Source organism: Panthera pardus, unplaced genomic scaffold, assembly GCF_024362965.1.
Source record: "Panthera pardus isolate Hobbes unplaced genomic scaffold, ASM2436296v1 HiC_scaffold_13, whole genome shotgun sequence".
Lineage (NCBI taxonomy): Eukaryota > Metazoa > Chordata > Mammalia > Carnivora > Felidae > Panthera > Panthera pardus.
Genome location: NW_026526688.1, coordinates 157519583 through 157663761, shown reverse-complemented (window position 1 = coordinate 157663761; position 144179 = coordinate 157519583).

Here is a 144179-nt window from a genome sequence, read left to right as displayed (position 1 = left end):
AAATCTCTTTATGATTATTATTTTATTTTGTTCATTTACTTCAAATATATGGTCACTGATGTGTATTCTTTTGTGCCTGTGCATATTTCCATTTTATCCTTACCACTGTCAAATGTAACCATCTTTATTGTATTTCATTTTATATCATGTTTAAAAGAGAAATGCCAGGGAGCCTGGGTGGTGCAGTCGGTTAAGCGTCCGACTTCAGCCAGGTCACGATCTCGCGGTCCGTGAGTTCGAGCCCCGCGTCAGGCTCTGGGCTGATGGCTCGGAGCCTGGAGCCTGTTTCTGATTCTGTGTCTCCCTCTCTCTCTGCCCCTCCCCTGTTCCTGCTCTGTCTCTCTCTGTCCCAAAAATAAATAAAAAACGTTGAAAAAAAATTAAAAAAAAATAATAAAAGAGAAATGCCATATGAAAAAAAAATCACTAACATTCTATTTCTCCCAGTAGTTATTGTTAAAGCCAAAGATAAATGGAAATATTTTTTATCTATACCACAAATCAAAGATTAAATCATTCTCAGGCCATTAGAAAGCTAAAACTTTTTAAGAAAAAGTACAAGGAACTCCAACCCTTCTAACTTGTTAGAATGTTGATTATCAGAAGACCTGAAGTTTATAGCAAGTTTTTCAAATGCCTGGGAAAGAGAGAAAATCTCTTTTGAGACATGTCCGCTGAGTTTCAATTTAATCTGGACTTAACTGAAAAGTTATATAACTAAAGTACACAAATGTTTTGGCATCTAGAGATACCACATTTCTTCATGTACTTTCAAACTCATATCTCATAAATAGGTTCTGAATAGCTTCCATGACGAATATCATTTAAAAGCCAATATATAAATGTAAAAAAAAATGGCTTACATTCAATGAGGTGGTTGCAAAGAAAATCAAATATTTAGAGAAAGATATCTAAGGGAGACATGGAGAGATAATAACAATTAATATTAATTATTTGTAGTTGATTTCTTCACTTATTCTAGTTGGGAAAGAAGATGTTAAACAAATACACAAATGAATCTCATGTAAAAATTCTTCTGTTGGGTACAAAACGGACTCACATCCAAATTTTTTATTGCAAGTAAGGCTTTAGTCTGTTTTGTTATTGCCAATTTCAAAATTTCAGCATATACAGAATACCAAGACCAAAAATATCTACATGTCTAACTTGAATTGATAGTAAAAATATTTTATATATATGCATATACATACATAAATATGTCCATGTGTAGTATGGTATGTGTGTGCATGTGTGGCTATTTAAAGCAAAGAGGAATTTATTCCATGAAATTTATAAGGAATGACAGTTTTCACTGAACATCTAGAATTCTTACTCTCTAAAGGTTGAGAACTATTGGACTGATTCTGGATTCAGCCAGTAAATAGGTTTTATTTGATCACATTAATTATACAAAATGAATTTGCCCGTTGTTGGACCTAACATCCTTTAGATGGCCACCATTAGTACCACACCTTATAATGTTATTTTTTTAAACATTAAAACTATTTTTCTGTCCCTGAAGGCATTTATGACTTCTCTTTTAAGTCTTAGAAGAACAGAAGCAAAACCATTTCTAAAAATTTGCAAAAAATACCTTTTTTCAGGAATACAATGAAATATTCAAATAATCTGCTTTAAAGAGCTAAAATTTGTCTATAAAATTATGAGTGGAGAATCCAGAGCTGAATTACAATTTAGGATATTACGACTATATAATATCTACACTGTGATGACAATGCATATTAATAATAAGCCATATTTCATGGTGTAATTAACTGTCAAAAGTTCATAGAATGATGGTCATTGTAGCAAGAAAATCAGATATTAACCAATGAATTTGTAGAATTATGCATGTTTAATTCTTTTTTTTAATGTTTATTTATTTTTGAGAGAGAGAGAGAGTAAGGAAGGAGGAGAGAGAGAGGGAGGGAGGTACAGAATCTGAAGTAGGCTCCAGACTCTGAGCTGTTAGCACAGGGTCTGATGCAGGACTCGAACTCATGAACCACAAGGTCATGATCTGAGCCGAAGTCAGACGCTTAACTGACTGAGTCACCCAGGTGCCCCTGGGTGTTTAATTCTTATTTAACACAGATGAAAGTATGTATGTGTGTATATTTATAAATCTCCCCCTCTCTCTCTCTCTCTCTCTCTCTGTGTGTGTGTGTGTGTGTGTGTGTGTGTGTGTGTGTGTGTGTATGTGTATATATATACAAAGAGTGAAATGTATATGCATGTATATATGTATGCAAGCACACAGCTGGTTAAATTGTATATATAAACCTAGAAAAGGAAAAATATAAAGGAAAAAATATAGGAAAAAATAAAAGACATCAACAATTTATAAAAGTCAAAGATGGTTATAATCATATGCAGTACATATATTTTTCTTATCAGTAATCAAAGAAATACACATTTTAAAAGCTTGCTTTATTTTGGCTTATAGCATTAGCAACTTTTAAAGTCTGTCCTTACACTATATACATGAGAGTATGACTTAGTAGACAATTGTATATATTACTAACAGAGAGGCAAAGTGGTATGATCTTTATGATGGCAGATTGTCACATGCCTAAAACTGTGATATATGAAGTCTTTAGATCCAGAATTCTACTTTTTAGAATTTAACATAAGGAAAGAATTAGGTAAATGCACCAAGAAATATGTGCAAGAATATTCACCACAATGTTATGTAAAGGGCCCCCACTTGTCTTTAAAAAAGCACAAATTTTATTAAATTACATAGTGAAATATTAAAAGGGCATTGAAATAATGATTTGCGTAGTATCGTAGTAATAAACACTATATTCTAGGTTTGTATTCTAAGAGCTAAGTTTGTTTCAGTTGCTGGAGGAAAGTTATTAATGTAGTAGTTATTAATTAGTTATTAATGCCTATTTTCTGTCTTTATTAAGAGGGTTACTCATGGGGAAAGAAAGTGACCCAATCTAATCTCCTTGTAAATATGTTGATAAACAGACTCCCTAACACATAGACTAATAATGAAGGGAATACTTACATGGGATGATTTTAACAGGATGTCCCTGAGTAGGATTGCTTATGGTAAACAAATCTAGAATCTACACTTTTTTCAGGCCTGGATCCCGAGAAAATGCCATGTTGGCTATGCAATGCTTTGATGTATAAAGTGGTTATCAGTAGCAATCAGGTACTTCACTTAGAGAACTCATCTATTACTCTGGACCAAGAGAAAGAATGTCTTATGTGGTAGTGAAGGACCAGGAGTCACCATCAAAGTCTCACAAATCTGATTTGCCCATGACAGTTGATTTCTTGTACCTTTGATACTAGATGTTATCTTTGATTTATGAAATCTGATTTGAAGATCTATACCACATTCAGCTAACACAAAGGAACAGCTTTTATAAATCTCTTTCCCTTCATTCTTTCACTGGAGGGGCTTCTCAGAAGAGTTGACATCTGAGTGAGATCTGAATGTTGAAAAATAATCCATGGAAATAGCATGGTTAAAGAGCCATGTGAAAATTTTAGCAAAGAATATTTGAAACCGAAGTAGAGTAAGCTCAAAGGTTTGATGCAGTGGCTTTTCACTTTTTGGCCTAAGATCTCCTTTCCACTCTTAAAAATCATTGAGGACCTAAAGAACTTTTGTTTTTGGGGATAGATCTATCACTATTTGCCAGATTAGAAATTAAAATTGACAATGAAAAATATTATTTTAATGGTTTATTTAAAAATAATGAACTCCTTACATGTTAAAATAAATAATATTTTTAATTTAATGATAATATCTTTAAAATGAAATAAGTATGCAGAAGAATGTCAGTGTAGTGCATTTTTCAAAATTCTATAATCTCTGCCTTGATAGAAGGTATCTGTGGGATATCATAGTTTATGTAGACTCTTGAAAATTTTGACATGAAAAATTCTCACAGATGAGAGAATGAAACTTAGCAGGCATATAATGTCTTACTATTACAATAAAAATAAATTTGACCTTGAGGGCTTCTTGAAAATGTCTTGGTGTCTCCAGGGGTACAAAGACCATGATTTAAGATTCGTAATCCTGGAAAGAGTTAATGTATATGAGAAAAGGATACAAGATGATTTTGCAGGAGGAATATGAGAAAGAGTGAGGTTGGGGGTGTAAAGGACATGAGACCAGAGATGTAGGCAGAAGAGAATCATATATGACCATGTCAATTAATGGTAAGGAATTTTGATTTATTCTTGCTTCAAAGAAAAACCATTGGAAGATTTTAAGAGAAGTGATGTAATCTGATTTATATTTTAAAAAGCCAACTCTGGTAGCTTGTGAGGAATTTAGTGGTGGGGTTAGAATAGAAAAGGGCTATTAGTTAGAAGACTTTTTCAATTGTAGGCTAAAATAACGGTAGCTAAATATAATAGGTAACAATTGTTAGACTGCTCATACCACCATCATACGGAAACAGCACAATCTTCTGGTGGGAAATTTACCTTTTCTGCTTAAATCAGACTTACCTGATGAAGATGCCAGTCATTGTAGGGCTGTGCAATTTCTATGGGAATGGTGACCTCTTCCTATGTAAAGTCTAGTAAAAACTAAATATAAATTAAAGAGCATCAAAGAGAAGACTTGGATAGGAAATCCTGGAAAGAAGTTACACACAAAAATTGTAGTTACCCCTGAGAATCAGCTACCCATACTCACTTTTTTTTTGAGAATTTGGTTGAAGTAATAAGTTCTTCTTTCCCTTAGCATCTTCCAGGTGAGTGGTTATCTCATATTCAAACAAAAGAATCCTGATTAATATACAGAATTGTTCTGTAATTATTAATATAGAGCGGTACACAATATTATGTGAAATGAATAACCTGGATTGCAGAGTTGAGTATATTATTAAATTTATTATTAAAAAAAATAAGAAGCACACAAAGTCTGTCAATATGTGTGTGTATTTTATAAAGTTTTATTTATTTTGAGAGAGACAGAGAGTGCACAATGGGAGGAGGAGTGGAGAGAGAGAATCCCAACTAGGCTCTGCGCTGTCAGTGCAGATTCCCACAGGGGCTCAGTCTCACAAACTGTGAGATCATGACCTGGGCCAAATCAAGAGTCAGATGCTCAACCAACTGAGCCACCCAGGAATCCCATGTCTGTCAGTGTTTCACAGATGACAGCAATGGTTACCTTTGAATGGTAAGATTGCTCTTGTTTATTTTTCTCTTAAAATTTTCTGAAACTTTCAAATAACTAGTGTATTACTTTTAAAATTAAAAAGCACTAAGCATTTTCAAACATTATTAATTTTAACTATAATATAATCTGATCTTAATTATAAATCAAAATTTATTATAATGGGATTCCTCTGCCCTAAAGTTCAGGTCTTCTACACGAATAACATCTAATTTAAAATAAATGCCCAAATACATGTCCACATTGCAGAAACACCAGGTGTATCCTACAAGATATCCATATCATCTGTGAAAAAAATTAAAAATATATTTTATTGTCTATATTGTTTTTATTATTTTCAAAATACTAGGAATCTAAATACATTTAACAAGTACAACAAAAGATATTAGGCATCTTTTTTTTTTTTAAATGAATTCCAAATGTATGGAGTATTATGAGGAAAGGTTAAGAAATTCAAATTGAGTTATGAATAAACTGAAATATACTTGATTGTTCATAACTATTAGATTCACAATCAGTGCACAGTCCAGTAAGTTTTTTGAAGCTTTGTGCATACATTTTAATCTGAGTTAAGTATGTTAATGGCTTCAGCCAAATTATGAATGCTCCATAACAGAATATCACAAAGACAAGACTGTAGAGAACTAAGCTTTATTAAACAGAAATGACTTGTTACATGAAGTGTCCTTGAAGTTCTATATTATATATATGACTTCTTGTATCTGCAATGTTTCTGAACATTTTTACTTTGGTTGTAACCAAGTGAAACATATACTTTTCCACTTTATAATCAGACTACTGCATTTTCTTTAAATTCTTTTTCTTGCTATTTACATTTCTTTGGGAAATACACATTTTAATTTTAATAAGATGCAATTTGAGCGATATGATATGTAACACAATCAAGTACCACTTAACTCTTAAATATCTATCATTGTGTTTGTATTATACTTAGGAGCACATTTTTGGTTGATGTTTCCAGATACAAAAGACCATATTATATACATTCCAAACATAAAAATGGATTTTTGGAAGCTTCCTAGAACAAATTGAAACCCCTCCCACCCACAAAATACATCATTTATAAGTTCACTGTGGAAAGCCAGTAGGTGGAGGCAAGTCAGTTTCTTATATGTCTATAGTCACCAGTTTGAATTACTTTTCTTGCTTAGCTGATTTTGAATGGGCCTAGGCATTGTTGTTGTATTTTTCAATCAGACAAAATTACCACCTGGCTCTGAATCTAGAATCTCTAGCTGTGGCTCATATTTCATTGTTACCATTGTGATTTTATTTAACTCTGCTAAAGAAACATTTCGGTATGAAACAATCTAGGTGTTTTCACAAAGAACCATCTGTAAAAGGCCTTTGCCAGAAACCTGTTAAATTTTCTCTTCTGTAATTAAATTCCAAACTTCTTTTTACGAAAACAATGCTGCATCATGGGGTCAAGTTTATTTTCAAATGATATTTGTTTTGATTCAGTACTTTTATCTGAATGCTTCTATGCAATTTAGATAATCTCCCAAAATTATAAAGCATGATAATCAATGGTTTTATATATACCTGCCCCTTCAACTTCAAGGCCTCTTGGAGAAAATAGAAAGGCATATGATAGGAATCACCTTGTATGTTAGGGATATTGAGATTTATCTATGTATTATTCTCAAAACAGTATCAAGAAAAGCTTGATAATGGTATTATAGTAAAATGTGACTATCTTCTTACCTAGTAAATCTACTTCTAAAAGGCAATTATATTTTTACCACAATATTTGTTACACCATTGTTTGTGACAAAAACTGTTGAAATAACCCAATTGTATATCAGTAAAGGTGACATACACTATACAAATGTACATCAATAAAAGGTTGTGTGTGTGTGTGTGTATATTACATATATATATATATATATATATATATATATATATATATATATAAAATAGCAGAAAAAGAAGCCTTAAAAGAGGAAGTTGTCTAGTATGTGGCAAGATCTATACTATATAGTCATTAATACTGTGTGCATAGATCATACAGCCAAATGAGTTAATTCAAATAATCATCCACCCACCTATGTAATTGTACACTGTGAAATGTTTATCAAGGGGATGTGCAAGGACCAGTACACATAAAAACTAAGTTGCTAAGAAGTATATATAGCATTATCTTAATTAAATACAATGCTTGGAAGTGATAATTTTCAATATGCACATCAAATCTAAAACAACAATTAAAATGGGAGAGGAGGTATAGGCAGATGGTGGTCTGGATTTTTTTCTCTTTTCAATACAATTTAATTGTAGAAAAAATTCAATTGTAGAAAAAAATTCAATTACATTAGTAGAAATGAATTTATAAAGTTTTTAAAAATTTTTAACATTTTGACAGGTAATTAAGAAAATAGTGTACATTATTTAAAAAAATCAATATTTACAAACTCATTGTTTTCTATTTTAAAGCAATTATTTGCAAGTTCAATAACACTGGAGCATTGATTTGCAGTTACACTGACTCAGCAGAAATGAGAGTGATCCACTTGTTTTCCTCAACATGAGGAACTTCCATAAGTAGAGAAAACAGAGGAGTTAGTGACTTGCCTGTGGACAAGAGTTTATTTCCAGAAATGTAGAAATGTTGTGTCTCCAGACTAGGAGTCAGCAAAATAGACCAGGTCGCATCCAGTCCTCGGCCTGTTTTTATAGGGGCTTTCCAACCAAAAATGGATGTTATGTCTTAAAAGATTGAAAAAAATCAGAAGAAAAATATTTTACATGAAATATTTTTATTTTATGAAATAAAATCCTATGAAATTTAAATTTCAGTGGCCATACATGTCTTGATGAGGAGGTATTTAATACATTCACAATTTTGTGCTATCACCAGCCATCTGATTTCAAGCCTTGTTATTATTATGGTTTTTTTTTAGTTCATTTATTTATTTTGAGAGAGACAGAATAGCATGAGCTGGGGAGGGGCAGAGAGAGAGGGAGAGAGAGAGAATCCCAAGCAAGCTGCACACTGTTAGCACAGAGTCCAATGCAGATCTTGAACCCATGACACTGAAATCATGATCTGAGCCGAAACCAAGAGTTGATGCTTAATTGACTGAGCTACCCAGGTGCCTCTGATTTCAAAACTTTTTTAATCACTCCAAGGAATAGTCCATCCCCATTCTTCTGTCCCTTCATCCTTTGGCAACCACTAATCTAGTTTATCTCTCTAATAATAATCAAAAATAGTAATTTATTAATATAAATCAAATTTAGGAATATTAATATGAATTAAGGTTAGTATATCTGTATCAATATTTATATACACATACATCAAACCATATAATACACTGATTTTTTAAAAAGTATAGCATTATTTAAATTTAAAATCTGTTATTTCAGTAGAAGATCCTTGAACCCTTGTTCCTCAAACTTCTTATTAGCATGAATCTTTCTTTGGAGATTAACCAATTTAGTTATGCTCTTCTATAGATATTTAATACTCGAGTCATATCTTTGTGGTTTTTTTGGTTAGTGTGAAAATAAAATTGTAGTCATCATACTACTTACTGAGTTTAAATTCTAATGGAATTAGAATTTATCCAGAGAAAAATGACATGGAATACTTAACTACTACTTGGTCAATAAAGATCGCTTACTACAAATATACCACAGATGAGAACTACATACCAGAAATGGTAAAGAGGGCCCAGGAAGAAATTTGCATACAAAATTCAAAACATATTGTAAAAAAAAAAAAACCTGGGTACAAGTTTATGTACCCAAAATAATAATTCTGTGAGGGATAAATTACATTCCAGAATATTCCCATTTGAACATAAACTGATGCTAGAAATTCATAGCTGTCAATAGTAGGATTTAAAATCCATTCTTTGTGAAGTCATTTGGATAATATGCTCATGATACTGGTGCTATTAAAGAAAATATACATTTTTTGATAATAGATTTCAAAATAGACCACTAAATACAGTCCAGCTTTAACCTCTTGCTACATGCAGAGCTTAGCAAGCCTGTGATGTGTAGACAGCAGGTAATACAGAATATACTCTCAGAGGCTAATTTTATGTTTGTGACCTGTCAAGAGAGTCCCATAGTTTTTTGTGGTTCTTGTGTTTGTTGTCAGGGGAGATATTGGAATGTAGGTCAAATCTTTCAGCATGTTCTTGGAATCGGTAACAAAAAGGCCTAGTTTGACACTGGGATGCTGCTCTGATCTTTTGCTTCCTTATATTGGAGAGGTAACATTTCAAACTGGTCACTTCTTTGATCTGTTGTTGAGTAAAATGGAGCTGGGACAGCCCAAATATATATCTATTTCTAGTTTTCTCTGATATTTTTTGTTTTAGCTTTTTCTTTACCTTTGTTCAAATTTGCTGTGAACTTTTTCAAAAGTTTTTTTGGAGGTACCTGGGTGGCTCAGTTGGTTAAGCATCTGGCTTTTGATTTCAGCTCAGGTCATAATCTCAGTGTGGTGAGATTGAGCCCCACGTTGGTCTCCAGGCTGGGCATGGAATATGCTTAGGATTCTCTCTATTCTCTCTCTCCCTCTTTCTCTGCTTCTCTCTCTCTCAAAAACCTAAATTAAGTAATAAAAAATATCTAAAAAAAAGAAAAGTTTTTTTTCCAACTTTATTGACATATAATGTGTAAATTTATGATGTACAATATAATGATTTGGTACAAGTATATTTTGTGAATGATCACCACAATAAGGTTAGTTACACCTCACCAGGTCTTCTATGTGCCTGGGCAAGCCTGGAGCTGACCCTGCAGCTCCCAGCCTTACCTGTGAGCCTTGCCTGCAACAGACAACAGCCTCCCTGTAACAATGCCCCCTGCTCTTAGACCCTGAACAGTGTGGGGCCTGCCCAGCCTTCTCTCTGTATCTCTGTCTCTTTGTCTCTGTATCACTCCTCTCTCCTGTCTTTGACCCTGCCTAGCAGAGCCTTTGTGGCATGTTCTTTCCAGTGCCAGAACTTCGGTAAGCACAGTGACTTGAGTTTTTTTTTTTTTTGATTCCACATATAAATGAGATTGTTCGGTATTTGTCTTTATCTGACTTATTTCACTTATCATAATGCCCTCAAGGGCTATCCATGTTGTCACAAATAGCTGAATAATATTCTATTTTAAACTATGTGAGTATTTATTTATTTATATATATGTATTTCCTTTCCATAGATCTGTCCCTAGATACTTAGGTGGTTTCTGTGCCTTGGCTAACTAAATAATGCTGCAATTAACATAGGGGTGGTGATAATCTTCCTGATAGAGTGACTTTATTTCCTTCAGATATATGCTCAGAAGTAGAATCACTGGATCATATGGTAATTCTATTTTTATTTTTTGAGGGACCTCCATACTGGTTTCCATAGTGCCTGTACAATTTACATTGCCATCAACAGTAAACAAAGGTTCCTTTCTTTTCACATGCTCACCCAGATTTAGCTCTTATTTTTCCATTAATAGCCATTCTAATAAGTGTGAAATGATATCTCAATATGATTTGATTTGTGTTTCCCTTATGATTAGTGATGCAGAGTACCTTTTCATATATCTGAGAGCTGTCTCTCTTCTTTGGAAGACACAGATTCAGATCCTTTGCCCATATTATAACTAAGTTACATATTTTTTTCTATTCAGTTCTATGGGTTCCTTATATATTTTGGATGTTAACTCCTTATCACATATATAATTTGTGAATATTTTCTCCCATTCCTTAGGTTGCCTTTTAATTTTGCTGATTGGTTCTTTTGTTGTGAAGAAGCCTTTTAGTTTGATGTAGTCCTACTTGTTTACTTTTCATTTTGTTGCTAGTGCCTTTGGTGTTATATCCAAAATATCATTGCCAAGACTGATGACAATTTTAGTTTTATTCATATTCACTCAAGACCTATATGTCTTTATGACACTTCTCTCTGGATGCTTTCAAGATTTCTTCTTATTTTGGTTTTATGCATACTGAATATGATAAACTTAGTTATAGGTAGGTACTTTTGGAAACTCCTGAGTCTGAAGTTCAGTGCCTTGTCATTAATTTTGGAAAAAAATCTTAGCCATTATGAGTTCAAATATTTCTTTTGCTGCTCTCTTATCCTTTTAGTACGACAGATATATGTATGTTATACGTGATTTCTGGATGTTTTGGTCTTTTTTTGTTATGATATTTTTTTAAGTCTTTGCATTTCAATTCAAGACGTTTCTATTGTTCTTTCTTTAATATCACTGATTATTTTCTTAGTCATACAGTCTACTAAAGTGCCCATCAAAGGCATGCTTTAGTTCTGTTTCAGTTTTTTTATTTCTAGCATCTTGTTTTAATTCTCTTTAGCATTTCCATCTCTCTGCTATTTTACCCATCTGTTCTTGCAAGTTGTCTACTGTTTACGTTACAGACCTTAACATATAAGTGATATTATTTTAAATTCCTTGTCAGATAATTCCAAAATGGGATCATAACTGAGTCTGGTTCAAATGCTTGCTTTTTTTCTTCCAACTGTGTTTTCTTTGTTTTTGTTTTTGCATTTTGGCATGGCTTTTGATTTTTTTTTTCTTGGAAACCAAACATGAGGTAGCAGGTGAAAGGAATTGAGTAAATTGGGCTCTAGTGTGAGGTTTTACATTAATCTAGTCAGGAGTTGAGAACTGTTCAGTGTTTGCTGTAGCAAAGGTGTCAGAGGCTTCAAATTTTAGGATTCTTGGGGTTTTTTTTTGGGTTTTTTTTCCCCTCTGTTTTCTTTGGACTTTCCTGTGAAGTTCTCCTCAGGATGAATCTTTCATTCTTTCAGCTGTAATTGCTGTTGTTACGCTGGAGTCCTGATATGGTGGTAAAGGGTGGAGGAGGGAGGGGCTTTATAATCTTATGATTAAACCTCAGTCATTTAGTGGGCTCCTCTCACTGAGTGCCATTCACGGATGTTCTTTACCTTGTTTTCTTCTGTAGGTGCAGAAGACTAGAGGGGTCTGGAATGGGAGGACTTCCTTATCTCAGTTGAGAGAAGGCTTTGTTAAAGTCTTTTCTTCTGGAGAATAGTTTTTTTGTTTTGTTTTGTTTTGGAGAACATTCTAGACATATTTCACAGTGTTTACTTTATCCCTAGCCCTGCCCTACCCATGAGGACATCTTTCCTGTCTCTTAATCATGAGAATGTGACATGTTTTTGGAGGTAAAACCTATGAAAATGTGGGCTCCCCTGCAGACACTGTCTGTCACCTCTGGGATTTCTTTACTCTCAAGCTAGTCCACAAGCTAGCCTCCAACAATTAGAAAAATTACCATTTACCTGTTTCTGTGGCCTCAGTGACTTCTGCTCAAGGTAAGCAGTTCATGGCTGTGAATCTGGATTCACTTGTCTCTCTAGATTACAGGAAGGGGTCTGCCCTGCAACCTCAGTTCCCTGAAGACTACAAAGAAAGTTAATGATTTTCAGTTTGTTCCACTTTTTTTCTTATTGTATTACAATTGTTTTCTTATTGCCTTCTCATTAGAGCTGAAATAAGTCTCTCTATTATACTTTCTATCACATGTCGTTGGAATGAATGTTCTGATGAAGAAAATTCTAAGGTTCTGAGTGGCTAAAATAGAACGTTGAGCATGTACAAAAAAATAATAAACCCCAAATAATGCCAGTTTTATTGCTAAAGTGGTTTGCCAATGTCTTACAATATATGCAACAGATTATTTTTTTCTGTCACTGATTACACTTTTCACTCATGGCATATGCTGGAATCACCAATAATGTACACATATGCATCACATTCTAATTAATAGTATTAAACCATGTGGGTTAGGTATTCTGCAACAGTTACTTATGTCTTACATAATATTTTTATTCCACTACATATTTGTATTTTGACCTATCATAATGTTTTTTTTTCAAGTTTTTATTTAAATTCCAGTTAATGAACATACAGTGTAATATCAATTTCAGGTGTAGAATTTAGTGATTCATCACTTACATACAGTTGAGCTATTCTGATGTTCATAGCAATGTGTAGAAACAGGGTCACGTGACAATTGAAATAACAACAGTAAAACACAAAAAAGGTCAGTACAAGGACCAATGCGAGTTGCTACAGTAGGAATAGCAGAGGCAATGGGTGCTATAATTCCAGACAAAAGTTAAGGAGCTATTGAGTCTTAATAGAAAAGTTAAGAATTCATAAAAGATATTGAAGAATGGGATAAATGAAAGAGACCAGTGATAAAATTACATTCTAAGATTAGAAAGCAAGAGACAAGACCCAACATTTTTGGTATGAAGTGCAAATAGGATACCCCTGCTTGTTAAATACCCTGCTAATTTTTCTTAGTATACTGCAATTTGTTTAGCAAAATTCAGCAGTATGAATATGAAACAGTGGATATGAGAAATGTTTGAAGAAATGTGCTTCTTATTGTCTGTATAAAAATGTGTTTCTGCAATGACTATTGATTCACATATCTTGCTGAATTTTGCAGAAAAAAAATTATTGTTCTCAATAGGAGATGGCAACAGGAAGAGAGCAGAAATAATTTGAGAGATATAGAGATGATCAAATCTATAGTACATAAAAAATTATTTAAGGCTAATGAACACGCACAAGGACAGAAATACATACACAACTAGAATGAACTAAAATTGGATATTCTTTTAATATTACATATATTTAAATTTATTTATTTTGAGAGAGACAGTGCAAGCAAGGGAGGGCCAGAGAGAAAGGGAGAGTGTCTTAAGCACTCTCAGTGCAGTCCAAGGCATAGTTTGATCTCAGGAACCATGAGATCATGACCTGAGCAGAGATCAAGAGTTGGACGCTTGACCCGCTGAACAACCTAGTTGCCCCTAGACTTTAACGTTTTCTAATCATGATAATGGCTTTTGATTCACACTTTCTTAAATGTTATTGTTATTAAATTGTGACAATAAAGAAACATTTTTAATACAGAATTAATTATATTCTATAAATATCAATCTTTAGAACAGAAAAATATGGAAATAAAGAATGGCTTGTATAATACGGAAAACTTTCAGAATTTCATTGTCATTGTACCTCTGTTTTACATATAATTATATATTTTGCATCACGTTTATTTTTTAATGCTCTTCTTTAACATCTTATTCTAGTACAATTTTAGATTTACAAAAAAAGTTGCAGAGATAGTACACAAAGATCTCTATACCCTTCACTCAAATTTTCCTGATGTTATTGTTTTACATAATCATGGTGTTTTTATCAAAATCAAGAAATTAACATTGGTACAATGTCAAATTTGCCAGGTGGTTCCCCTTCCGCCAATAATGTCCTTTTTTACTGTGCTAGGATTCAATCCTGATTATCACATTGTATTTAGTTTTCATGTCACCTTAAAATCCCAATGTATTCAATTTCTCAATCTTTCCTTATTTTTCATAGCCTTGCCACTTTTGAAAAGCCAGTAGTTGAGCATTTTGTACAATGTCCCTTGATTTGGCTTTGTGTAATTTCTCATTATGAAAGTGGGGTTATGGCATTTGGGGAATACAGGGAGGTGAAGTGCCCTTCTCACTGTATTACATTAGATAATACCTGATATTAACAAGACATTAGAGTCTGACACTAATTTTTGAAATTTCCCAACTATTATTTCTTCCAGTTTTTCTTCCTCCCAATTCTTATATAATAAGACATATTATTGTATGTGTATTATTATTGTAGTGTGTCACAACTCCTGGATAGTGTGGGGATTTTGTTTTGTTTTTGTTTGCTTATTTATTTGTTTACCTTTTTTCTATTTACAGTGTACTTGGGGCAATTTCTATTGACTTATCTTCAAATTCACTAATTCTTTTCTTTAATAATGTTGAATCTACTGATAATTCCATTGAATTTTTTTTAATTTCTCTTAGTGTTTTGTTGTTATTTCTAGTGTTCCAATTTTATTCTTTCTCAGAGTTTTCACATCTCTACTGATGTTACTCATCTGATATTGAATTGCTTATCTGATATTGCCTCTAAAGTCCTTCTTGGATACCTTAAGGCAGAATAACATTTGAGGTCTCAGCATTTTAACACACTTCTGTAAAGTAATTATGTTTTTATACCATTTTATTCTGTAAAAGTAATTATGTTTTATATGTTTTATAAAAAGTAATGAACCTCACTAGAACTAGAGCTACCTAAGGGCAGGGAGTTTGTTTTTCCTTTATTTTAATCCTTAGAAATTATCACAATGATTGGTATAAATGTTTGTTGAATTAATGAAGTTTGATCCAACATTTTTATATAGCTCTTAAAATATTTTTATTGGGGCACCTGGGTGGCTTGGTTGGTTGAACGTCACACTCTTGATTTCAACTCAGGCCATAATCCCAGGGTTGTGGGATTGAGCCCTACATGGAGCCCCATGTCAGGCTCCATGTGAGCATGGAGCCTGTTTAAGATTCTCCCTCTCTCTCCCTCTACCCCTCTCTCCCACTCGTGTGCCCTGTCTCTCTCAAATAAAAATTTAAAAAATATATTATTATTGACATCCAATATTACTACACCATATTGAGTATAATAAGTATATAATGAAGGCCTAGTACACTTACTGGAACATAGTAGAGCCTCACTAGGTAAATGAATCAATGAATGACTATTTATGTTTATTACTAAATTTCTTTCCTTATTTCACTTTTCAAACTGTGAAATTGCTAATGTGTAAAAGATATCCCACAATTCTAACTTCTTTAAATTCATCATCTCAGAGTCATAGTTTTTATTTTAACATTTCAATGTTGAGTTTCCTTTTCTAAATTAGAGATTTATTGTGGGCACAAATTTTATAATAATCCTGAGGTTCTTCTTTGTTAAAATGGAAACCTTGCCATTTCATCACCAAAAGATTACAGTAATAATGAACTCAAATAAAATATCTGATTGCTTTTGCAAATATTGTGCCCTGTGCAGAGTGCACCTTCTGAGAGAACATATCAATAGTAAAAAATCATTTGAACCACTATTTAATATAATTCAGACTAAACATTCAATCTGTGAAGATGTTTTGCAAATCTTAGCATAATTGTTCTGTTAGATGTATGAAATACACCTTCATTCTTGTGTCTTCAGTAATGTAAAATTTGAGTTTGTTTGCGTATTAAATGTGCTTATGCTCTTGGGAGTCCTTTGAGATACTTATTTTATGATCATGTGGTAATTGCTGTCAGGACTTTGCTTGATAATGATTAATAATTATAGTCTCATCTACTACTTCTCTTTCTAAAAGACCTTTTTCAACATTAACACTTTTGACTTTTTTAATTGCTTGGATTAAAGCTAGAAATAGGTGGTTATTAATGCTCTGTACTTTCATGCCTGGAGCTTGAAATGTTTGCTTTCTCAGTAATATTCAGCAAGTTTACATTTCCCTCAGTAAATGTGACTTTAAAGGTGGTTCCATAGTGGGTATTAATTTGGTATTCATAAACCTGTCAGCTACACTTAGTGGTTTCTTGGTGTTTGCTGAATCCTCTTTGATGCATCCATGTCATTGTAATTATAGATTTTAACTGGGCTGCACAAATTCACCCCATTTATTATAGAAAGGAAGAAACACTATTTATAAAATTGCCTGCTTTTTCTTCTCTTTATACAAAATTTAAAATGGTGGCTTTTGGACTTGTCATTCAGATCTGCCAGGGAATGTCAATGGTGTGAAGCAATCTAGAGAATGCAGAGCTATACTGTAGAATTAAAGGTACTTTTGACATACAACCTCCCAATTAGGCAGGTCACCTATTGTTGGTTTCTGGAAACAGTGAAAAATAACATGATCTGAGAAAAATTTGTATTGACATATATGCCAGGAAGGAAAAACATTACTTATGGAAAATGGGTTTTGCACAATAATGTAACCATGAATAAAAATGTAACAAGTTGTCATTATCATTTATGCATATTGCATTCTGGTATTATGCATAAATAAATAGGCATATTTATACATGCATATATATGCATAAATATGCATCTATCATGTATAAATACATTTATATAGAGGGTGATTAAAATATATCAACTCGGTATTAAATTGTGTACATATAATCCTCTACCTCCTTGTACTATGAATCTGAGAACAAATTGAAACTTCTTTCACATTTTTTTCTAATTATTCTATGTGGACTAACAGCTGGAAGTCAAACCCATAGTTTTACCTTTTATGGTTTTATCCTGACATACTTCAAATAAAATGAGGGTAGATTAGTGAGAAACTTGGCAGTGATGAGAGAAAACACTCTTACATTTTACACATGCAAAACTTATTTGAACCTAGTCATTTTAATACTGACAGGAACAGCTGTGCTAGTGCTCAGGATTTGATAATGAGAGTTGTGTGTCTATAAGGCAGTTTCTAGAAAGCTAATGCTTGGAAGACTACAGGTACTTGCGTGTGGATGTGCACATGTATACACACAGGACGAGAAAGCATTTTCATAATCCAATTTCCACTTTCTCCATCATACTTTTTGTTGGGATGGGGTTCAGGGCAAGCTTCCCCCAAATATTCCACTTTATCATATTGGTTATTTGGAACTAAAATTAACTAAGAAATAGCCAATGCAAGGACACTCTGAGCATTCTTTACCTCCCTGGAAGCGGAAAATAAATCTCCCATGTGGAAGGTACCCTCCCTGTACCAGGAGGAAAGGAGGTATCCTTATTGACAGAGAGAAGAATTCAAGGCCAAGAAGCTGTATAAACAAGCCTTGTTACTTTACTAATTCAGTACCCCAAGCCCAAACTTCTTTGTCTTATCAGTTCTTCACGAAACATATTGTTTCTTTGTCCTAAAGCTATAAAAGTTGCCTGCTTCGGTCACTTCTTTGAACCTCAAATTTTTATGAACTCCTGTGCATACATAATTTTTTCCTATTAATCTGCCTTATGCCAATTTAATTATTAGACCCGCCAAAGAATGTAAAAGGGAAGAAAGGAAAACCTTTCTGCCCCTACTGTTGAAAATACTTTATAAAGAATACAGGCATATGTTACATCTTTACAGATTACTATAAAAAAAATCCAGAGTAAAAATTATTTAATCTGATAATTTGTGCTTTATTTTGTAGCATTCATATATTAGAATGTATTATAGATATACTTATTTGCTTTTGCTTTACAACCATTTATTTGAAGCTTAAAAATATTAACATTTTCTTTTATTTTGGAAAAACTAAACGATATAGAGTTTATGTGACTTCCCCAATATGACATATATATTAGTGGAAGAATTAATGACATGTACCTCTTAATACTTACATAGATTTTGTTAATCTCTGAGCCATAACCTTATAAATTGATCACTGAATCATGTATTGGTTTTCATTTTTCTCAGGAATATTTTTTATTTTATTTTTTACAAATCTAAGAACAACAGGGGCGCCTGGGTGGCTCAGTAGGTTAAGCGGCCGACTTCGGCTCAGGTCATGATCTCACAGTCGTGAGTTCGAGCCCCGCGTCGGGCTCTGGGCTGACAGCTCAGAGCCTGGAGCCTGTTTCAGATTCTGTGTCTCCCTCTCTCTCTGACCGTCCCCCATTCATGCTCTGTCTCTCTCTGTCTCAAAAATAAATAAACATTAAAAAAAAAATCTAAGAACAACATAACCTATGAGACATAGAAGGTACTCGGTAACTACCCACCAAAAAAAGATGGAATAAAACTGTAGGCTTTTTGATTTTGTAACATCATGACATTAGATATAAAAATAATCTTCAGGGATGACTAGGTGGCGCAGTTGGTTAAGCGTCTGACTCTTGGTCTGGGCTCAGGTCATGATCTCATGTGAGTTTGAGCCCCGCATCGCCGGGCTCTGCTCTGATGCTGTGAAGCCTGCTTGGAAGTCTGTCTCTCCTTCTCTGTGCCCCTCACCTGCTTGTGCTCTCTCTCTCTTTCTCTCTCTCTAAATGAATAAATAAATATAAAATAATCTTCAAAATAAGTTGAAATAAAAGACATAACAAAAGATAAAACAAATTAAAATTTATTTTCCAATGAATTGTCTTGACTATTCCAGCTTCAACTTGATTAATATTTTTGAGAATATTGCTACCCCAATCCCTACATATTAATAGGGAAGTCTATTGAAACACTTTTGTGACAATCTGGAGTATAGAACAGAAAATGTTAATATAGGAATCTGAAAGTATGTTAAATTGTTAGGTATTTTAGTTGAAACTTAGTGTAAATTGCAAAATTAATCTGAACAATCCATAATATAATCTGAATGAGTAGAAGCATACTGAAAATGTCTCTAATTGTTATTGTTGCTTTTCAACCTCATGAGCTTCCTGGGTGTAATATGAAACTGGCCCCTGTATGCAGAGGACAGGGGAGATGGAAGAAAGAGGCAGACCACTCCAGATTGGTAGGTGGCAGGCTTAATTAATAAGCAAAGGAACTTACTTATGAGAATTGTCTTGGGTGGCTACAAGATGAGTAGGTTTCTGCACCTGCCCACCGGAATCTTAAAAGTTAATTTCGATGCCTTATAACTGGGTTCAGTCACGTACACAGTCCAGATAGTCTTGCCACCACATTATTATCTCAAGGCTGTATCCTTGCATCTCAGGGAAGCTTCTGGAAGCAGGAGAGGTAAGGAGAACACGCATTCCAAGGATGGGAGAGGCAGTGAGGAGCTGCTAATTGCCTGGATCCAGCTCAAGGGGCAACCATCAGTCACATCTTCTTAAAGACCACCCCAACACTAATATTAAATGAAAGCAGATATGTTCCAAAGACCTTAAAGGAATCAGAGAACATCAATGGCCAGATCCTTCTAATCACAATAGTTTTGAAGATTAGCAAAAACTGTAATTAATCACTATAAGAATTAAAATTTGTGAGATGAAGCAAATATTTATAAAGTGAAAAGAAAATATTGGAAGAAATAATTGCCAAGAGATTTCCAAAGTTGGTGTCACACACCAAAAATAAATCACTGGGAATTGTAAGTAATATGAATATATTAGTTATCTTTCTCTAGTTATGCTACAATGATAAATCCCAAATTGTAACAGTATCAAAATTTATTTCTTGTTCATTTTATATGTTGGTATGGGTCAAAATTGGCTCCATTTATGGAGTCTTCACTCAAGGTCCAGACTGAAATAAAAACTTTGCCAGTTGGAACGATGGGTCAGATGTGACTTATGTCCCTTCCATGCATGTCTCTTCCTAAAGTCATTGTGGTGAGAAGTGTACTCCTTCAACTGGGGAGATGTTGTTAAGTATAGAACTGAAGACAGGCATGGGTATTGGGAACAAATTTGACAATTTTTGCAGAAAATTTGCAAAAGTATTTTCAAAAGTTCTCAATTCCAAGGATAGATACTTGGTTCTATATGTGACATTGTCAAATGTTGCATTTGATTGTGGATACTTTAAGGATCTTACGATATTATAAGACTAAGGAAGCCAATTTGGAAAAGGTAAATCACTATGTTCCCATTGAAAATCATGTATATAAACCATAGAAGAGTCTATAATACTTGGAGTTCAGACAGTTTAGGAACTTTAGTCTTGGGAAATATATTGGGGCTATGGGAGATTATGTGTCATTGTCAAGTGTGGTAAAGTATTTGGTCCACATCCAAAACATACAGGGCATGACTAGCCATGGAATTAAGCAGCTGAAACCCATAAATCAAGAACACATGTTGGAAGACTCTACACAGAAAAGCCAGTGAGTGAGAAATGAGGGTTTGTATTTTCCTAGTAGATCTGACTAAAGGGCTAAGTAATAACTATATATAAAGACATATCCTCTGAGGAAGCACCCAATTATGACCTCAGAAATAATTATTTGATTTGGGTATTAAGTGAATCTCTGGACATTCTGTCTCATTATTCCACATTTCAGTGATCTTTATTGATACTACAAACCATGAAAGGGTTAAGCTGCTACTATTAGGAATTGGGCTGGTGTATCAAATAGTGAGAAAAGTAGCAGAATAATTCCTTTAAGGAATCTTCCAACAAAATTCCACTCACTACAGTATATCTTGAGACATTAATGTTCTTTTAAAATTTATTTATTTATTTTGATGGGGTACCTGGGTGGCTCAGTCGGTTAAATGTCCGACTTCATCCCAGGTCATGATCTCACAGTTTGTGAGTTCGAGCCCCACTTTAGGCTCTGTGCTGACAGCTCAGAGCCCCGAGCCTGCTTTAGATTCTGTGTCTCTCTCACTCTCTGCCCCTCCCCTGCTCATGCTCATGCTCTGTCTCTCTCTCTCTCTCAAAAATAAATAAACATGAAAAAAAAATTAAATTTATTTATTTATTTTGAGAGAGAAAGAGAGAGAGCGCACATGAGCAGGGGAGGAGCAAAGACAGAAGGAGAGAGAGATAATCCCAAGCAGGCTCCACGCTGTCAGCACAGAGCCTGAAGTGGGGCTTGAACACATGAAATGTGAGATAGATCATGTCCTGAGCCACAATTGCTTAACCACCCAGGTGCCCCAGAGACCTTAATGTTTTAAGATGGTCTTAATGGCTAAATTATTTTGGAGGAAAGGGGAAAGGACTAATTTTAAATGATCAGTTGGTTGTCTATTACATTATTTTATTCATCTATCAACATATTTATTTTATGTGCTTTTGTGATGAAAGGATATTAGATTATGAAATATAGATGCCTACCTAACATGGTGTCTGTTATATAATATTTGTTCTGCAACGTTGGGGGTAATAGGAATGTTTAAAACAGATAAATGATTGATGTTGATAAATAAGTGTACATTCATGTACATACATTCATGAGTGTATGCACTTTGAGATAATTATTTAAATTCTTTTTTTGAGAATTACTTAATTTCTTAATCTTAGTCTCTTTTTATGTAAAATTCAGATAGCATCTCTGTATTGGTTGAGAATGCCAGGTTCTGGGAGTTCAAATAATGTTATAAAATTTGTTACTCATTTCATTTATATTCTACCTTTATTCTGTATGTAGATTTCATTCTCTAATTATGCTTTTTAGATGCAGTAAGGAAGTTGATTTCAGATGGTCCAAATTCAAATGCAATCTACATTGTAAAATATGGGAATGAGAGGGTCTATCTTTCCAACCCTGGGAGGAAAACACATAATTGACTTGGCTTCAGTCAGACGTTCTTTCTTGAAATGATTATGTGACCATCGGGATAATGTGTCCCTTTTGAGAATGATAGTGATGATCATTGACACATCATCTTAGACCATATGGAGTTCAGGAAGGCTGATTCCCTAAAGGAATGGATATTGACCAAGAAACATATGTCCACTAACATTATGTATGATAGTGACATGAAAATGCATCTTAAATGATTAAAAATTACCCAGAGCCTTTCCAAATAAAAGAAAAATATGATAGTTTCTAACAGGTATTGTGGCATGAATATTTCTATGTAATTAGAAATTTATTTTCAGCTCTGAGCTATCTCAAGTCTATTCTCCTCTCTAAAAGACAACCTGGAAAAACACCACTTATTCCTTCAACAGAAAAAACATGATCAAAGATCAGTGAAAAGCACAATTACAAGAAAAAACTACTAGACCACAATACAAATTTAAAAAGTAACCACTGGGACACCTGGATGGCTTAGTCGGTTGAGTGTCCAACTCTTGATTTCTGCTCAGGTTCTGGTCTCATGGTTTGTGATACTGAGCCCCATGTCAAGCTCTGTGCTGACAACACGGATCCACCTTGGAATTCTCATTTTCCCTCTTTCTCTCTCTCTCTCTGCCCCTCCCTGTTTTCCTCTCTCTCTCTCTCTCTCTCTCTCTCTCTCTCTCTCTCCCCCTTTCTTTCTCAAACTAAATAAATATACTTAAAAAAAAAAGAAACCACCCTCCAGTATGTGGTAAAACACATTAGATGTATATTTATTCGACAAGAAGGAAATAAAGCCATCTTAGAAACCAACTGATAAGAGTTTTTATTTTTTAATTTATAATTTCACCTTTACCTAATTATAGAACCTAATTTTCTTGAGTTAATATTGAGTGTTATAAATGAGGAATCATAGAGCTATGTGGATTAAAAAGTAATGGAGAAGCATGGAAGTAGATGAAACATATTGTCAGAAGTGAGATAAAGAGGTCATATGAGTATAAAGAAATTTATTTTAGTCAACCCAGATAAAATATTTCTACCAGTGCTTAAGAAAAAAAGACTTAATAAATCCATATGCCACATTATTATATTCATCATAGATTTTTCTCTCCATCGGGTCTGTTTCTGTTATCCTTAACTAATGTTTGCCAAATTGTGATAAAACTCTGATTCTTGTTCTTATGTAGTATTTTTTTTCTCTCTCTGGGAATATTTAGACTTGAATCTTAAGTCTTAGTTTTCCTAAATTTCATCATAATTAGATTAGGTATGGACTTTTTTAAAAAAATTATTTAAAAAGATACTAATTGGGTCCTTTTAAATTGACAACTCTGTTTGGCTAAAGGCATCTTTCTTCTACTGTTTTTCCCCCAATTTAATTGTATTTTTTTATTATTATTATCTTCCCCACTCTTAATTTTTAGTGTTTTTTTCCCCATAACTTATTTTTTTATTTTTTTAACATTTATTTATTTTTTGAGAGGCAGGGAGAGACAGTATGAGCGGGGAAAGGACAGAGAGAGGGAGACACAGAAAACGAAGCAGGCTCCAAGCTGAGCTGTCAGCACAGAGCCTAACATGGGGCTCGAACTCACGAACTGTGAGATCGTGAACTAAGACACTTAACTGACTGAGCCACCCAGGTGCTCCCTCATAACTTTTACTAAATGGATCTTTAAATGTCTGAAAATATAGTTTTAAGAAATTAAAAATATTATCAAAACAGAATTCTCTCCACAAAACAGGGAAAAGAAAGAAAGCTTTTTTATTACAAAATGGCTTATGTGTATAGTGCAATGCACATTATAGGCAGTCTGTAAAAGAGACTACAAAGTTTAGACAGAATTTTACACACATTAGGTAGGTAAAACAGAAGAAAGAACAATGAAAACTTTTCTTATATCCTTGAGAGACACATGATTGTACCATGTGATAGTCTCCTGTATCTTCTGAGAGACCCTTGAGTTTATTTCAGAGACTTGTGTTTACATTTCTGTGATTCCAAAAGACCTGAAAAACAATAGACCAGGCTTACTACCATGCCCATTATGCTTCTGAGGAGACACACTAAAGGGGAGATGATAAAATGTCTAATTTTACCCTTACATTATTGATACTAGCTAACATTTGCTAAGCAGTTAATATCATCAAATACACTGCTAAGCACTTGGCATATATTAACTGTTGAGTCCCACAATCTCTCTAATCAATAGCTATTATTATATTACTACTACCACTATTAGTATTAGTATTCTAAAAGTGAAAAAGAAGCAGAAAGCCTAAATTGCTTGTCAAGGAGTTCAATACAATTCTGATACATGACATTAAAAACTCCTGACAGCTTCCATTTTAGATTTATTTTGCAAAAGAAACTTTATAACTTATATACACATTTATTTTGCAAGAAACTTTCATTTGGAAGAATGGAGATAGACTGCATGAGGCATTGCAAACAAATTATAATCTCTAGTTTTTTACTAAATACCTGGAGTATTCTTCCAACCAAATTTTAACCTGGGAGGTAGAAGCATGCAGAATCCATGATCCTAAAATGGGAAATCTGAATTAATCAAAGCTTTACCACCAGCCAGCTCCTTGACTTGTGCAAACATTCAAACTCTCTGGGTCTCAGGTTCTTTATCTGTACATTTAGAAAGTAGTACAAGGGCTCTCTGGGGCCCTTCCATCTTTAACAGTCATTAATTAAATCTTATTTAAACTCTACAGAACCCAGAGCTGCTTATAATGAGCCCATTCAGTTTGTGTGCCAACCATGGTACATTTTTGTTCACACAAGCCTTGAGACCATTAGGAGATTTGGAATACATTCAAGCTTTCTTACTATGAATGGATGGAAAGCTTCTATATTTCAAAATACCCATATTCTGAGTTTACCACAGATACCTTGGTCCTCAGGCATTCATTTGGCTTTTGATATTCTAGATTTTTTTCTATATATAGCTGCTTCAATTTCTATAAAATGGAGATAATAATCGCACTTAGTTCAAAAAGTTATAGTGAGGATGAAATTCATAAGACACACCAAATGATTAAAATATTACCTTGAACATCTACTTCTAAAATGTTAGCTGTTCTCATTAACCTCCCCAATGTGGTCATCTTATTCTCTCTTCACATAGAAATACATATGATGTATTAACAGTGCATTTGACAGTTGGTAAATAGATCCCACTGTGTAGCATGCCAAATATGTAAATTAAAGCATCTAAACTAATGTTCTAAAGCTACAATGTAGATGAATGTTTATTCAGAAATGATATCTTGATGACATTTCTGCCCAATGTGGAAAATTTCAAGTCAGATCACAATAAACGAAAATCTCTCCTTCTTTCTCCCTGTGGCACTCCCCCTCCCCATCCCTACCAACTTTTAACATTTCCCCAGTACCTTAAACTTAGTGAAAACCAAAAGCCTGTCCTCAATGGATTAAAAATGTAAAAAAAATAAACAAGCTACAAAAATAAATAAGCAAAAAAAATATTTTTAGACAATTTTTCTTCTTTTTGTTTTTTTCATCTTTCAATAAAACTCTCAACCACTCCCATTCATATCTGTGTCATAGAGGCAAACTATAAAAAGGAAAAAAGTCAAACTTTAAAACTAGCTGAACTAACTGCAAATTAAATTTTGGAAGTGGTAAGTGTCCATTAGTATCAATAGATTAAAACCTTATTCAGAAATAACTTGATTAAATAAACCATAAAAGATTGAGAATAAGTTCTTAAAAGAAATCAACATCCAAGCAGAGAGTGATGTAGAAGGTCAGATTGGTAGGCAAGAAAAAGTAAGCCAAACTTGGATAATGGAAAGAAAACAGGCATTGTTTTGTTTTTTTTTTTTTCTTTTAGGGTTTTAAATAATTTTATGAAAAGGAACTAGAATTTTATTGAAAATCCACTGAATAGTCTTTAATTTTTGATGTGTACAATATAACATATAAAGTATAAGTTCAATACTTCTCTAATTTTGCTTTTGCTTTCATTAAAGACCACATTTGAGTAAGTGGAATTTTTTGTGGCTTTAACATGCAGTTTTTATTATTTATAGGTGACTCCATAGGTACATTAACATCTAATGATGAGAGATTAGATGGCATTATAGATCACTTAGCTCCTTCCCATAATAATTCTTTATTTATCTGGTATCCAAGTGTAATTATATTTTGGAATTTTCTTTGTCATTTGGGAGGAGGTTTCATGTGCATGACAAGGCTCCACTTTCATACCATATGTAGTAATGTTTGTAATTGTAATATTATAAAAACACTCTTATGCCATCCACTGTGGTTAAAAGCAAGGTATGAAATACATTTTAGAGAATTTTTCTCAAGACAGATTTTTCTACTTATCTTTTACCTTTACATTAAAAATCCTTGTCATTAACTTATTTTTCTCAGTTTGTTGGTGTTTTCCTCCATGTTTTTTGAAAGTTGTAGCTAATAAATGAGCAGACTGGGAGATAATTAAGAAACTAATTTGGAATCAAGAAACCAAGTTTCCTTTCATAACCCTCTTACTAATACATCGTAAAACTTTAGGGAAACTATTTAACCTATAGGTGAGTTTGCCGATAATCTCTAACATCTTTTCTAACTTAAAATTCTTTGTCAAGTAAAATACTCCTGTACGTTGACATTGTGGAACATGTTTGGAAGATGTTTCTTTTCACTAAAACATGACAAACATATAATCATATTATACATTTTACCATTTTTTCCACATTCTTCTGAAAAAAGACACGGCAGGCAGAGAATTGGTAGATATTCTTAAAAACTGTTATTAAAGTTTATAGTGGAGTCAGTTGGATAAAAATCCTGTGCTTTCTGAAGTAAAAGCTCTATCTTTCCTCACCTAGTGAACTCCGGAGAGGAAGTACTACTTTTTCCAAAGAGAGAGGAAAGCTGTAACTATAGAACTGCCATCACCCTGCCACAATTCCTACTGTCATGCTTATGTCAGATATGACAAATTTTGAAAAGGTCTGTGCAACTTATATCTACCATGCACCCCTACTCTCCAGACAATTCTAAAGCAAAGAAAAATTGAAGCTTTGATTTTTGTTTGGTGCTGGCTAAAACTGTGATGGTACAAAAACATCACTATAAAAAATGCTGATAGGTACTTATAAAGCATCTGAAGATTATGTGTGAAGCCAGCTATTTGATATATGAGGTAAACAGAATAACTGTGTGATTTGTAGTCTTTATACACACCTGGTGCAATCCCATTGGACAGATTATTCTCAAATTAAGGTAGTGCTACTTTACAGAATCCAAAACAAAATCATGTTATAGTAATATGATTTCAAGAATCACTGTGGTGATCTGAATTCTGAACTGGAATTCTTAAGTCAAGCCTCATTTTCAATTCCTTTTCTTACTATACTGTGTGTGATGACGATAGACAAGTCACCAACCCCTGGGAATGTGGTTTTCTCCTGAACGATGCCTATCTTATGAACCAAGAGGGTCATATATACTTATGGATATTAAATAACATTGGAAATAATTGTGCGAGTTTTAATTTTAAATTTAAATGAACTTCTGTTATTTCATCAGTAGTGGTGAGTTGTTTTTTTTTAATTTTTATTTAGTTTTGAGAGAGAGAGAGACAAAGCAACAGCAGGGGAGGGGCAGAGAGAAAGGGAAACACAGAATCTGGAGCAGACCCCGGGATTTGAGCTGTCAGCACAGAACCAGACACTGGGCTTGAACCTACAGACCAGGAGATCATGACCTTAGCTGAAGTCGGCTGCTTAACACACTGAGCTACCCAAGGGCCCCCGTAGTGGTGAGTTTTTATCTAATGCCATTTTGGGTGGATGAAGTTGAAAAAACTCATAATTCCTATCTTCTTTAAAAGGTTATGATGTTTCTCTCATTCATTTAAATTGATTATTAAAAGGACAAATAAAGCTGAAATGAAAGGTAATAACACTTGTGGTGAGCATAGCATAACATACAGACCTGTTGAATCATGATGTTGTACACCTCAAACTGATGTAACATCGTGTGTCAACTATAGTCAAATAAAAAAAAAAATGTAAGACACTTTTACCTTGTAAGAAAAGAACATAGAATCTCCCCCAAACTCCAAACAAGCTAATGATCAGAAAGAAAACAGCTAGCCATGCTGACAAGACCAAATTACAACCAGTTTCTAGGCTTGTAAGCAGATGAATGGACATTACGGATGAAGAGAAAGTGGTCTTTGGAGCTTAAAATTCAGACTAGCCTGATTTTTTTTCTTCTTCTTTTAATTAGACCTCAGCATCTATAATCAGGTGTAGTTCAATCTTATTCACCTGTTCTTGGGCCTCCTGTCATATTTTTTCTAAGCTCCACCTCTGCATTAACAGATGGCTTTTACGTAGTATTACAAACAATTTTTCTAGAAATTCCCTTTGTCCTAACTTGTATTTAGATGATAAGAACTTTTGTCTCATCATCTTAGGTATTTTACAGAATTTAATTTATGCTAATGCTAATTCAGGTAGCTTTCTACTTTATATTTTGTACACATCAGAATAATATAACTTATAAATAGCATATTTTCAACTCTAAAAGAGCAGTAATGTCTTTTAAAATATTATGAAAAAATCTAATGTTGAGAGTTACACACGTGAAGAATCCTTTCTACTAAAATTATATAGCATGAAGTAAGCACAAAGCACTATGATTATTTTCCTCCATGGTTTTATAAATACATATATATACATGTATGTATATATTTATATTTATATAATTTCATTCTAATATTTACTTTTAGTGTTATGTATAATATAGTTATATATATCTATATATAATTATGTTTTAAGTGATATTTTAAGTTTATTTTATTTATTTTGAGAGAGAGAGAGCATAAGCAGGGGGAGGGCAGAAAGAGAGAGGGAGAGAGAATCCCAAGCGGTTCTTCACTATCAGTGCAGAGCCTGATGCGTGGTTCAAACACGTACCACAAGATCATGGCCTGAGCCAAAACCGAGAGTCGGATGTTTAACTGACTGAGCCACCCAATTGCCCCTATAAAATTAAATTTTAAAATTTAATTTTAGTGTTACCAATAATGTTTTATCTGCCTGCCTCTGGGGATACTATGGATTTTAACACTATTCTTTGCCAAAAAGTGAGTTGAAGAATTTTCCAAGCTATTGGGATAATAATGACTTAACTAGGCAAAAGTAATTATGGTTAAATAATTTATTTGTATTTCTACCTATGTCTACCATTTAAATTTTCAATAAGTAACTTCAAAGACAACATATTTAAATTTTTGACAATATGTTATGTAAGGCAATGAATGATATTGAAATCTGCTGATAATTATTGCAGTTTATCATTAAAGCTGCATTAATTAGAATAGTAGTCAGAGACACAGAGAGAGAATTATTGGGGTTGATAATAAAAGCTACATTAATTGGTATAGTAGTATGAAAAACACAGAAAGAAAGACAAAAAAGAAAGTTTGAAAAATCACCCCAATAAAATATATTATTTTTTAATACTAAAAGAATTTGGGATCAAGTTAATAGAATTAAAATACTCTAAGTCAGACTGATGAATAGTTGCCATGTTCCCCAAATCCCAATATTTAATGCATGACTGGATTTCTGTCTGTACTCCACTATGTACATTCCATTTTGTATTTCAATAGTACAAATTCTGGTTGAATATTTTGTTTTAAGTGTAATATAAATATAAATGAAGTAAAATATTTTCTTTTTAATAAAATTAAAATTTTTTCTTACATACATACATACATTAATGGTAATAGACTGTTGGGAGCAATTAGGACCTATCTATATCTGGCCTTTGGTTTCATTTTATCCTGAACCATTGCAGTGCTAAGAATATATCAAATTTTCTTTTGAATAATATATGTAAATAGGTTGAAATTACATGAAAGTTTGTACCAAAACTTAAATGTATATTTTAGATACACTTGTAAGTGAAATGTACCTCTTTGGATAAGCAGCAATATAGTTTTAATTTTTTCACTTCTCATTCAAAAAAGCAACTAGGTCATCAAGGATAATGACAATGATTTCAAAAACTACATTCTTAGCTAAATCAGGACACAGAAATGCCTCCAAATCCCATATGTGGTAAAAATGTGGCCAAAAAGTCAAGCCAGCCAGCGAGATCACATAGGCAGTCAAGGAAGGGCCTTGAGCAGGAAAAGCATTTTGTGATTGCATATTTCAGAACTCTCTAGCATATATTCACTTCCAGAAGAAAACAAAATGCTTCATCCTGATAGGAATCTGCAGGAAGTGTAGTATCACCATTGTGAATTGAGAAGAAAGAAGATGAAAAGTGTGTGGGAGTGCCCAGAGGTGACTGATGTCATCATTGTCTCTACCAAATACGTCTTCTAAAAAGTGACTGCTCACACTTGAAGAAAGGGCTGTGTCTCTTGGTGGCAGTTGACTGTAAAAAAAAAAAAATCAAAGGAAACCTAGCTTATCAGTAGAAGTCCCCATGAAATTGAGTAGGTTCTAAGGGTCACAGGAGGGGTGGCTACACTGAAGTGGCATGAATTACCACTGTAATGACAGATGAGGGAGACCTGAAACTGTGAAGCCTGGAAAGTTCCCCTCTTCCTACCCTCCACTGAAACCTCCTGCTATTAGTACAGAGAAATTAATTCAGTCCAACACAAGTGCCAGAAAAGGAATACCCAAAGCTCCATAGAAGTCGTCTGGGGCAAAACATTTAAAAGGATCAGTAGAGCAATCGTAAACATAATAAAATCTCACCAAAAAAAGTTTCAATCACAGCAAAAACATGGTAACATATTTCGAACATAATTTATTTTTAATGAGGCAGTCAGATTTATGAAGTGGCACCAAGGGTAAATATACAGAAACTCAAATAGCAATTCGACAGAAAGTAGAATCTGATGACTAGACAGCAGTGTAATGTGAAACGGGTTCTAACGAAATGAAAAGAAAGAAGGATAAATTCATAAATAAAGAACAAATAAGTAACACAAAAAATGTAGACATGATAGCACAATGAGAGGGGCGCCTGGTGGCTCATTTGGTTGAGTGACCGACTTCGGTCGGTCAGTATTCTGGTACCAGAATATCCAAAACTGTGGGACAGCTACCTCCATAACTTACATGTAGTGGGAATACCAGAAGCAGAAAAAGGAGAGAAAGGAATAAAAAATATATATTATATATATATATTGAAGCAATAATGACAGAGAATATCCTTCAAATTAATGTCAGACCCCGAAGCACAGATCAAGAAAGCTCAGAGAACACTAGACAGGATAAATGAAAGAAGCAAAGAAAAGCAAAACCAAAATCTATCTCTAGACATATTAAGTAGGGAAAGAGTTAACATTAGGCAGGGAAAGATAAGGGACCTTCAGGGAGGCAGGGTGTACCTACAAGTAGGAAGCTGAGCAAGCATCAGTGGCAATGGAGTTTGGGGGGAAAAGAGGATAAGGTAAATGTGTTCTGGACCTGCCCAGGCTAGGTACCATGCATGGAGTCTCACAAACTTTCTGATAAAGTCCCAGTAAAAAGCCAGGGATAGGGGCACCTGGGTGGCTCAGTTAGTTAAGTGTCGGACTTCAGCTCAGGTCATGATTTTGTGGTTCGTGAATTCAAGCTCCACGTTGGGCTCTGTGCTGAGTGACAGCTTGGAGCCTGGAGCCTGCTTCAGATTCTGTGTCTTCCTCTCTCTCTCTCACCCCTCCTCCCTCTCTCTTTCTCTCTCTCTCTCAAAAATAAATATTTTAAAAAATTTAAAAAAAAAAGCCAGGGACAAAAATACTTAGCAGCTACCCAGCTGGGATCCCTCTCACTCTTAAGAGCTTTATACTTTCCTTCAATAAATTCTATCATTTTGCTCACTGTCTGTTGTCCATAAGATTCATTCTAGACTCCATGAGACAAGGACCAGCATCTCTCCCAACCTCCTGTAACAATATCATATTTCAGCTGCAGAAAATAAAAAATGAAGGAATTTGGAAAGAAGCCAGAGGGTAGAAAATGTGTTACCTAGAAATAAACAATTACTTCTCCTTAGAAGCCATACAAGCAAGAATACTGAAGTGAAATATTTTAAAGTATTGAGAGAGAAAAAAAAAAATAGCAACTTAGAATTCTGTACCCTGGAAAACTATCTTTTAAAAGTGAAGGAGAAATAAAAACTTTTTCAGGAAAACAAAAATAGAGGGAATTTGTTGCCAGTAGAGAGTAGGCCTACTTTGCAAGAAATCTTTTAAAAAATTCCTCAAAGATAATGAAAATGGCATAAGTCAGGAACTCATATGTACATAAAACAGAGTATTAGAAACGATATAAGTAGGGGCACCTGGGTGGCTCAGTCAGTTAAGCATCTGACTCTTGATTTTGGCTCAGGTCAGGATCCCAGGGTCGTGGGATAAAGCCCCCTGTTAGGCTCCATGCTATTCATCCAGAATACACATAAAACCATAAAACAAAGCTTAAAAATTTTTAAAGAATTAGAAATCATAGAATGTCTGCTTGCAGACCAAATGTAATTAAACAATAAATCAGTAACAGGAAGATAGGTAGAAAATCCCCAAATACTTGAAGATTCTATTTGTCAGCATTCTTCAAAGAAACAGACCAGCAGGAGAAATTTATTTAGTTATTAAAAGAGCTTGGCTCATGTGGTTACAGAGGCTGATAAGTCCCTTCATCTAACATCTGAAAGCACAAAAAAACAGGCAATCCAGAGCATAATTCATCCAAAGTCTGAAATTCTGAGAAATATTGGAGTCAATAATGTCATTTGCAGTCCAAGTACTAGAGAGGATAAGATGAGATGTCCCATCTCAATCAGGCTGGATAAAGGAGGTGATTTCCATATTGTCTGTAAGTTTCTTTTCATAATGTCTTTATTTGGGTTAGGTATTGGAATAATGCTAGCCTCCTAGAATGAGTTAGGAAGTGTTCCCACTCTTTTTATCTTATGGACTACAATACAGAGAAATTACATAATTTCTTCCATAAATGTTTGATAGAATTCACCAGTAAACTCATCCACACCTGGTTGTTTCTGTTTTGAAAAGTCATTAGTTATCTATTCAATTTACTTAATAAATTAGGCCTATTCAGATAGTCTATTTCTTCTTCTGTGAATTCTAGCTGAGTGTATCTTTCAAGGAAATGGTACATTTAACCTACGTGATTAAATGTGCGGACATACAGTACTTCATAATATTCAGCTATTGTCTTTTTAATGTCCACAGGAACCATACTGATGTTCTCTTTTTTATCTAACATTGGTAATTTGTGTTTTCTCTCTTTATTCTTAGTTGGATTATTTAGAGATTTATTTATTTTATCCATCTTTTCAAACAACTAGCTTAAGCATCAGACTTGGGCACCTAGGTGGCTTAGTCAGTTGATTTCAGTTCAGGTCATACAATCTCATGGTTCTTGGGTTCAAGCCCTGCATTGGATTCCGTGCTGGTAGCTCACAGCCTGCTTGGGATTCTCTCTCTCTCTTCCTTTCTCTCTGCTTCTTCCCTGCTTGTGCTCTCTCTCTCTCTCCTTCAAAATAAATAAATGTAAAAAAAAAAAGAATAAGAGCAATAAAATTTTTTATTGTTCCTTCACTTATACTTTTTTTTTTTTTTTTTTTTTTGAGAAAGAGAGAGTGTGAGAGTGCACTAGGGTCAGAAGGAGAGGAAGAGTGAGGCAGGGAATCTTAGGCAGGCTCCATGGCTATGGCAGTACTTTTCAGGTATATGAAAGACACAATCCATGAAAGCAGTAATTAATAAACTGTACTTCATTAAAATTAAAACTTTTCTCTGCAAAAGAAACTGTTAACACAACCCACCAACTGGGTGAAAATATTTGGAAAAAAATATTTTTAAGATGTTTATTCATATATATTTAATGTAATTCTTGTGTTTATTTTTCCTGCATGTCTTGACTTGAAAATTTAAACAAAATTTACTAATTTCTTTAAAAATCTCGGGGCGCCTGGGTGGCTCAGTCGGTTAAGCGTCCAACTTCAGCTCAGGTCACGATCTCACGTTCCGTGGGTTCGAGCCCCGCGTTGAGCTCTGGGCTGATGGCTCAGAGCCTGGAGCCTGCTTCCGGTTCTGTGTCTCCCTCTCTCTCTGCTCCTCCCCCGCTCATGCTCTGTCTCTCTCTGTCTCAAAATAAATAAACGTTAAAAAAAAAATTTAAAAATCTCACAATTAACAAAAATATTCTTTAAAAAAATGGAAAGAAATACCATGTTTTATGATTGAGTCAACTTAGGAAATATGTTTGCTCCCTCTAGATATTATATGTACTTTATATGTTCCCTTGAGTCACTTGTATTCATTAATTTAAATTTTTAATTTTAATATTAGAAGGATTAGAGGCACATTGTAAAAAATATAATAAATAGGAAGCATAGAAAATAAAAGAGAAAGTCATTATATATCACTCCCACCCAGCTTTGTCCTGTATGGAACACATTTAATAATTTAGTGTATATCTTTACATGTATCTATTTTTACTATTTTCTCTATTTAATGAATACTAAAACATATTCAGTTAATTTTATGTGACATTACATCATTCTATAAAATTGTGTGTCAAAGCAGTTTTGACTTATTTTCTACATCTTTACCATTCAATCTTAAAGGAGAAGCTCATGTCATGAATTAACTTCAAAGCCAGGATTGCTTATAGGCAGAATAAAGAGAAATGTGTTTCCTGTCTTAATTGTGTGATCTAGTGCTTCATTAATACAACATAACTCTTAATCCAAAGATACCACTGGATTCATATGTGTCCATTTTAAAAGTCTAATTATAAAAAGTAATGGTACATGTTTTTCAGTTTTCAGAAGTGGTTAGGAGCATAGGTACTAGAATCAGTGAACATTGATTCCAAATTGGTTCTGTCATTTGATAAATGTCATTTAATAAATTAAATTAAATTAAAAAAAAAACTTTTGCATATCAAATGACTTTTTGATACTTCAGTTCTTCCACTCATGAAATAAAAATACCTATAGTCCCTCAACAAGGTATTAGCCAACCGGATCCAACAATACATTAAAAAAATTATTCACCACGACCAAGTGGGATTTATACTTGGGATGCAGGGCTGGTTCAATATCCACAAAACAACTAACGTGATTCATCACATCAATAAAAGAAAGGACAAGAACCATATGATCCTCTCAATAGATGCAGAGAAAGCATTTGACAAAATACACCATCCTTTCTTGATAAAACCCTCAAGAAAGTAGGGATAGAAGGAGCATACCTCGAGATCATAAAAGCTATATATGAAAGACCCAATGCAATTATCATCCTCAATGGGGAAAAACTGAGAGCTTTCCTCCTAAGGTCAGGAATAAGACAGGGATGTCCACTCTCACCACTGTTATTCAACATAGTATTGGAAGTCTTAGCCTCTGCAATCAGACAACACAAAGAAATAAAAGGCATCCAGATCAGCCATCAGGAGGTTAAACTTTCACTCTTCACAGATGACATGATACTCTATATGGAAAACCCAAAGATTCCACCAAAAAACTGCTAGAATTGATTTATGAATTAAGCAAAGTTGCAGGATATAATATCAACACACAGAAATCGGTTGCATTCCTATACACCAACAATGAATGAGTGACAACAATGAAGTGACAGAATGAAGTGACACCAACAATGAATAAGTGACAACAATGAAGTGACAGAATGAAGTGACACCAACAATGAATAAGTGACAACAATGAAGTGACAGAAAGAGAAATCAAGGAATCAATCCCATTTACAGTTGAACCAAAAACCATAAAATACCTTGGAATAAATCTAACCAAAGAGGTGAAAAATCTATACACTGAAAACTATAGAAAGCTTATGAAAGAAATTGAGGAAGACACAAAAAAAGTGGAAAAAGACTCCATGTTCCTGGATAATAAGAACAAATATTGTTAAAATGTCGATACTACCCACAGAAATCTACATATTCAATGCAATCCTTATCAAAGTAATACCAGCATTCTTCACAGAGCTAGGACAAATAATCCTAAAATTTGTATGGAAGCAGAAAAGACCCCAAATAGAAAAAGCAATCTTGAAAAAGAAAACCAAAGCAGGAGGCATCACAATCCCAGACTTCAAGCTATACTACAAAGCTGTAATCATCAAGACAGTATGGTACTGGCACAAGAACAGACACTCAGATCAATGGAACAGAATAGTGACCCCAGAAATGGACCCACAAACATATGGCCAACTAATCTTTGACAAAGAAGGAAAGAATATCCAATGGAATAAAGACAGTCTCTTCAGCAAGTGGTGCTGGGAAAACTGGACAGTGACATGCAGAAAAATGAACCTGGACCACTTTCTTACACCATGACCATGCACAAAAATAAACTCAAAATGGATGAAAGACCTCAATGTAAGACAGGAAGCCATCAAAATCCTCGAGGAGAAAGCAGGCAAAAGCCTCTTTGATCTTGGCTGCAGCAACTTCTTACTCAACATGTCTCCAGAGGCAAGGGAAACAAAAGCAAAATGATGGGACCTCATCAAAATAAAAAGCTTCTGCACAGCGAAGGAGACAATCATCAAACCTAAAATGCAATCAACAGAATTGGAGAAGATATTTGCAAATGACATATCATATAAAGAGTTAGTATCCAAAATCTATAAAGAACTTATCAAACTCAAAGAATCCAGTGAAGAAATGTGCAAAAGACATTAATAGACACTTCTCCAAGGAAGACATCCAGATGGCCAACTGACACATGAAAAAATGGTCAACATCACTCATCATCAGGGAAATACAAATCAAAACCACCATGAGATACCACCTTACACCTGTCAGAATGGCTAACATTAACAACTCAGACAACAGATATTGGCGAGGATGCAGAGAAAGAGGATTTCTTTTGCACTGTTGTTGGGAATGCAAGCTGGTGCAGCCACTCTGGAAAACAGTATGGAGGTTCCTCAAAGCGCTAAAAATAGAACTACCCTTTGGACCCAGCAACTGCACTACTAGGCATTTATCCACGGGATACAGGTGTGCTGTTTCGAAGGGACACCTGCACCCTCCATGTTTATAGCAGCACTATCAACAATAGCTAAAGTATGGAAAGAACCCAAATGCCCATCGATGGATGAATGGATAAAGAAGAAGTGGTATATATATATATATATATATATATATATATATATATAATCGAATATTACTCAGCAATCAAAAAGAATGAAATCTTGCCATTTGCAACTACAAGGATGGAACTGGAAAGTATTATACTAAGTGAAATTAGTCAGTTAGAGAAAGACAAAAATCATATGGCTTGACTCATATGAGGACTTTACGAGACAAAACAGATGAACATAAGGGAAGGGAAACAAAAATAATATAAAAACATGGAGGGGGACAAAACAGAAGAGACTCATAAATATGGAGAACAAACTGAGGGTTATTGGAGGGGTTGTGGCGGGGGATGGACTAAATGGGTAAAGGGCACTAAGGAATCTACTTCTGAAATCATTGTTTCACTATATACTAACTAATTTGGATGTAAATTTTTAAATATAAAAAAATAAAAATGAAAAAAAAAAGAAATACCTATAGTCTCTGCATTTAGGGGTTGTTGTAAATAATGACACTGTACAGTAAGTATCTAAAACTGTTTGACGCTTTTAGAGAAATTATATATATAATGGAGTGGCCATTTATATATATATATACACACACACACACACACATATACATACATATATATATATATACATACATATGTATATATATGTATGTATATATATATATGTATATATATGTATGTATATATATAATGAATACTTTGGTGGAGGACAAATTGGCAGGAATCAGGTTATAGATAATAAACTATTAAATTAACCCAAGTAAAAATGTAAGGGGGATGTAGAAGAAATTATCAGAATAAATTACTATGTTTCAAACATAGCTGATTTATTCTTCAGATTTAACAAAGACATATTTTTTTTGTTAATTTTTAAAGGAACATATTTAAGAGGGCTAAGGACAGAAGATGATCTGAAAAATATTGGCTGTGAATACAGTGGGTGGAAGCCCACATGCTTGGTATGTTTGCCAACACTCAGATACGCTCTGTATAAACTTTGTTCATTTTTTCTTTTTTGTGGACTGGTCCTTTTACACGCCTATAATTATAATGCAGATAAAATAGAGAATGGTTAAGTATGCACTTCTTTATTATAATTCAGTCTTTGAATAAGCTTTTCTGTGCCTATTCTGCTCAATAATTCAAAACTTAGACTGAGACACACACAGATGGCAAGATTTATGTCACTAACAATTCATTTGATTATACAAAAGCATTTCTTGACACTATATACAATGCCCTATCATAGATATTTCTGGAAAAAAGCAAATGGACTTAGATTCATTTTCAATCTATATGAAGAAAGAAGTTGTGTTTAGCAAAGTGGATAATGTGATAATAGATTACATTAACAACAGTGTAAATTTCATAAAAAGGGAGTTGAATCTTCTGTTTCATTTTGTTGACAAAAACACCTCCTGGATTATTGTGTTCCCTTTCCCTTGCTATTGGCAATAAATAAATCTTTTGAAGAAAAACCAACATAGTAGCAAATATTTTAAAATACAAAGGAGATTCAAAAGGTTTGTTCCTCTCCCAAAATCTTTGTCTATTTTGTAAAATTGAGGTAAAAAAACACACACAAGTATATATGGTCACAGAAGCTCAAGAAAAGATTTACAGGTGGAATTTAAAGGTGCCACCATTTTTGGCTCAGTATCAGAAAGGACTTTCTAATGGATTTTGTGTCTGCCGTCAGATTTATTACTTAAGAGTTGATTTCTTGTTACCAGAAATATTTAATCATAGGCTAAATACCTAAATATTTGAAGATTCCACAGATTTATTTAAAAAAAAAAGATAAAATTAATATTATCCAATAAATAAAAGAATAGATGCCTTTCTAAACTATATATGTGCCACTAGTAAATGTTTATTAAATAATGGCTTTGTGCACAAAACCACCCAAATGAAGTGTATAATTAGTCTTAAAATAGAAAGATTATTCCACTGTAAGACAAAATTCCAAGTTTTTAGTAGCATTGGAAAAATTAAGCATTATCTTTTCCAATTTCAAAGGAGACTAACAATTTCCCACTTCAACCCTCCAGTGATTATGCTTGCTATGGATAAACCTATCTGTATATTTATTTTTTGTAACTTACTGTAAGCACCTGTCAAATTATTGTGATAAATATGAATCATGCTAGACACATTTAAAGTGACAGGTAGTAGAATCAGTGAACTTGACTTTTGATCAATATTAATTATAAAACTTGAACAACACTTTTGAAGACACATATGCAGAGCTTCAGATCTGTGGATGAAATTAAAAAGCACAACAGGGGCGCCTGGGTGGCTCAGTTGGTTGGGCGTCCAACTTCAGCTCAGGTCATGATCTCGCACTCCGTGAGTTCGATCCCTGCATCAGGCTCTGTGCTGACAGCTCAGAGCCTGCAGCCTGTTTCAGATTCTGTGTCTCCCTCTCTCTCTGACCCTCCCCCATTCATGCTCTGTCTCTCTCTGTCTCAAAAATAAATAAACATAAAAAATTTAAAAAAAAAACACAACAATATATGTGTAATGGGTCTCCCAGAGGAGAAGAGAGGAAGAGAAGGAAAAATATGTTAGAAGACATAATGACTGAAATAACAACTTTGACTTCTTAAAAAAATATAAATATCTAAGTTCACTGAATCCCAAGTAGGAGGGACACAAAAAAGATTCACTCCAAACACATCATTGTCAAAGTGCTCAAAGACAAAACCTTTGTAACAACAGAGGATGATGGTGTCATATTCAAAAGAACAGCTACACAATTTACAGAGGAAATCTCATTTTAAGTTAATTCAGAAGATGATACAATAACACATTTTATGTTGTCAAAGAAAATAATTTTCATCTAAGAATTTTATATCAGTCAAAAAAATCCTTTTGAAATGAAAGTAAGATAAATACATTACCAGAATTAAAAAACAAAACAAAACAAAACAAAACAAAAAAACACTGAGGAACTTGTTACTAGGAAATTAGTTGTACAATAAATAACAATGGAATTCCTTCTGGCTAAAAGGAAACATCACTGGACAGTAACTCTAATCCATAGCAAAAAATAAAAGAGAAAAGGAAATGGTAGTATATTGGAAAATGTAAAAGACTTCATGAAATATTTTCAAATGTCTAAGTTTCTAAAAACTTAATTTTTTAAAGTAACAGATTATATAAATCAATAATTATTGCACTATTTTGTTGGGTTTATAATACAAATAGATAATGTGTATAAGTATAATTAAACAAAAGTAGGGAAGCAGTAGTGCATCTGAACAAAATTACTGTATTTTTTAAAGAAATAACTTACCTGAATTAGTAATAAATTAAGACATATATTGGAATTCCTTGATAAGCCACTAAGAAAATTGGTACAAATATAGATAAACTATCAACAGAAGAGTTAGAATTGTATACCAGTAATATTTATTTAACACAGTGTATTTAGTATATCAGCAGATGAAACAAAGTAGATATAAACAATGAAGGAAACAAATAGCAAAATATCAGGCATAAATACAACCATATGAGTGATTATATTAAATGAGATTAGAATACACATTTCCATGTAAACTCAGATATTGTCATATACGATTAAAAGTAGGATCCAACTATCTTTCCAAATATGTTTGAAAATGTTTTTTAATGGAAAATAGCATTTAAAAATGGTGAGTGAGCAGGAGTGGTTATATTAGTTGATCATACAAAACAGACTTTAAAAAACAAATATTTCTAGAGATATAAAGGTGTGTTTTACAATAATAAAAGGGTGAATGTATTTGGCAGCCATAACAAGTATAAAGATATATAGATCTTCACATTACATGAAGCAAAAAGTGACATGTTTGAAAGGAAAAACAAACAACAAAGTGACTAAGGTGCAATATGAACACTCTGCTCTTGATTTTTGATAGAGACACTAGATAAAATATCCATAAGTATATTTAAGATTGAAGTAAAACTATCAACTACATTGACTCAACTGTTAATTTTACAACACTTATTCCAGTGACACAGAACACAAATTCTTTTCAAAAACACATGAACTATTCTCCATGACAGACCACAAGAGAGGCCATAAAACAACTTTCAAAAATGTAAAAAGATTGAAATAGTTCAAAATGTTTTCTGAACACAATATAGTTAATTTAGAAACCATCAGCACAAATGAATTTGGAAAATTCCCAATTTGGAAATTAACCATATAATAATTAGTGTTCCATGAGCCAAAGGAAAACTCACAAAAGAAAGTAGAAAATACTTAAAACTAAATAGGAACTGGCACACAGCTATCAAAATTTATGGGAGGCAGCACTTTCTTTTTTTGCCTTATTACATTGGCTACAATCTCCAGTTCTACTTTGAATAGAATATCTCGGAGCAGTCATTCTTGCCTTATTTCTAATCTTAGAGGGACAGCTTTTAGTCCTTCACCATAAAGCATGATTTTAGTTGTTTCTCGTAGACACCCTTTATTAGGTTGTGGAAATTCCTAGCACAAGGTAGTTTCTTTGGCAAAGAAGTTCTCAAAGTAGATATGTTTATGTTAAATATTCCAAAGGAAAATTAGACTCTTAATAACTTTGTAAATTCTGTTTGCATGTAGAAAGAGAATCTATACAAAATATCAGAAAGAAAGCAGTATTCCCCATTTCCTAAAATCTTTTCTGTGTTCCAAGTCTATATTACTATAGAAGTTAAACTTGGCTAAAATGTTTTTCTCACAGTGTCCATTGACTAAATAGATTGCCAACTTGAGTGAAGGAAATCTTTTACTTAACAACCATATTCATTTTTTGAGGTATCTGGTGATCACTACTCCTCTCTAAAACAAAGAACATATGTATTTCACTTGTCTAGGAACTATGTTACTTCATATAGATAGGCTATAAACAGTGATGAGGTCATAAAATGGGAATAAAATCCTCTGAAACTTATAATTTTTATATTTTATGGGAGAAAAAAAGAAAATATTTCGGACTTAATTACTAGTATATGGGTCCACTTAAAAAATATGTACTTTCAGTCAAGGTATTGGTTAATTAGATTTTTGAAAGCTAAATGGTAATTTAACTGACACTTATATAAAACGTTTTACCTCTCATAAGAATTCTACCTGATATGAAACATTTTTATAAACATAACATTTTAAGTTGAGAATGATGTATAAATACAGTTGGTATATGGTTCTACCTTGTCAATATATTCGATAATCACAGAATCTCATTGAAGCCAATGATAGATTTATTTTATGATTTGAACAGATCACAGTATAAAGGCAAGGCTTCAAACATATGAACATGTCCAGTATTAATTAAAAGTAAGGACAGTGATACTTCCATTTATTTTCATAAAGTAAATATTTCATATATTTTTATTTTTACATTTCATCTATAGCACATTACCCATATATGCTTAAGAAAAATAATAGTATATACATCCAGAGGTAATTTAGAGGAAATGCCATGAGTAGCAAACAATAAGATTATTAAAAAGGTACCTCGTAAATTGTTTGCTATTTTGTGGACTTACATAATTAATGGCATATCCAAAAGTGAAACAGTTTCCTGAACATTTACATAAGCATGAGAAAAGCTATCATGCATTTTATTTAAGACATGCTTTTCCAATTGTTTGGTTTACTTTAGGAATGCTTCAAAATAGGACTTGAATTGTATACCTCAATCTATTTGCCTTTTTCAGGCAAATAGAAATTTAGAAATTGAAGTAAAGAGAAGTGATACATTAAGTCTAGGACTCAGGGGCAAAAGTGAGAGTTGTCATATGAATTTGGAAATTATCAGTATATGTAGTATTTGAAGAAAAGAAGAAGGAGAAAGAAGAAGAAGAAGAAGAAGAAGAAGAAGAAGAAGAAGAAGAAGAAGAAAGAAGAAGAAGGAGGAGGAGGAGGAGGAGAAGGGGGGAGGAGGAGGGGGGAAGAGGAGGATGAGAGGAAGACAGAAGGAGGAGGAGGAGAAGGAAAAGAAATAGAAATTTCTATTGCAGTCTAGTTAAGAGCAGAGACTGTTATATATTGAAGAAATCTCATTTTACCAGCAAAAAGATTTTGTGCCTCAAGTTTTGATTGTCTGCGTGTGTGTATATACATACACACACAAAGTGATCTCACACCAAACATTAAAAATTAAAAACCCCTCCCATAAAACAAATTCCTAACTTATTTATCTTTTCCATCTTAATTTTTTTTCTTAAGAATACTTTCTGTATATATGGACTTTATATATTATTCATCTCCCTTTTCCATTTTCAATAAAGATATAATACAATCACATCATTGGAAATGTTCTTGTCAGTTTTTCCAAGGATTCCTTTCCAAATCCAATGGCCAATTCTATGTCATTGTATCATGACTTGCCTTCTAACAGATTTTAAACACACTATCCATGATGCAATGTCTTTATTTGATTTCTAGGAAAAGCCACTATCCTAATTTTTCTCTGATCTCTCTGGACACTTGAAGTTTCTCTTGGGAGGTTCTTCTACAGATCTCTTAGTGTTTGCGTAATCTAAGGATTAATCCTTGGCTCTCTTCCTGGGCAATGTTCTCTCACTAGTGATAACATTTGATCTCAGGCTTCAAATACTACATATACTGATAATTTCCAAATTCATATGACAACTCTCATTTTTGCCCCTGAGTCCTAGACTTAATGTATTACATCCATTTACTTGAATTTTCCACCTAGAAGATAGCTAAAAAGGAATTTATGTTTCCTTTTCCCACCCCAGACATGTTTTCCCAGTCTTGTTCATCTGTGCTTCCTACATATGTGATGAAGCCATGATCATAGAATTGAAACTTTATTCCTCACTTTTTATCATCTATAACTCACAATCCAATGGCAAGTCTTGTTTTGATCTACCTTCAAAGTGTATCTCTAAAAACATTTACTTATTTACTTCTCAACACTTTCATTCTTACCTTCCAGTCCCAGGCTCCCTTATCTCTAGCCCGGACGAACGTTATGCCTTCATAAGTTATCTACTTCCAGTCATATTCTTCTATGGTTTGTTCTCCACTCAGCAGTTCAAGATGATAAAATAAAATATCCCCAGTTTTTCTTGATCTACTACATTTGCTCTTCATTGCTGACTGATAATTCATTCTTCCAATCTTTTAGAATTCTGCAATATGTAGATTATTTAGAAATTGTGTTCAGTTATATCTCCACTTTTGAAATAACAATTTAAAAGCACACACAAGGGACGCCTGGGGGTCCCAGCTGGTTGAGCGTCCAAATCTTGATATCAGCTCAGGTCATGATTCCAGCGTCTTGGAATCAAGCCCCGTGTCTGGGTCCATGCTGAGTGTGGAGCCTGCTTAAGATTCTCTCTCTCTCTCTTTCTCTCTCTCTCCCTCCCTCCCTCCACCCCTTGCTTGCTTGCATGTCTCTCTAAAATAAGTGCGCGTGCGCGCGCGCGCGCACACACACACACACACACACACACACACAAAATTCTTCAGTTTTAAAAATGGGAGATGCTTCTTATTTATTCATATCATCTTAATTTCTATCTTCTTACTCATCCTTCCAAAGATATTCCTTGTAAATCTTACCTTATTTCTATTGTGGTTTCTGGGTATATTACTTTCACCCTATATCTATATAGGTAAAAAAATAAAAATCAATAATACTAATTTTAGGAATATTAAGTTCCACGTGTAATTTATAATATATAACCACATAGCAGCTCTTTTTAAACTATTTTATAAAAGATCTAATATATAGCAACTTAAGTTTCTATGTTTTCATATTCACTACTTGAAATTATTTTCTTGAAGAAGTACATGTGGCAAAGAAATAAACCATTGATGTCAAGACTGATGGAGAAGGGAATATAAAACAGAGTCACCACATCTTTCTTACAAGGTACAGATAAAGTAACTTGTTCTAGGTCACATATTCAGTGATAGATGGATCTGTGAGTCCTTATTAGTTTATCTTGCCAATTGTTTGTACTCTGATATTGAAAACATTTATTGAATACCTAAAACATGTCACTATCCTATATCCTTTTTTATATACAAAAAAACCGAGGCTCAAACAAGAGAGGTCAGAAGCCCAGGATGACAAGAAGGCAAGTAGCAGAGTTAAAATAATTTATGAGTTGTAGAAACGTTAACAGAGTGTCTTTTGTATGACATAGTCTTATACAAAACAGATGTGATCTTGTCCTTCCCAAAGATTAGTTTAGTAAAAATTAATATTACAGTCAACTATATTATTCCAATGAGGCTTAATCTCACAATTTATTTTAAGTGGATTAAGGAAGATGAATAAAGGCAGGAAATAATTTTTTAATCATATGTTTTCATCACTTTCATTTTTACAGATAGCTATTTCAGGTGGTTGTTATGATTGAATCACTAAATATAGTACAGTCTGAAAGGCCAATGACAAATTTAATTATGGAAGGGCTGCCTTTGACTATTAACCTTTTCATATTTATTGAATACTGAAATAGTCTTGGGTATGTCTCCAGTGATAAACACAGTGTCTTAGAATCAGAGTTAGAGGTTAACTTCATTATTCAGGAATTTTCAGTTGCAAGTGACAGAAACCCAATTCAACCTAAGAAAGAGTCATTTACACACACACACACACACACACACACACAATTTATTTGAAGAGCACTGGATAACTCAGATAATTAAAGGCAGAGCTTTAGGAAGCTGGGAAGCCTTAGGGCTGTCAGAGACTAAATACTTGGGTTATTGTCTGCATCTCTTTTCTGATTTAATTCTTGATGCTCATGACTTTTGAGTATATGTGTTTTAGCAGAGTTACAGGCAGTTATTTAATTGTAGGAGAATACTTTCTTGGGGATTTAAGGAAGAGAAATTCCATGGATGAATTCCAGTTGTCATGGCCCAAGGTTCAGGCACACCTTTGATCAGTCATTTTGTTCAGGGACTTGGGAACTCTGATTTTCACAACATTGGCCACATTACCAACCCTAAGTGGTCAGAAAAGTAAGTTCTTTTAATAGAAACTGGTGGTTGGAGATGCTGGCAGAAAAAAAAATTATAGTCACATGTTACCCCTTGGTTCCCCAACACACGTGACCACATACATAAACATATGTTTCACTATAATTTTTTAAAGAAAGTCATCCCCCCCCAACTTCAATACAACTATCTAATACACAGTCATGAATGAGCCCCAAAGATAGAGTCTCTATAATAATATGTAATAACTCATTGAAGACCAAATCAACAATATGAACTCAGTATGAATTCCTCCCAGTTATATCTAGAAGTGGCCTATCATGATACGGCAACCTATAGCAAAAATACACATCTACATATGTACCACAGAAACTGCGAGCATATTAAAATCTCCTATGTAGATAAAACAAGAAGCGATCCTATCTTACAGTCCTTATAGATCAACTCAAATATCATAGCTCATTGAACAGGATTTTGCCGGTTTCCTTTATTGTTGAGTGACACCCTTGGTCAGGCTTTATGACTGGGGAGATTTCCTTTCCATGGGGTTGTCAGTGGACACATGAGAGTGGGACACTGGGGAGCATTTTTCTAATGGATTCTATATAGCTTTAGCAGCCAAAATTATTTCTGTCATGTTTATGATAGACTGAAATTTGCTCTAGTAATGGAGCAATCATAAAACTTCTTTTTACAGGTTTATGGTTTCCATGGCAAAACAACACCAAAAATAACAAAACAAAACAAAACCAGTTGCCTATTGATTTATTTGAACCTAAGTCCTACTTTGGGATTTCTACTTCAGAAGACAGTGGGGGGGGGGGGGGGGGTGGAGTCTCTACAACCCCCAGACATCAGTGCCAGAAGAGTTTGCACTTCTGCCCTGAAGCAAAGTGAAACTATAAGCAAACCTGGTTAATTGGAAGATCTCCCTTTGACTTTGCCAAGGCTACACTTCCATGGATATGCTTTTCAGGGAATAATATTCACGAGGGTTTTTTCAGAAGGGGGGAAAGAGGAGAACTTGTTTGTCTACAGTATTAGTTTGAAAAGCCAGGAAAATTCATGCTTGCTCTATTTCTCTGGGTCTTCCTGAGTGCTCATCTTACATCCTGAATTTTCTACCTCTCTGCCTTGTCTCACACTAATTTTACCAAGGAGCACTCGATATAGCTTTTATAATTCAAAGATGTAGGATTCTTTCCCCACTGCATTCATAAATAGCGGGTCTGAGCAGAAAAGGCATTTTTAGTGGAATCAGTTCCTCGAATGTTTCTCTTTATTCTTCCTTTCTGCTCTCAGGTAGGCCAGTGAGGAAAGTAGCCCTTTTGTAGAAAAATCTCATAGAAAGTACAAGGAGCAGCCAAGCATTCCAGTGTCCTGACCTTTTGTATCAGGTTTCTATAGTGAAGTTCTCCAACAGTGTTCTCCAATTAGGACATGTATGCTCAGATGTTTATTCCCTCAGTCCTCGGGTGGTGTAGTAGAAACAAGAACTGTAGAGACTCTGGACCAGTCTCTGGCCTTCTTTAGGATGTTCATTTAGTGACATAAGCAAATGAAATTTTCTTGATTTGTGATGAATTGAAAAAATCTATCTATCTATTATCTATCTATATCTATTTTTTCAATACAAGTATCTAATATAGTTAGTAGTATACAAGTATCTTATATATACATATATAAACAAATGTAAACATATATATATGTGTGTGTGTGCATATATATATATATATATATATATATGTACTACCCTAACAAGTTGGTTGAAGATATATTTTGAAATTCAAAATTCATGTAACAATCTCTTAAACAGTTGCATTGCCACAACATAAAAAGCATGATTGTCCTCCTAGCCCCAGATGGAAAAATCCTCATTATTTATCCCTTTCCAACCCCTCAGTTTGGTCAGTTTTACATTTAAGAGCCTTTCATACAAACATTTTATATCAAACGCCAATTTTTATATTAGCTCAAGTTGCAATGATTGTAAACAGCAGAAACTGATGTTGGCTAACAATAAAAATGGAATTTATTGTAAGTTTATGGGATAATTCTCTTAATAGAGGGAAAAGATGCAGAAATTAGAAAAGTTTTGGTGAGTATAAGAGTCTGAAGTCTGAGACCTGGTACTAGATCATCAGGGAGTCATAGGTCTGATTTGATGAACACAATAAAGACAATATATTAAAAAAGAGGAATTGGTACAAAATGGAAACAAAGAATATACAAAGCCCCAATTATGGTGAACCCTTTGGATGGCATACTAAGTAAAATTTGAAGACATTCCTATGTGAAAGAGAAAACTGTTGTTTCATCTAGTTTTCAGTCAACAGGTTATGTTTCCATGTTCACAAGTATCCCCCTACGTCCAACTCTGTTACACATTGGATGGCCGCTTGTTAGGGATGAGACAATGACAACAGTAGAAATATGGGCTTTTGAAACTTTTGCATTCCAACACTCAGATGAAATTGAAAATGGAGCTGCTGAGTGAAATTATTACCAGGTATGACAAAGGAGAGTAATAAATTAACCTAGGGAAGCCTGGTTGGCTCAGTCGGTTAAGTATCCAACTTCGGCTCAGGTCATGATCTCAGATCTAGCCCCGCATCGGGCTCCATGCTGATAGCTGAGAGCCTGAAGCCTGCTTCAGATTCTGTGTCTCCCAATCTCTCTGCCCTTTCCACACTAGCACTATGTCTCTGTCTCTCTCAAAAATAAACAAACATTAAAAAATTTTTTTTAATAAAAAATCAAAAAAATCAATTACCTTAAATCTTCCGGTTCCCAGGCCTCTATTCTTTATAATGTTCCATAAAAAAGGGATTTTGTTAATAAGTTATTTAGCTGAACATAAAACTGAGCATAGAAACTTGAAATTATGAGTAGTTATTACCTTTAGTTTGATATTCTATTTAATTTTTCCTAAGAATTTTATGAGAAAAATTCGTATTTATCTGTTCCAAAGTTCTTTGTGGAGTGGAACTGAACAGCTCTTCTGACTCACTACTGTGAGCTAACACAGAGGCCCTATGTAATTCAGTTAAATCCAATGGTGTGCACACTTAAAGGAATAGAAGTTCCCAAAGATTGCATGCATAAGACCTAAAAAGGTTTGTCTCTCCAAACTCTGCACATAACAGAAACAGAAAATTCTGTCTTTGTAGCCACAGGAAGCTAGGAGTTTCTTAAATATAATGGACTGAAGCCATAAAATGATTTAAGCCTGAGAGGTAATTCTGAAGTGGCTGTTTCGTTGCACTAGCAAATGACAAAAGGGTGCGAAGCTTTTGAACAGACAGAAATATGGGCAAAAATGATTTATCCTCTTTTACAACAAAAATCCTTGCCAACTGGAGTTCAAACAAATTCTTATCAGAGGAGCCAGCTGAGGAAGCTGTAATAATCTTATCTTAATGTGACAAGAGTGTTGATAAACATTTCAAGGTCTGATAGAGATTAAACAAATAAATAAAATACTACTTTGTCAAACTGTATCTCTTTAATAAGAAAGTATATACAACTCCACCCAAAACCCATCATTTCTAAAAATATACTCATGGAGGTTCTTTCATTTTAGGAATAGAAAAATAGGCATTTTTAAAATATTTGTATTTTTAACATATTTATATAATTGGAAATATAATATAAATATTTGTAATACAGATAAATAAAAGCTAAACATTTAGGATTCATGAAAGTCAAGACAGAGTATTCAAGACATTTTTGAAACAGGAGAAAATAAGTTAATGAAAAGAAACTTATCAAAATTGGTAGGGGAAAAATCAAGATTTAACTTACCTGACCTAGACTGTGAATATTCAGTTTCCCCAATTATATTACCAACACTTGGTGGAATATTGAAGATATGTGTACAATAAAATAAGACAGTTCTATTTTTGATCTGCAGAATCAATATTAATCTGTGGAAAACACTGATAGGCATTCTTATGTAAGATATTTGAAAGCATTATTAATTTCAAAGTGTTCACCTAGTTACTAACATTTTAGTAGTATATATCAGAATAATAAAATCAAGTTGCAAATGCACAATCAATGGGAATTGGGTGAAGGTAGATTTCAATAGTAATTTAGAATTTTTAGTCTTGTCAATCTGTGCTGAGTCAGAGCTGAGCAATCTATATGAGCTGTTAGCAATCATTAGGTTTTTTCCTTGTCTTCTATTTTCCATGTGACTTTTAAATATGGAACTACAACATTTGGATAATGGGTGTTTGTTATATAAAGTTACTGAATTGCCTATAATTGTCATCTGCTTAATAGTTTTCTTTTTCTGTTATGCTTGTTTTTTTCAGAAACATTAACTTTCCTCAATTGTTGAGAGCAGTATCCACCAATAAACATAATTATCATAAGAACTCACGTCTTTAGCACAGCAAAGATATATGTCAATATATATATCACAGAAATAACAAGAGCCACCTGGACCACAAGTTGATGACAGGTAAAGACAGAGCTTGTCATTGTACAGGGACTTGGAGAATCCTCTAGTTTGTAACTAAATAAAATAATAAAATGACTCCTTATTTTTAAAAAGGCTTATTTAGGGACGCCTGGGTGGCTCAGTCAGTTAAGTGTCCTACTCTTGATATTGGCTCAGGTCATAATCTCGCGTCATGAAATGGAGCCTGCATCACACTCAGCGCACTGAGCATGGAGTCGGCTTGGGATTCTCTCTTTCTCTCTCTCTCTCTGCCCTTCCCCAGCTTGGTCTATCTCTCTCTCAAAATAAATAAATAAACATTTAAGAAGGCCTATTTACTTCCCAGACAAAAATGTGTGTGTGTGTGTGTGTATACCAGATACCAATCTATATTTTTCATCTAAAATATCCTGGAAGAATTATAATCCTAGACCTAAACTAGTGAGACCATATATCCTGGTTTCCCCCTGACAGTTTGATTCACTTGCTTCACTTGTTATACTATGTAATTATTTAGAGGACTTCTTCACTTCAAAAGTGTTCTGCTTTGTACAATATATATAATCATTTTACCTTCCAGTGTGATTGATCTTTTCAAAATATACCTCCATCATGATTAGGGTTATTTTCCTGACATTGTAGTATATTTCATATGAGATACTTTTAGACCAGGCTTATGCAATCTCTGTAATTTTTCCTAGCTAAAAGTTGTATATGTCATAGGATATTATCATTGCTCATTTTGGATTACTGTGAAAGATCCTGTATATGTTAGAAACTCTTTAGGCTTCATGTAACAAAATAACTATGAGATCCATAATAAAGTATACATTTTAATAAGCTCAAATTTCAGGATGTATTAAGGTAGACGTTTCTGACTTGGCAGCAGCTTTGTGATAACACAATAACACAACCTTGTTCCTTTTACTCTGCTGTACATTCCTTTTCCTTTTTCTGGTTCTGTGATTGTAACCTCAGGATTGAAAGATGGGTGTCATAGCTTAGGCTTCATGTACATGTTCAAGATAGTAAGAATGGCAAAAAGTGATGTCAGCAACTCCTTTCTCTTTTTCTTTTGTTAATGAAAAGTCCCATTAATGTTTGTAGGTCAACTTTCTTATATATCTTACCATACTAAACCAGACCATCCATAACTGTGCAGGTGATTGTAAATGAATATTTCTGACATTTAACTTACATAATAGGAGGTAGGAAATCTATATTGGAATACTATTTTATTTTTACTTATATATGATATATAGATACACATTATATTCATATATATAAGTTTTATTGAATTATAAGTTCTAAAGGATTCAACTTATAATGGGACCTTAGACAATATCTCACTTTATTTACTTATGAAAATATTTCTCATCTAATAAGAATCAACCAATATTTATGTAATTCATAGTGATAAGTACAACAGATAGAGAAAGAAATATAAAATGTGATCATATAGATCATATATTACATGCTATTAATAACTTTTCATTATTGTTTGAAATCACATGTATGTGGATACTTTCATTTTGCATATTTGACAACCAGATGTAGTTATTTATACAGCCATATTACCAGTTAAAAATACATGAATTACCTGGTTTTCTGAAAGTCAGAGAACTAATTTTGGCTTTAATTCCCTATACTTTTTTCTTTTTCCCTTTAGGATAATAGTAACAAGTCTCATAAGTATAAAAGGATCATAGAGCTTTAGAAGTGAGAACTCACATATGCTCCAGTGAAATTAAGAGAAGCTTTAGAGAGGGTGGGATTAAAATACATACTGAGTGAAAGGTAGAGGGTTTCAGTTTAGAGTAGACATTGTAAAAGTGAAATTTTGTTATCACAATCTATGTGCAAAGGAGAGTGGGTTAAAAGTTTTAGGGACAAAGAAACGATAAATCAGGCTAGAAGGATATTATGATGAAAAGAAGAAAATGGTATACCAGAATGGAAGAAGGCTTTGAGTGCTAATAGAAGGCATCTTGCAATGCTTTTTTCGTTATTGTGATTTTAAAACATTTAATTTTACAGAATATTATTTTATTGATATAAGATGGAAAATCATGATAACTAAAATACAATTAGAATTTTGATTTGTTATAATCAAAATATTAGGAGTTTAGGAAAATGGCTTCATTCATACAGATCATGTGATATTAAACCCCACTGTTTCTTCAGATGTTGTGACACTGAGCTCTTATGTAAGTGTTCAAAGTTCTGAGTGACCTTCCCGAAAGGAAAATTAAACTTTATTGAAATAGCAAAAAAAAAAAAACAAAAACAAAAACAAACAACAATAGTGTATCAAGTTTTCAATCAATTCTGAGAAAATATAAATTAGATAACACATAAAGTAGATCGTAGAAGTGAAAACTGATTCATAATATACACAACATAATACTATATAATACTGTAAACCAAGTTGCCTTAAAGGGCATCTACTGAACACTCCCTCCAACAATAGCAAACTATATATTCTTTTCAAGTCTACTAGGAACATTCTTCAGGGTAGACCTTAATATAGGCCATAAAATATATTTCAGCAATTTGGAAGTACTGAAATTATTCAAAGTATGTTCTTCTATCTCAACAGAATGCAATTAGAAGTTAATAAGTGTAGGAAATTTGGGAAATTCACAATAATGTGGCAATTAAACAATTTAAATAATCAATTGGTCCAAGAAGAAATCACAAAAAAAATTGGAAAATACTTCAAGATGAATTAAAAGGAGAGTACAACATTCCAAAACTTTTGGGATGCAGCAAAAGCAATACTTGGCAGGATATTTATAGCTGTAAACACCCTCTATTGAAGAAAGGTATCATATTAATAATCTGTAATCCCCATGAATATAGGACTGCATTAGAATATTCTTTCACAGCAGTTGCACCCAGAATCAGTTAGTTTCTCCTCTATCCTCAGACAATAGATGTCAATGTATGTTGTATGACTTGGTAGCCTAACATTAATAAAAAATGAAGGAGGTTTTGCTCATTATTTCAAGCCTAATCTAAGTGGCCGTTAGGAATGTCTCCCAACTTCTCTGACAGTCTGGGTTTACTTGTCAGTATTATGTGATATGTTTTTGTAAAGAGTACTTGGGTTTTAAATAAAACACATTTAAAGGTGGGAATGTGTGATGAACACCAAAACACTGCATTGAGTCTCTTGCGTAACACGTCTTAGCTTTTTGTTTGCTTGGTTTTTCATAGACTTCACCTTTTAGAGCTATGTCTTGCTCATTCGTAACATTTTATTCCACAGCAGTGTGATGATTGCCTTGACTTTCACTGAAAATAGCCAGTATTAAGCAAAATATTTCATAATTCTGGTGGAGCTATTTTAATGCTCTTCTGTTTTGCAAGCTAAGTAGTATTCAGTAGTGTGCCTTTTCATTTTATAATTGAAATATAGCTCACAAATGGTGGAAAAGATGAGTAACTGTAAATCAATATTTTACATTATAAGCAAGGTGTTTTGTTTTTAATAAATGACCAATGGTTGTAGATACTCATGCATGTGTCTTAAATTTAATTTTGTTTCCATGTGAACAGGATTTTAGAAAGTGTGTGAGCTTTGAATAGCTTCTTGAAGGCTTGCATTCTCTTTTGACATAGATTTTTTAAAGGATTACTCTAAACAATTTTTAAATCAATAAGTAATTATCATGGTTCTTTCCAATCAAATAAATATTGACTTAGGAGAAGATATATGCTTTTTCTCTACTTCTGGGAAAGAATGCTCTGATTGCTGTATGCCATCATTTCATGTTTAATAAATTCAGATATTTGTTAAATGAAGTGATACAAAACAATTAAAAGAGATAGACACTGACTATATTGTTTTGCAGGGAGCTATAACAGTCTGTTTTGGCTTTTTTTCCACCTGTTCTTTGCATATCAGTTTGTAAGAGATATAGTCAAACGATATATGAGTGTTTTTATTTGGGGCTTTAATACCAAAGCCTGACAACATTATCTCTACTGTTTATTTCACTATAAAATTGGTTTATAGTGATACAATTAGTAATGTTAAGCCTAGATATTCTAAGAAGTAGCACTGATTGTTCCACAGTAAAGTTCACTTTATAGTGACATTAATGAACAGTATTTGTGCCATCATGCTTTATGGCATCAAATAATTTCACTGTAGGAAAATAACAGTTATCCTGAATACTCTAATCTTACAGCTAAAGTTTGCATTCATGGTACATTTTAATTCAGTGTCACAGTGGCTTGCAGTTTTCCCGAACTTCTAAAGTTGTGGGGAATTTTTTCCTAAGCAAAGATATCGCTGGTTATAAACTTTGAAATATTTTGCATAATTGGAATTATTTTTTAAGATATTTTTTATTCTTAATCTGTTTGGATATTTTATATTCTGTTTAATACTGCAAGTAAACAAAAAACAAGATGTGTTACATAAGACCCTCAATGCAATGCTTTGATATCCACCATGCAATTCTACCTTTAAAACATGTTTTATGTAAAACTCAAGTACTCTTTCCAAATAATTTATCACAATATATTGACAAGTAAACAAAAATTATCAAAGCTAAGAAACACAGTTTTTGCACTTTACTTATGGATTTTTTTCTGTATAAGCCATTTTGTAATGATTTCATAACTTGTATTTATCTATTTATTTATTTTAAAATATACTTCTGTTTTTATTTTCTTTGAATTTTAAGTAAACTTCACACCACACATAGGGCTTGAACTCCCAACCTCAAGATCAAGAGTTGCATGCTCTACTGACTGAGCCAGCTGAGTGCTGCGTAATTCATATTTTAAATGAATATAATTAAAACACAAGTTTGCTTTTAACACATAGTATATTCATACCATAACAACCGAAGCCAAGTATGTATAATTACATTTTTATAAACTGATTTGCAGTTACCATACCATAATGTTAACTAAGCAAAAAATGAGTTGAATTACTATTTGTCTATTATATTTGTCAGGATAGGTTAGGATATAACTTGTTATGCAGCAATCCAAAAATTTTGAGTATAGCACACCTAAGACTGTTTCTTACTCATGAAATTCTAGCAAAACTCCTGGACATCTATCTTCCATACAATAATCATGGATCCCAGGAAAGTCTTCATTATCCTGTCACTGAATCATGTTCCCATTCAATGTGGCAGATTACTGAATTTTGGAAGGTCTTCACCTGGTAATTAAATACTTTGGCTAAAAGGCAATAAATACTACCTTTGATCACACCCTATTGGCTAACACTAGTCACAATGCAGCTTCCAACTGCATGAAATTGGGAAATAATTTTCCATGTACCCCACAGATGTAGAAAAATGGTGTTATAGTTATAAATATCAAAAATCATAGCTAACATAGTTAGAATCAGAATCAAATATTATAGCTTGAAATATTATAGTTTATGCCCATAAAAGCATTGGTCTGTTATTAGTTCTAATTCATCATTCCTTGTTCTAAAATAAGAACCTGTAAACTACTAAGTAATTTTCCTTGAAAATTAGACACTTTAAAGTATTTTTCAATTCTTTCTAGACATAAAGATATCATTATATTTAGTACATTATTTGTTAGTAAGTGAAACAAACATTCTCAAAATCAATTCACTGTCAAAGAACCCAGCATATTCATGAACATTTCACATACCTGTTAGCATGTGGTTTACTACATTAAATTATGTTAACCTGATTTTTAACATATGAAAAGAAATTATACATCTTAAATTTTGTTATTGGTTAATATCCATCAGCATTTTATTTAGAAATAATTATTATAATTTGAATCATGTATTACTTACACTAATTTATTTTTATTGCTGATTCAAATCGGTATCATTTTTTCTTTTATTAAATGATATTGCTCATAAACTCTTTTGTTCCAAATCCATAATTCATTTAGTTCATTTTGGTGTTGCTGTGGTACCAGTCAACTGAAAGCTCAAAGAGACTTTGCTCTGATTCTAGCTAGCTAAATGGATAGAGCAAGATCTACTTGGCACTGAACAAGATTGCATGAGCATCATAAGACTCTCTTATACAAGAATCAAAGAACATTTAAGACCAAAATGCATAGTGTTTTGTTAAGTGATACATCTGGACAAAAAAAATACCAAGGAGAGGGGCGTCTGGGTGGCTCAGTCAGTTAAGCATCCGACTTCAGCTCAGGTCATGATCTCACCCTTCCCTGCTCGCACTGTATCTCTCTCTCAAAAAATAAATGAACATTAAAAAAAAAATTAAAAAATACCAAGGAGAAATTTATATACGCCCTTCAAGTAAGTGATCTGACAGAGATCAGAAAATAATTGTGGGCTGGCCACAAAGAGCAGAATTTCTTAGATGTCAGTAAAAATCATAACAAGCCTCAGAAATATTTACCTCTATTTTATAAGCTGTACTGCTAGGCTAATAATGATGGGAGAATAAATACCTGTGTTCAACTTTTTCATTTTATGCCTGGTCTTTGGAGACTCTATCTCAATTCTGTGAGAAAGTTATAAGAAATGAAAAAGTTTAAATTTAGAATTTTTTCTTTCTCAATAATTAAAGCAATGTCTAGTATGCCTTTTCATTTATCCCATCTGATTTGTTTGACCCAAGAAGCAATTTATTCAAGTTGTACAAAATGTTCCACTTGTTCATTAAGATTCCTGTGTGATCCTAAATGGTTTCCTTACTGAGTTTTTCTTATGATAATCTTCATTTTTCAAAAGTTAATTTTTGATATTACTCTCTCTGGTTCTGTTAGCTTAAAACTCTGCAATGAATAGAGATGTCCTGAGGAGTAAAATGTATTCATGAGTATGAAATGGCTTGCTGACATTGATGCTAAATCATATAAGTTGCTTAGTGGGTAAAAAGGTACTTGAGAGTTATGTAGTATTTAAAAAAAATGCTGTTCAAATTTTATAAAGCAAAATGCCAATTTCCCACAATAATTGCAACGTAATTTAATTCATAGGAACTCACTAATTCCATCTCGTATTTATGTTGTTCCTTAAATTATAAGTACTGGATTAATTAATCTGAATGTTATCTTACTGATTATTTTATTTTTTCCTCTGCAAATCCATTCATTTTTTTCTTTTTGAATTTTATTTAAAGATATTTTTAACATTAATCATTTTTGAGAGATGGAGAGAGACAGAGCGTGAGCAGGAGAGGGGCAGAGAGAGAGAAGGAGACACAGAATCTGAAGTAGGCTCCAGGCTCTGAGCTGTCAGCACAGAGCCCGACACGAGGCTGGAACTCACAAAACGTGAGATCATGACCTGAGCTGAAGTTGGACACCTAACCTACTGAGCCACCCAGGTGCCCCTGAATCTTATTGTTAATAAAAACTATATATATTTAAAGGGTACAACATGATGATTTGTATCCACATACACAGTGAAATTAGCCAAGCTAATTCACATATCCTCTCCTCACCTAGTTATTCATTTTTGTGTGTGTGATGAGAGCACCCGAAATATACTATCTTAGTAAATTTCTCATATTTAATCTAGTATTATGAACTATAGCCATCATGCTATACATTAGATCTGTGCATGTACTTTTCTTCTATAATTGCAGCTTTATACCTTTGACCAACAACCATTTACTTCATCTCCCCATCCCTGGTAACCACTATTCTACTCTTTGTTTCTACATATTTGGCTTTTTTATATTCCACAAATAAGTGAGATCATGTAGTTTTTTGCTGTCCTTGTTTGGCTTATTTCATTTGGTATACTATACTCCAGATTCATGCATGTTGTAAGTGGTAAGATCTCTTTCTTCTTTAAGGCTGAACAATATCCCATTGTATATATAAACCAAAGTTTATTTATCCATTCATCCACTGAAAGACACTGGATTGTTTCTATATCTTGGATATTGTGAATAATGTTGCAATAAACATGGGAGCACAGCTATCTCTTTGAGGTACTGACTTCATTTCATTTGGATACATACCAGAAGAGAGATAGCCAGATCATGTGATTGTTATATTTTTAGTTTTTATTTTAGGGACTTCTATACTGGTTTCTATAATGGCTATACTAATTTACAGTTCCATCATGGTGCACAGGGTTCTCTTTCTCCACATTGTAGGCAAGTCTTGTTATTTCTTGTCTTTTTTATTATAATAGCTGTCCTAACCATTGTGAGGTGATGTCTCATTGTGGTTTTGATTGACATTTCCCTAAGTAGTGATGTTGAACACTTTTTCATATACCAATTGACCATTTGTATGTCTTTGGAAAAATGTCTATTCAGGTCTTTTGCCCACTTTTAATTGGGTTGTCCGTTTGCTATTGAGTTCTATGTGTTCCTTTTGTATTTTGGATATTAACCTCTTCTCAGATACATGGTTTGTAAATATTTCCTTCCTTTCTGTAGGTTGCCTTTTCATTTTGTAGATTGGTTTCCTTTGTGTCTAGAAGTTTGTTAGTTTGATTTAATCTCCCTCATTTATTTTTGCTTTTGTTACCTGAGCTTTTGGTGTCATATCTAAAGAATCATTGCCGGGGCGCCTGGGTGGCTCAGTCGGTTGAGCATCCGACTTCAGCTCAGGTCATGATCTCACCGTTTGTGGGTATGAGCCTCTCATCGGGCTCTGTGCTGTCAGCTCGCAGCCTGGAGCCTGCTTCCAATTCTGTGTCTCATCTCTCTCTGCCCCTCCCCCATTTGTGCTCTGTCTCTGTCTCTCAAAAATAAATAAATGTAAAATAAAAATAATTAATAAAAAAATAAAAAATCATTGCCAAGACCAATGTCATAGAGCTTTTTCCCTGTGTTTTCTTCTAGGAGTTTTATAGTTTCAAGTCTTACATTTAAGCCTTTAATTCATTTTGAATTGTTATTTGCATATGGTGTGAGATATTCATCCAATTTCATTCTTAATTCCCTTTTTCTCTTCCTTTCATTCACTAGATAATGCCAGGGAGAAATCCTGCTCTCTGCTTATTTACAGTTATGTTCTGATCTCTGTCATATCATTTACAGGAGGGATATAATATAAATTCTCTCTTTTCTTATTTTTAGTGAGTTTTCTTCTATTAGTTCACTTACTCATAAAACTAAGATGCTTATAAATATGCAGGATATTTATTATGATATGTATCAGCTACAAATAAAACTAATGTTCTAATGAGTGAATATAGCTAGAAGCCTGGGTTTCAGACAGTTGTGCCAATAACAAGCTATAAGACTTTGGAAATTGCACATATCACCATTGGAATTCGCTCTCATTACCAGAAATGTAAAAATTGCTAGATAATTTTCAAGAATTCTTATAATTCCATTATTTAATTCAGATTCCAGGGAATGAGCATTTGTCATCAAGACATATCTAAGTAAAAGTTAAACATTTCATTACAGTGGATTAGAGGAATGTTGCAGGGATGAGCTAGGCAGATTATCAGCTACATGCCACTGATTATGGAGAGAATGTATATTATCTACCCTAAATGACACAAGAGAGAAATGTTAATATATTCTCTAAAGAAAGAATAGAACAGAATGTAAAACAAAGCTTAAATATGATTCTCAAAGTTTTAAAAAATATATGTCACTTTTGTGGGGTGCCTGTAGCTCAGTGGATTAAGCATCCAACTCTTGATTTTAGCTCAGGTCATGATCTCAGGGGCATGAGACTGAGATCTACATTGGAGAGATTCTCTCTCTCTCCCTCTGCCTCTCCCCCACCCTGCCCTGCACTCTCTCTCTCTCTAAATATATATATATATATATATATATATATATATATATATATATATATCACCTCTTTCTCTCTCTCTCTCTCTCTCTCTCTCTCTCTATATATATATATATATATATATATCACATTGTTTCTTTATGCTGTTGACTTATCATTTATTGTTAATTTCCTTATGACTAATACTTTTATTATATATGTTCTGAAAGTTGTAAAGTCTATGTAGCTCTACCTAGTAAGTGTATGCTTGGTTATAAAGCAAACTTAAACTGATTGGAAAGCATTTAAACCTGAGTATGAACTCTGATCAGGGTGGAATGGTGGAAGGAGATTATGCTAGAAGACTTTTACTTGTTCCCGGGAATGACTTAAATGTCATATTCGGACAAAGACATACAACTTCCTTGATCCTCAGTACACTTCTTAGATTTTTATAAATATATTTATAACTCTTATACACACATTATATTATAATATATACTTATATACTATCTATAATATAATATAATATAACATACTTATATACTATCTATAATATATGATATATATTATTGATAGTATATTATATAATAATGTAATAATATATAACAAAATATACTATATACCTATACACGTATGGGCTTAATAATATAATACACACACACAAACCTATATAGACCTTTAAAAGCAGTCAGTAGTGGAACAATTCAGCATTTTTTTTAAGTTTATTTTTGAGACAGAGAGAGAGAGAGTGCAAGCAGGGGAGGGTTAGAGAGAGAGGGAGACAGAGGATCCAAGTGGGCTCTGTTCTGACAGCAGAGAGCCTGATGCTGGACTCAAACTCAGGAACTGTGAGATCACGACCTGAGCAGAGGTCTGAGGCTTAACCAACTGAGCCACCCAGGTGCCCCCAGTTCAGAATATAATACACATCCGTGTATGGTAAGATCACTAAGCTGATGGATAAAAATCAGACTATAAACCTTTTATAGATATTATATATGTATTTCTACAGAGAAATTTGCAAAATCCATCATTAGTCTCCCCATTGAGGATGTGCTTATCTGTAAGAAAGCTGCTGTGCCGGTGCAGCCAGTATGTACATACATGGCCTAAGTGCTTTCCTCCCTTGAGGTTCTTAGCACACTTCCCTGCTGGTGGCTGCTTGAGGCTGAGGTATAAACTTCACTCGTGATGCTCACTTATTCAAAAATCTTACCGTTATAAAGCTAAATTCGCCCACAGCAAAATATGCTGGCATAAAATCAAGGCTGGCTTCAAATCTCTCTTTCTGCCTCCAAATTTGTCTTTCTGGAATTTTACTCAGGAAATGCCTGTTTGACCATCTCCACTCCCAGGGACCCCATGAAGGGAGCAAAAATTTTCATCCTGTACTTTCAGCTTTGGCTCAAAGCATAACTTTTGTGTTTATATTGTTTTGAATGTTTCATTTTGCATATACCAGCTGTAATTTATTTTTTGTTACTTATTTTGTGATTATTAGGTTATTAGATATAGACAGATATCATATGTTTTCATTCATATGTGGAATTTGAGGAACTTAACAGAAGACCAAGGGGGTCTCTCTCTGTTTCAAACAGAGAGAGAGGCAAACCATAAGAGACTCTTAAATGTAGAGAACAAACTGAGGGTTAATGGCAGGGGTGGGGGCGTGGAGGGAAAAATGGGTGATGGGCATTGAGGAGGGCACTTGTTGGGATGAGCACTGGGTGTTGTATGTAAGCGATGAATCATGGGAATCTACTCCCAAAACCAAGTGCACACTGTATACGCGGGATGTTAGCTAACTTGACAATAAATTATATTTAGAAAAAAATAGATTATTAGATGTGATTATTATGTTTTTGAATCAATATGTGTTGTAAAGTTAATCTTAAAAAAAATCATTGTAGTTTTTACATCTTATTTTGCTTAATTTTTCTAAGTAGAAGCTCTTAACATTTGCTTTGATATTTTACATTATTATTATTAAATTATTACTATTAAATTATTAATATTATTATTATTATTTGAGAGAGAGAGCAAGAGTGGGGGAGAGGGGCAGAGGGAAACAGAGAATCTTAAGCAGGCTCCACACTCAGCATGGAGACGGACGCAGGGCTTGATCTCATGACCCTGGGATCATGACATGAGCAGAAATCAAGAGTCTGACTGAGCCACCCAGGAGCCTCAACATTTTACATTACTATTATTCACTTATAATGTTGAACTTATTAGATCGATGTTTTAACTATTATTTTTAATACAGTTTAATTTTTTTCAACTTTTTATTTAAATCCCAATTAGTTAACATATGGTATAATATTAATTTCAGGTATAGAATTTAATGATTCATCACTTACATACAACACCCAGTGCTCATCTCAACAAGTGCCCTCCTTAATGCCCATCACTGATTTTTAGGACAGTTTGAATTCATAGAAAATTTATGAAAACAGTACAGAAAGTTTCCAGGTCTTCTGCATAGTTTCCCTTATTATTAACATTTTATATCAGTCTCTTATATTTTTTATAAATAATGAACCAATAAAGATATATTATTGCTAACTAAAATCTGTATTTTATTTATATTTCCTTAGTTCTTACTTGATATCCTTTTTGTGTTCTAGGATCCCATCCAAAATAACACAATATGTTTAGTTATTATATCTCCTCAGAGATATAATGGCTATGACATTTGGCTATGACAGTTTCTCAGACTCCTTTTTTGTTTGTTTGCTTTTGTTTTTTGAGTTTTGTTTTGTTTTGCTTTTTGGATGACCTTGACAGTTTTGGGGAGTTCTGGTCAGGTTTCTTGTAGAATGTCCCTTCATACACACTTGTCTGATGTTTTTTTTTTTTTTTTTTTTTTTTTTTTTTTTAATTTTTTTTTTTCAACGTTTTTTATTTATTTTTGGGACAGAGAGAGACAGAGCATGAACGGGGGAGGGTCAGAGAGAGAGGGAGACACAGAATCGGAAACAGGCTCCAGGCTCCGAGCCATCAGCCCAGAGCCTGACGCGGGGCTCGAACTCACGGACCGCGAGATCGTGACCTGGCTGAAGTCGGACGCTTAACCGACTGCGCCACCCAGGCGCCCCATGATGTTTTTTTCTCATAATTTGATTGGTGTTTCAGTTTGGGGGAGGAAGACCCCCAAGTATAATTCCTAAAAACTTCTCACAAGACAAATTTTTCTATTTGAAATAAAATAATTTTTTAAAATAATGGTACACAATAGGCATAAACATAAATTTGTTAACCAATATTTATATGATGGGGACTTTAACATAAAAAGAAGAAATATGTGAGAGATTATGAAAATAATAAAAATGATACAAACTATGGAGTAAAGTAGGAGATATTTAAGCTGCTAGAGTGAACCATACAATATTAAATGACCAGGTGGCACTCAAATTGGAGGGCATGGAAAAGCTAAGTTGGCTCTCATAAAAGAGAAAAAATGTAACTGAAAAGCCAAAGTAAAACACTAAAAAATAATTCTCATAACTTGAAATCTGGCCATCCAAATGCATGTAAATGAGAGAATCCCAAGAAGTAAAACATATATATTCTTATTACTGCCCTGAGGAGCAGATCATAATATGCAACAAGTTAAAATGCTATGATAGGCATTCTGTGTGTGGATTCTAAGGAGAAAAGGAAAAGATGCTGAGGAACAAAAGGGTTGAAGATTAGCATTTCCCTTAGTGGAAATCATTACATTGCTCTATCTACCCTTATTCCCTTACAAATATTTCCATCTGTTTGTTTTCTGTGGAGTAATGCAGAGTAATTTACTAGCTTATCTTGCTTCCTTAAACAACATCTAATTTTATACTAAGAAACTCAGAATATTAAGATAAGATACTAGGGCTTGTACAATTAAAGAAAATAGTGTGCAACTTCAGTAATACGAAACTGGTTCTGCTCACATTTTATTACGAAGCAGTCTTTATTTTTTTTCAATATATGAAATTTATTGTCAAATTGGTTTCCATACAACACCCAGTGCTCATCCCAAAAGGTGCCCTCCTCCATACGCATCACCCACCATCCCCTCCCTCCCACCCCCCCATCAACCCTCAGTTTGTTCTCAGTTTTTAAGAGTCTCTTATGCTTTGGCTCTCTCCCACTCTAACCTCTTTTTTTTTTTCCTTCCCCTCCCCCATGGGTTTCTAAGTTTCTCAGGATCCACATAAGAGTGAAAACATGGTATCTGTCTTTCTCTGTATGGCTTATTTCACTTAGCATCACACTCTCCAGTTCCATCCACGTTGCTACAAAGGGCCATATTTTGTTCTTTCTCATTGCCACGTAGTACTCCATTGTGTATATAAACCACAATTTCTTTATCCATTCATCAGTTGATGGACATTTAGGCTCTTTCCATAATTTGGCTATTGTTGAGAGTGCTGCTATAAACATTAGGGTACAAGTGCCCCTATGCATCAGTACTCCTGTATCCCCTGGGTAAATTCCTAGTAGTGCTATTGCTGGGTCATAGGGTAGGTCTATTTTTAATTTTCTGAGGAACCTCCACACTGTTTTCCAGAGCGGCTGCACCAATTTGCATTCCCACCAACAGTGCAAGAGGGTTCCCATTTCTCCACATCCTCTCCAGCATCTATAGTCTCCTGATTTGTTCATTTTGGCCACTCTGACTGGCGTGAGGTGATATCAGAGTGTGGTTTTGATTTGTATTTCCCTGATAAGGAGCAACATTGAGCATCTTTTCATGTGCCTGTTGGCCATCCGGATGTCTTCTTTAGAGAAGTGTCTATTCATGTTTTCTGCCTATTTCTTCACTGGGTTATTTGTTTTTCAGGTGTGGAGTTTGGTGAGCTCTTTATAGATTTTGGATACTAGCCCTTTGTCCGATATGTCATTTGCAAATATCTTTTCCCATTCCGTTGGTTGCCTTTTAGTTTTGTTGGTTGTTTCCTCTGCTGTGCCGAAGCTTTTTATTCTTCATAAGGTCCCAGTAATTCATTTTTGCTTTTAATTCCCTTGCCTTTGGGGATGTGTCGAGTAAGAGATTGCTACGGCTGAGGTCAGAGAGGTCTTTTCCTGCTTTCTCCTCTAGGGTTTTGATGGTTTCCTGTCTCACATTCAGGTCCTTCATCCATTTTGAGTTTATTTTTGTGAATGGTGTGAGAAAGTGGTCTAGTTTCAACCTTCTGCATGTTGCTGTCCTGTTCTCCCAGCACCATTTGTTAAAGAGACTGTCTTTTTTCCATTGGATGTTCTTTCCTGCTTTGTCAAAGATTAGTTGGCCATACGTTTGTGGGTCTAGTTCTGGGGTTTCTATTCTATTCCATTGGTCTATGTGTCTGTCTTTGTGCCAATACCATGCTGTCTTGATGATTACAGCTTTGTAGTAGAGGCTAAAGTCTGGGATTGTGATGCCTCCTGCTTTGGTCTTCTTCTTCAAAATTACTTTGGCTATTCGGGGCCTTTTGTGGTTCCATATGAATTTTAGGATTGCTTGTTCTAGCTTCGAGAAGAATGCTGGTGCAATTTTGATTGGGATTGCATTGAATGTGTAGATAGCTTTGGGTAGTATTGACATTTTGACAATATTTATTCTTCCAATCCATGAACAGGGAATGTCTTTCCATTTCTTTATATCTTCTTCAATTTCCTTCATAAGCTTTCTATAGTTTTCAGCATACAGATCTTTTACATCTTTGGTTAGATTTATTCCAGGTATTTTATGCTTCTTGGTGCAATTGTGAATGGGATCAGTTTCTTTATTTGTCTTTCTGTTGCTTCATTGTTAGTGTATAAGAATGCAACTGATTTCTGTACATTGATTTTGTATCCTGCAACTTTGCTGAATTCATGTATCAGTTCTAGCAGACTTTTGGTGGAGTCTATCGGATTTTCCATGTATAATATCATGTCATCTGCAAAAAGCGAAAGCTTGACTTCATCTTTGCCAATTTTGATGCCTTTGATTTCCTTTTGTTGTCTGATTGCTGCTAGAACTTCCAACACTATGTTGAACAACAGCGGTGAGAGTGGGCATCCCTGTCGTGTTCCTGATCTCAGGGAAAAAGCTCTCAGTTTTTCCCCATTGAGGATGATGTTAGCTGTGGGCTTTTCATAAATGGCTTTTATGATCTTTAAGTATGTTCTTCTTTCCCGACTTTCTCCAGGGTTTTTATTAAGAAAGGGTGCTGGATTTTGTCAAAGGCCTTTTCTGCATCGATTGACAGGATCATATGGTTCTTCTCTTTTCTTTTATTAATGTGATGTATCACGTTGATTGATTTGTGAATGTTGAACCAGCCCTGCATCTCAGGAATGAATCCCACTTGATCATGGTGAATAATTCTTTTTATATGCCGTTGAATTTGATTTGCTAGTATCTTATTGAGAATTTTTGCATCCATATTCATCAGGGATATTGGCCTGTAGTTCTCTTTTTTTACTGGGTCTCTGTCTGGTTTAGGAATCAAAGTAATACTGGCTTCATAGAATGAGTCTGGGAGTTTTCCTTCCCTTTCTATTTCTTGGAATAGCTTGAGAAGGATAGGTATTATCTCTGCTTTAAATGTCTGGTAGAACTCCCCTGGGAAGCCATCTGGTCCCGGACTCTTATTTGTTGGGAGATTTTTGATAACTGGTTCAATTTCTTCGCTGGTTATGGGTCTGTTCAAGCTTTCTATTTCCTCCTGATTGAGTTTTGGAAGAGTGTGGGTGTTTAGGAATTTGTCCATTTCTTCCAGGTTGTCCAATTTGTTGGCATATAATGTTTCACAGTATTCCCTGATAATTGTTTGTATCTCTGAGGGATTGGTTGTAATCACTCCATTTTCATTCATGATTTTATCTATTTGGGTCATCTCCCTTTTCTTTTTGAGAAGCCTGGCTACAGGTTTGTCAATTTTGTTTATTTTTTCAAAAAACCAACTCTTGGTTTCATTGATCTGCTCTACAGTTTTTTTAGATTCTATATTGTTTATTTCTGCTCTGATCTTTATTATTTCTCTTCTTCTGCTGGGTTTAGGCTGCCTTTGCTGTTCTGCTTCTATTTCCTTTAGGTGTGCTGTTAGATTTTGTATTTGGGATTTTTCTTGTTTCTTGAGATAGGCCTGGATTGCAATGTATTTTCCTCTCAGGACTGCCTTCGCTGCATCCCAAAGCGTTTGGATTATTGTATTTTCATTTTAGTTTGTGTCCATATATTTTTTAATTTCTTCTCTAATTTCCTGGTTGACCCACTCATTCGTTAGTAGGGTGTTCTTTAACCTCCATGCTTTTGGAGGTTTTCCAGACTTTTTCCTGTGGTTGATTTCAAGCTTCATAGCATTGTGGTCTGAAAGTATGCATGGTATAATTTCAATTCTTGTATACTTATGAAGGGTTGTTTTGTGACCCAGTATATGATCTATCTTGGAGAATGTTCCATGTGCACTCAAGAAGAAAGTATATTCTGTTGCTTTGGGATGCAGAGTTCTAAATATATCTGTCAAGTCCAACTGATCCAATGTATCATTCAGGGCCCTTGTTTCTTTATTGACCGTGTGTCTAGATGATCTATCCATTTCTGTAAGTGGAGTGTTAAAGTCCCCTGCAATGACCACATTCTTATCAATAAGGTTGCTTATGTTTATGAGTAACTGTTTTATATATTTGGGGGCTCCGGTATTTAGCGCATAGACATTTATAATTGTTAGCTCTTCCTGATGGATAGACCCTGTAATTATTATATAATGCCCTTCTTCATCTCTTGTTACAGCCTTTAATTTAAAGTCTAGTTTGTCTGATATAAGTATGGCTACTCCAGCTTTCTTTTGGCTTCCAGTAGCATGATAAATAGTTCTCCATCCCCTCATTCTCAATCTAAAGGTGTCCTCAGGTCTAAAATGAGTCTCTTGTAGACAGCAAATAGATGGGTCTTGTTTTTTTATCCATTCTGATACCCTGTGTCTTTTGGTTGGTGCATTTAATCCATTTACTTTCAGTGTTATTATAGAAAGATATGGGTTTAGAGTCATTGTGATGTCTGTATGTTTTATGTTTGTAGCGATGTCTCTGGTACTTTGTCTCACAGGATCCCCCTTAGGATCTCTTGTAGGGCTGGTTTAGTGGTGACGAATTCCTTCAGTTTTTGTTTGTTTGGCAAGACCTTTATCTCTCCTTCTATTCTAAATGACAGACTTGCTGGATAAAGGATTCTCGGCTGCATATTTTTCCTGTTCAACACATTGAAGATCTCGTGCCAATCCTTTCTGGCCTGCCAAGTTTCAAAAGAGAGATCGGTCACGAGTCTTATAGGTCTCCCTTTATATGTTAGGGCACATTTTTCCCTTGCTGCTTTCAGAATTTTCTCTTTATCCTTGTATTTTGCCAGTTTCACTATGATATGTCGTGCAGAAGATCGATTCAAGTTACGTCTGAAGGGAGTTCTCTGTGCCTCTTGGATTTCAATGCCTTTTTCCTTCCCCAGTTCAGGGAAGTTCTCAGCCAATATTTCTTCAAGTACCCCTTCAGCACCTTTCCCTCTCTCTTCGTCCTCTGGGATACCAATTATACGTCTATTATTTCTTTTTAGTATATCACTTAGTTCTCTAATTTTCCCCTCATACTCCTGGATTTTTTTATCTCTCTTTTTCTCAGCTTCCTCTTTTTCCATAATTTTATCTTCTAGTTCATCTATTCTCTCCTCTGCCTCTTCAATCTGAGCCGTGGTCATTTCTATTTTATTTTGCATCTCGTTTAAAGCGTTTTTCAGCTCCTCCTGACTGTTCCTTAGTCCCTTGATCTCTGTAGCAAGACATTCTCTGCTGTCCTCTATACTGTTTTCAAGCCCAGTGATTAGTTTTATGACTATTATTCTAAATTCACTTTCTGTTATATTATTTAAATCCTTTTTGATCAGTTCATTAGCTGTTGTTATTTCCTGGAGATTCTTCTGAGGGGAATTCTTCCATTTGGTCATTTTGGATAGTCCCTGGACTGGTGGGGACCTGCAGAGCACTCTCCCTGTGCTGTGGTGTATAACTGGAGTTGGTGGGCGGGGCCGCATTCAGACCTGATGTCTGTCCCCAGCCCACCGCTGGGGCCACAGTCAGACTGGTGTGTGCCTTCTCTTCCCCTCTCCTAGGGGCGGGATTCACTGTGGGGTGGCATGGCCCGTCTGGGCTACTTGCACACTGCCAGGCTTGTGGTGCTGGGGATCTGGCTATTAGCTGGGGTGGGTAGGCAAGGTGCACGGGGGCAGAAGGGGCAGGCTTAGCTCGCTTCTCCTTAGGTGATCCACTTCAGGAGGGGCCCTGTGGCAGAGGTAGGGAGTCAGACCCACTGCTGGAGGGGTGGCTCCACAGAAGCACAGTGTTGGGTGTTTACGTGGAGTGAGCAAGTTCCCTGGCAGGAACTAGTTCCCTTTGGGATTTTGGCTGGGGGATGGGCGAGGGAGATGGAGCTGGCAAGCGCTTTTGTTCCCCGCCAAACTGAGCTCTGTCGTCCTGGGGCTCAGCAGCTCTCCCTCCCTTTGTCCTCCAGCCTTCCCGCTTTCCGAGCAGAGCTGTTAACTTATGACCTCCCAGATGCTAAGTCACGCTTGCTGTGGGAACACACTCAGTCTGGCCCCTCTGCTTTTGCAAGCCAGACTCGGGGGCTCTGCTTGGCCGGCAGGCCACCCCTCCACCCCGGCTCCCTCCCACCAGTCCCTGGAGCGCGCACTGCCTCTCCGCCCTTCCTACCCTCTTCCATGGGCCTCTTGTCTGCGCTTGGCTTCGGAGACTCAGTTCTGCTAGTCTTCTATGGTGGTTTTCTGGGTTATTTAGGGAGGTGTAGGTGGAATCTAAGTGATCAGCAGGTTGTGCGGTGAGCCCAGCGTCCTCCTACACCGCCATCTTCCTAGAATTCCAAAGCAGTCTTTATTAACCGACATCTTTACACTACTGTATTGTAGAGTAAAATTGATCTTCATAATAATGGTACTGCTATTCTGTAAATTTTGGGTATACAGTAGTTTTCCCTTGTTTGCAGCTTTGTCTTCCATGGTTTCCATTATCTACAGCCAACTGTGATCCACAGGCAGATGATCCTTCTTCTGACATGTTGTCAGGTCAGTATTAGCCTAAAGCTACATCACAATGCTTATGTCATTCACTTTGCTTCCTTTCATCACATAGGCATTTAATCATCTTACATCATCACAAGAAGGGTGAGTAACATACAGTAGTATATTTTGAGAGAGACAGGGCATATCATATATAACTTTTATTATAGTGTATTGTTATAATTACTCTATTTTATTATTAGTTATTATTAATCTCTTACTGTGCCTAATTTATATATAAAACTTTATCATAGATATGTATGCATAGAAAAAAACAGTATATATAGGGTTGGGTACTATTCATTGTTTCAGGCATCCACTGTTGGGGGGGGGTGTCTCAGAATGTATTTCTTGTGGATAAGAGTCATTCTATTTTATTAAAAATATGCTTTGAAAGCTTGCCATTACTTATGGAAAAAGAGGATATATTCAAAAATAAAGCAAACCAGACATAAACAATATTTCTTTAGTTTAGACATCATCATTGGTATTTCTCTAGATTACATATCATCATCTTGAAACAAATGAGTGACTTTTCAAGAAATGTAGGTGGATTAATGAGATGGAGAGGTCATATTTATAAACCTTAGTAGCCAATAGTTTGCTGTAAATAACATCCAGCTTGCATCAAAAAAATCCCCATATGAATTATCACATTAAGTGCTGGTTATATTTATATTATTGAGTATCTTTTTTTCATATTTTAACTGGTAAAAACTAAAATACAAAGATATGATAGTTTCATGTCTGAAATACTTGGTTTACTAGAACATCTGTTTCTTAAATGTCATAATAAAGTATTTTTTAAATGTTTATTTATTTATTTTGAGAGAGAGAGTGAGGGAGTGGAAGAGGAGCAGAAAGAGAGAGAGAGAGCATCCCAAGAAGGTCCTGCACTGTCAGCACAGAGTCAAACATGGGGCTCAATCTCTTAAACCATGAGACCATGACCTGAGCTGAAATCAAGAGTCAGATGCTTAACTGACTGAGTCACACAAGCTCCCTGATAATAAAGTATTTATAGAATCTTAGATGGGACATCATGGATGTCATAACAAAGTCATAACAAAATTTTGATATATGACTACGTGCTATCCATGTCCTGTACACCAGTCCTAAGAATATCTTGACTGATTTATGGAGAGCTGTTCCCTGAGTTCCCTTGAGGGTTTATAAGTACATCATAGAGCTCATTCACAAGTTCTCAGAAGTGAAGCCCTTTCTCTACTTTTTACAGTCTCTATGATTCACTTCTTCTGTAGGAGGTTTGGAAACTGAGTCAGCAAATTATATAGGAACGTTTAATACTAGCCGACCAATGCAGTAAGGATTAGAATATAGAGGTTTTTTTTACACTGCTAATACTAATCCTTAATCTTCATGTGTATTATTTAACATTTTCCACATGATTTATCATAATACACTTTTAGTTCTTACAATAGGTATTTGTTACAATAAAAAACCCAGTACCTATTAAATCTTTCTGTAAATCATATTTGATTTCCTCTTTGAGATTATCATTTCTTTTTTTATTGAAGTATAATTAACATACAGTATTATATTAGCTTCAGGTGTACAATATAATGATTCCACAGTTCTATATGTTTCTCAATACTCATCATGATAAGTGCACTCTTAATCCCCTTTTTCTATCTCACTTATCCTGCACCTTTCTCCTCTCTGGAAACCACCGGTTTGTTTCCTGTATTTAAGAGTCTGTCTCTTTTTTCTCTGTGTGTTCATTTGTTTTGATTCTAAAATTTTATATATCAGTGAGGTCATATGCTACTTCTTATGTCTTATTTCATATGTCTTTCTCTGTCTAACTTATTTCACTTAACACTATACCCTCAACGTCCATCCATGTTGTTGCAAATGACAAGATCTTTCTTTTTAAATAATATTAAATATTAATAAATAATATTCCTTTGTGTCTATATGTATCACATCTTATTTATCCTTTCATCTATGGATGGACATTTAGGTTGCCTCCATATCTTGGCTATTATAAATAATGCTGCAATAAATGGAGGGTGCATATGTCTTTTTAGTGTTTTCATATTGTTTGGGTAAATACCCAGTAGTAGTTATTGAATAATATGGTACTTCTATTTTTAATTTTTTGAAGAATCTTCATACTATTTTCCATAGTACCTGAACCAGTTTGCATTTCTACTGATAGTGCGTGAGAGTTCCTTTTTCTTCAAGCTCACCAACACTTGCTATGCGTTGTCTTTTTTATTCTATCCATTCTGACATTGCGGTTTTGATTTGCATTTCCCTGATGATTAGTGATGTTGAACATCTTTTCATGTGTCTTTTGGCCATCTGTATGTCTTCTTTGGAAAAATGTCTATTCACTTCCTCTGCTCATTTTTAATTGGATTATTTGTTTTTTTTGGTGTTGAGTTGTATCAGTTCTTCATATATTTTGGATATTAACCTCTACTTGAAGATATCATTTGCAAATATATACTCCTATTCAGTATATTAACTTTTAGTTTTGTTTATGATTTTCTTCACTGTGCAAGAGCATTTTATTTTGGTATAGTTCCAATAATTTTTGCTTTTGTTTCCCTTGCCTGAGGAGACATATCTAGCAAAATGTTTCTATGGCCAATGTTAAAGAAATTGTTGCCCATGTTTTCTTCTAGGAGTTTTATGGTTTCAAATCTCACATGTAGGTCTTTAATCCGTTTTGAGTGTATCTTTGTGTATGGTGTAATAAGCTAGTCCAGTTTCACTCCTTTGCATGTATCTGTCCAGTTTTATCAGAACTATTTGTTGAAGACACTTTTTCTTCTATTGTATATTCTTGCCTCATTTGATTTAGATTAATTGACCTTGTAAGCATAAGTTCCTACCTGTACTCTATTTTATTCCAATGATCTATGTGCATATTATGTGCCAGTATTTTTTTTTAATTTCTTAGATTTTTATTTATATTTGAGAGAGACAGAGACAGAGCACGAGCAAGGAAGGGGTAGAGAGAGAGAGAGAGAGAGGGAAACACAGAATCTGAAGCAGGCTCCAGGCTCTGAGATGTCAGCACAGAGCTGATGTTGGGCTCAAACTCACAGACTGGATCGTGAGATCATGACCTGAGCTAAAGTTGGACACTTAACTGACTGAACCACCCAGGTGCCCCTCTGTTCCAGTGTTTTGATTACCACAGCTTTTTAGTGTATCTTGAAATCTGGGATTGTGATATCTCCAACTTTGTTCTTTCTCAAGATTGTTTTGGCTAGTTGGGGTCTTTTGTGGGATACCATCATTTCTTCAATTAGTTTATTAATGTGATTCATTAGCCCTTCCCTCTACAAACACACATATATTTATTTATGTTTGGGTATATGCCACAGCTCTATCATTAAGGTTTTCATTTTGTTTTGTTTTGTTTGTTTGTTTTCATCCTAAATGTTGTAGCAATTAGGTCCAATAGGATCAATGTCCAAAGTTGTCAGGATGAATCTATGTAGAGAATCCTGTGCGGACAATGAGAAAGAGATGTTCTCATTCTCTAATAAAGAGTTTGCTAACTGTAAAGATAATATATGTCCACAGTTGCCTGAAGTCCTCAAATGCCTGAGAATAAAGCCAACATAGATGAAAGTAGGGAGCAAGGAAATTATTTGTGATGACATTGAGCCTCTGGATCTCAAGCAGTGCCTGAGTCAGCCACCTCTTTAAACTTGTGCTTCTACATCTTTAACCAGAAGGATCCCACACAGGGGTACTGAAAAGCGAAGATCCCACTGACAACTTTTTATACATGGGCTTCTCTAAATTAGGTAGGTAGAAGGCAGTCCAGAGATTCCGAGTTGTGAGAATGACACTACATTTTACACGGAAGCAAAATGGCACAGTAACCTTTTGTACCTGTTGTATCCAGGAGCTTATACTATTCAGGCATGTATCAAGTAAATATTAGGTTGTTGGACTTTCTTTACCAATTGTCTTTAAGTAAGCTTTAACTAAAAAATAGAAAAACCTTGATTCAGGCTGACCCATGTGAACACAAAGGGCAAACAAACAGCTTTACTAGTGTTATACTGACAGCCTCAATGGAGTTCACTGGAATAGAGTCTCCTAATGATGAATTTTGCAGCATTTCAATCTAAAAATGAATGGGGAAAAATAAATAAGAGAAAATATGCAATAAAATTGAAAGCTGGGAGAAGGCTGGCCACACCATAAATATTTTTTCATTCTCCTTCTAACCTGACCAAAAAACTCTTATGCTCATTAAAATGTCTACCCATATGAGAAAGATTTCACATCCTAGGCTATTGTTTCTCATTGTTCTGAGGCAGGGGGCAAAAAGGAGGACATTGCACATGGCTGCCAATATTTTACTGTCAACTTTTGGGCTTGAGTTATGCAGTCATGTATGTGGGCCTGTGCTTGGCTCTTTCTCATCTGTGTTCTGATTGCAATCTTGCCTCCAATCTATGGCTGCCCAAAGCAGCAAATGTGGTGGAAGGCCATGTTGACTGTGTATGTCCTCTATTGTTGACACCCAGGGCAATTAGTCCAATCTTTCCACAGACTCTACAATCATTCAAGTCACATCTGTTTCCTCAGAGGACTTTCAAGAACATAGCTTTCCAAAGCCAGTGAGCGCTTTGATTGATGTTTGCTTGATGTTTATCTTTGATATGTGCAGTGATGATGTACTATCCTGGGAGGATCTTCAGCTACACTGAATAGACGAACATGTTGAATGAACATGACTGGTAGTTTTGGTTTGTCCATGAATTCCTCACCTATTCTCCCAAGTGGTGGCAGAATTGTGATTCCACCAATACTGAGAATTATATTCTCTCAGCATAATGCAGTGATTACAGTCTAAGGATTTCAAGAGAAGAAATGGTTAGAAGATGTGTTGTTCTGCATTTGTGATTTAAAAAAAATCCAAATAGTAAATATACATCAACAGAAAATAATCATCTGTATTTCCTGCATACTCTGGGTAAGAATTGAATTTGTGCTCATTGTCAACACAGAGCAGTAACGCTTGAGAGAGTCAGTGGAAGGCAGACTTCATAGGTGGCACAATGAATGGTACAGCATACAAGTAATTCTGTAACCAGCATTAAATAGTATTTGTTAGGGAACAGAGACAAGATATATATACTTTTAATACAAACAAGTACCAAAGAGTCATAGCATTGTTAATATTAATTGTATTGTTTCCTTTTCATTATGGTGGGATACACGGAGTTAGCCAAGAGCCTGTGGTAATTTGTATTCTCCAATAAATATCCATAAGAGATGCTATCTCAACACTATGAAGAATCTTCACCTTCACGGATTGGACAGTAATTGAATACATAAGAACATCCCTCCCACCAATCATTCTAAATTTTTACTGATTAATCTCCATACTCACATGGGCCATGGATGTAGACAGTCATCTTCGAAAAAAATATTTGCCTGACCTCTCACATTTTAGAGTTGGGCTTGACACAGAAAGACAGAGATAGAGAATACAGGAGGGAGGTAGGGAGGGAGAAAGAGAGAGAGAGAGAGGCGAGTAGAGAGAAAGACAGGGGCAGGGAGGGAGAGAGAACAAGAGAAAAATGTGAAACACAATTAATTAGTTTATTTCATAATTTACAATTAATGACATATTCTTGTGCTAGGGTAAAGAGACTGATGTGGTAAAGCTGTCATGAATTCTAAATATCCTTTAAGATAGACTCTCTAAAAGTCCCAGATACACTGCGGATTATTTCTTCCTTCGAGGCTTGGTTGTATTGCTTATTGTGGGTCACTTAAAAATCTAGTGTATTGTCAAAATTCATTTCTAAATAGAAAAGCCTTCTTATGTGAAAGTTCTCCCCTTCCTTGAATCCAAAATAGTGAAACAAACATAGTGGTGGTTAATAAATCACAAGGGACTACCCACCTGACCCACACAATTTATGGTACTTACTCTGTGATGTAGTGGTTTTTTGAATTACTGCCTTGGTCATAGGAAGGAGACATTATGACTCTGGCTTGAATATAAAATTCTTGCTTATGAGAGAATTGCAATCTAGATGGATATGTTTCCAATTGGCTGATAGGAAAGTGATATATGATATGAATATATGATATCATTGATTTGATATTTCCTTTGACTATGTGCTCATCCTTAACATGGCAAACAGATTCTTTTCACAAGAGTGGTAATATTTTGGCTGTGTTTCAAAACTGCGCAGGAGATCATGAGTGTTCAATCTACCACTCATCTTTCTTTAAACTCCTACTGAGCTAAATGGGAGTTTTGTACTTTAGCAAGCAGCGAATTAGGTTTCCAGTGATGTGGAGAGAAGAGGGCAGACAGTTCCAGATGGCTAGTGCCACAGAAGCTAAGGGTCAATGTTTGCAGAGGAAGGAGTGGGCGCAATATACAATCTCAATTATTAAAAGTCAGTAGACAGGAAAACAACCAAAATGGTAACAGATGAATGAAATGACTCTGTTGGCATGAGGAAGTACTATAAACTTTTTCAAAGCTCCCAAGGGCAAATGCATTATTAGTAGATTTGTATCTATTAGGAGCATGCCATGGGATTCAGCTGCTATGGGTTTACCTCTACTCTCTTTTTTTTTCATCTTCTATTTTTAAAAAAGTTGAAGTAGCAGAGCTTCATAGTTAAATCACTTTCCATTATTTGAAACTAATGATTTTATAAGAACATTGGTTTTCAGTTCACCTGAATGTAATTACTTACCTTTTCCCCCCCTAATTATATTATACTGCATTAATATAGTTAGAATAGAACCAATACATTTTTTTTTCTTTCCAGAGGAACTGAAATTATCATACATTGCTTGCAGCCTTTTCCCCCTTTGAATAGTTATAGTGCAATTGATACCAGGTTTGTTTCCTGCATTCTGTTGTTAATGCTTCATGCAGGATTCATGCCTGATTATCTCAATTTAGTGTTTTTAATTTAACACAAACATTAGCAAGAAGGACCAATTCACCAAACCTAATGACTGGTCATAATGCAATACAATAAAATGTTACTTTTTATACCATTTTTAATGCAAAATTCATCTCAAACATGTTTTTAAAGTTAAATTACATCATTATAGAGTTAAATATCTTGTATCATTTATTAATAAATAAGAGCTCAGAGAGAAACAAACTTATCTACAAACCAGTCAGAAGGGAGGTTTATGGGAAACGCACTTCAGTTGGGTGATGACAGACTCCAGAGGAAGAAGAAAGAATAAAATCCTTGAGAAAACTGGGAGCCATGGTTGGGAGCTTTATGAGAAAGCTTTTAGTGTGTGTTTGTTTGCTTCATGCACTCTGAATTGCTTTGTGAACTTGGGTAAGTTACTTAATTGTCTGTAACCTAGGTTTGCCTAGCCATTAAATTAGGACAGAACACAGGTTTAGAAAGGACGGCTGCTCTTATTAAAAGTAAGTGAATTGCTGTGTTTTGGGAAGACTGTTTTTCACCTTTTCCTGGGTACAAAGGCTCAAGTAGGAAAAATTATACTCAAAACTTTAAAAACTAAAATGAATGTATAAAAAGGGATCAGCATAATCCTTCATCTGCAAAACTAAACAAAATACAAAACCTGCATCCCATATCTCATTGATATATGCCTGGACATGAAGTGCACCTTTAAAAAAACTAATTTCATTGATCATTAAATACTAGAATAATTTACTTCTCATCATGTTAGTATAAGAAATCTTTATGAATTTCAGAAATGCAGAATGTTAGTCTATTGCTCATTAAGTTATGTGAATGAAACTGGCACTTGTGCACTGGCCAAGCACTTCATGATAAAAAAGTGAATGACAATGTTAGGAAGATTTAAATTTCTATTTTTAAAATACAGTTTGGGGCACCTGGGTGGCTCAGTCTGTTAAGTGTCTGACTCTTGATTTCAGGTCAGGTCATGATCTCAAGTCTTGGGATTGACCCCGCATTGGGCTTTGTGCTAACCACACGGAACCTGCTTGGGATTCTCCCCCCCCCCCCCCTCTCTGCCCTTCCCCTGCTCATGCTCACTCTCCCTCTCAAAATGAATAAATGAACACTTAAAATATAGTTTATGTGTTAGAATAATTACAAGACATTGCTTATATTTTTCAAGCTGTCATAATAGGGGAAATCACCATGGCCAATGCAAAAATTAATCAAAGCAGAAGACTTCTTTCCTAGCCAGCCTCCACCACCACCGTCTTCTGTGAACTCACCTGTTTCTAATCACAATTAAACTCTACTTTCTCACCTGTGAAATTAAAGGAATGGTCTCAATACGAGTCATAGATTCAAATACCCACAGGGATCCAACAGGTAATTTAAGTTAATTAAATGTATCAGGTAACTATTTCAGCAAACTGAAGAGTGAATATCCCTTCTAAAAATAATCTTCTGCAATTATTTCCACGCAGCAATTTGGGCCAGTACAGCAACTTTTTCATTTTTTTTCCATGTGTCCAGTAACTTTTTAAATTTCAAATATCTCATTTTAAATATCAGTCTGAATGTTTTAAAAGAAGAAATATAAAACATTCATACATTGCAAACTTGGACAAAAAGCCACCAGTTTTTAAATACTATAAGAGATCAATTTTCAGATTTCTCCTAACAATCTGTGATTTTATATTTTTATAATGTTGGAATAATATATATAAATAGAAATTTTCATGCTAAATGAGGATATGTGGAGTGTAGCCCTTCATATATACAGATAACTTATTGGACAAGCTTTGTGCAAAAAATAATTATGATATTTTTTCTTCTTCATTTTTTTTTCTCATTTTAATACCTTTTTTTTTGGCTCAGGTGTGAAGTGGTTATTAGAGTGTTAGTTAATGTTGATTCCAGTAATGACTATATTACCTGCACCTCACCCTCACAAAGCAGAGGGTGTCCTAAATGGAATAGAAATATTGAAATCAAAGGGGACGTCTCACCTGGGAAAAGTCAGCTTTGCCGAAAGTATGGCCAAAATTCCAGTGTCTGTTCTTCACCATTGCAAGCCTAGACTATAAGGGATTATTTTACTGAAAAATAAGGTTCTCAAGGACTTTATAGTCAATAAGAAACAGATGTATTTAAAATATGAATGTCATGGGACGCCTGGGTGGCTCAGTCAGTTGGGCCTCTGACTGCAGCTTAGGTCCTGATCTTGCCATTTGTGGGTTTGAGGCCCCTTCCAGGCTCTGTGCTGGCAGCTCGGAGCCTGAATCCTGCTTTGGATTCTGTGTCTCCCTCTCTCTCTGCTCCTCCCCTGATCGTGTTCTGTCTCTCTCTCTCAAAGATGAATAAACGTTAATTTTTTTTAAATCCTAAAATTAAATATGAATGTCATATTTCTTATTTAAAATAAAGGATAATAAGCACATAAGACACTTGTGCTCACTTATTAGCATTTCCTGTCCTTACATTCCAATCTAACTGCTTAGCCAATTATAATCAGAATTTTGCTCAGTGATCATTGAAGTAACTTGAAAGTAGTTTGATGGCTTGTGTCATAAATCTAACATGGACTGACATGTTCATCTTCGATGTAGTGATCTTTCTACCGCAATGATCAAGCACTCAACACACGACAAGCTCTCACCTAAATCACCCTGAGGTATGTTATCAATGTGCACTTGTCTCTCTTTGCCTTGGATATATAAACTCTGTTTAAAAATTGTTAAGACCACAGATTCAAAGTGTTGAATTAATTTGAACCTCAGGTTATGGGCTCTCATTTGTCTAGTCAAAGACCTTCATTTATTCATTTAAAAAATTTATTTCGTTTCTTTCATACATAAACCCAATTCCGTCCTCATCCACATATAACTTATTTTGGTCTATTTAAGAAATGGCCTTAGATATTTAAATATCTTCTGAAGAGGTAGTATTGAATTACATTTTAATTTCATAACTAGTATTGTGTTATGAAACATATTTTGCTTATATTCAACTCAACACTAAATTTTGCTCTTTATTATTTCATGTATGTCTAGTCAGTTGATTTTGACTGCTGCAAGGGTATTCCATTTTATATATCTAGCACACTATTTTTATCCTTACTCTTCTTAATAAACAGGTATGTTGTCTTCAAATTCCTACTCACTCTTTCAATATTGCCATAAGAATTTCAACAGGAGGTAAGTTTCTTTTTAAGTTTCTACAGGATGTAAATGTAATTTAACATAGCTAGAATGTATAGAACTCACAATAATGTCAGTAGATATTTCCACACTTATCTCTAGGTGATTCCACTCACACTAGGAAAGGAAGTGTTCTCAAATACCCATCTCATTGCAGGTATTTAGAGTTACCAAACTTTATTTCTTCTAACCTTATGGAACTGAAATTCTGTTTATGTTGCTTAAATTTGTATTGCTTATAACTTTAAGAACATTATTAAATGTTTCTTATACTTATTTTTTATATATTGGTCATTCATATCTTTTGGATATTTTTCTAATATATTTCCTATCTTTTTAAAATTTGTTTTCAGGATTAAATGTAGAGTAATGTATTGTTAGTTTTATTTTCTTTCTTTTTTTAAAGTTTATTTATTTTGTAGATAGAGAGAGAGAAAGAGAGACAGAGTATGAGCAGGGGAGGGGCAGAGAGAGAGGGAGACGCAGAATCCGAAGCAGGCTCCAGTCTCTGAACTGGCAGCAAGGAGCCTAAGGCAGGGCTTGGACCCACGAACTGTGAGATCAAGACCTGAGATGAAGTCGGTCGCGTAACCGACTGAGACACACAGGCACCCCTGTTTTATTAGTTTTAGATGTTACAACTCTTATTTCCCAAACTCTTCCTAATTATTATGTTATAATGTTTTACTTATAAACAATTTTTTCATATTAAATAATTAATCTTTTCCCCTGTGGCTTCACAAATTTCCACATCATTGATTTATTCATTAACCCTATAAATAACTTTTTGAGTGCCATTATGACTGGGCTCAAATTTAGGCATTTAAATAACTAATATAAATAGATGAATGAATGAATGAATAATCCCTTTTTCAGTGGAGTTTACATATTTGTGGGGATATTGTTAATCATCAAACATATAAACTTAAAATATATAAGGTGGTTATAAGAGTTATGAGAACAAATTATGCACAGTAAATATATAGAGTTGTAGTAGAGGGTGTTACTTTATTTTTTTTAACATATTCATTTTTTTCTGCTTAAAATTCTTTTTTTTTGGTATTTTTTTAAATTTTTTTTTAAATTTACATTCAAGTTAGTTAGCATATAGTGCAACAATGATTTCAGGAGTAGATTCCTTAATGCCCCTTACCCATTTAGCCCATCCTGCCTCCCACAACCCCTCCAGTAGTCCTCTATTTGTTCTCCATATTTAAGACTCTCTTATGTTTTGTCTCCCTCCCTGTTTTTATATTATTTTTTGCTTCTTTTCCCTTGTGTTCATCTGTTCTGTCTCTTAAAGTCCTCATATGAGTGAAGTCCTATGATATTTGTCTTTCTCTGACTAATTTCACTTAGCATAATACCCACCAGTTCCATCCATGCAGTTGCAAATGGCAAGATTTCATTATTTTTGATTGCCAAGTAATAATCCATTGTATATATATACCACCTCTTCTTTATCCATTCAAACATTGATGGACCTTTGGGCTCTTTCCATACTTTGGCTATTGCTGATAGTGCTGCTACAAACATGGGAGTGCATGTGCCCCTTCGAAACAGCATACCTGTATCCCTTGGATAAATACCTAGCAGTGAAATTGCTGGGTTACAGGGTAGTTCTATTTTTAATTTTTTGAGGAACCTCCATACTGTTTTCCAGAGTGGCTGCATTCCCACCAACAATGCAAAAGAGATCCTCTTTCTCCACATCCTCGCCTGAGGATGCCTGAGTTGTTGCCTGAGTTATTAATGTTAGCCATTCTGACAGGTGTGATATGATATCTCATTGTGGTTTTGATTTGTATTTCCCTGATGATGAGTGATGTGAGCATTTTTTCATGTGTCGGTTGACCATCTGGATGTCTTCCTTGGAGAAGTGTCTATTCATGTCTTTTGCCCATTTCTTCACTGGATTCTTTGGTTTTTGGGTGTTGAGTTTGATAAGTTTTTTATAGATTTTGGATACTAACCCTTTATCTGATATGTCATTTGCAAGTATCTTCTCCCATTCCATTGGTTTCCTTTTAGTTTTGCTAATTGTTTCCTCCACTGTGCAGAAGCTTTGTATTTTGTTGAGGTCCCAATAGTTCATTTTTGCTTTTGTTTCCCTTGCCTCTGGAGATGTGTTGATTAACAAGTTGCTGTGGCCAAGGTCAAAGAGGTTTTTGCCTGTTTTCTCCCTCGAGTATTTTGATGGCTTCCTGTCTTACATTGAGGTCTTTCATCCATTTTGAGTTTATTTTTGTGTGTGGTATAAGAAAGTGGTCCAGGTTCATTGTTTTGCATGTTTTGTCCATTTTTTCCAGCACCACTTGCTGAAAAGACTGTCTTTATTCCATTGGATATTCTTTCCTGCTTTTTCAAAGATTAGTTGGCCATACATTTGCAGGTCCGTTTCTGGGTTCTCTATTCTATTCCATTGATCTGAGTGTCTGTTCTTGTGCCAGTACCATACTGTCTTGATGAATACAGCTTTATAATACAGCTTGAAGTCTGGAATTGTGATACTTCCTGTTTTGGTTTTCTTTTTCAAGATTGCTTTGGCTATTCAGGGTCTTTTCTGGTTCCATACAAATTTTAGGATTGTTTGTTCTAGCTCTCACCATTCGCAGATGACATGATACTGTATGTGGAAAACTCAAAAGATTACACCAAAAAACTGCTAGAACTGATCCATGAATTCAGCAAAGTTGCAGGATATAAAATCAATGCACAGAAATTGGTTGCATTCCTATACACCAATAATGAAGCAATAGCAAGAGAAATCAAGGAATCGATAGCATTTACAATTGTACCAAAAACCATTAAATTCCTAGGAATAAATCTAACCAAAGAGGTGAAAAATCTATGCACTGAAAACTATAGAAAGCTTATGAAAGAAATCGAAGATGACACAAAAAAATGGAAAAAATATTCCATGCTCCTGTATAGGAAGAACAAATATTGTTAAAATGTCAGTACCACCCAAAGCAATTTACATATTCAATGCAATACCTATCACAATAACACCAGCATTTCTCAACGTTTATTCATTTTTGAGAGAGAGAAACAGAGCATGAGCGGGGAAGGGACAGAGAGGGAGGGCGACACAAGTAGGGCACTTAACCAACTGAGCTGCCAAGGAGCCCCGAGTGTGTTACTTTATAAAAAGAGATCAAAGAAAGTGATATATGAGTAGAAAACCAAAAATAGAGAAGATACACTTTACTGGAATATCTAGGGGAAAAGAATTCCAAACCAAAGGAAAGTAGAAGAAAAGCTCACAGTTGCATTTTTTAACAATTAGGAATTCTTCCTTTTGCCAAGATTTTCTACCAATATCTTATTCTATTTTAAATAAATTTTAAACTCTATATTTGTTTTCAATTTATTTTGATTTCATGGTTTAATCTAGTATAAGTAAATGTTATAGATATATTAGATATATCTAATATATAAAAGTAGCCACTTTCCCCAAGTTTACTATAATATTTCTTTCCCTCTTCAATAATATATAAACACATCTCTGTTGTAAACAAGAATCCCATATATACACAAGTGTATTCTGGATTCTCTATGCTACTTGGATGTTTCTACTTTAATAGCATATAACATTTATTCCTAAAACTTGGTAGCTTGTATCTTTTTACCTGGTATTGTAAGTTTTCCAGTTTTGCTCTTCTATTTAAAAACAAACAAACAAACAAACAAACAAACAAACAAAAACTTAGCTATTTAGTTCCATACAAGTTTCTTGTAAGTTTACTACAAATCTATACCATAGATTGTGAAGTTATATATATATTAGTAAATTGATTGATTTAGTGAGAAACTACTTTTTATAACATGATATTGTCTTATTTATGAAGTCTGATTTTATGCCTTCATATTATCTAATATTGAAAAAATAATAAAAAATTAAAATGTAGGAGCATCCAGTGCTTACACTGGAAAAGAAGAAAGGTCTCAAATAAATGATATAGACTTATACATTAAGAAACTATAAAGAAAGGAATAAATTAAACTCAACCAAATTGGAAGGAAATAAATGATAAAGGGCAGAAACCAAGGCAATTAAAATCAAAGAAAATATTTTTAAAGTTAATTAAGCAATGGCTTAGTTTTTAAATTGATAAAATAGTAAAAGAAGTGACCAAGAGAAAAGAAAAAAAAGATATATATCATCATCAAAAATGAAACAGACAACATCATTGAATCCTACAGACATTATTAGGATAATAATAGAATATCAAAAACAACCTAACGCTCATAAATTTAAGACCTGTGAAATGGACACTTTTCTTGAAAGACAATTTATGATGATTATTTAAAAATATATACAATCTGAATATTCCTGTATCTACTTTAAAATGAATTTTATTTATATGTCTTCCAAATAAAAAACATGTCCAGATGCTCATCTCCCAAACACTTAAAAAATAATATCAATTCTATACAAACTCTTCTACAAAAAAGAAAAAGAGATAACACTTTTATGATACCAGCATTTCCCTAATACTGAAACTGAAAAGAGATATTTCAAGAAAATTGCAGACTGACATTTAAAAAAATTTTTTTAATGTTTATTTGTTTTTGAGAGAGACAGACCACGATTGGGGCAGGGGCAGAGAGAGAGGGAGACACAGAACCTGAAGCAGGCTCCAGGCTCAACTGTCAGCACAAAGCCCCACAAGATGCTCCAACTCACAAGCTATGAGACCATTACCTGAGCTGAAGTTGGGCAATTAACTAACTGAGCCACCCAGGCGCCCCTGGACTGATATTTTTAACTAACTTAAATATAAACATCCTCAACAAAATATTTATAATAATTCCAACATTTTGTTAAAAGGATAAAACGTCACAAATTGAGGTTGTCCTGAGATTGCAAGGTTGGTTTAACATTTGAAAGCCAATCAATGTAACTCACCATATGAACACACTAAAAAAGAACAGTGATGTTATCGCCTCCATAGATGCAGAAAGTGCATTTGGCGAATTTTTACATTCTTACACTCACATGCACACACATACACAGGCTCTAAGCAAACTGAAAATAAAGTAGAGCTTCTTCAGTGTAATAAACGGCACTTTCAATAAACTTATGTCTAATGTATGTGACATAGAAAGAGTGAAAGTTGAGAGCTTCTCTCCACATGGGGAGCAAAGATAGACGTATTCAATATTGTACTGAAGGTCCTACCCAGAGCAATGGGGTAAGAAAAATCAACAAAAGTCATTTGGGTTTGAAGGAAGAAATAAAATGTTCTCTACTTGCAATTATCTAATGGCTTATGTCAAAAAAAATCTCTAAAACATTATTAGAACTAATAACTGAGTTTAGCTGATTTGTAGGATAAAAAGTAAATATATAAAAATTATTTATAATTTGCTTTTGTATGTTTATCCTGCATTTATATGAATTGAAATTTTAGACTGAAAAATTTAAAGTACCATGTAAAATAGGGTCAAAATATTAAATACAACAGGCAAGACCTATGTGGTCAAAACTATAAAATAAATGAAAAAAATGAAAGAATATAAATTAAGAAATACATTATTTTCATGGATTGAAACACTAAATACTGCTACTATATCAATTTTTCCCCAATTGATCTATACAAAAAACACATTTCCCAACAAGAATATTTAGAAATTAGCAATCTTATTCTCAAATATATTGAAAAGCAAATTATAAAGTGGGAAGACACATCTCTTTATTTAAGACTTATGATAAACCTGAAGTGATCACAGTGTGGTATCAGCAAAATGATAGAAGAACTGAACAGAATAAAGTCTAGAGATAGAACTACATGTATTTAGCCAATTGATTTTCAACAAAGATGCATAGAGAACTCAATGAAAAACAGCCTTTTCAATAAACAGTGATGGAACATTTTATTAGTTTCAGGTGTACAATATTCAACAGTTCAACAATTGATATATTCAACAATTCAACAAATTCAACAATTACATACATTACCCAGTGCTCATCACAACAAGTGCTCTCCTTAATCCCAATCACCTACTTCACCCATCCCCCAACCCACCTCCCCTCTGGTAACCATCAGTTTGTTCTCTATAATCAAGAGTCTTCTCATGATTTGTCTCTTTTGCTCTTTTTTCCCTTTGCTCATCTGTTTTGTTTCTTAAATTCCACGTATGAGTGAAATCATATGGTGTTTGTCGTACTGTGACTGACTTATTTCACTTAGCATTATACACTCTAGCTCCATCCATGTCATTGGAAATGACAAGATTTCATTCTTTTTTATAGCTGAATAATATTCCATTATATATATACACATATACATGTATATACACACATACATACCGCATCTTCTTTATCCACTCATCAGTCAATGGACACTTGAGCTGCTTCCATATCTTGGCCCTTGTAAATGGAATTTTTAAAACTTAACAAAAATGTTTGATTAGACAAATCGCCAAAGGAGCTATATTGGTGGCAAATATGCACATATGAAGAAACGTCATTAATCATTAGAGATACACAAATTGAAACCACAATGAGATACTAGTACACAGTTTTTACAACATTTCAAAAACAAAATAAAAATAACAATATTGTTATTATTACTGTTCTTAGCAGTAGTAGTAGTAGTAATAGTTGTAGTAAACCACATGCTAGTGAGGTTACAGAAAACCTGGTCCCTCTTGCATGCCTGGTAGACGTGCTGAATGGTACAGCCACAGTTTGTCAATTTCTTATAAATGTAGTCTTAAACTTACCATGCTACCCAGTAATCCCAATCCTAAGTATTGTCCAAGAGAAATGAAAATTTATATTAAGACAAAACTCTGTATATTAGTATCTATAGAGTTTTTATTAAGTACTATTAACATTGAAAATAGTTTTATTTCAATCTATTGTAAAATTCTTATTACCCAAATTTGAGAACCAGTATGTTACCCTTTCACCTTTACTTGGAATTGGTGTGATTTTTCAGATTTTTAGTCTAAATTTAGCAGATATGGGATAAACAATGACTCAGGTAAATGAGGAAAAAATAAAAGAAAATGACTCAAAACTAAAGAAGTCTTTTAAAGTATATCTATTAGTTTGACTTTTTTTTTCTGCTTAGGCTGACATTCATCTGCCCTTTATCACACACACACACACACACACACACACACACATACACACACACACACACACACACTCCAGCTACACTGCAAGTACATATACACCCTGAACTTCTCTCTCTCTCTTCATTTTGTCACAGGTTCTGAATCCTATCTAGGTTGGACTTTTGTGCCTGAGTATCTGAGGATATATTTTTATATCTAAAAAAAAAAGTATTGCCAATTGACTACTAGGTTGTGTTATGGCTGTGAGCCCAGAAAAAATGTTTTGAATAGAAAGACTAGGTTGAAGTTTCACCTCTGAATTTATCCATATAACCTCATTATGTAAGGATATAAATACAATTAAGTAAGAAGATTAATTCAAGGACACTTTATTAACTATCAAACTATTAGTGGCATTATTAATGGGGACTTTTCCAACATTACATACATAATGAATATATCTAAATTTGTCTCTCAACTTTAATTTACCTTTCAACCTTACCTTTCTAATACAAAAGGAAGATAGTTTTGCTAATATCTACACTCAGAAAATATATGTTATGGGACAGATTTATGACAGGCAAACTATGGGCTGAAACAATATGTGTTTAACATGTGGTCAAATAGCACATTTGTATTTCTAAAAAGATGTAGAAAATGACCAATACCTAATATTCAGAATCTTTTTTTATTTGAAAGAAAATTTATTCACAGCATAATTTCAATGACTTACACATACAGCTATTCCTGTATACTTTTTTAAAGTTGTTAAATTCCAGGTAGTTAACAGTATGATATTAGTTTCAGGCATACAATATAGTGATTCAACACTTCCATACATCACCTGGTGCTGATCACAGTAAGTGCACTCCTTATTCCCCTCCATGTTTTTCACCCATTCCCCTTCCTCCTCCCCTCTGGTAACCATCAGTTTGTCAGAGTCTGTTTCTTGGTTTGTCTCCCTCTTTTTTTCCCCCTCGTTACTCATTTGTCTTCTGTCCTATATTTTGTTGCCATAAATTCCTGATATAGGTGTACACAGATCTACATCATAAGCAAACATTTTAGTTTTCTTTTACTTCTAAAATCTTAGGTAGATGTTCTACCTTACAGGAATGATACAGAGCTCAAAGTGTCCTTGTATTCATGCAGCAGAGACTAATCAGCCCTTTGCCTCCTCCTTTCAAAGGACACAGTCTAATATTTTGACTTTATATTTTAATACTCCACTGCTAAAATTGGAGCAAGGGAAGGGCACTCCAAGAATTCCCAGGGAACATACTTTCTCTCTAAATCTCAGAGAAAATATTCTCTACACCTCTGCAGCCAGGCCATCCCTGGGCAGTGATTTGGGTGGTAGCTGTGGGGCAATTTTCCAACTGGAGCGTTATTGAATAACCCAACCCTAATATGTCATATAGACTCATTAGTTTGAAACCCATTTCTTCTGCATACCAGAAGCTATCACCTCATTTGATAATGTCTTTTTTTCTGATTATAACTTTCCCAGTTCTTTTACTTAGTGATATCATTCATTGGGGCAAAATAGAACTGGGGAGGATGTGAATGAAGGTGCAGGATTGAAATGTCAACCAGTAGCCAAAGATTATGTGATGGGGTGCAAAATTTAATTTTGTTTTCATGTGCCCCCAAATCAGCATACTTATTGAGGTAATTTATTGACTATACTGCTTTTATCAAATAATATTACAAGACAGGGACAGCACCTGGGAGTTCCATAATTCTCCTTAGCCTAAGGGGTCTTCTTTGAGTAATAGCAGTAAAGATAAAGAATTTTAGGAGCATATTATGGATTTCTAATTACTTGAAAGAGTATTCAAGTATTCAACAAGCACTTTTTAAAAGAAATGCATATATTTAAAATAAACTACTGTCATAAATATTTAGAGTATGCACTTACATTTTTTTTTTTAATGTCAGGGGTTGATATCATTTCCTATTAAGACTGCCTCATTTTGTTTTTTATGCTGTCCTACTTACTCGGCAATGATGTCACTCGTGATTGGACTAGTGGCTTGAAGCCACAGACTTTAAATTATTTGAATTAAATCCTGCGATTGCATTTGTTCTCCTGGCAATAGAGTTTTATCACCACAGGAATGGTCTTGGAAATTTTTATCTATTTGACTGAGTGTTGCATGTAGGAGAATATTACAAAAATACCCATAAATGCAATGAGGAGAAACAAAGATAAATATTGCATAGCAGAAGGGCAAATAGATTATGCTCATACTTCACTAATATAATGTGTATTTTATTAGATAAAATGTGATTTAACTATATTTCCTAAACAATGTTAGTTCTGTTTCTCTCATCATGGCTGAGTATAAATGAAAGAAAAAAATCATAAAATGTGGATAGAGGTAACTTCCATTTATTCAGGATTGTTTTTTTTAATATTCTAGGAACTTTAAAGTTTCTGTAAAATTACTTTATAAGTGGTACTTGATAGATTCTTAGAAAACTGTATTGAATGGAAAGAATTTCTCTGTATTCCTATCTCCTTGAATCCTCCCTTTGTTTAATTCCAGGAAGGTTTTCTTTGTTCGTTTTGTTTTGTGTGTGTGTGTTTTTGTTTTTTGTTTTTTGTTTGTTTGTTTTTCCCCTGGTTCTTCAACTCCTGGCATGGTAATATCCTCCCTTATTTTTTCTCATTATTTTGATTTTATATAAGAAAATAGAGTCGTGGTACAGAAATGAAATGCTTTAAAAGAATTGAAGTAAAGAAGAGTACTCCCATAATATTTTTGTTTTTATTCATTTTTTTAACTATTTGTGCAGTGAAGTCATTTAGTGCCATCATAAGCATTTTTATTTGAAAGTTTTTACTTCAGTTTTATTTCTTAGTGTGTGTGAGTCAGAGTATGTTTCATGCAGCCGGCATCTATTGACAGTTTTTCTATGCAATAGTCACTAAGATAAAGACAAAGAAACATATTCTACCACTGGGAATCCATAATTGATGCATATAAGTATATACTGAGAACCAGAAACAGAGCTAGAACTATTATGATGCAAACTTGTAATTACACATCAAGTTTCTCAGAAGCAGAAATCAACTCTGATTAACTTAAACAGAAAGTACATTCATTTGAAGAGTATCTGTATGCTCACACAATTTCCTGAAAGGCTGGGGAGCCAGGATGAGAAAAGAACTAAAGAGGAAAGACAAGACCCAAAACCTCTTCATTTGCAGATCACACGGATCTCCTTTAAAGATGGCGTCAGCACTAAAACTTGGTACAATTACCCTTATGATTTTGAAAACAGATAGTCACTATGTATACATTTTCTAAGAAAAAAAAAACCCCTCTGAATTATTTATTAATACATTTCATGAAATTTTTGTAAGGTTGAAAAAAACAGAGAAATTACAAGTTACAAATATCAGTAATCAGGAATGAAAGAGGATCTATGACTGCAGACTTCACAGACGTTAAATTGGATAATTATGGAATAATATGGACACATCTACATTTGATAAAATAGACCAATTCCCGAAATGCACACTACCCAAACTCACACAAGATGGAAAAGATTTGTGAATGGTATTATAACTATAATAGATTGACTAATCTGTAATTAAAAAGTTCCCCAAGAAGAAATATTGAAGCCCACATGATTTATCTGGGGAATGTATCAAAGATTTAAAGAAGAATAAACACCAATTCTGTCAAACCTCTTCCAATAAATAGAAGAGGGTGCAAAACTCCCCAACTCTATTATGAAGCCATTACTATTGTAACATCAAAATTGGACAAAGACAGTATAAAGCAAATTACAAAAAAAAAAAAATACAATTACAGACCAATACACTTCATGAACATGAACACAAAAATCCTCAACAAAGCAAAATATTAGCAAATTGTATAAAACAAAATGTGTGTGGGTGTGGATGCATCATTCACTACAACCAAACTTAGTGGGGTTAACTCCAGGAGTGAAAATATGATTCAGTATACAAAAGTCCATCAGTATCAGAAAGATCATTTGACAAACTCCAAGATCAATTCCTGGTAAAAACTCTCAGTACAGTAGAGATAGAAGGTAACTTTCTCAACCTGGTAGAGAATGTTTATGAAAAATCTGCATCTAATATTATACTCAGTATTATAGTGATTTAATAGTAAAAGAGTTCATAGTCTTAAAAGCAGCAACATTTAATTGACTATCGGGGGGAAAAGAGGATTCTGGGAAATAAGGAATAGGAAAAGACAAAATCAAATAACAAAGGTGCACCTTTCTAAAAAGTCAAAGTAGAAGAGTCAGTGTCAAGGAAAAGGAGTTGAAAAGGCTTCAAATATTCCAGGAAGTTTAATTGAAGACTAAAAACAATCCACTATGTTTGTCAATGAGGCTCTCATTGGTAATAAAACTGAGAAGAGTTTCAATAGATGAGGCAAACAGAAGTATAATTGCCATAAACCGGAAAGTAAATGAAAGGTATCCAAAGCATGTAAGGTATATTCTTCCAAATATCTTGGCCAAAGGATGTATTTAGAGTGATAGAGTGAAATGTGAGCTTTGAAACTGATTTTTAAGATGGGTAGTTTGATGTAGCTAAATATATGACATGAAAAAAATATAATATTGTGCCTGATAGACTGTTCTCTGTAATAAGTAGGAGATACATGGGGATGCCTAGGTGGCTCAGTAGGTTGAACATCTGACTCTTGATTTCTGCTCAAGTCATGTTCTTACTGTTGTGAAATTGAGATCCATGTTGGGCCCCCCTATATATAGGTATATATGTATATATGTATATATATCTACATATATATATATATATATATATATCTACATATATATATATATATATATATATCTACATATATATATATATATATTTGAAATAGGAGATACATGCATCTACTAAATCAAGGTGTACAATGGTTTTAAGGACTTAAAGAGAGCATTATATATTTAAAAATTACTTTCCACACAAATCACTTATTTTGCCATTTGATTCTCAGAAACTTTGTGTGTTCTGATTTGTTTTCTCTATATTGATTCTTTTAAAGGGTTAAAAACATACAATAGCATGAATCATATTAAAGGTTTTGAGGAAAATCTATTATTGTTGAAATTGGAAGAGGCATTTTTAAGTAGGAATGAGTAACATTATTCTTCTTATAGGTGAAGTTTTGGAGAAATGGAGGAATTAAATTGGAAGCATCAATCACTACAAAAGTATTTCTGTGATAAATCAGTTTAGATTTTCATTTCTAGAACTGATAGCCATGAAGAATGGTCAGAAATCATTCATTTTGTGTAATCATTCATCAGTGACACAGTATCTATGTTTGATGAAATTTAAAAATCTCTCTTGCTTCCTGATTGAAAATATGCTCTAAGACATGTCGAAAGATGTCATTATTGTATTCTGACAAATCTTAGCAAAGTGAAAAAGGAAGAAAAACAAGAAGAATAGGCAAAGTATCTCTTCTCAGAGTAAATTTTAGTTTTTATCTTTATTTTTTATCTGAAAAGAATATATATCAAATGAAATACATATACATAAAATATATTTCAAAAATATATTTTGTAGGATAATGGGATAAGAGTGTCTTCAGACTTATTTATTGCCAATAAATCTCCTAAGTGGATTTACCATTGTACTCCTCCTATGAAATATTTAAACATTGCCTTCATGCCAAACCTTTGTCAATATTTATTATGATCCAATTTTTAATATTTTATTTAAGAATATATGGTGGGCATAAATTATACCACATTAGACAGCAATTTGCATTTTGGACACAAAGTACTATTGAACGTGTTTCAAATTATTATTGATAATTTGTATTATCTGTCTTATGAAAGGCTTATTCATCCATTTTGGTATTGCTTGATCTATAATTTTTATAGACTTTTAAAAGTTTGTTATATCATGTGGATATTAATGTGATATAATTATGTTCCCCCAATTTATAACTTATCTTTTAATTTTTATGGTGTGCTTTGATAAATATACATGTTAAATTTTTATACAGAATTCAGAAATGTTTTCTTTTAAGGCAGTGGGCCTGAAAACTCCTTGCAAATTAGTAATATCTAAGGAACTTTAAAAACATACTATGTAGGCCCTAGCCCAGAGAAATATCTTTAAAGGTTTATCTATTTTATTAGTCTTTCCAATACATGCTTTGCTTTATTTATCCTCTAAATTAGAAAATATGCCTTATTTAATTAATTTCTATTCTCAGGTTATCTTCTTTCTGCTACTTTCTTCATGCTTTCTTGTTTGTTTAGTTGTTTAGTTCATTAAATTTTAGCCTTTTTTAAAAAAAGTTTATTTTGAGAGAGGGGGGAGAGGGCATGTGAGTGGGGGAGGGGCAGCAATAGAAGGAGAGACAGAGAGAGAGAATCCCAAGCAGGCTCACTGCAGAGCTCCCAATGCGGAGCTGAAACTCACAAACCATATGTTTGACTGAGCCACCCAGGCACCAAATTTTAGCCTCTTTTTTAAGCTTCTATAAATATATGAAATTATAACTGGACTCTGCATATGTAAGGTATGTTTCTCCTACAATTACTGATACATTAAATTTTTATTATTGTTTAAATAGAAGTATTTTTTGGGCACCTGGGTGGCTCAGTAGGTTTAAGTGTCCAACTTAGGCTCAGGTCATGATCTCTCATTTCGTGGGTTTGAGCCCCACGTGGGGTTCTGTGCTGACAGCTCGGAGTCTGGAGCTTGCTTCCGATTATGTGTCTCCCTCTCTCTCTGCCCCTCCCCCGCTCACGCTTTGTCTCTCTCTGTCTCTCAAAAATAAATAAATGTAAAAAAAAATTTAAAAAGTATTCTTAAAGTTTAATTATATCTTCCTTTATCCATTAGGAATTAAATTTACTTTTAATTATTAAATGTTTGAATAATTTGAGACATTATTAATTGAGTTTTAATTCTTAAATATATGGATGATTTTAAGTGTTTTTTTTGGTTTTTTGATTTCCTGATTGAACTGCAATTTAAGCATTAATACTTTTTTTCTTTTTTTAATCTCAACAAAGGCCAAACCATCAGCTTCATTATATTTACTTATTTACTGGTTTATTTACTATTATTTTTTAATATAATTCATTGTCAAATTGGCTAACATACAGTGTGTACAGTGTGCTCTTGGTTTTGGGGGTAGATTCTGTGGTTCATTGCTTATATACAACACCCAGTGCTTATCCCAACAGGTGCCCTCCTCAACTGCCTCATTATTAATACCAGTAATTTAGGTTATAATTTGATGTGAAAGCCAAATACGTTAGCTCACAGAGCCCAGACTATAACAAAATATTTGCATGTTCTCCATTAGACCTGTGAAAAACAGACACACAATGGATGCTGTCACTGGACAGGCTGGTTCCTAAGAGAAAGGAAAATGATGGAGTTGAGCTAAGCACACTATCTTCCTAAATTTCTGAGATAAGCCTGTCAGTCCACCTTCCCATTAAGCTCCCTTGACAGAAAAGAATTATCATCAGTTGAGAAGAAATGTTACCTAAATTTTGTTTTTAACTCCTTGAACACAACCTCCATAACCAAGGATGTGATTCTGCACTTTCAGGATTAAGGACAGCAGTCTATGGAACCATTCTGGCTTGCACATTCATACACTTCAATGTCGACCACTCCTCTCTTAGGCATCCTTCTGAAACTAGTAATGGAAATTCAGATGCTACCCTATAAAACTCAAATGTGAGTTAGAAAAGTATAGTAAATTAACTCAAATACAAACCCATGTTTACTTTCCACAATATAAATGTCAGCCCTTTTCTGGTTTCAATGCCAAATGATACACAGCCACATTGTCCATAATAACATATAAGATAATCTCAATAAGGTTTTAAGACATAAAAACAAAGGCTTAACGCACTCCAATAATTAAAGGGGGAGAAGAGAAAGATTTTAAGAAAGTGCTCCTAATACCAATTTTTCAAAAAGAAATTAAAACCAAAAATAAATACCTGGTGAATTGAACTGTAGCATATCAATGTTCAAAGAATCGAAACCCTAATATTTTTTTTTGCCATTGTGAGTTAACAGTCTAAAATCCTTATGTAAGTTCAAAATATTTCTTTAGCTTATTCCTGTTCTCAGTGTCAATCAGATGTGTTGTCAAAGCCAAGGTCAGTTTGTGATTTTCAGCAACTGCAGAATACATTGTTTCTTCACTGAAATGGTTGCCATTATTCGAGGTTTTGGGTGTTGAATGCCAAGTTTCCGATATACCTTAAGTTTTCCAAAAGTTGTTGAGCTGTCCCATTTATATTTTTACTTCTTCCCCTGCCCGCCTTACTTTCCCTTCTCTTGTTTTTTTTCCATGCTTTTTCTTTTGCCCTTTTCTTTTTTCCCTCCATCTCTCTATCTTTCCTTTTTCTTCTGTCCCCTTCCCATCCTCCCTTTCTCATAGTCTCCTCTTTTCCCTTACTTTCCTAGCAAAGTCTCTGAGAACATAGACAGTGTGCAGGCTTTGGGGAGCCATGCTGAAGCATGGGTCAGTAGTTCTGGAGGTCAAGGTGAAGAGGTGGCTGGTAGAAGAAATAGTGTAGTAGGAATTCAAACTGAAATATATTATAACCTTCAAAAAATGACTCAGTATTTAATAGTCTTTAAATTAATCACTAATAAACTTTAGCCCTTTTTTATCTGTCTTCCCTACTGCTACCAGGATGATTATTTTAAAATATATAATTAAAATGTTACTCTGCCTCAAATACAGTATTATTTGCTCTAAGAGCCTGCCCTGTGCCACTCTTAAGTGCTTTTATTACACCAGGTGGAAGATGGAGGGCATGAGAGCAATATTTGCTTGCATATTTTCATCTATACAGACAATTGTGAGTTAGTATTTTTATTTTGTATCTTGTAATATTAACACTGACTAATATATAAAAGTGTGTGTATCTTAATTCTATGGTAACTCAGTAATCTAAAATCTTTGCTAATTTTCTAATTGTATAATGGAGTTAACCTACACTTTGAATGGTACCTTAGAACAGACACAACATGAGTCAGTGACTCATTTGAGAATACATAATGTTCAACATATCTGTGGATGGCTTAGTCAATTCTGGGGCATCCTCATGTCATTGGTTCTGTAGGTTGGAATGGAATCTTTAATCTGTTTTTAGAAATGCAATTGAGAGGATAAAGTTAAACCTGAAAACGTGAAGTTGGCTTATGATTTTGACATTTTACTTTGTTACAAGACAGTTTTCCTTCTACTGAAGGGACAGCATTAGCCAGTAGGTAGGAATCTTTTTCTTGCTCTGATACTTCAAATAACTAAGAGAATGTTGGGAATTAGGTTATAATAGATTCTGCTATTGATCACATAACTTGTGCCACAGATAGAGAGATGATGTATAGATAATTGAATAGATGGATGGATATATTTGGATATGCATATGTATATACTATATATTATGTATGTTAGATATTTATGCAGAAAACCTCTTTTCATGTTCATAAGAACTTTTTGAGAGAGGGAATACTATCACTGTTTTATAAATGAGAAAGCAGAGGTACACAGAAGTCATTAGACCTAGTAAGTTGTGAATCTGAAGTGCAAGCCCAGGACTGCCTCCAAAGCACATTGACTCAAATATAAATAATGTTGTAGCACAATTCTGTGGGGAAAAAAGAGAGAGAGAGAAACTTAAAAAAAGAGAGAGAGAGAAAATAAAACCCCACCAAAACCTTGTCATGGTAGGATAAAATGCTTTAAAGGGGAAATTGCCTTAAATCTTATCTACAGACTTTGTTTCAATTAAATGCAGATATTTTATAAACTCGATTAATGTTACATTGAAACAAACAAATGATATAACTTCTAGCCAAACATTCCTTATTGGATACATAAATTTCAACCTTGTGTAAATCATTACTGTTTTATTTTTTAAAAACTTTAAGTCAACTCAGTAGCGAATACATCTGTAGCCTTTTTGTAGAGGCAATTAGGAATTGGAACGTAGATATGGCAGTGGATTGAAATGATTTTTTAACAAAATTTTGAATAATTACTTTTCTTTCTCTTTCACCAAAAAACATAATATTTATTTTGTTTTAGAATTCTACCCAAATAATTGTTCTTACAATAGGCATGGTTGTATGGAAAATTTACCATAAGAGAAAGTATTTTAGGACACTGGCATTTTAGATCATGTTGTGTGTATGTGCATATATTATCACAAGAATTTGGAATAATAAGAAGCTGAAAGAAAAAGCTCTGGGTTTTTAAGAAAAGTCCATCCTCAAAATATCCTTGTGTAGATTTTATAATGAACAGATATTAAAAACATTTCAGACAGATGGAGAAGAACCAGTATTAACACTTCTGTAAAATATGTAATTATCATAAAATGTTGTAAGAAAATGCATAAAGATAACATTTCCTCTATAAATAAGCCTTTTTGAGAATTCCATCAATCAGAAATTAATTATCATGATCTCAATTTCCTAAGTGTTAGTGGAGTCAATAAATAACCATATTACAAATAAAAATAAACCAAAATTTCTGTGGTAAGTTATAAACATAACATAATTAAGCACCATATGCACACACATAATTGAATTGCAGCTTTTTGAAATTTCAAAATTCATGAAAAGTATTTCTGTGTCTAATGAAAAGATGAAAATGTGTTTTTAGTGGCCCCATAGGCTCCAAATACTTAGGATAAATCTGAAGTATTAGAATCTTAAAATATTAAGTAAAGCCTTATATGCAAGTGTTATACTCAAAAATTTTTGACCCTCAAAAATAACATTTTCAAATGGTACAAACTAATAGAAGCTGAGGTATCAAAAAGAATGTCAGCTAGTTCCAAATAAGTGTTTCCACCATATCTTCCACAGTTACTTCCTCTACTGAAGCTTTGAACCTCCAAGTTATCCTTTAGGGTTGGAATCAACTTCCAAACCCTTGTTCATGTTGATATTTGGACCTCTTCCCATGAATCACAAATGTTTTTAATAATATCTAGAATGGTGACTCTCTTCTACAAGGTTTTCAACTTACTATGCCCAGATCCATCAGAGGAATCATTATACATGGAAGAAATAGCCTTAAGACATGTATTATTAAATAATAAGATTTGAAAGTTGAAATGACTTCTTGATATACATGGGCTACAGAATGGTTATTGTGTTAGAAACCATGAAAACTACATTTCAATCTCATTGTATATCTCCATCAGAGCTCTTGGGTGACCAGGTGTATTGTGAATGAACTGTAATATTTTGAAAGAAATCTTTTTTTCTATTAGTTTTAAGTAGCGGGCTTATAATATTCAGTAAATCATGCTGTAATCAGACATGCTGTCATCCAGGCTTTCCTGTTCCATTTCCAGAGCACAAGCAGAGTAGATTTAGAATAATTCTTGAAGGCCCTAGAACTGCTGGAATGATAAACTAGCGTTGGCTTTAAAATAAAGTCACCAGCTGCGTTAGTCTCTTATAGAGTTAGCCTGTCCTCTGAAGCCAGGCATTGACTTGTCTCCAGCTATGAAAGTCCCGGAGGGCTTTTTCTTCCAATAGCAGGTGGTTTTGTCTACATTGAAAATCCATCGTTTTGTGTAGCCACCTTCATGAATTAGCTAAGCGAGATCTTAGGGGTAATTTGATGCAGCTTCTACATCAGCATTTGCTGTGTCACCTTGTACTTTTACGGAGACGGCTTCTTTCCTTAAACCTTATGAATTAACCTCTGCTAGCTTCACACTTTTCTTCTGTAGCTTCCTCACTTGTCTCAGCATTTATAGAATTAAAGAGAGGATCTTGCCCTGGATTAGGTTTTGGCTTAAAGGAATGCTGTGGCTGGTTTGATCTTTTTCTTCTTCTTTTTTTTTTTAATTTTTTAAAATGTTTTATTTATTTTTGAGACAGAGAGAGACAGAGCATGAGCAGGGGAGGGGCAGAGAGAGAGGGAGACATAGAATCCGAAGCATGCTCCAGGCTCTGAGCTGTCAGCACAGAACCCAACGCGGGGCTCGAACTCACAAACTGTGAGATCATGACCTGAGCCGAAGTCAGATGCTCAACCGACTGAGCCACCCAGGTGCCCCTGATCTTCTCTACAGAGCCAAACATTCTCCATATCAGCAATAATGCTCTTTCACTTTCTTAAATTGTGTGTTTACTGGAGTAGCACTTTTTAATTTCTTTCAAGAACTTTTCCTTTGTGTTCACAACTTGGCTAATTGTTTGGCCTATCTTGGCTTTCAATATGTTTTCTTCACTTTTGGAGTTAAAATGAAAGATGTGCAACTCTTCCTTTTACTTGAACACTTAAAGACCATGCAGGGTTATTAATTGGCATAATCCCAATATTGTGTGTCTCAGAGAATAGTGAGGCCAAGGAGAGAGAGAGAGAGATGGGAGAGGGAATGGCTGGTAGGTGGAGCAGTCAGAACACACACAACACACACACAACATGTATTGGCTAAATTTGCTGTCTTATATGGGCATGGTTCATGGCACCTGAAAACAATTATAATAGTAACATCAAAAATCACTGATCACAGATCTCCATAACAAAGATAACAATAATGCAAAAGTTTGATATATTATAAAAATTACCCATGACACAAAGACATAAAATTAGCAAATGCTATTGGAAAATGGCACCAATAGACTTGCTTTAATACAGGGTTGTCAATAAGCTTTCAATTTGTAAAATCTGTTGTATATGTGAAGTGTGATAAAGTGAAACACAATAAAATGAAGTATGCTTGTAGTCATGTCATTTGCTCTTTGGTAAACATCTGAGAATGGAGAGGGAGAGGGAGAAATGGGTAAAGAATGTAAATTTGTAGAAACTTGATTAAGGAATCAAGCTCTCTGCAATCTTGTAGTTCTGCAACATATTCCTGCCTTCTGTAATAACTTGTTGTCAGGGCCTTGTGGTTGCTCAAGTTCTATGAAGTTTCATCAGTCTACTTCATAAATATCTTCCCTAGGAAGAAGTATTATCTTAGCATCCTGCATTGTATATTAAGGCAATTACCACTCATCTACCTGCCGTCTCCCAAAAATATATTGAAATTTAGAGTCACATTTTATATAATATAATTTATTAGGTACATAAGTTAAATGTATTAAGATGCAAATATTGTGATCTCGAGGAGGAGCCTACAAGTCAGGAGAACAAGTTCTGTGATGACAAGTAAGTCATCTGGACTGCTGTACTTTTCTCTTTAGGTAAAAAAGTTTATCTGCTTCCACTTGACTGAAACATTGTGAGGTTGAGTTAATCTTAGGGAAAACTGACTTGTAGGCTCCTCCTCAAGATCACACATAACATGAAGTAAGGTAAAACTGTGTTACATGATTCAAAACCATAGGGTTTTGTTCATCATTTATGTACTATTTTCCCCTGGATTCTTATATGAGAGTCAAAGGAATATAGAAATATAGCTTTTGACCCTAATCTTATTTTCGTGATAAGTAGATCTTACCATATTTTACTTAACAGTTAAAATGGTTCAAATCAAATGGGAACATTTCAAAAGGAGATTGTATATAAACATATCAGTTCTTCACAACTTGATCTGCAGGTTCAGTACAGCCTCAATCAAAATCTCAGCAAGTTATTTTGTGGATATCAGCTAACTGATCCTAAATTTTATATGGAAAGGCAAAATACTGAGAATATCCTACATAGTATTGAAGGAGAAGAACAAAGTTAGAGGATGACAATACCCGACTTCAAGATTTACAATTAAGCTACAGTAATCAAGACAATTTGGTACTGGCAAAATAATAGACAAATAGATCAATAGAACAGAATAGCCCAAAAATAGATCTGCAAAAATATAGTCAACTAAGCTTTGACAAAGAAACAAAGGTAATTGATGCAGCAAAGATAATTTTTTTCAATAAATGGTGCTGGAATAACTGGATATTCAGATGCAAAAAAAAAAAAAAAAAGGAATCTAGACACAGACCTTATACTCTTTAAAAAAAATTAACTGAAAATGGATCATGGACCTAAGTGTAAAATGTGAAACTATAAAATATCTAGAAAACAACACAGAAACTCTAGATAACATTGGATATAGCAATGACTTTACATACAACACCAATGGCAAAATCCATTGAAGAATTGATAAACTGTAGTTTATTAAAATTAAAAATTTCTGCTCTACAGAAGAATGTCAAAACAATAATAAAAAAAAGAAACAAACCACGATTTGGGAGGAAATATTTCCAAAAACAGTATTTCTGAGAAAGTGTTGTTTAAAAAAAAAATTATATATATATATATATATTCACACAAAGAACATTCAAACTCAACAATAAGACAACAAATAACCCAATTAAACATGGGCCAAAGTTCTGGATAGACACCACACAAATATTATATGGATGCAAATAATCATATTGAAATATGCTCCACATCAAATGTCTTCATGGAAATGCAAATTAAAACAAGATACTATTAGCTACCTATTAGAATGGTCAAATGTCAGAACACTGACAACACCAAATGCTGGCAAGGATGTGGAGCAACAGGAACTCTCATTTATCACTGGTAGATGTACAAAATGATAGAGCCACTGTGCAAGTTAGTTTGGCAGTTTCTTACAAAACTAAATGTACTCTCACCATACTATCCAGCCACAGCAGTGTTTGATATTTACCCAAAGAAATTGAAAACTTATGTCCTACCTACATAATTATAGTAGCATTATTCATAAGTGCCAAAACTTGTAAGCAATTAAGTTGCCCTTCAGTAGAAGAGTGGAAAAACTGTGGTAATTCAGATAATGAAATATTATTTGGTGCCAAAAAGAAATGAGCTATAAAGCCATGAAAAGACATGGAGGAAACTTATGTGCATATCACTAATTGAAAGCCAATTTGATTGTACACTTTAAACTAATATAACACTGCATGTTAACTATATGGAATTAAAATTTTAAAAAAGAAAAAAAAATAAAATAAAATGCAAATATTTAAGAGTATAATTTGATGACTTCTGAAAAATATAGTCACATCACTATGACTGAGACACTACATAGAATATTCCATCACATCAGCATAACTTTGTGGTCAATCACCATCGTCTACCCCAACATAAACAATCACCAATCAGTTTTATATTATTGTTCACTAGTTTTGTCTGTGTTAAAAAATAAAATTCTGGGGTGCCTGAGTCACTCAATCAGTTAAGCTTCCTACTCTTTTTTTTTTAACTTTATTTTTTATTTTTTAAAATTTACATCCAAATTAGCATATAGTGAGTCAATGATTTCAGAAGTAGATTCCTTAGTGCCCCTTACCCATTTAGCCCATCCCCCCCCACAACCCCTCCAGCGCCCCTCAGTTTGTTCTCCATATTTATGAGTCTCTTCTGTTTTGTCCCCCTCCATGTTTTTATATTATTTTTGTTTTCCTTCCCTTATGTTCATCTGTTTTGTCTCTTAAATTCCTCATATGAGTGAAGTCATATGACTTTTGTCTTTCTCTGACTGACTAATTTCACTTAGCCTAATACCCTCCAGTTCCATCCACATAGTTGCAAAAGGTAAGATTTCATTCTTTTTGATTGCCAAGTAATACTCCATTATATATATATACCACTTCTTCTTTATCCATTCATCCATCGATGGGCATTTGGGCTCTTCCCATACTTTGGCTATTGTTGATAGTGCTGCTATAAACATGGGGGTGCATGTGTCCCTTCGAAACAGCACACCTGTATCCCTTGGATAAATGCCTAGTAGTGCAATTGCTAGGTCGTAGGGTAGTTCTAGTTTTAGTTTTTTGAGGAACTTCCATACTGTTTTCCAGAGTGGCTGCACCAGCTTGCATTCCCACCAACAGTGCAAAAGAGATCCTCTTTCTCTGCATCCTCGCCAACATATGTTGTTGTCTGAGTTGTTAATGTTAGCCATTCTGACAGGTGTAAGGTGGTATCTCATTGTGGTTTTGATTTGTATTTCCCTGATGATGAGTGATGTTGAGCATTTTTTCATGTGTCAGTTGGCCATCCGGATGTCTTCCTTGGAGAAGTGTCTGTTCATGTCTTTTGCCAATTTCTTCACTGGATTCTTTGTTTTTTGGGTGTTGAGTTTGATAAGTTCTTTATAGATTTTGGATACTAACCCTTTATCTGATATGTCATTTGCAAATCTCTTCTCCCATTCTGTAGGTTGCCTTTTAGTTTTGATGATTGTTTCCTTTGCTGTGTAGAAGTTTTTATTTTGATGAGGTCCCAGTAGTTCATTTTTGCTCTTGTTTCCCTTGCCTCCAGAGACGTGTTGAGTAAGAAGTTGCTGCAGCCAAGATCAAAGAGGCTTTTGCCTGCTTTCTCCTCGAGGATTTTGATGGCTTCCTGTCTTACATTGAGGTCTTTCATCCATTTTGAGTTTATTTGTGTGTGTGGTGTAAGAAAGTGGTCCAAGTTCATTCTTCTGCATGTTGCTGTCCAGTTTTCTCAGCACCACTTGCTGAAGAGACTATCTTTATTCCATTGGATATTCTCTCCTGCTTTTTCAAAGACTAGTTGGCCATACATTTGTGGGTCCATTTCTGGGGTCGCTATTCTGTTCCATTGATCTGAGTGTCTGTTCTTGTGCCAGGACCATACTGTCTTGATGATTACAGCTTTGTAGTATAGCTTGAAAGCTTCCTACTCTTGATTTTGGCTCATGGTTCATGGGATCAAGACAGCACTGGGCTGTGCACTGATAGTGCAGAGACTGCTTGGAGTTCTCTCACTCCCTCACTCTCTCTGCTTCTCCTCTGCTTGTGTATTCTCTCTATCCTTCTCAAAATAAATAAATAACCATGAAAAAATAAAATAAACTTCTGTAATATGAACTCATTTCAATCTGTTTATTTCATCAAGCAGAATGTTTTTGAGAAATGTCCACATTGTATGTATCAGTAGTTCATCAATGAAACTTAAAAAAACAAAACAAAACAACAAATGTATAGATGTTTTCAGTGCCATCAAAATAGGTGTAGGTACTATATTATCCTCCTCCCTCCCTCCCTTCCCCCCACCACTCTCTATAAACAATTTCCAAGATCCTAAAAGCAGAATCATCTGGAATAATAGGAAATATATTCTATTACCACTTATCCTTGTTCTTCTCCCTGGATTTGTTCCAAGATGAGGTAAAAGATAAAAAAAAAAATGTGTCCAACACATCGTATTATTTAATTAACCTGAGTATAATTGATTTACATCAAAGACATGTATTTAAGTGTTCGTAAAATATATTTATAATCACTATGAATTCATTGTTATCTTAATCTGACTTGTTATTGAAAATTCTGAAATTTGTAATACTCTGCATCTAACAAAAAGAACTTGGTTAGAAATCTCCAGATTTCAAAATGCAAATCTCAGCTGTGATGAAGTTTCTTCCATTAATGACAGAAAACAGTGGTGAATTTCATGTTGGGCACAAATTTAGGGGCAAGGGTAATGGAGTCACTGTCTTTGAATTGTGAGGTATCTATAGGGTTTTGTGTACATTGTCCTCAGAAAGAGATGAACTGCCTGGTTCTTCTAATATCTAATATCTCAGTAAAATTGAAAGAACCAGTCAAACTCTTGTTTTAAATTTAAAAACAGATAATAACATCTGTGGACCATTAATCATGATCCTCTGGAATTTTTATTTTTCAGCTTGTGATCAAATTCATGTCTCAAGAGAGGTTTATATAGAGGAAAAAATTGAAGGTATTAATCTTGACAAAAAATGGTTGTTGGTGAGAAGGAAAAGGTAGCTTGGAGATAGGGATAATTTATTCAGGGAAAAATATTATAATTTTAAATATGATGAATATTAACAAAATAGCATAGAACACAGAAATGATAGGATTTCTTATGTAACCTGGCAGAGTTTCTAGGAAACAATTTAAAGAATAGAGGAACATTTTTTTGAATTGCATTAAAGATGAACACACGACTGTTACAAATTGATAAGGTTTTAAATTGACTATGCATTTCTGTTTTACCCTTAAAGTAGTTTGTAACCTTAATAATGAAGCACAATTGATTTGAAAATATAAGTGACTGTATTTATTGCTCCTTATTTAGCTTTCCTCTGGCAGTATGGTATTCAAATAAGAGGCTACAATAATAGGTAAAATTTAGATCGAAGTTAGTAAAAAGAAAGACTACTACCTACCTCTAAGATCAATTTTCTGAAATTTGATATTTTTATGGTTTATAGCATGCCCAATAATTGAGTGTTAGTTAACAGTGAGTTAAGAAAATTGTTCTGCAATTTCATTTTATTTCGAAGATAATTTCTTTTGGTTGGAAGCAGAGGATATTTCCCAGATAAGTTCTGTTCCCCAATAGATAAAAAGAAAATATCTCACTCTGCTTAAATTGCCATAGGGCCACTTATTTATGTATTGACTTTTACATTTTTGTTACAGTGCTTTGTTTTTTTAATTGTTAGTATATCATGAATAAGTAATGACATTCAGCTCATAAAACTTACATATAAAGTTATTACTACTAAGTAGGCTAAATTTGCATTTTTTTAATTATTCAGGTTGCTTACAAATGTAAATGACATTTTAAGTATTAATGATATTGATGTGACTACAGTGCAATATTTTTTTCCAAGGAAAATATCCCACTTATTTACAGGATGAAAAATGAGGGCTCTTAGAGCTTTTGTGGGTGTTTAGAATATAAAGATCTCAAATGTTCATGTGAAAGATTCATCAAGTATATCTTGTAAAAGATGGATACATAAACACTTTATAGAGAATCATTTACTTGAATAATTATTGCATTTCTTTAATTCAATACAATAAAAACTCTTTTCCCTCTTGATGACTTTTCCTTAAAAGACAATTAGGCCATTGAAGGGATATTTGCATATCAAAGAAATAGCTCTATTAAAGTAAATTAAAATACTCCTGATAGTGATGTCCTCATACCAGATTTACAATTTCACATTTCAGTCCAGCTTCACTGTGTTAAGAAGAAACTACATAAGGCAAAATTACCTAGTGAATACTAGTGAAGAAACTATTGCAGTGGTCCAGTTAAGAGATGATAAATTGAACTATGATTATGGCAGTAGAAATGGCAAGATATGTCTAGATTAAAGAAATGTTCGGGGAGTAAATCTACACTCCTTGCCATATAAGCAAAGAGTGAAATAGGCAGATATAAAATCAAGATTTCTAGTTCTGTAAAAAATGCCATTGGAATCTCAATAGGGATTGCATTGAATCTATCCTTAGATAGCTTTGGTAGTATTTACATATTTACATACTAAGTCTTCTACCTGTAAACACGGGATAACTTTCATGTATGTGTCCTCTTCCGTTTCTTTCATCAATGTCTTACAGTCTATTTTTTAAAATTAAACTAAAATTTTTATTTATGTTTTTCAAAGGTGGTATTATAGGTGATTTTCACTTTTTTGTTGTTGTTGTTTCAAGTTTTTATTTAAATTCTAGTTAGTTAGGGGCTCCTGGGTGGCTCAGTTGGTTAAGTGACCAACTTTGGCTTAGGCCATGATCTCACAGTTCATGAGTTCGAGCCCCGCATTGGGCTCTGTGCTGATAGCTCAGAGCCTGGAGCCTGCTTGAGATTCTGTGTTTCCCTCTCTCTCTGCCCCTCCTTCCCTTGTGCTCTGTCTCTCTCTGTCTCTCAGAAATAAATAAATGTTAAAAAAAATTTTAAAAATTCTAGTTGGTTAACACACAGTGTAATATTGGTTTCAGGAGTAGAATTTGGTGATTCATCACTTACATATAATACCCAGGGCTCATCACAAGTTCACTCCTTAATGTCCATCAACCACTTAGCACCTTCTCCCACCCACCTTCTCTCCATCAACCCTCAGTTTGTTCTCTAAAGCTAAGAGTGTCTTATGGCTTGCTCCTTTTTTTTTCTCCTCCTTCCCCTATGTTTATCTGCTGTGTTTCTTAAATTCCGCATATGAGTGAAATCATGTGGTATTAATCTTTCTTGACTGACTCATTTCACTTAACATAATATACTCTAGCTCCACCCACGTTTTTGTAAATGGCAAGATTTCATTCTTTTTTGATGGTCGAGTAATATTCTATTGTATATACATACACCACATCTTTTTTATCCATTCATCAGTTGATGGATATTTGGGTTCTTTCCATAATTTGGCTACTGTTGATAATGCTACTATAAATGTCAGAGTGCATGTGTCCTTTCAAATCAGTATTTTTGTATCCTCTAGATAAATACCTAGTAGTGTAATTCCTGGGTCATAGGGTAGTTCTATTTTTAGTTTTTTGAAGAACCTCCGTACTGTTTTCCAGAGTGGCTGCACCAGTTTGCATTCCCACCAACAGGGTAAGAGAGTTCCCTTTTCTCCACATGCTTGCCGACATCTGTTGTTTCCTGTGTTTGTATTACAGTTCTTTAGAGTAAACAAATAACTGGAGAAGAGGCACTTCAAGAATTCAAAACTATGTGGTAGAAATAAAGATAAATCTAAAGTAAAATGTAAATCTTCTAATAAAGGTATGGTTGAAGCTCCGATCACTGAATCATCTACTGATCACTCAATCAGTGGAAATAATTGTACACTGGAGGCAGAGAAACCTTTGATGAGAAGGTTACCTTTGACCCTCGGTGTTAAAGATGAACAGCAGTAGGAGACAAGGAGAGAAAGCAATTTAAAAAGAACAACAGACACAAGAACTCAGACTGGAAAAAGACAAGACACAGATCAAGGATAAGAGATGTGGTTTGGATTTAGGTTATAAAGTATTGTGAAGGTAGCAGAACTACCATAACACCATCTACCAAAAAGGTAACCAAAATATTAGCATCTAAATCCATTACATCCTCCTTTGTCTCCTACCATAACATATGCAATTAACAAAGTGATGATTCTAATTTTCTTCCAAATTTTCAAATAAAAGTTCCACATTTCACCCAAAATATAGTACCTTCAAAATATCAAACAGGCATTTTGTTTTAATTAGTTAGATTGTTATCCATCCTCAACTACCAGTGTAAAATTTAATACCTCCTGATATTTCAAAGAAGGCGAGATACAGGCTTTTCAAATCCTCACTTTCACTATGTTATATTAAAGACTGTTATTTATCTTCTAGTTTACAGAGTAAATTAAGTCTTTAATCCATTGTTTTCTATTTAGCATGAAACCCAACAGTTTAAATGTGTTTCTGCAAATTATTTTCAAATGCACTGACAAGAAATAAAGATCAAATGCAAGTTTATGGATACTAAAAATACATACAAAATATATGTAATAATTAGTTACCAACATATGAAGAAATAGCTCATTAAAGAGCTGCTGGAAAATAACCTGCTCAGAAATAATTCACTTTAATATATTACTGATTTTTAAAATGCTTCCTCTCTCATTCTTTATTAATGGGGATATTTGCATTCAAATAGAGATCATTTGTTTTTAGGAATTCATCTGCTCCTGCTGTTTATTTTCCACCTACTATTCAATCCTCGGTTTATAGCACAGGCATCGGTAGCAGTGAAAATGATTAGGATGTCACTAAAGTTTATGCCTTCAGGTGAGAAATATGGTACATTTTGAGTGCAGTATCACTGGGAAACTAATGTTGTATTCATTTAAATTGTTTCAAATTAAAATAAGATGGACTGAGAAATTTAAAGAGAATGATTCATTGTTTTATGTGAACTGGTATATTTCTGTATGGTATATATAGCTTTTCCCAACATGCCACCTGTTCTCCAGAAGTATAATCACAATATGATAGACATGCTAAAATAATTGCCTTAGAAAACCCACAAATTGCAGAGCTATGAGATCAACATGTTGACAGTGCCATTCTATTGTGCTATTGTACATGTAAATCCCTGTTTATGGGATCGGGAATTACTATTTACTGGAGGTGAATGTAAATTAATCAAAGTAATTCTGCACAGTGTTGATATATAGAGACTTTACATATTACCTATTTGTCAGAATGTAGACTATTATACTTCCTGTGTCTGTAATCGGTGGAGATTTAAGTTCATGGAGGGAAAATGTGACTAGGGCTGTATGTTGTATTGCCTTGTGACAAAACCAAATGTTACAGTGTGTTCCATTTCAAGTGCAAAGCTACTAATCTAATGAAAATGTTACTGTTCTAGGCAATATGTTCTTAGTGTTATTGTAGAATACAATGGAAATGCCTACATTAATATTATCTGGCCAGAAAGAACCACAGCTAGAGAATTTAGAATTCTGATCAAGTGTGGTGTTCCGAAAAAAAAAATCAGCAAAACAGAACATGGTTCTGCTAAGTTGAAGAAAAATAAAGTGCTGTGGGGTGGAGAGCATTTGAAATAGGATAGGTCATACAGTAGATAGGGTATGCCTCCAGCTTTAGATAAGAAGTGTATTTTCAAGGACAGAAAGAAAACGAATTCTGCTTGCAATCAGTTCTCAAAATTTTGGTAAGAGATTGTTTAAAGTAAAAAAAAAATACTCAAACAAAAATTTTGCGTCAACTCAATCAGAAAATGAATAGCAGATCCATTTGTTTGGATGTGCAGGTCACATATTTAGCATTAAATTCTCTCTCTCTCTCTCTCTCTCTCTCTCTCTCTCTCTCCTTTCTCTCCGCCCCTCTCTTGTTTCATCTCTAGTTTAGTCCCCTTTGGGAAGAAAATCCCTTACCTTTTTCTTACATTAGAAGAATTTATCTGTAAATACCTTCTTTCAATTTGAAGTGTATCACAAGAAGAGGCAATGTCTCTTCTAAGTTTATTCTTAGAACAGTCTTTTTCCAGCTGTAATTTATGACCTCACTGCTGGGTTATAAATCAAATGAATGGGTCTTGACCAGCAGTTTAGGTGATTATATTATTGAAATAAAATACAAAATAACATATCAGGATATATGACAAATAATGATAATGATTATACCATGAATATTTTGTTTCAGTGTTTGCATGTGAGTGTGTTCATATATATTAGAGGGATTATAATATAGTACATGTTGTTTTTATTATAGGTCATGGTCAGAATTATGCCCCTCTGAATATCATAGCCAAATGTTACAGGGATTCATCTTCCCCGTGCCTAGGGTGACTGGTATGACGGTCCGTTTTTTTCCTCTTTCTACACTGATGACTTCCTTCCCAACTGCAGATAGGTTCACGAGTCTGTTTAGTATCTCATTTTATCTCTGCGCGTCCTACCATCTCCATGCAGCCTCTTTACACTTAGCTGTGGAGAGTCTGTGCCGCAAGGGCTCTGGGTTATTTTCTGGGTTATCTACCCTGATGTGGATGTTATCTAGTTGGATCCGTGGGGCAAAGTGAGCTTGGTGTGTTCCAACTCTGCCATCTTCCCATTTATATAAAATGTAACGTACATATTACAATTCTATATGTTGTGTATGTATATATAAATATAAATGTAGAATTTGGAATTTTAAACACTAAATTCATATTAGCAATCTACTTAGGGGAACATGGGTAGCAATGGGATTGGAAAGGATGTAGAGAAGACTTCCACTGATTCTATAATCCATTATTTATTTAAAAATAAAGGAAATTTAGGGCACCTGGGTGGCTCAGTTGGTTAACGTCCACCTCTAGATTTTCGCTCAGGTCATGATCTCACAGTTTGTGACTTCGAGCCCCTAGTCAGGCTCCATACTGACAGAGTCTGCTTGGGATTCTCTCACTTTCTCTCTCTCTCTCTCTCTCTCTCTCTCTCTCTCTCCCTCTTATCCCCTCAAAGTAAATAAATAATAAAGGAAAAAATATAAAATATAAAATAAAATATATAAAGGAAATTAAATATATAAAATATTAATATTTGATAGAGATGGGTGCCACTGTACATTGATATATTGTATTATATTATATCATATCATATTTATTTTTGTTTGAAAATTTCAGTAAAAAATGTTAGAAAATAAGAACGCAGCAAAGACACAGGGAAAACTAATAGTTACTGGCAAAGTGATGTGGCATTCACCACTTAAGTTATGCCCTTCAACACACAATCTTAAATTCTATTGACTTCAAGAGGGAGCATATACTCACACCTCAAGGAAAGTTTTATTTCGAGGGAGTAAGATACTTGTGACAAATAATAGAAAATTATTCTCTTAGGGAATAGCATGGAAGTCAGGGTGACAGCTGAATAACCTACTATTTGTTTTCTAACACTGTTTGGGATTACACCAGGCATCTATATTTTTAGGGACAGAAAATTTAGTGATACTGTGTGGTGCTGCCTAGGGCATAATCAGCAGTAGAAGTGATGTATAGAGCACATTTAAGGAGGTGGGCTGTGACTGCAATTAGGTGAAAATAGTTTCATTTTCAGGCCAAGTGTGAAGATACCAGATAATCACAGACTCTTTTACACATTTCAAGTTTTACACTTCACAATTTGATTGAGAAGAATATTAGGGGAAAAAAAAGAATGCATTACTTCAATTACTTACCTGTTTATTTTTTTCCTTTCTTTTCTCTACTAAACTCCAGAAGTGATTATGCACATATGGCAAAGACAAAAAAGAATATTTGGATAAACTTAAAACGCTAGTGAGGAAAGATTAGAACAAAGTACCGGGAGATTTAATCTACTATTCAGTGGATTTAAAAACTAAAAGCATGTGTGTGTGCACACTCACACACATGCAGACACACAAATTTTTACAAAAGCAGTTTAACATAATCTCTTCAAAATGGTCCTCTCTAGTTCTAGAAAAATGGGACAAATAGATACTTTCAAGAACTTCTCTTCTCTAGGATTTTTGGTGTGATTTCAAGAATCTTTATTAAACATTTATATTTGCCCTATATCTGTATGCCTGATCGGTCAATGACAGGAAAAATTTTTATCAAACAATTTAGGAATATGTTGGAACATGGATATGGTTTCTTTAATCAGTAAATGTTCTGCAGGACCCGATGGGTCCTCTCCCTTTCATAGTATATGTACAGAAACCTTGGAAATGAGATAGCCCTGTTAAATCTTATAGGAGAAATCTGATTTTGTTGAGGTTAAAACCTGAATGGTATGGTAAAAAATCTGTGAGGTATTTTTTATCTTAATAGGAGATATTGACCCTCACATCTGTAATCACTCTTTTTAAAACTCTTTAACACATGAATCCCATGATTAGCAAAGTTTGAGAACTAGACCCACACCTTCGTTCTAAGATTTAAAAAAACATCATCTTTGTCTAGTAGACAAAATTTTTAATTCCTAAAGGTTTTGTATAAAAATGGTTATATAGAGGTAGTTATCATTTATAACCAATGTATACATTTTTATCAATTTTTCACTTTGAATAAATTGAGAAAACACACCAGAATCAGTTATGGTGATCATTTATATTACTATTTGAGATCTACTTATTGTCTTTGAAAGGTTCTTAATTTCATGTGGACAAAATACACATTTCAGCACATGTGTAAGTATGTTAAAAGTTTAGTTGGAGGGAAATTTCTGGGCCTAGACTTTGGATTTCATATTTAGTATACAGTGTTTGTACCCTTAAAGTTTTCCCTAAATCAGAAGTAAGGGTTTTATGAAGCATCAACACTTGTGTATTCATGGGAAAGAATGGCGAAGCTGTTTGAATCAATAAATAATTATTGTATATGTAATCTTGAATTGTCTTTATGTCTTTGAGCAGTGATTGGCTTTATCATTGACAAGAAAAGAAAGAAAGAAAGAAAGAAAGAAAGAAAGAAAGAAAGAAAAGGAAATTTCTCATTCATACTACCTCTTCCATTTCTTACATGGGTGATCTCATCTATGCTCATAATACCATTTCAAACATGACTATTCTAAAATATGTATGTCCCAACCAGTTATCTTAATTCCAGAAACTCACATTCCAGCTGTCTACTTGATATCTCCACTTAGAGATCTCATAAAAGTCAAAATGTACATCCAAAATTAAACTCTTAATTCTTAAACAACACACACACACATTCCCACACAGTGCAACACACACACAGATAAAAACAAACCTGTTTATACCTAAGCCTTCACCATCTAAGTCAATGGCCACCACCACTTCAGTGCTCAGGCTGGAAACAGGAGTCATTTTACCTTATTCTGCACATGCAACCCAATAGTAGCTCATACCGATTCTAACTGAAAACAGTGTCAACTTCACAACAGCTGCCTATCTCCATTGTTAGGTGCTTAGTCTTTATGTCTCTTCACCATAAAGCAGTAACTCCCTTACTGATGTCTCAGAAGGTTAAATTTTTTTGTCCCCTTCTTTTGCTCACTTTTTGCCAGAGCAGCTAATTATTTCACTATTTCATTAAATTATTAATGAATTTTAATATGAATAATTTTAATGAATGAATTAATTATTAATTATTTCATTAAAGTATAAATCTGATTGATTTATACTTTATTAAGGATTGCTTACAATCCTTAAATGTCTGCTGATCACACTTGAACCTAGTCTTTGACACTCTTAATGATATTGGGCAAAATTTTTGCCTATTTCTCTGTGCTTCAGACTCGCTGGTATGTTTTAAGTTTTTAGAAATGCAATGTATTTTAGATCCTCAGAGCTTCTGCAGGTAGCTTTCCCCCTTCCCCTGATCTTTTATGGATCCATCTCATGATTTGGTCTCTGTGGCAGTGAAACTTTCTCAGATGGTCTTTTCCTAATGAGTCTATCCAAAGTAGGTCCTTACATTTTTTCTCAAACTGATTTCCAGCATATATCCCATAACTCACTTATTACAATTTGTAATTAATTTATGTGTCTGTTCACATGGTTTGTTGATATTTTCATATCTCCCAGTAAAATTAATCTATGTAAATACTGAGGCCATATTTCTTTTATTTATCCATGTTTCTGGCTCATAACAGAGATCCTGGCTGCAAAGTATAGGGATGATCGTTATTTGTTGAATGGATCAATAAATGTCTTTTTTGATGCATGATTTAATGACTTGCCAATTTGTTAAAAGTTTTAATGTAAAAATATAAAACTATTTTTGGCTCCGAGAGCCTTATATGCTACATATTATTTATAATTACCTGCCATCTATTAGCATAGCAAATATGATACACAAAAAAGGAATTTGAGATGAGTTAGAGTCAATAGATTTACCTGTGGAGACTATATTTGAAAGTAGAACACATATATGTGTGAGCACCTGGAAATTCAGAAGACTAGAACTTACCTTGTCCTGTGCGTTAATAATTCAATATTTTGCATTCTTACACAGGGCAAACTCTTTACCCATAGAATACTTAAAGAATGCAAACTAGCTCTGCTAAGACACAGGGGATTCTTCCATGATTAGGCAGCATCTGATTAGAGCTGATTATAACTTGCCCATTCTTCCTTTTCACTTCCCCTCCTACCTCTTACTTCCCCTCCTCTACTCTCATCAGATACAAATATGGATCAGCCCGAAGGTGTTGGACCACATGGCTGGTAAACAGCAGTAATCAACAGAAGCCTCATTATTGCTCTAGAATCAGCTGCCTGCTGTGGTTTAACCAAGTAATCTTCCCTCAATAATCAAGAGATTAGTGCAGCTTTTCTTTAACCACGATATGAGTTTATATTTGTCCTCTACCCATGCCTTCTCATTACTCCCACTAATTGCACAATAACTAATGTTCTATTAAATTTCTGTTACATGGACTCCCCAGTCCTGTCTCTTTTTCTGGTAAACTTTCATAACCGTGGTGAAGTTTCACAATATTATAGACATGTATTGTCATCTTTTCACCAAATACCTTTCTCAAAAAGAGGAACTTGATTTCCATCTGTGGATCTACTCATCCAGTTTGCTGTATCTAGCTCAATGAAGAACAACAGTGACACGCCTACACATTTCCTTTTGTATCCCCGTGTTACCATTCTCAAAGATGTAATGGACCATTTCAGGTTTGTTGAATTTATGTTTAGGGTGCTTAGAGAATAACACAGGTTAATATTGCTAAATGATCCTGAAAGATCATTCTCTCTCTCTCTCTCTCTCACACACACACACACACACACACACACACACACATACACACATCTGTCCAGGTGAATAACAGTTAAACTTACTAATCCCTATTTCACTTCACTTCTATGCCTAAACCTGGATGTAGGTGATTCAGAACCTTTAGAAATGCATCAACTATTGTCTTGATCAAAGGAGAAATCGTAAGTCAACATATATTAGGTACTCTTATAAGGGTAAATTTTCTTATATCCAGAATAGTGTTTTCAGATATTGTCTTTAGATTCTTTATCCTAAGAATTTGTTATCTGGCAGACTAAAATTAGCAATTAAACTGGTAAGAACAGACACTATTACTGGATCCTAAGCCAGAGGCATCATAATTCCAGACTTCAAGTTATATTACAAAGCTGTAGTGTTCAAGACAGTATGGTACTGGCCCAAGAACAGACACAAAGATCGATGGAACAGAATAGAAAATTCAGAAATGGATCCACAACTATATGGTCAACTGATCTTTGACAAAGCAGGAAAGAATCTCCACTGATTCTTGGATCTCCAATCCAAAAGATAGTCTCTTCAAAAATATGGTGTTGGGAAAACTGGACAGCAACCTCCAAAACAATAAAACTACACCATTTTCCTACACCATATACAGAAATATATCCAAAGTGGATGAAAAGTGTAAATGTGAGACAGGGAACCATCAAAGTCCTAGAGGAGAACACAGACACTAATCAGTCATAGCAACTTCTTACTATATATGTCTCGGAGGCAAGGGAAATAAAAGCAAAAATGAACTGTTGGGACTTCCTCAAGATAAAAACTTCTACACAGAGAAGGAAACAATCAACAGAACTAAAAAGCAGTCTATGAAATGGGAGATGATATTTGCAAATGACACGTCTAATCAAGTGTTAGTGTCCAAAATCTATAAAGAACCTAGCAAACTCAACACCCCAAAAACAAATAACCCAGTTAAGAAATGGGAAGATGACATAAATAGACATTTTTCCAAAGAAGACATACAGATGGCAAACAGACACATGAAAAGATACTCAACATCGCTCATTATCAGGGAAATACAAATCAAAACTACAATGCAATTTTATCTCACACCTGTCAAAATGGCTAAAATTAACACAGAAAACAACAGAGGGTGGTAAGCATGTGGAGAAAGGGGAACCCTCTTAACACTGTCCGTAGGAATGCAAACTAGTGCAGCCACTCTGGAAAACAGTATGCAGGTTCTTCAAAAAGTTAAAAATAGAACTGCCCTACCATCCAGCAATTGTACTACTAGGTATTTATCTAAAGTATACAAAAATGCTGATCCAAAGGCATACATGAACCCCAATGTTTATAGCACCATTATCAACAATAACCAAATTATGGAAACAACCCAAATGGCCATCAACTGATGAATGGATAAAAAAGATATGGTGTATGTATACAATGGAATATTAGTCATCAAAAAGAATGAAATCTTGCCATTTGAGACAATGTGGTTGGAGCTTGAGTATATTATGCTAAGCGAAGTAAGTCAGTCAGAGAAAGACACATACCATATGATTTCACTCATATGTGGAATTTAAGAAATAAAACAGGTGAACATAAGGGGGAAAAAAGACAGCAGCAAGCCATGAAACAGATTCTTAACTATACAGAAGAAACTGAGGGTTATTGGAGGGGAGGTGGGCTTTGGGGATGTGTTAAATGGGTGATGGGTATTAAGGAGGACACTTGTGATGAGCACTGGGTGTTATATGTAAGTGATGAGTCACTGAATTCTACACCTGAAGCTGGTATTACACCATATGTTAACTAACTGGAATTTAAATAAAAAATTGAAACTATAAAAAAATAAAATTAGGATTAAAAATCTAGTGATTTCTATTTATATAAAATTAGTGAATTCTATTTATATAAAACTTTCTGAATCAATGTTTTGTGAATCAATGGAAGGAAATGTTGGGAGGTTTATTTCATTTGTGTCTTAGAGCTGTACTCAAAGTAAATACTGGTTAAATGAAGTTTTCCATAATAAATTAAAAAAAAAAAGTTTAGAAATGACAACGTCAGAGTCCTACTAATTCAAGTTTAATTAAAGGGCGCCTTGAGGCTGTTTTTATTTTTTAGTGTTCATTAAATATCTATACAATACATATAAAAAACTAAGAGGAAAAATGTATTCTTATGTGTTCCCATTCACATATACTTGGAATTCTATTAAAGTAAGCATAATGCAAAAATTCCCACAAACACTTTCTTAATAATAGATAATATTTTTAGAACACTTTATACTATATACTCTTTAAAGGCTTTATGTATTAACTTAGGGTACAGTTTTAAGTGGCAAAGCTGGGTTTCAGTCTTATGCAATTGAATTCCAGAGCCACTAGGCTCCACCTGTTAGTACTATAATTAGATTTCCTCTGTCATATAAGTGCTATTATATATTACTATGAATTTCCCATTCCATAACCAGATAGTACTTCTTAGTCATATGTACTGTTGGGTTATTTACTTAAATGATAGGTAATAGGAGAATGGTTAATAATAATAATAATAAAACAGTATCAGAGAGACCTGCATTGGAATTCCAGCCTTACTGGAATTACAGTGAAATTTGCAACAAGTTACTGAAACTCTCTAATCCTCAATTTTTTTTTCATTAGGAAAATGGAAAGAAGAGTATCTCTTTTCATTTGTGTAAGTACCACAAAATTAGATAAGAGAATATAGGTATATTCCTGGTATTTGAAGAGTTTAAGAAATAAAAATTACTAATGTATCATTTATAGTAATTGTGATTTAACTAAATATGTGTTTTCAGATTTTTAGCTCCAGAAATTTATATAGATAGATGATATAGATAGATGATATAGATATAGATAGATGATATAGATATAGATATAGATATAGATATAGATATAGATATAGATATATAGTAAAGGGCAACTATCTGGGCTGAAGTGGAAGCATGAGAAAAGAGCTCTGTACTCTATTTCTAGTCTATTCCCATTGGCCACTGGTGAGTGAGTGTAGGTGTCCATGGGCATATCCACTAGCCACCCCCAGACTGCAATTTGAAAAGAACTCATCTGTGTAATTTCTCTTATTCTCTAAAGACTGTATGCCGTACTGAGATACTTATCCCACCCCCAACATTAATTCCTGATCATGTTTATATGACCTGTGGGTGGAGTTTCTTGAAGTAGCAGAACATGCAAAAGTCAAAATGGTGGTATGAGTTTCTTTATTTCAAATTTGTCATTTAAAAGTGAATAAAGTGACGAAGGACACTGACATTACTAGTATACCATGAATCATTGAAATGTAAGTAATATTGTTAAGTAAATCAGTACTTTATATTTCAATATTAAAAAAAAGAAAGAAATATTGTGTTATTTTACCAACCAACCAAAGGTAAGCCACCTATCTCTCACCTTCCTCTTTACTTGCCAGAAAAGTGTTCAAATTTGAAGCAAAAATGTATCTCCAAAGGTATACAACCCAATTATGAGGTGCCTTCGTGGCTCATTCGGTTGATGGCTGAGTTAGTTGAGCACCTGACTCTTGATTTCAGCTCAGGACATGAACCTGGAGTCATGGGATCAAGCCCCGTGTCAAGCCCCACATCAGGCTCCACTCTGAGTGTGGAACCTACCTGGTATTCTCTCTCCCCCTCTTCCACTGCCCCTTCCCCTGTTTGCTCTCTCTAAAATAAAAGAAAAAAATAATATTAAATGATAGATAGATAGATAGATAGATAAAGTATACAACCTAATTTCATTACGACACATTAATAACAATACTGGTTATGGCATATTTTTTCATTATAATCAGAAAAAATCAAATTAGACAAGTATAACTCTATTCTAAATCACAATATATTTGAATTTAACACCTGAAAAAGACAGCTTCTTTTTTTTTTACTTTTCAAAATCATTTTGATGAATTTGTGTGTGTGTGTGTAGTTTGTCTTTCATTTCTTTTGAGGCAGATTTGTAGATGCTAAGAACAAACTCATAACAATGATAAGTTTATAGTTAATTTTTACTTTTTCTCATGTAGATATTTTCCTAATCAAGGCATGAGACATTCAGTGGGATCTATGCAATCAGTTTGCAGTACATAAGTAGATTTTTGCCTCTGACTGAAAACTTTCATTTTTTAGTACTGATATAAATTGATATTTCACTAAACTCAATAAATTGTCAAGCATATTGTGTATCGATGACAATAGGGTGGTACATATTTGTAGCATCCTTTACTTGAGAATATATATAGCTATTAATCTTTACTTTTTTCTCACTGACATAAATGTAAGGCTTATATTATAAATCAATAGCATTTGGTGTCTGCACAACTCTCTTTTGTATTTTGATAATATTCACTATCAAAACAGTGAATTGTATTTGTATTTCGATAGTATTAGCTTGCACATTTTCTGTTACAGCCAATTTATATTCCTTAAGAGGTAGTTAATGCTCTGTAGTTTATATTCTCTTATCACTACTATATCAACCAGGGAATGGTTGATAAAGCTGACTTGTTATGTTTAAGCAGTTCTGGTGAGTTCAAAGTCTAAACTGTATTTTACTGAGTACTTACTACGTGCCAGAGGATGCAAGTGTATCCTTGATTTGGAGTATCTTCTGGTTGCATATGCTAGCTGAATAAATTCATAATAAATAGAATTTTAAAATTAAACTTGAGTATTTCAGATTCTGCGTAGAGAACAACACCTGGAATGGAAGAGTTATTTCCTAATAAATAATGAATACAATATAAATATAAATATAGTTTACCTCTATATATTATTCGATGTTTGCAAAAACATCATCAGTAAAAGGATAGATGCAAGGAAGTAAAAAGGGAGGAAGGGAGAGGGAAGGAAGGAGGAAAGAACAGAAGAAAAAAGAAAATATTTTCTATTTCTATTTATGTTACATTGGGTGAAGTGCTGCTTATAGACACAAAACTTGGATTCAAGTTCAACTCAACATTTTCATTACATTGGAGCAAAGATAATACACAGACTCTTAGCCTCCAGTTTCTTACCTGTAAATGAGTATAACAATAGCAGTTATGTGAAAGATTTGGTGAAGTTCACAGAACACATATGAAATTCATTTATAATTATTTCCTAAGACTGATGGTTTATTTTTTAAAGCCATGAACTCTTTCTTCATACAAGTTCTGATAGCCATGAGAGAAGATAATCTTATAGAAACAATTTCATAAAATTACTACAACTAACAACTGAAACCCACAGAAGCCAAAAATTGAATAAAATAGATTTGCATGTTTATGTGATTGTGTGCATTTCTGAGGACTTCTTGTGTGTTTTTTTTTTTTTTTGTCATGTGCTCTTTAGTTCTTTTAAGAAATATTTGTATGATGTTTGCTATATAATCAGACTACAAACATTGTCATTATGCTGAGCCCAGGAAATACAGACTTTTATGGGCACAAAAATGTAATACAGGAAAGATCACATACTACTTCATTTCTTAAAATGATAGGAAAAAAAAGATGGACATCATAGATTGTCTATTTTCATTGACCCAGTAAAGTATCAAACAATGAGGCAAACCTCTAGAATCATCAACCACCAAGAACACAGACAACAAAAATTATAGATGCCTGCTGTATTATCTGCTGGGTGGCTTTTCAAATCAGGGCATTCCCAAACAGAGCCCATTACATTAGTCTTTAGTACATTAGTCTTTCACTACATTAGTGAAAAGAACAAGGGACTCCATCATACTAACGATACCTGTTGAGAGAACAAGATGTAATTGAGAAGTATATCAGAAGCTTCTCAGTATTCCAGAACAAGTGAATACATTATTTAAAAAAATAAATAAATAATTGATTAAGTAATTAAATGTATATGCATTTGATTTTCAATACTGATCTCCCCATTGATAGCCTTCATATGTTTTTGCTATAAATTATAGTAGTCACTTAAAGACATAACGCTAGTTTTAATGATTTGTTGTAATAACAGAGTGTTATTTCTTTTAGTCTTCCTAATCTTACTGGAATGCTGACATTCAATAGTATCTACTTTGGTCTTTTGATCATGGTTCCCTGATATTGGTATTGATACATTTTATTTTTGTTAATGAACATTTAGGTTTATTGAGTGTCCTGACTAAACTTCTTTGGCTCTGATTATCTCAGGGTTAGAAAGAAGTGCCATGATGATTTCAATTGTTGGAGATGTCTAAGAACTAAGCATTTGGCTTGAATGACAAGCCTATTTAATCAATATGCTGTGCTTTCTTTGTACTTGCCTAGCTTGGAATTCGTAGCAGCCTACAAGCATGAGTTTGAAGCCTTCTATTATTCTTATTAACTATTTTAGAATCCTTATTTATTTACCTGCAAAATCGAATTCTAGCACCTTGTTGTTAAAAGGATGAAATGAAATAACAAATATAAAGTAAATATGTCTTAATTTTTCATTCTTCTTATCCCTTTTATTGTTTTTTTCCCTTAAACTTCTATTCAATGGAATATAAAGAATTGAAAACGTACAAAAGATACATTTTAACACACACACACACATACACACACAAGTATACATATAAAACATATATGCTACAATATGATTATATATATATGTGTCAGGTATTAATGGACCCTATGAAATATAATTACATGTAATAAAATATATATTACAGGTTTAACCGTATATATGTGCAACACATATCTCTGATACTATCAACATACAAAGATTTCAGCATATGTATATTAAATACTTCTGTCTTTCTGCTCAGTGGTTTATGCTACCAATAAACAAAACCTAAAACAGTTAAATGAGAATGTTAATTTCTTTGGCTGCTAGAAGTTGCATCCCAGAATCTCTTAAATTCTGTTAAGAAGTACTTTTAAAGATGAACAACATGACGATGCTCTATCCTCCAAGCACATGGAATTTTCCAAAACAATGCCAGCCCCCACCAAGGGTGCATTAGATTTTAGATTAAAATGAGATTCACTTGTGGTCAGTTTGTTCGTTTGACTGGTTGACAGTTAGCAAAGAATGTGGTTAATATTTTATATTATTTTTAATAAGCATTGTATTTGATTTGGAATGTCAGAGTTTTTGCTTATGATAACATTTATCAAAAATATATTAATATGTTTCCCACAAGCATAATTTGAATAAAGACTGAGTATAAACTAATCTGGAATGTGTGGTAACTTGGTGACAGCTACAGCACAGCTTGGCTCAGCAATCATTCTGATATATTTTGCAATTATTTTCAATCATAGATCTTCAACAGTTCTTGTAAATGCCAGGCTAAAACCTGGGACATCATTTTCTGATTTGATAATCATCTCCTTGAGAAGTTCAATCTAGAAAGGAACACTGCTGAGCTGCAAGTGTCTGTAAGTGAGCGAATGGAGATCTCTATTAACCATGTGTGTAGTTCTTTGCATATGCCATCTTTCCTTCTTATTCTGACAACTATTTTGGAAATTAATGCTACTGACCACAATGAGGGATGGGGAATGAGTAAATCACAAGTTCTGAAAGCACAAAACTACTTATGTTTTATACTTTACCAGTGTTGTGTCATTGCCTGCATCTATAAAAGTAAATAAAGCCTTTTTCTCTGTATGTATATGTGGGCAATAAGCTTAGGAATTCCCTGAACCTTCACTGATGGGTTAACAAGGCATGAAGAAGTACAAAGCCATAGGATGCTCACACCCAAACCTAAGTCTGGATAAACAAGATTAGGTGAATAAGGATAGAGAATGGGGGCTAAGGTCCCCAGAATAGAGAGAGGGGGCAAAGGCCCCCAATACAAAGGTGTATGAGGTAAAGGAGATTAAGTATTCAGGACAAAAGCGCCCCCCAATTTAGTACTGTAACAAAAAGCTGCTTTCCCAGGAAGGACCAAGTTAGGTAAACAGGTAAATAGGGCAATAGACCCCTGCCCTGCAGGTGAAGCAGCTCAGATTGAGATGATTAACAAAAGAAAAGGTGCCTTGTTAACCCTGAGGTCATGTGCCCTACCTGTCTCATCCCCTAGGCTAGCTAAGGTAAACAGAGGTGGTGCCTCATGTCCCCCGTAAATAACCTTCCACCCAGCCTCCCAAGGTGCCAAGATTTTGTTTTGTATTAACCTAAACCCCGAAACCTGAATATCTTCAAGACCCCTTCTCCCTCAGGTCCATAAGTTATTGTTCACAGATTCATTGTCCTTTTGTGCACGTCCATCGCCATGTTTGTAAGCCTTCTGATCCTAATAAAAACGGGGCAAGGACCCTTACTCAGGGCTCTTGTCTTTTCCCAGACATTAGCCATCTCTCACATTTAATCCTGCATCCCACTTTCTTATTAGACAAGAAAGAACTTTAGACCCAGAGTCTATGACATGTATATATAAAGGAATAGAATCCAAAAGTTCTTACAACAACTTTGACTTTCCTTTTATAATTTATTTTGTATCACTGGGGGCAAAATACTTCAATTTTAAATCACGTGGTAGAAGTTTTCTTAGCCCAGAGAATTGTACTTGTTCTGAAATAGAATGGGAGAGAATTTCTGGAATGAAGTAGATTGTTATGGAAAAAAGAAAGGAAAATAATTTTTTTCCATCAACTTCTAGTGGTGAAAAAAAAGGGGTGAACATACATGAGAGAAAAAAAAAAAGTTCAATAAATGCCTGACAATATGGAGATTTAAGTCATCAGCTTTCACCCTTGTCAGAAACAACACCCTCCTTTTATTTATTCTATTATAAATGTTTTAATAAATTTTATTGAGATATAGTTTACCTAAGATAAAATGGAAATGCTGTAAGCATACAATACAATGAGTTTTGGTGAAAGTGAACTTATATCTATCCAACCACCACAACAATCATGAGCCAGAACATTTGTAGCACCTGCAAAAGTATTCTTGTATTCCACTGCAGTCGGTGGGGACCTGTCTTCTCCCAGACTGCCTTTGACATACTTTCTTTCACCATGATTAATTGTATCTTTTTTAAAATTTCATATAATTGTAACCACACAGAATGTTTTTTTTTTAATCTGACTTCTTTCACTTTGATAATGTTTTTTGAGGTTCATCTATGATGTACCAACACAAATATTTAGTAGCAAATATTTTATAATGCTCCATTTCTATAATAAAAAGATCTATAGGTATGTCCTTAATTTAATGTAGAATAAAATTAATTTTTATAAATGGATACATATGAATAACAACGTGTAAATATACAGACATATCTAATACCATTTAAAGCCAGATGCCTGTGGCTATGGTAGAAATGATAAATGGATCCCTTCATCACTATAGAATATCTCTGTTTATCCCTGGCAATATTATTTGCCTTAAAATCTAGGGTTTTTTTTATATTTGTTATAGCTATTCCATCTTTCTTTTGATTAAAGTTAACATGGCATATATGTTTCATTACTTTACTTTTCAACTATCTGTGCCTATATATTATATATTATGTTTATATTTAGTGTAATTATTGATAGATTTAAGTTGGTCATCTTGCTATTACTTTTCTATAAATACATATTTATATATTTATATATATTTATATATATTATTAATATATTTATATATATTTATTTATATATATTTATTTGACATAAATATTTATTTATTTTTGAGATAAAGAGAGAACGTGAACAGAGAAGGGACAGAGAGGGAGGGAGACAGTGAATCCAAAGCAGACTCAGTGCTCTCAGCACAAAGCTGGACATGGAGCTTGAACCCATGAACTGTGAGATCACGACCTGAGACAAAGTCAAGTGCTCAACGGACTAGGCTACCCAGGCACCCCTGCTTTGGGGTTTGTTGTACATATGTAACATTATATCATTTCAAGTGCTATACTTTGTTGCACTGAACTTTTTAGATCTGAAGTTACAGTTTTCATCAGATTTGGATAATCATGGGCTGTTTTTTCTCCAGCAAATGTTTTATTGTCTCCTATATCCTGTCCTTTGGGGGAATCCAGTTACCCATTTGTCAGGCCCCTGAATTTGCCTCACAGTTCACAGATACTCTTTATTCTTAAAGGTTCCCTGCCCCCTTGCCCCGTGTGTTTAATTAAAAAAAATTTTTTTTTAATATTTTATTTATTTTTGAGAGCGAGAGAGAGACAAAGTGTGAGTGGGGGAGGAACAGAGAAAGAGGGAGACAAAGAATCCAAAGCAGGCTCCAGGCTCTGAGCTGTCAGCACAGAGCCCGACGTGGGGCTTGAACTCAAGAACCATGAGATCATGACCTGAGCCAAAGTCTGACACTTAATTGATGAGCCACCCAGGTGCCCCAACCTGTGTGTTTAATTTAGTTTCTATTGCTGTTTCCTATTTTTTTTTCTTCTGAAATTTTCTATCTGGCTTTATTTCATTCAGTGCAATTTCTTCTTAGTTATTGGAGTTTTTACCTCTTAGTTCTCTGAAGTTTTATTTTGGGTCTTTATAAATATTTTCAATGTTTCTGCTTTGCTTTTTTAACATATTGAGTTATGTTGTAACAACTGCTTTACTATCTTTATCTGCTAAATCTAACATCTGTGTTAATTCTTAATCAATGTTGATTGATTGATTTTTGTCCTAAAATATTTTCCTGCTTCTTCCTGTATCTCATAATCTATGATTAGGTTTTGAATTTCACCTTGCTGGGAACTAGGGTGTTAGATACATGATTAGGTTTTGAATTTCACCTTGCTGGGAACTAGGGTGTTAGATACTTTTGCATTATTACAAATATTCTTGAGTTTTGTTCTGGAACACAATTAATTTCCTTGGAATCTTTATGATCCTTCCATGTCCGTTTTTAAGATTTATTTGGCAGAAGACAATCATTGTTTAATCTTGACCTATTTCCTACTACTGAGGCAAGACTTTTCCGTGTACTCCGCCCCATGCCAAATGAATTCTGAGATCTTCTCATCTGGCTGGTGAAAATGAGCCCAGCTGCCATGTGTGAATGGCAGGTATGTTTCTTCTGATACTTTTGGATTTTTTTTTTTTCTTTTTTTAACATCAAGTAGTTTTCTCACATGTATGCACTAAGGATACTCTGATGAAAATCTGGGGTAGATCTTCTGCAAATATTTGGTGTTCTCTGTGAGCTTTCCCATCTCTGGTACTCTGTCCACTAATCTCTAGTTACCTTATTTCCCCAAAACGCTAAACTCTGTCTTCTAAACTCAGGAAGTCTACCTCTATCTGCATGTGTTCACCTCCCCATGCCACAGCCTGGGAAGGTGTCAAAACAGTAACCCGGGGCAACCGTAAGGCTGACCTCATTTGTTTCCTGTCTCTCTGGGATGTCTCTCCTTTGTTGCCTGATGTCCAGATTTTGAAAACTGCTTCATAAATTTGGTTTGGTTTTTCATGGATTCTGACGGCAGAGAAATTCCATTCCAAGTAAATCCTGGTTAAGCTGGAAGCAGAAGTCAGGTTTAGTTTTGTTTTAAGAATACTTTTCACTAGGTAGAGACGCCTACGGTTGGCAGTTACTTTCTTCAGCTTTTTATTATATATGCTTCTATCTCCTGAAATTTCATCCTTGTTTTCTTTTTTTTTTTTTAAAGTACTCTTTACATCCAAGGTGGGTCTCAAACCCACAACCCCCAGATCAAGAGTCCCATGCTCCACTGACTAAGCCCGCCAGGAATCCCTGACATTGCATTATTTCTTGGGAAGGTAATTATCACTTCTATTTATTTACTTATTTTTTTTATGTGCAGATATATCTTTTTTCCTCTGGCTGCTTTAAAGATTTTTTTTTTTTATATATTTTAACAGCTTATAATCTATCTAAATATGGTTTTCCTTTTACTTATACTTCTTGAGTCTGTAATAATTCTTGATTTTATACTTTGCTGTCATTTGTGTTTTTGAAAATTCTGAGCCATAATCTCTTAATATATTGTTTCTTTTCATTCTCTCTCTTCTTCTTGAGGACTTAGATTATCAGTGTGTTATTCCAGGAATGATATTGCCTACATCTCTCTCACTTTTCTCTAATTTTCTTTTTTTTTAAAATTTTTTTAATGTTTATTCATTTTTGAAAGACAGCACAGACAGGGGTGGGGTGGAGAGAGAGGGGGGCACAGAATCTGAGGCAGGCTCCAAGCTCTGAGCTGTCGGCACAGAGCCTGACGAGGGGCTCAAACTCACAAACCGCGAGATCATAACCTGAGCCAAAGTTGGACACTCAACCGACTGAGCCACACAGGTGCCCTACTTTTCTCTTATTTTCTAACTTTCATCTTATTGTGCTTTGTTTTGCTTATTTACTTCTTACCTACATTACAGTTTCAGACCATCTTTTCTGTTGCATCTAATCTATATGAAACCCATTATTAAATGATTAAATTCACCTATAAACTTTTTAAATGTAGAATTTTCATTAAATTTTTAAAATAGTTTCCATTTAACTGTGAAAACTCTCTATCCTGTGTGTTTTCAAGCGTAGCTAACATAGTAGTTTCTAGAACCCATATCTGATAACTCCATCTTCCATCTTGCTCTTGGCATCAATTGTGAAAACTTACTTCTTTGTGTGCCTGTTTATTTTGCATTGGACACTGACAATGATATAGAGATAAATTGAGCCCTAGGATATTTTTATCTTCTTCTAGAATGCATTTTTGTGTGTGATTATAAAGTAGTTAGGGTTACTTGCACCCAAGGTCACCTTTATCCAATCAAAGCTTAGAATATTTTAAAGCTAGGCATCCATGCTTATAACGTATTACTTACGAACTGGTACAGATCTGTCTTTTTAACTCCCACATCCTTGATTGTATGCCTGCATGTAATTTTTAGAACATCTGAATGATATTGTCTGACCATGCAATTTCCCATCTCCCTACTTTGGCCCCTATCTCTCCATTTGCCTGAAATGTCATCAAACACTCCTAGAAACATCATGCTCATTTTTTTATATCACAGATTAAATATCAACTACTCTGTAATACCTTCCTTCTCTCCCACTGTCTGAGCAAATAGCTTATTTCCCTAGATTCTCATAGCCTTTTTAACAAAATTGCTTGGCTAGTACTTTCACATTCTGTTATTAGGTATCTCTTGTCCCTTTATAAAATGAGCTGTTTGAGGAAAGAACTAGGTCAAAGTTGTAATTGTAATAGGGGACCAAAACCTCAAAATCTTTATGTCCCCAATGTGTAATACATTACCTGAAATATAGTAGGCTGCCTAATAATGGTTGCTGAATTGTGGTCCTGGGGTTTCATTGCTGTATTCTTTAGTACATTTCACGCCTTGTAGCATTCTCTGGAAATATGCTTCTGTGATCTCTGACCAAATCTAACTGGAACACTTCTGTATTAAAGGACTGTGAATCCCTAGGCAGTAATTTCAGCATGCTTCCACTCTTATGCCAAATCTAAACCATATGCTGTCAAAAGCATTGCCCAAGGGCTACAATCAGATCCAGAAAAATTAAGTGTTTCCATGAATTTAGGCTAATTCTCAGTAGTTACTCTTGTTCCAATTCTTGCTTTTAAATGATTTTTAAAAATACAGCAAAGTAGGTTAAAAGTCTTCTCACACAGTACAAATTGGAAAAAAAAAAAAAAACCTTCATAGCAGGAACATATATACTTATATTTTGAGCTCAGATATCAGTGGTTTTTCAAGATGCCAAAGTGGATCTGAGAAATTAAGTGGGTGGTGAGATAAGTAGATTAAAATAAGAAATATGAATATCAAAAATTAGACTGATTCATCTGGGTCAGGACTCAAACCAGATGATGAGAGGAAATATGGGAAGACGTGTAGAGACTGGTGTCCCAAATGAGTGATAACAAACACTAAGTGATGTACTTTTGAAGATGGTGTCACCAATACCCACTATTGGAAGAAATGTCTGCAGGTACACATGGACAATATATTTGGGAATTGAATGTACTCTAATCATTTGGAGGAGTAAAAGAAGCCAGAGAGGAATATAGCACATACAAGTCCTCTATGTTTCTGAAGAAATCTGACCAAAGCTTGCAGGGATCTAAGTTTTATATAAGTCGGATACTGAGCTTTCTAAAACTCAAATTTAATTTTGTCATCTGTTCTACCCCAGACATGCATGAATATGCACACACACACACACACACACACACACACAGAGTTTTAACTGTTTCCCAGGACTCTTAGAATTTTTAAAAAAGCAAACAAAAACAATAATAGCAAAATCTAAAGATTTCAGCATTGCCTACAAAACCCTGCATGACCTGAATGTGGCTGCCGCCTTCAGCCCCATCTCACCATATGCTCCCCCTCGTCTACTCATTTGTAGCTACAAAGACTGAAATGCAAACCCCTGACCTCTTCATTCTTCCTCTTCCCTTTCTCTTGTAAATTCTAAATTGCATTTTAAATCTCATCTAAGGCTTCCTAACAGAAACATCCCCTGAAATTAGAAAGTCATATCCACCTGTTATAGACTGTAATAGACTGTAATAACATCATCCATTTTTTTAAGTTTAGTTATTTATTTTGATAGAGAAAGAAAGCTGGGGAGGAGCAGAGAGAGAGAGACAGAGACAGAGAAAGAGAGGGAGGGAGAGAGAGAGAATCCCAAGCAGTCTCTGTACCTTCAGTGCAGAGTCCAATGCGAGGCTCAAATTCACAAACCATGAGTTCATGACCTGAGCTGAAATCAAGAGTCATATGTTTAACCAACTGAGCCACCCAGGTGCCCTCTGATTTTTTTATGTTACCAGAGTCTAAGTATATTGTAGACATCCTTAACTAGATGCTAAGATTCATGAAGAAAGAAACATCATATCTTTGTGCTTATCATGGTCTTCTCAAAGCTTTGTACAATGCATAGCACATCTGGGTTCATTATGGCAAGGACCCAAGGAAAAAGGATAATCAGTGAAAGACTTATTAGAACAGAGCACAGCTTAAGTTCTTGGATGTGGAAAATAATAGTATTCTTGATACTAGGGAGAGGATACAAGGATACAACCAAACTAGAAGAAAGATGTCTGACTTGTTGGTATAGGGTTCTCCAGAGTCTGGAAAGATGCCTGAAATGAGGCAGAGCCAAAATTGTAACCTGCAGCAAAATGGTATCTATGTACTTAATAATAACAATATAATTAATAATAATAATAATAATAATAAAGCTAACATCCATGTTCCAGGAATTTGTCTACACATTTTTAACTACCTATACCTGTACCTAGAGTAATACCTATAATTACTCTATAATTATAGTTATATGAGGTAGGAATTACTATTATTCCTATTTTTATATGTAATAACATTGAAGAAGACATATTTTTCTTATTGAAAACATGGCTGAGGTTACATCTACAAGATAGCTGAGCTTAAATGTGAAGCTAGGTATTGCTATATAGCATGCTTTATTTTTGCTTAGAGTGGTAGTATATTTTCATGAAGACCTACCCATACTACAGAAATAATACAAATACTAACTCCTTTGTGAAGAATTTTTCAAGATAGAGTTAATCCCTTAAGAGGATCCCAGGGTTATTATAACATAACTGTAATATAGCAGTATATCATTAAAGTCTATTGTAATAACTTATCAACATATGTCTTCTCTATTAGATATTCCTTTCCTTAAAAGCAGGAATTACGCATTGTTCATCTTACGTTCCCAGAGCGTTACTACATCTCACACAAAATAAATGCTCAATAAATGATAGTTTAATAAATACTTGAGGTCAGGTTCAAAATTAGAGTTATTTAAATGAGATTTGTTCACTTTCTAAGTCGTTGGAGATGACTTCATTTGAAGAAAACTCGTGTGTGTGTGTGTGTGTGTGTGTGTGTGTTTGCATGTATGCTTTTGTATGTGCTCTAGAACAAAAATCATCACTATAACTCCTAACTGTGATTATATTATATCTTTAACGTGCATGGAATAGATCCACCAAGTATTCATTCACGTAAAACTGTAAAAACACCTTTCAGAAAGGCAGAGAACCTGACCACTTCCTGCCTTTAGAGTCCTGCTTAGCAAATGTGTAATCAAAGCATGAATGCACAAAGAGAAAATTAGTAGATGATGGGCAGAAAAAAGGAAATTAACAATAAATTGTATATTAAGTCATGTTAAAGGTAATAATTTAACAGTAATCAGAATATCAGAAAATGTAAAAGGATCATCTCCAGCAACTGAGACAACTAATTAAAATTGTTTTACCTGTTTTGCACATGCTCATGATTTATAGTAGGAACATATTGAATGGATAGATAGTTCTCTAATACAATTCATCATTTTGCATTCTATGCATTAACTGGACATCTCTATGTATTTTAAATTTTTTTTTATTTTTTTTTATTTTTTTTATTTTTTAATATATGAAATTTACTGTCAAATTGGTTTCCATACAACACCCAGTGCTCATCCCAAAAGGTGCCCTCCTCAATACCCATCACCCACCCTGCCCTCCCTCCCACCCCCCATCAACCCTCAGTTTGTTCTCAGTTTTTAACAGTCTCTAATGCTTTGGCTCTCTCCCACTCTAACCTCTTTTTTTTTTTTTTTTTTTTCCTTCCCCTCCCCCATGGGTTTCTGTTATGTTTCTCAGGATCCACATAAGAGTGAAACCATATGGTATCTGTCTTTCTCTGTATGGCTTATTTCACTTAGCATCACACTCTCCAGTTCCATCCATGTTGCTACAAAAGGCCATATTTCATTTTTTCTCATTGCCACGTAGTATTCCATTGTGTATATAAACCACAATTTCTTTATCCATTCATCAGTTGATGGACATTTAGGCTCTTTCCATAATTTGGCTATTGTTGAGAGTGCCGCTATAAACATTGGGGTACAGGTGCCCCTATGCATCAGTACTCCTGTATCCCTTGGATAAATTCCTAGCAGTGCTATTGCTGGGTCATAGGGTAGGTCTATTTTTAATTTTCTGAGGAACCTCCACACTGCTTTCCAGAGCGGCTGCACCAATTTGCATTCCCACCAACAGTGCAAGAGGGTTCCTGTTTCTCCACATCCTCTCCAGCATCTATAGTCTCCTGATTTCTTCATTTTGGCCACTCTGACTGGCGTGAGGTGGTATCTGAGTGTGGTTTTGATTTGTATTTCCCTGATAAGGAGCGACGTTGAACATCTTTTCATGTGCCTGTTGGCCATCTGGATGTCTTCTTTAGAGAAGTGTCTATTCATGTTTTCTGCCCATTTCTTCACTGGGTTGTTTGTTTTTCGGGTGTGGAGTTTGATGAGCTCTTTATAGATTTTGGATACTAGCCCTTTGTCCGATGTGTCATTTGCAAATATCTTTTCCCATTCCGTTGGTTGCCTTTTAGTTTTGTTGGTTGTTTCCTTTGCTGTGCAGAAGCTTTTTATCTTCATAAGGTCCCAGTAATTCACTTTTGCTTTTAATTCCCTTGCCTTTGGGGATGTGCCGAGTAAGAGATTGCTACGGCTGAGGTCAGAGAGGTCTTTTCCTGCTTTCTCCTCTAAGGTTTTGATGGTTTCCTGTCTCACATTCAGGTCCTTTATCCATTTTGAGTTTATTTTTGTGAATGGTGTGAGAAAGTGGTCTAGTTTCAACCTTCTGCATGTTGCTGTCCAGTTCTCCCAGCACCATTTGTTAAAGAGACTGTCTTTTTTCCATTGGATGTTCTTTCCTGCTTTGTCAAAGATGAGTTGGCCATACGTTTGTGGGTCTAGTTCTGGGGTTTCTATTCTATTCCATTGGTCTATGTGTCTGTTTTTATGCCAATACCATGCTGTCTTGATGATGACAGGTTTGTAGTAGAGGCTAAAGTCTGGGATTGTGATGCCTCCTGCTTTGGTCTTCTTCTTCAAAATGACTTTGGCTATTCGGGGCCTTTTGTGGTTCCATATGAATTTTAGGATTGCTTGTTCTAGTTTCGAGAAGAATGCTGGTGCAATTTTGATTGGGATTGCATTGAATGTGTAGATAGCTTTGGGTAGTATTGACATTTTGACAATATTTATTCTTCCAATCCATGAGCAGGGAATGTCTTTCCATTTCTTTATATCTTCTTCAATTACCTGCATAAGCTTTCTATAGTTTTCAGCATACAGATCTTTGACATCTTTGGTTAGATTTATTCCTAGGTATTTTATGCTTCTTGGTGCAATTGTGAATGGGATCAGTTTCTTCATTTGTCTTTCTGTTGCTTCATTGTTAGTGTATAAGAATGCAACTGATTTCTGCACATTGATTTTGTATCCTGCAACTTTGCTGAATTCATGTATCAGTTCTAGCAGACTTTTGGTGGAGTCTATCGGATTTTCCATGTATAATATCATGTCATCTGCAAAAAGCGAAAGCTTGACTTCATCTTTGCCAATTTTGATGCCTTTGATTTCCTTTTGTTGTCTGACTGCTGATGCTAGAACTTCCAGCACTATGTTAAACAAGAGCGGTGACAGTGGGCATCCCTGTCGTGTTCCTGATCTCAGGGAAAAAGCTCTCAGTTTTTCCCCGTTGAGGATGATGTTAGCTGTGGGCTTTTCATAAATGGCCTTTATGATCTTTAAGTATGTTCCTTCTATCCCAACTTTCTCAAGGGTTTTTATTAAGAAAGGGTGCTGGATTTTGTCAAAGGCCTTTTCTGCATCGATTGACAGGATCATATGGTTCTTCTCTTTTTTTTTGTTAATGTGATGTATCACGTTGATCGATTTGCGAATGTTGAACCAGCCCTGCATCCCAGGAATGAATCCCACTTGATCATGGTGAATAATTCTTTTTATATGCTGTTGAATTCGATTTGCTAGTATCTTATTGAGAATTTTTGCATCCATATTCATCAGGGATATTGGCCTGTAGTTCTCTTTTTTTACTGGGTCTCTGTCTGGTTTAGGAATCAAAGTAATACTGGCTTCATAGAATGAGTCTGGAAGTTTCCCTTCCCTTTCTATTTCTTGGAATAGCTTGAGAAGGATAGGTATTATCTCTGCTTTAAATGTCTGGTAGAACTCCCCTGGGAAGCCATCTGGTCCTGGACTCTTATTTGTTGGGAGATTTTTGATAACCGATTCAATTTCTTCGCTGGTTATGGGTCTGTTCAAGCTTTCTATTTCCTCCTGATTGAGTTTTGGAAGAGTGTGGGTGTTTAGAAATTTGTCCATTTCTTCCAGGTTGTCCAATTTGCTGGCATATAATTTTTCATAGTATTCCCTGATAATTGTTTGTATCTCTGAGGGATTGGTTGTAATCATTCCATTTTCATTCATGATTTTATCTATTTGGGTCATCTCCCTTTTCTTTTTGAGAAGCCTGGCTAGAGGTTTGTCAATTTTGTTTATTTTTTCAAAAAACCAACTCTTGGTTTCGTTGATCTGCTCTACAGTTTTTTTAGATTCTATATTGTTTATTTCTGCTCTGATCTTTATGATTTCTCTTCTTCTGCTGGGTTTAGGCTGCCTTTGCTGTTCTGCTTCTATTTCCTTTAGGTGTGCTGTTAGATTTTGTATTTGGGATTTTTCTTCTTTCTTGAGATAGGCCTGGATTGCAATGTATTTTCCTCTCAGGACTGCCTTCGCTGCATCCCAGAGCGTTTGGATTGTTGTATTTTCATTTTCGTTTGTTTCCATATATGTTTTAATTTCTTCTCTAATTGCCTGGTTGACCCACTCATTCGTTAGTAGGGTGTTCTTTAACCTCCATGCTTTTGGAGGTTTTCCAGACTTTTTTCTGTGGTTGATTTCAAGCTTCATAGCATTGTGGTCTGAAAGTATGCATGGTATAATTTCAATTCTTGTAAACTTATGAAGGGCTGTTTTGTGACCCAGTATATGATCTATCTTGGAGAATGTTCCATGTGCACTCGAGAAGAAAGTATATTCTGTTGCTTTGGGATGCAGAGTTCTAAATATATCTGTCAAGTCCATCTGATCCAATGTATCATTCAGGGCCCTTGTTTCTTTATTGACTGTGTGTCTAGATGATCTATCCATTTCTGTAAGTGGGGTGTTAAAGTCCCCTGCAATGACCACATTCTTATCAATAAGGTTGCTTATGTTTATGAGTAATTGTTTTATATATCTGGGGGCTCGGGTATTTGGCGCATAGACATTTATAATAGTTAGCTCTTCCTGGTGGATAGACCCTGTGATTATTATATAATGCCCTTCTTCATCTCTTGTTACAGCCTTTAATTTAAAGTCTAGTTTGTCTGATATAAGTATGGCTACTCCAGCTTTCTTTTGGCTTCCAGGAGCATGATAAATAGTTCTCCATCCCCTCACTCTCAATCTAAAGGTGTCCTCAGATCTAAAATGAGTCTCTTGTAGACAGCAAATAGATGGGTCTTGCTTTTTTATCCATTCTGATACCCTATGTCTTTTAGTTGGCGCATTTAATCCATTTACATTCAGTGTTATTATAGAAAGATATGGGTTTAGAGTCATTGTGATGTCTGTATGTTTTATGCTTGTAGTGATGTCTCTGGTACTTTGTCTCACAGGATCCCCCTTAGGATCTCTTGTAGGGCTGGTTTCGTGGTGACAAATTCCTTCAGTTTTTGTTTGTTTGGGAAGACCTTTATCTCTCCTTCTATTCTAAATGACAGACTTGCTGGATAAAGGATTCTCGGCTGCATATTTTTTCTGTTTAGCACACTGTAGATATCGTGCCAAGCCTTTCTGGCCTGCCAAGTTTCAAAGGAGAGATCAGTCACGAGTCTTATAGGTCTCCCTTTATATGTGAGGGCACGTTTATCCCTTGCTGCTTTCAGAATTTTCTCTTTATCCTTGTATTTTGCCAGTTTCACTATGATATGTCGTGCAGAAGATCGATTCAAGTTACGTCTGAAGGGAGTTCTCTGTGCCTCTTGGATTTCAATGCCTTTTTCCTTCCCCAGTTCAGGGAAGTTCTCAGCTATTACTTCTTCAAGTACCCCTTCAGCACCTTTCCCTCTCTCTTTGTCCTCTGGGATACCAATTATGCGTATATTATTTTTTTTTAGTGTATCACTTAGTTCTCTAATTTTCCCCTCATACTCCTGGATTTTTTTATCTCTCTTTCTTTCAGCTTCCTCTTTCTCCATGACTTTATCTTCTAGTTCACCTATTCTCTCCTCTGCCTCTTCAAGCCGAGCCATCGTGGATTCCATTTTGTTTTGCAATTCGTTTAAAGCGTTTTTCAACTCCTCGTGACTGTTCCTTAGTCCCTTGATCTTTGTGGCAAGAGATTCTCTGCTGTCCTGTATACTGTTTTCAAGCCCAGCGATTAATTTTATGACTATTATTCTAAATTCACTTTCTGTTATATTATTTAAATCCTTTTTGATCAGTTCATTAGCTGTTGTTATTTCCTGGAGATTCTTCTGAGGGGAATTCTTCCGTTTGGTCATTTTGGAGAGTCCCTGGCGTGGTGAGGACCTGCAGGGCACTTCCCCTGTGCTGTGGTGTATAACTGGAGTTAGTGGGCGGGGCCGCAGTCCGACCCGATGTCTGCCCCCAGCCCACTGCTGGGGCCACAGTCAGACTGGTGTGTGCCTTCTCTTCCCCTCTCCTAGGGGCGGGATTCACTGTGGGGTGGCGTGTCCCGTCTGGGCTACTTGCACACTGCCAGGCTTGTGTTGCTGGGGATCTGGCGTATTAGCTGGGGTGGGTGGGCAAGGTGCACGGGGGCTGGAGGGGCAGGCTTAGCTCGCTTCTCCTTAGGTGATCCACTTCAGGAGGAGCCCTGTGGCCGAGGGAGGGAGTCAGATCCGCTGCCGGAGGTTTGGCTCCGCAGAAGCACAGAGTTGGGTGTTTGCGCGGAGCGAGCAAGTTCTCTGGCAGGAACTGGTTCCCTTTGGGATTTTGGCTGGGGGATGGGCGGGGGAGACGGCGCTGGCGCCTTTGTTCCCCGCCAAGCTGAGCTCTGCCGTCCGGGGGCTCAGCAGCTCTCCCTCCCTTTGTCCTCCAGCCTTCCCGCTTTCCGAGCAGAGCTGTTAACTTATGACCTCCCAGACGCTAAGTCGCGCTTGCTGTGGGAACACAGTCTGTCCGGCCCCTCCGCTTTTGCCAGCCAGACTCGGGGGCTCTGCTTGGCTGGCGAGCCGCCCCTCCGCCCCGGCTCCCTCCCGCCAGTCCGTGGAGCGCGCACCGCCTCGCCGCCCTTCCTACCCTCTTCCGTGGGCCTCTGGTCTGCGCTTGACTCCGGAGACTCCCTTCTGCTAATCCTCTGGCGGTTTTCTGGGTTCTTTAGGCAGGTGTAGGTGGAATCTAAGTGATTGGCAGGACGCGCTGTGAGCCCCGCGTCCTCCTACGCCGCCATCTTCCGGCACTCCTAAGCTGTATTTTAAATTTTTTATTTTATACATATATAGATTGTTTTTCCTTGTTTTGTTCTCCATATAATAACAAATATTTGATATTCGAAAATTTTCAGACCCTTGACTGATATTTATTGTCAATATTTGTCTAAGGATTTGGTACTGTAAATAGTATGTGTAATAGATTTGGAGATCAGTATTGTTGAGAAAGCACACTTAGATCAACCCATACAAAAATAATCCCACATTTACGAACCCCAGAGCTTCACAAACTTACTCAAATCTCATTGTAAATCTAAAAATGACAGGAAAGCTATTCTCAATTCTCTCATGTTTTCTCATGACAGTAGGAAGAAGTTCTGAGAAAATTATAGGAGTTAAATAATCTGGGTTATCTAGTAGAAGACTGAACAAAAATAAGCATTCAAAACAAAGTTAGGACTTCTGGGAAGATGGAAAAGAGGACCCTAAGCTCAACCTTGTACACTGTTGGTAGGAATGCAAACTGGTGTAGCCACTGTGGGAAACAGTATGGAGGTTCCTCAAAAAATTAATAGTAGAGCTACTCTATGATTCCACTACTGAGTATTTACCCAAAGAATGTGAAAACACTAATTCAAAAGTATATACACTCCTAGGTTTATTGAAGCATTATTTACAATAGCCAAATTATCAAAGTAGTCCAAGTGTCCATGGATAGATGATGAATGGATAAAGATGTTGTATACATACACAATGGCATATTAGTCAGCCATAAAAAGAAACCTTGCCATTTGCAAAACACGAATGGTTCTAGAGAGTATAGTGCTAGGCGGAATCAGGGAAAAACAAATATCATATGATTTTACTCATGTGGAATGTAGGAAACAAAACAAACAAACAAACAAGACAAACCAAAAAACAGACACTTAACTGTAGAGAAAAAACTGATGGTTACCAGAGGGGAGGTGGGTGGGGGGAGGGGTGAAATAGGTGATGGGAATTAAGAGTACATCTATCATGATGAGCACTGAGTAACACATAGAATTATTGAATCACTATATTGTCATCTGAAACTAACATAACACTATGTTAACTATACTGGAATTAAAATAAAATATAAATAAAAAATAAAATTTTTAAAACAAACAAAAAAAACCAAATTCAGATCCATCCCATGCTGTGAATCAAACAGACAAACTATTTGTGTACAGATGATGTAATAAAGCAAGTCCCTTATTGCAGGTTAGGGTCTCTTGTGTTATACACCTTTAGGGTACAGAAGCCTTTTTGAAATTTTAGCCATTAGAGACTGGTTTCTAAGTTATACTCTGGAAAATGTGCCACACAGGAAATCTTCATCTTCTTTAGAAGTCATAAACAATATATTTAAAAGAAAGTGCTTCTCCCTACTACTAATTCTAGAGAATATTCTTCAACTAAGGACAGGCAAGTCTACCTTAAAATGCTGACTCCTGTCCCTTGGATTTCCTTTCACCTTGAAAACATCTCTTTTCTTTCTTGTTATCAGAACACTGGTGATCCCAGGAAGGGTGTGTGAGTGGGGAAGTACCTGTTGCTCTTTTTGCTTAATTTCTAATTTTTAATTTTTTTCTCTTTTTTAATAACACCGTAGGTGACATTATGAGAAAACATATAGTACAGAACCATGTAAAAGTAAGTATTCTAACTTAAATATTATAACTTATTTTCTAGGACTTGTTGGTCTCATTCCTACATGTTTTTGACTTGCCTTTTTGCATGAGGGATCTGTTATCACTCTGCATTCAAATTCCCATGTGATGCTGTATATTTTTCTGAAAATCTGGGTGCAGTAGATGGGGAAAAAAGACAAGTACAGACATTGTCTTTCTCATTTGTAGTGTAGAGTTCTGACTTCCCATCAGAAAACCCATCCATTCCTTGACTGCATGAATATGTACACACCTGAGGAAAACTAGTGTTCAGCTTTGATGGTGAAATGTTCCCATGATTAAAAAAATTATGGTTAGAGAAATATTCACACAAAATAAATTATCATAATATTGGGGAAACTGATTACACTTGTCCAACCCAATTCCATTGAATTCCGATTTTGTTTAGGGCCATTTCATTATCTTTTGTTTTCCATTAACAATTTTTCCCTTTAATAGGCTATTTTTAAAAAATGTTTATTTGTTTTCAAGAGAGAGAGAGAGAGAGAGCACACAATGAGGGAAGGACAGAGAGACAGAGGGGAAGAGGGGGACACAGAATCCAAAGCAGACTCCAGACTCCACAGACCCTAACCTGCAATAATAGAGCCCAACCTATCAGCACAAAGCCCAACACAGGGCTTGAACTCACAAACTGTGAGATCATGACCTGAGCCGAAGTCAGACGCTCAACTGACCGAGCCACCCAGGCGCCCCTTTAATAGACTATTTTCAGAGCACTTTTAGGTTCATAGAAAAATGTGTACAGAAAGTTCCCATATACCAACTGTCCCCCAACGTGGTTTTTCCTGGTATTGACATCTTATATTGGTGTGGTACATTTTTTTCCATCTGATGAGCCAATACTGATACATTACTAATTAAAATTCAGTTTATATGAGAGTTCACTTTGTATTGTACAGTTCTGTAAGTATTGGTAAATGCATAATGCCATGTATTCACCATTGAAATATCATACACCATAGTATCACTGCCCTAGAAATGACTTGTGCTCCATATGTTCATCCTCCCTTTCCTCTGAATCCCTGACAAACACTGACCTTATTATCTTTATAGTTTTGTTGTTTCCAGAAAGCAATATAGTTGGAACCATACAGTATGTAGCCTTTTCAGAATGACTTCTTTTACTTAGTAAAAGTAGAAGATCTCACAAACTGTGAGATCATGACCTGAGCCGAAATCAAGAGTTGGTCACTTAACTGACTGGGCCACACAGGCGTCTCCCTTCCGTAACTTTCAGTGGCTTGATAGCCCATTTCCTTTTATTGTCCTTTAATACTCCATTATATAGATACATCGTGGTTTAATTATCGATTCATCTATTGAAAGACCTCTTGGTTTCTTCAAATTTTGGATAATTATAAATAACACTACTATAAGCATTCATGTTGAGGTTTTTGTGTGGAAAACAAAAGTCGTCAATTCATTTGAGTGTATAACGGGGAACATGATTCCTGGATTGTATATGACTATGCTTAGCTTTGTAAGAAACTGCCAAACTGTCTTTCGAGACGACTTTACCATTGTACCAACAATAAATGAGAGTTCTTGTCGCCCCACATCCTCATCAACATTTGATATTGTCAGTGTTTTATATTTCAGCCATTCTAATAGGTGTGCAGTGGTATCTCACTGCTGTTTTAATTTGCATTTTCCTGTTGATATATGACGTGGACCACCTTTTCATATGCTTATTTGCCATTCCTAGATCTTCTTTGGTGAGATATCTGTTCAGATCGTTAGCCCATTTTTTAATTAGGTTATTTTCTTATTGTTGATATGTGTTTTTTTGAGTATTTTTTGATATAAATCCTTTATCATATGTGTCTTTTGGAAGTTCTCCCAGTCTGCGGCTTGTCTTTTAATTATCTTAAAAGTATCTTTTGCAGAGCAGAAGTATTCAATTTAAATAAAGTCCCATTTACCACTTTTTTCTTTTATAGTTTGCACTTTGGTGTTGAGTCTAAAAAGTCATTACCCAAACCAATGTTACTTAGATTTCCTCCTATGTTACTTTTTAGAAATTCCATAGTCTGCATTGTACATTTAGGTCTATGATCCATTCTGAGTTGATTTTTGTAAAAGGTGTAAGGTCTGTGTCTAGATGCATTTAATTGCATGTGAAGTTCAGTTCCCATCATCAAGTTTAAAAGCACGTACATTATACCATCAATTTTGTCCTTATAGTTCTGTCATTATATCATTTAGCTCGGGAGAAGTCTGAAAAGGGCCCATGACTAACTCAGTTGAAATATGTAAGAAAGCTTAGATCATCTAGCAGAAGTATTTATTCAAATATCATCTTAATTGATCTTGGATATTTCTTTTCCAAAGTGGGACATTATTATCCATCTCGTGACAAAAAATATACACACATATGTACCCATATATCAAAGACAAAGTGACTCTTATTTTGTCATTCTGTTTATCACAGAGATCCCACATGAATATCTAATGGGCATATTAAAATGACTGTAGTCTTATACCACATAATCAAAAGGAGATTTAAAATTTGAAGCATTGTGTGTATCATGGATATGACAGCTGAAAACATACCCTTTCTAAATCTACAAAATATGATATGACGGGCAAGGGATATTTTATCAATCACTTGAAAAAGGAAACTAGTGTCTTAAGGAAGAATATAGTTTAGTTGGTAGTTTGTCTCATGAATATGTATTTTAAATGGGTACTAGGGCCTTAAAGTTAAAGTTTTCACTTTTAATAGTTAACAAACTATTGTCAACAAATAAGTTGACATTTTAATCTTACTGTGTTTAATCTCAAACATGTTGAATAATTACTCTAGAATTTTATGTATAATGTGGAGTGTGTTGTAGTCATGTGTTTTGGCATATAAGTTGTATTTGGTGCATTTGTGTGTATTAATTATCATACACATTTTAAATTACTAAATGTTTTTGTTTTTTAGATTTTTTATTTCTTTTAAAAAGAGTCTCAAATAGGGCTGCCTGGGGTGGCTCAGTCAGTTACGCATCCAACTTTGGCTCAGGTCATGATTTCACGGTTTGTGAGTTTGAGTCCCCCAGTGGACTCTGCTGTCAGAATGGAGCCTGCTTGGGATCCTCTGTTTACCTCTCTCTCTGCCCCTCTCCGGCTCATGTGCTATCTTTCTCTCTCTCAAAAATAAAAAAAAAAAAAAAGTTTCAAATATCATGATTTTGAGACCAAAAAGAGGGAAAATAAAATAAAATAAAAATTGAACCTCATATTCTTTATTAAATATGGGGACTGTTTTTCAGGTAATATGAATTTTCTCCTATTACATTGCATATAATATATATTATGTATTAGAAATATATTAGAAAATAGTACATAAATAAAACTTAAATGAAAAACAAAAAGATGGGGCGCCTGGGTGGCTTAGTGGGTTAAGCATTCTACTTGTGATTTCAGTTCACGTCATGATCTCATCGTTCTTGAGATCAAGCCCAGTGTTGGGCTCTGTGCTGACAGTGTGCAGACTGATTGGTATTCTTTCTCTCCATCTCTGTCTACCCCTCCCCAGCTCACGCTGTCTCTATCTCTCTCAAAATAAATGAATAAATATCTTTAATTTAAAAAAAAAAAACAAAACAAAGAGGTATATTAGCAGACAAAAGCCATTTTGTAAAAGAGGCATCATTTATCAGAAATATAGTCTAGAAAAAATTCAGATATAACAGTAATTTTGATTTAAATATTGCTAGTCATTACTTACTGTGGATTTGGCTGTAAAATATTTACACTGTTCTGCTTTTTGAGATTCACTATATTTTGGTATTATTTACATTTAAACATATTTACATTTAAAGAGTGAGCATCCTGTAAAATGCTGAAGAACAAGATGTTCTAGTCAGCTGTCAATCCCAGATTGGGTTGGCTTTACTTTTGCATTGCTCTGAAAACCACATGTTTTGAGCCAGTTTCCCTATCATGGACCTTTATCTTTTCTTACCTGATTCTACAAATTACATTAAGATGAGTAGGGAATCCAGCCAATATGTAGTCTTCCTAATGTTTATAATGTATTGCAATTTTGTACATTCTTTGATTTTACTGCCTATCTTGGTGATTTTGCCATTTGGGACATTCACAATATTTAGGTCAACTACAATTTTGGATAACACATGCCTGTGCCAATCTAATGGGTTGAACAGAAGTTTACGTTTATAGATGTATGTATTTATTTATTTTTAATGTTGTCACTTTACCAATCTTTTCACTTATTAGAGTAACTTTTTAAAAAATATTTATTCATTTCTACACTATTCTTCAATAATTTATTATAAAGTTTTGGGTGTTCACATGAAATGTGTTTACACTAAATGTGTTTTTGGATGTCATTGAAGGTAAGGATCCATTTTCACAAAGAATATAAACAGTAAATATAGTATCAATATAACATTTATTATATAGTCTCCTCTTCTTTTCCTACTGGTCTGTAATGGGAGTTTTTTCACTTGTCAGGTTTCCATATATTTATGGGCTCCTTCTGG